This window comes from Aedes albopictus, chromosome 2 (genome assembly GCF_035046485.1).
Source record: "Aedes albopictus strain Foshan chromosome 2, AalbF5, whole genome shotgun sequence".
Taxonomy (NCBI): Eukaryota; Metazoa; Arthropoda; class Insecta; order Diptera; family Culicidae; genus Aedes; species Aedes albopictus.
The window spans coordinates 138413617-138557795 of NC_085137.1; the positions used below are offsets into that span (position 1 = coordinate 138413617).

Sequence of the window (144179 nt, forward strand, 5' to 3'; positions counted from 1 at the left end):
AGTTTGGACCCCAAGTCAACTATCAAGGGCATCAAAATAAGGGGAGCGTTCGAATTTTATGTTATGGAAATTTTGTTCGAATAATTGATTTTTTTTAATATAAGGGTCACCAACCAGAAAAAGGTGGTTTGGCAAAAACTGCCCGAGAGAAAGTTTATGTCCCCGACCTTAGTCTTTAGTTTAGACCCCAAGTCAACTATCAAGGGCATCAAAATAAGGGGAGCGTTCGAATTTTATGTTCTAGAATTTTTATTCGAATATTTAATGTTTTCTAGTATAAGAGTCACCAACCAGAAAAAGGTGGTTTGACAAAAACTGCCCGAGAGAAAGTTTATGTCCCCGACCTTAATCTTTAGTTTAGACCCCAAGTCAACTATCAAGGGCATCAAAATAAGGGGAGCGTTCGAATTTTATGTACTAGAATTTTTATTCGAATATTTAATGTTTTCTAGCATAAGAGTCACCAACCAGAAAAAGGTGGTTTGGCAAAAACTGCCCGAGAGAAAGTTTATGTCCCCGGCCTTAATCTTTAGTTTAGACCCCAAGTCAACTATCAAGGGCATCAAAATAAGGGGAGCGTTCGAATTTTATGTTCTAGAATTTTTATTCGAATATTTAATTTTTTCTAGTATAAGAGTCACCAACCAGAAAAAGGTGGTTTGGCAAAAACTGCCCGAGAGAAAGTTTATGTCCCCGACCTTAATCTTTAGTTTAGACCCCAAGTCAACTATCAAGTGCATCAAAATAAGGGGAGCATTCGAATTTTATGTTATAGAATTTTTGTTCGAATAATTGATTTTTTCTAGTATAAGAGTCACCAACCAGAAAGGTCATTTGGCAAAAACTGCCCGAGAGAAAGTTTATGTCCCCGACCTTAATCTTTAGTTAAGACCCCAAATCAACTATCAAGTGCATCAAAATGAGGGGAGCGTTCGAATTTTATGTCATAGAATTTTTGTTCTAATAATTGATTTTTTCTAGTATAAGAGTCACCAACCAGAAAAGGTGGTTTGGCAAAAACTGCCCGAGAGAAAGTTTATGTCCCCGACCTTAATCTTTAGTTTAGACCCCAAGTCAACTATCAAGGGCATCAAAATAAGGGGAGCGTTCGAATTTTATGTTCTAGAATTTTTATTCGAATATTTAATTTTTTTTTTTTAACCAGAAAAAGGTCATTTGGCAAAAACTGCCCGAAAGAAAGTTTATGTCCCCGACCTTAATCTTTAGTTTAGACCCCAAGTCAACTATCAAGGGCATCAAAATAAGGGGAGCGTTCGAATTTTATGTTCTAGAATTTTTATTCGAATATTTAATGTTTTCTAGTATAAGAGTCACCAACCAGAAAAAGGTCATTTGGCAAAAACTGCCCGAGAGAAAGTTTATGTCCCCGACCTAAATCTTTAGTTTAGACCCCAAGTCAACTATCAAGGGCATCAAAATAAGGGGAGCGTTCGAATTTTATGTTCTAGAATTTTTATTCGAATATTTAATGTTTTCTAGTATAAGAGTCACCAACCAGAAAAAGGTCATTTGGCAAAAACTGCCCGAGAGAAAGTTTATGTCCCCGGCCTTAATCTTTAGTTTAGACCCCAAGTCAACTATCAAGGGCATCAAAATAAGGGGAGCGTTCGAATTTTATGTTCTAGAATTTTTATTCGAATATTTAATTTTTTCTAGTATAAGAGTCACCAACCAGAAAAAGGTGGTTTGGCAAAAACTGCCCGAGAGAAAGTTTATGTCCCCGGCCTTAATCTTTAGTTTGGACCCCAAGTCAACTATCAAGGGCATCAAAATAAGGGGAGCGTTCGAATTTTATGTTCTAGAATTTTTATTCGAATATTTAATTTTTTCTAGTATAAGAGTCACCAACCAGAAAAAGGTGGTTTGGCAAAAACTGCCCGAGAGAAAGTTTATGTCCCCGGCCTTAATCTTTAGTTTAGACCCCAAGTCAACTATCAAGGGCATCAAAATAAGGGGAGCGTTCGAATTTTATGTTATAGAAATTTTGTTCGAATAATTGATTTTTTCTAATATAAGAGTCACCAACCAGAAAAAGGTGGTTTGGCAAAAACTTCCCGAGAGAAAGTTTATGTCCCCGACCTTAATCTTTAGTTTAGACCCCAAGTCAACTATCAAGGGTATTAAAATAAGGGGAGCGTTCGAATTTTATGTTATAAAATTTTTGTTCGAATAATTGATTTTTTCTAATATAAGAGTCACCAACCAGAAAAAGGTGGTTTGGCAAAAACTGCCCGAGAGAAAGTTTATGTCCTCGGCCTTAATTTTTAGTTTAGACCCCAAGTCAACTATCAAGGGTATTAAAATAAGGGGAGCGTTCGAATTTTATGTTATAAAATTTTTGTTCGAATAATTGATTTTTTCTAATATAAGAGTCACCAACCAGAAAAAGGTGGTTTGGCAAAAACTGCCCGAGAGAAAGTTTATGTCCCCGGCCTTAATTTTTTGTTTAGACCCCAAGTCAACTATCAAGGGCATCACAATAAGGGGAGCGTTCGAATTTTATGTTCTAGAATTTTTATTCGAATATTTAATGTTTTCTAGTATAAGAGTCACCAACCAGAAAAAGGTGGTTTGGCAAAAACTGCTCGAGAGAAAGTTCATGTCCCCGCCCTGTATCTTTAGTTTGGACCCCAAGTCAACTATCAAGGGCATCAAAATGAGGGGAGCGTTCGAATTTTATGTTATAAAATTTTTGTTCGAATAATTGATTTTTTCTAATATAAGAGTCACCAACCAGAAAAAGGTGGTTTGGCAAAAACTGCCCGAGAGAAAGTTTATGTCCCCACCCTTAATCTTTAATTTGGACCCCAAGTCAACTATCAAGGGCATCAAAATAAGGGGAGCGTTCGAATTTTATGTTCTAGAATTTTTATTCGAATATTTAATGTTTTCTAGTATAAGAGTCACCAACCAGAAAAAGGTGGTTTGGCAAAAACTGCCCGAGAGAAAGTTTATGTCCCCGGCCTTAATTTTTAGTTTAGACCCCAAGTCAACTATCAAGGGCATCAAAATAAGGGGAGCGTTCGAATTTTATGTTATAGAATTTTTATTCGAATATTTAATGTTTTCTAGTATAAGGGTCACCAACCAGAAAAAGGTGGTTTGGCAAAAACTGCCCGAGAGAAAGTTTATGTCCCCGGCCTTTATCTTTAGTTTAGAACCCAAGTCAGCTATCAAGGGCCTCAAAATGAGGGGAGCGCTCGAATTATATGTTATAGAATTTTTGTTCGAATAATTGATTTTTTCTAATATAAGAGTCACCAACCAGAAAAAGGTGGTTTGGCAAAAACTGCCCGAGAGAAAGTTTATGTCCCCGGCCTTAATCTTTAGTTTAGACCCCAAATCAACTATCAAGTGCATCAAAATGAGGGGATCGTTCAAATTTTATGTTATATAATTTTTGTTCGAATAATTGATTTTTTCTAGTATAAGAGTCACCAACCAGAAAAAGGTGGTTTGGCAAAAACTGCTCGAGAGAAAGTTTATGTCCCCGGCCTTAATCTTTAGTTTAGACCCCAAATCAACTATCAAGTGCATCAAAATGAGGGGATCGTTCAAATTTTATGTTATATAATTTTTGTTCGAATAATTGATTTTTTCTAGTATAAGAGTCACCAACCAGAAAAAGGTGGTTTGGCAAAAACTGCCCGAGAGAAAGTTTATGTTCCCGGCCTTTATCTTTAGTTTAGAACCCAAGTCAGCTATCAAGGGCCTCAAAATGAGGGGAGCGTTCGAATTTTATGTTATAGAATTTTAGTTCGAATAATTGATTTTTTCTAGTATAAGAGTCACCAACCAGAAAAATGTCATTTGGCAAAAACTGCCCTAGAGAAAGTTTATGTTCCCGACCTTAATCTTTAGTTTAGACCCCAAGTCAACTATCAAGGGCATCAAAATGAGGGGAGCGTTCGAATTTTATGTTATAAAATTTTTGTTCGAATAATTGATTTTTTCTAATATAAGAGTCACCAACCAGAAAAAGGTGGTTTGGCAAAAACTGCCCGAGAGAAAGTTTATGTCCCCGCCCTTAATCTTTAATTTGGACCCCAAGTCAACTATCAAGGGCATCAAAATAAGGGGAGCGTTCGAATTTTATGTTCTAGAATTTTTATTCGAATATTTAATGTTTTCTAGTATAAGAGTCACCAACCAGAAAAAGGTGGTTTGGCAAAAACTGCCCGAGAGAAAGTTTATGTCCCCGGCCTTAATCTTTAGTTTGGACCCCAAGTCAACTATCAAGGGCATCAAAATAAGGGGAGCGTTCGAATTTTATGTTATAGAATTTTTGTTCGAATAATTGATTTTTTCTAATATAAGAGTCACCAACCAGAAAAAGGTGGTTTGGCAAAAACTGCCCGAGAGAAAGTTTATGTCCTCGGCCTTAATCTTTAGTTTAGACCCCAAGTCAACTATCAAGGGCATCAAAATAAGGGGAGCGTTCGAATTTTATGTTCTAGAATTTTTATTCGAATATTTAATGTTTTCTAGTATAAGAGTCACCAACCAGAAAAAGGTGGTTTGGCAAAAACTGCCCGAGAGAAAGTTTATGTCCCCGACCTTAATCTTTAATTTGGACCCCAAGTCAACTATCAAGGGCATCAAAATAAGGGGAGCGTTCGAATTTTATGTTCTAGAATTTTTATTCGAATATTTAATGTTTTCTAGTATAAGAGTCACCAACCAGAAAAAGGTGGTTTGGCAAAAACTGCCCGAGAGAAAGTTTATGTCCCCGGCCTTTATCTTTAGTTTAGAACCCAAGTCAGCTATCAAGGGCCTCAAAATGAGGGGAGCGCTCGAATTATATGTTATAGAATTTTTGTTCGAATAATTGATTTTTTCTAATATAAGAGTCACCAACCAGAAAAAGGTGGTTTGGCAAAAACTGCCCGAGAGAAAGTTTATGTCCCCGGCCTTAATTTTTAGTTTAGACCCCAAGTCAACTATCAAGGGCATCAAAATAAGGGGAGCGTTCGAATTTTATGTTATAGAATTTTTGTTCGAATAATTGATTTTTTCTAATATAAGAGTCACCAACCAGAAAAAGGTGGTTTGGCAAAAACTGCCCGAGAGAAAGTTTATGTCCCCGACCTTAATCTTTAGTATAGACCCCAAGTCAACTATCAAGGGCATCAAAATAAGGGGAGCGTTCGAATTTTATGTTATAGAATTTTTGTTCGAATAATTGATTTTTTCTAATATAAGAGTCACCAACCAGAAAAAGGTGGATTGGCAAAAACTGCCCGAGAGAAAGTTTATGTCCCCGCCCTTAATCTTTAATTTGGACCCCAAGTCAACTATCAAGGGCATCAAAATAAGGGGAGCGTTCGAATTTTATGTTCTAGAATTTTTATTCGAATATTTAATGTTTTCTAGTATAAGAGTCACCAACCAGAAAAAGGTGGTTTGGCAAAAACTGCCCGAGAGAAAGTTTATGTCCTCGGCCTTAATCTTTAGTTTAGACCGAATTTTATGTTATAGAATTTTTGTTCGAATAATTGATTTTTTCTAATATAAGAGTCACCAACCAGAAAAAGGTGGTTTGGCAAAAACTGCCCGAGAGAAAGTTTATGTCCTCGGCCTTAATCTTTAGTTTAGACCCCAAGTCAACTATCAAGGGCATCAAAATAAGGGGAGCGTTCGAATTTTATGTTCTAGAATTTTTATTCGAATATTTAATGTTTTCTAGTATAAGAGTCACCAACCAGAAAAAGGTGGTTTGGCAAAAACTGCCCGAGAGAAAGTTTATGTCCCCGACCTTAATCTTTAGTTTAGACCCCAAGTCAACTATCAAGGGCATCAAAATAAGGGGAGCGTTCGAATTTTATGTTATAGAATTTTTGTTCGAAAAATTGATTTTTTCTAATATAAGAGTCACCAACCAGAAAAAGGTGGTTTGGCAAAAACTGCCCGAGAGAAAGTTTATGTCCCCGGCCTTAATTTTTAGTTTAGACCCCAAGTCAACTATCAAGGGCATCAAAATAAGGGGAGCGTTCGAATTTTATGTTATAGAATTTTTATTCGAATATTTAATGTTTTCTAGTATAAGAGTCACCAACCACAAAAAGGTGGTTTGGCAAAAACTGCCCGAGAGAAAGTTTATGTCCCCGGCCTTAATCTTTAGTTTGGACCCCAAGTCAACTATCAAGGGCATCAAAATGAGGGGAGCGTTCGAATTTTATGTTATAGAATTTTTGTTCGAATAATTGATTTTTTCTAGTATAAGAGTCACCAACCAGAAAAATGTCATTTGGCAAAAACTGCCCTAGAGAAAGTTTATGTTCCCGACCTTAATCTTTAGTTTAGACCCCAAGTCAACTATCAAGGGCATCAAAATGAGGGGAGCGTTCGAATTTTATGTTATAAAATTTTTGTTCGAATAATTGATTTTTTCTAATATAAGAGTCACCAACCAGAAAAAGGTGGATTGGCAAAAACTGCCCGAGAGAAAGTTTATGTCCCCGGCCTTAATCTTTAATTTGGACCCCAAGTCAACTATCAAGGGCATCAAAATAAGGGGAGCGTTCGAATTTTATGTTCTAGAATTTTTATTCGAATATTTAATGTTTTCTAGTATAAGAGTCACCAACCAGAAAAAGGTGGTTTGGCAAAAACTGCCCGAGAGAAAGTTTATGTCCCCGGCCTTAATCTTTAGTTTGGACCCCAAGTCAACTATCAAGGGCATCAAAATAAGGGGAGCGTTCGAATTTTATGTTCTAGAATTTTTATTCGAATATTTAATGTTTTCTAGTATAAGAGTCACCAACCAGAAAGAGGTGGTTTGGCAAAAACTGCCCGAGAGAAAGTTTATGTCCCCGACCTTAATCTTTAGTTTAGACCCCAAGTCAACTATCAAGGGCATCAAAATAAGGGGAGCGTTCGAATTTTATGTTATAGAATTTTTGTTCGAATAATTGATTTTTTCTAATATAAGAGTCACCAACCAGAAAAAGGTGGTTTGGCAAAAACTGCCCGAGAGAAAGTTTATGTCCCCGACCTTAATCTTTAGTTTAGACCCCAAGTCAACTATCAAGGGCATCAAAATAAGGGGAGCGTTAGAATTTTATGTTATAGAATTTTTGTTCGAATAATTGATTTTTTCTAATATAAGAGTCACCAACCAGAAAAAGGTGGATTGGCAAAAACTGCCCGAGAGAAAGTTTATGTCCCCGCCCTTAATCTTTAATTTGGACCCCAAGTCAACTATCAAGGGCATCAAAATAAGGGGAGCGTTCGAATTTTATGTTCTAGAATTTTTATTCGAATATTTAATGTTTTCTAGTATAAGAGTCACCAACCAGAAAAAGGTGGTTTGGCAAAAACTGCCCGAGAGAAAGTTTATGTCCCCGGCCTTAATCTTTAGTTTAGAAGCCAAGTCACCTATCAAGGGCCTCAAAATGAGGGGAGCGTTCGAATTTTATGTTATAGAATTTTTATTCGAATATTTAATGTTTTCTAGTATAAGAGTCACCAACCAGAAAAAGGTGGTTTGGCAAAAACTGCCCGAGAGAAAGTTTATGTCCCCGGCCTTAATATTTAGTTTGGACCCCAAGTCAACTATCAAGGGCATCAAAATAAGGGGAGCGTTCGAATTTTATGTTCTAGAATTTTTATTCGTATATTTAATGTTTTCTAGTATAAGGGTCACCAACCAGAAAAAGGTGGTTTGGCAAAAACTGCCCGAGAGAAAGTTTATGTCCCCGGCCTTAATCTTTAGTTTAGAACCCAAGTCAGCTATCAAGGGCCTTAAAATGAGGAGAGCGTTCGAATTATATGTTATAGAATTTTTGTTCGAATAATTGATTTTTTCTAATATAAGAGTCACCAACCAGAAAAAGGTGGTTTGGCAAAAACTGCCCGAGAGAAAGTTTATGTCCCCGGCCTGAATTTTTAGTTTAGACCCCAAGTCAACTATCAAGGGCATCAAAATAAGGGGAGCGTTCGAATTTTATGTTCTAGAATTTTTATTCGTATATTTAATGTTTTCTAGTATAAGGGTCACCAACCAGAAAAAGGTGGTTTGGCAAAAACTGCCCGAGAGAAAGTTTATGTCCCCGGCCTTAATCTTTAGTTTAGACCCCAAGTCAACTATCAAGGGCATCTAAATAAGGGGAGCGTTCGAATTTTATGTTATAGAATTTTTATTCGAATATTTAATGTTTTCTAGTATAAGAGTCACCAACCAGAAAAAGGTGGTTTGGCAAAAACTGCCCGAGAGAAAGTTTATGTCCCCGACCTTAATCTTTAGTTTAGACCCCAAGTCAACTATCAAGGGCATCAAAATAAGGGGAGCGTTCGAATTTTATGTTATAGAATTTTTGTTCGAATAATTGATTTTTTCTAATATAAGAGTCACCAACCAGAAAAAGGTGGTTTGGCAAAAACTGCCCGAGAGAAAGTTTATGTCCCCGGCCTTAATCTTTAGTTTAGACCCCAAGTCAACTATCAAGGGCATCAAAATAAGGGGAGCGTTGGAATTTTTTGTGTTCTAGAATTTTCATTCGTATATTCAATGTTTTCTAGTATAAGAGTCACCAACCAGAAAAAGGTGGTTTGGCAAAAACTGCCCGAGAGAAAGTTTATGTCCCCGGCCTTAACCTTTAGTTTAGACCCCAAGTCAACTATCAAGGGCATCAAAATAAGGGAAGCGTTCGAATTTTATGTTTTAGAATTTTTATTCGTATATTTAATGTTTTCTAGTATAAGAGTCACCAACCAGAAAAAGGTGGTTTGGCAAAAACTGCCCGAGAGAAAGATTATGTCCCCGACCTAAATCTTTAGTTTAGACCCAAAATCAACTATCAAGTGCGTCAAAATGAGGGGAGCGTTCGAATTTTATGTTATAGAATTTTTGTTCGAATAATTGATTTTTTCTAGTATAAGAGTCACCAACCAGAAAAAGGTCATTTGGCAAAAACTGCCCGAGAGAAAGTTTATGTCCCCGACCTTAATCTTTAGTTTGGACCCCAAGTCAACTATCAAGGGCATCAAAATAAGGGGAGCGTTCGAAATTTATGTTCTAGAATTTTTATTCGAATATTTATTTTTTTCTAGTATAAGAGTCACCAACCAGAAACAGGTCATTTGGCAAAAACTGCCCGAGAGAAAGTTTATGCCCCCGGCCTTAATCTTCAGTTTAGACCCCGAGTCAACTATCAAGGGCATCAAAATAAGGGGAGCGTTCGAATTTTATGTTCTAGAATTTTTATTCGAATATTTAATTTTTTCTAGTATAAGAGTCACCAACCAGAAAAAGGTGGTTTGGCAAAAACTGCCCGAGAGAAAGTTTATGTCCCCGGCCTTAATCTTTAGTTTGGACCCCAAGTCAACTATCAAGGGCATCAAAATGAGGGGAGCGTTCGAATTTTATGTTATAGAGTTTTTGTTCGAATAATTGATTTTTTCTAATATAAGAGTCACCAACCAGAAAAAGGTGGTTTGGCAAAAACTGCCCGAGAGAAAGTTTATGTCCTCGACCTTAATCTTTAGTTTAGACCCCAAGTCAACTATCTAGGGCATCAAAATAAGGGGAGCGTTCGAATTTTATGTTATAGAATTTTTGTTCGAATAATTGATTTTTTCTAATATAAGAGTCACCAACCAGAAAAAGGTGGTTTGGCAAAAACTGCCCGAGAGAAAGATTATGTCCCCGACCTAAATCTTTAGTTAAGACCCAAAATCAACTTTCAAGTGCGTCAAAATAAGGGGAGCGTTCGAATTTTATGTTCTAGAATTTTTGTTCGAATAATTGATTTTTTCTAGTATAAGAGTCACCAACCAGAAACAGGTCATTTGGCAAAAACTGCCCGAGAGAAAGTTTATGTCCCCGACCTTAATCTTTAGTTTGGACCCCAAGTCAACTATCAAGGGCACAAAAATGAGGGGAGCGTTCGAATTTTATGTTATAAAATTTTTGTTCGAATAATTGATTTTTTCTAATATAAGAGTCACCAACCAGAAAAAGGTGGTTTGGCAAAAACTGCCCGAGAGAAAGTTTATGCCCCCGGCCTTAATCTTTAGTTTAGACTCCAAGTCACCTATCAAGGGCATCAAAATAAGGGGAGCGTTCGAAATTTATGTTCTAGAATTTTTATTCGAATATTTAATTTTTTCTAGTATAAGAGTCACCAACCAGAAACAGGTCATTTGGCAAAAACTGCCCGAGAGAAAGTTTATGTCCCCGCCCTTAATCTTTAGTTTGGACCCCAAGTCAACTATCAAGGGCACAAAAATGAGGGGAGCGTTCGAATTTTATGTTATAAAATTTTTGTTCGAATAATTGATTTTTTCTAATATAAGAGTCACCAACCAGAAAAAGGTGGTTTGGCAAAAACTGCCCGAGAGAAAGTTTATGCCCCCGGCCTTAATCTTTAGTTTAGACTCCAAGTCACCTATCAAGGGCATCAAAATAAGGGGAGCGTTCGAATTTTATGTTATAGAATTTTTGTTCGAATAATTGATTTTTTCTAGTATAAGAGTCACCAACCAGAAAAAGGTCATTTGGCAAAAACTGCCCGAGAGAAAGTTTATGTCCCCGGCCTTAATCTTTAGTTTAGACCCCAAGTCAACTATCAAGGGCATCAAAATAAGGGGAGCGTTCGAATTTTATGTTCTAGAATTTTTATTCGAATATTTAATTTTTTCTAGTATAAGAGTCACCAACCAGAAAAAGGTGGTTTGGCAAAAACTGCCCGAGAGAAAGTTTATGTCCCCGACCTTAATCTTTAGTTTAGACCCCAAGTCAATTTTCAAGTGCATCAAAATGAGGGGAGCGTTCGAATTTTATGTTATAGAATTTTTGTTCGAATAATTGATTTTTACTAGTATAAGAGTCACCAACCAGAAAAAGGTCATTTGGCAAAAACTGCCCGAGAGAAAGTTTATGTCCCGGCCTTAATCTTTAGTTTAGACCCCAAGTCAACTATCAAAGGCATCAAAATAAGGGGAGCGTTCGAATTTTATGTTATAGAATTTTTGTTCGAATAATTGATTTTTTCTTATATAAGAGTCACCAACCAGAAAAAGGTGGTTTGGCAAAAACTGCCCGAGAGAAAGTTTATGTCCCCGACCTTAATCTTTAGTTTAGACCCCAAGTCAACTATCAAGGGCATCAAAATGAGGGGAGCGTTCGAATTTTATGTTCTAGAATTTTTATTCGAATATTTAATGTTTTCTAGTATAAGAGTCACCAACCAGAAAAAGGTCATTTGGCAAAAACTGCCCGAGAGAAAGTTTATGTCCCCGACCTAAATCTTTAGTTTAGACCCCAAGTCAACTATCAAGGGCATCAAAATGAGGGGAGCGTTCGAATTTTATGTTATAGAATTTTTGTTCGAATAATTGATTTTTTCTAATATAAGAGTCACCAACCAGAAAAAGGTGGTTTGGCAAAAACTGCCCGAGAGAAAGTTTATGCCTCCGGCCTTAATCTTTAGTTTAGACCCCAAGTCAACTATCAAGGGCATCAAAATAAGGGGAGCGTTCGAATTTTATGTTCTAGAATTTTTATTCGTATATTTAATGTTTTCTAGTATAAGGGTCACCAACCAGAAAAAAGGTGGTTTGGCAAAAACTGCCCGAGAGAAAGTTTATGTCCCCGGCCTTAATCTTTAGTTTAGAACCCAAGTCAGCTATCAAGGGCATCAAAATGAGGGGAGCGTTCGAATTTTATGTTATAGAATTTTTGTTCGAATAATTGATTTTTTCTAATATAAGAGTCACCAACCAGAAAAAGGTGGTTTGGCAAAAACTGCCCGAGAGAAAGTTTATGTCCCCGGCCTTAATTTTTAGTTTTGACCCCAAGTCAACTATCAAGGGCATCAAAATAAGGGGAGCGTTCGAATTTTATGTTATAGAATTTTTGTTCGAATAATTGATTTTTTCTAATATAAGAGTCATCAACCAGAAAAAGGTGGTTTGGCAAAAACTGCCCGAGAGAAAGTTTATGTCCCCGGCCTTAATCTTTAGTTTAGACCCCAAGTCAACTATCAAGGGCATCAAAATAAGGGGAGCGTTCGAATTTTATGTTATAGAATTTTTGTTCGAATAATTGATTTTTTCTAATATAAGAATCACCAACCAGAAAAAGGTGGTTTGGCAAAAACTGCCCGAGAGAAAGTTTATGTCCCCGGCCTTAATCTTTAGTTTAGACCCCAAGTCAACTATCAAGGGCATCAAAATAAGATGAGCGTTCGAATTTTATGTTCTAGAATTTTTATTCGAATATTTAATGTTTTCTAGTGTAAGAGTCACCAACCAGAAAAAGGTTATTATTACTATTTATTAACGACACTTTATCATTATTGTGGCATTCGTGTCATGAGGGAATATATAGTGCATATTACATTGTTAGAACATTTTTTTTCAAATTTCACTATACAAATTACTCTCCTTAGTAAATTTCAAGATTGATTTTTCTTTTTCAGCGTTATTCTCTAGAATATCCGTAATTGATCCGTTGATTCCACAGTTGGACCGGGTTTGAGTGTATCCTCTGCAGTCGATGAGAATGTGCGCGATTGACGGTTGGACGCCACACCAGGTGCATATTGGGGGAGAATTGTTTTTCAAGATGTACGAATGGGTCAATCGAGTGTGTCCTATCCTGAGACGCGTTAGTATGCGTTGATCCGAGGCGTTTGCGCAATCCGTGTACTTCCTTGGCGTCTGTTTGATCTGTCTAAGTTGTGTCCGACATTGATACCATTGTGCTTCCCATGTTGCCCAAATATCCTTTTTTATAGCAAGAACGGCGTCCTGCGCTGGAATGAAGGTATCGAGAAGCGGTTGATCTCTGGCATCTTTGGCAAGTTTGTCTGCTAGTTCGTTGCCAGCAATGCCGGCATGACCTGGGATCCAGCAAAAGGTTACTTTCTTGTTTCCGATGTTTTTTTCTATGTATTGCACCCAAGGATGTTTGGAGCGGCCACTTCGTAGGGCGTCGAGACAACTTGCTGAGTCTGTGAAAATAACAACGTTTTCATGTTCGCTGATATTCGACACTGCCATTTTGAGGGCGAAAGCTTCTGCGGAAAATACACTGCAGACGCTTGGTAGATGGAAATAGTGCTTTTCGTGGGGCATCGCTACCCCAGCGCCACAAGAGCCATTGCCTTTGGAGCCGTCGGTGAAAACTTGTAGATGGGAGTGATACTTTTCAGCAATCAGCTCTTGGAAGACCGGCACGACTACATTTTGGCTGGAACCTGCCTTGACGGTGTTTCTTAATTTGTTGTCTATATTTGGAGTCGTAGCGTACCATAGTCTGTCGGAAGACCTTATTATGCTGCTGATTTTCGGAAGTGTGGTTCCAGTAGTTTGTTGAAGCAGATAATTTGCTCGTCTTACTATCGGATAGTCGATTGCTTCAGGGTTTTTTTTCTAAGAGTCGCACAGCTATCTGTGATAACCGCTGGATTAAGGATAAGCGGAAAGGGAGACAACCAGACTCGGCCATTATTGAGGTAATTGGGCTGGTCACGAATGCACCTGATGCTCTGCGAACGACGTCGTTGTATATTGGGCATAATATTTGCTCAATAGTTTCAAGTTTTGAACTGGAAAAACCTAGTCCGAAGAATAGTTTCGAAAAGATTAGCGCTGAACCTACATTTAGCAGGGTAGTTCGACTACTTCTTTTCAATCGATAACCCAAGATCCTCAATATACGCATTCTACTACCACAACTTTTCTTAACGTCCATGCAATGGTGGGTGAAGTTAAGCTTTGAATCTACTGTAATGCCAAGGATTCTCATTCTCCTTACCATGGGAATCGGAATGTTATTTATCTTGATGGCACGTCCTCGTTTTCTGTGCAGTGTGCAGCAAACGTGAAGTAATTTCGATTTATTTGGTGCTATGGAGAAACCAACGCTTACAGCCCAGTCGTTCACTGCGTTGACGGCTTGTCGTAACTTTTTTCTGACTGCAGAATAGTTTTCTCCTTTGACTATAATGATTACATCGTCAGCGTATAGCAGGATATCTGCTCCGGGAGGTATCTTATCGAAAATTGGCTGCATAGCCACTAAAAACAGTGTCACAGACAACACGGATCCTTGTGGTATTCCATTTTCCGCTTTTCTGATGCTTGAAAGATGTCCGTTGGAAGCTACTTGGAAGTATCTATCGGATAAGAAACTGGAGACCATGTTCATTATCCGACCTGTTATCTTCCAGTTCGTGAGGTTACGCAGAATTCCGGGTCTCCAAGTTGTGTCGTATGCCTTGGCAATGTCAAGGGCAACTATTTCCGTGTGGTCATCCTGTCCAAGTTGAAGGAGGGATTCTAATCTGGCGAGATGTGTGTCGACACCTTTACCTGCTCTGAAGGCATGCTGTCGTGGATCTAACTTTCCTGTAGTCTCCAGTTCAGTGACAAGGCGGCGGTTAACCATTCTTTCAAATAGTTTTCCTAGACAACTGAGTAATGTTATGAGTCTATAGCCCTCTGGTTTACTTCGATTTGCTTCAGGCTTCGGTATGGGTATTACTGTTCCTAATTTCCATATAGCTGGGTAAATTCCGTTACTCCAAATTCGATTGAACAGTTCTAGTAGCGCGATTTTCGAAATAAATGGGAGACGCTGCAGCATTACGTAACTTATGTTATCTGCTCCGGTTGAACATCCTCCTCTTCGATCTAGAGCCCACATGAGCTCTTCCACAGAAAAATCTACATTATAGCGCTTGTACAGATTTGGGCGTTGATTTCTAGTGGACGGCTTATTATCCTTACAGTGCTGTTTCCGGTACTTTTCAGGGTAATTTGAGTTGGAGGATTTGCTTTCGTATTCATCCGCTAGGGCTTCTGCTACTTTTTGACCATCATTGGTCATTCCTTCTGAAAGAAAGCGTGATTGTAGAGCTTTTTCTTTTCCCTTGGAGCCTGTTGATTTTGTTCCAGATTTGACTTGATTGGCTCGATGGACAGATGCTTTCAACGAAATCTTCCCAACAACTCATCTTTGCTTCGTTGATTTGCTTCCGGCATGCCGAACGCGCCTTGTGGAATTGTTCAAGTGCCACTGCTCTATTAGGGTTTTCAGCATCGAGCCGGCGAAGAGCGCGGAGACATTTACGTCTAAGTTTAACAGCCGCTTTTACATTTTCGTTCCACCATACTACTGACTTTGGCCCGTTTTTGTCAGAAGTTCGCGGAATGCTGGATTCCGCGGCAGAGATGATTTTGTCAGTGAACTCTTGTACTGATAGTGAGTGTCCTGGATACAGGGTTGTCCTTGTGAGATCTTCGAAGAGATTCCAGTTGGCTTGGTCAAATATCCATCTTTTTCGATGACGTGTTTCATCCGAGTAGCTTGGTGTGTTGATTATTATGGGTAGATGATCACTGTCCGAGCAGTCCGCTTCTGTGCTCCACGTGAATTTGGCGGCAGCAGATGAAGAGCATATGGATATATCCAGAGCTTGCGAGTTCCCAGTAGCTGGATCAATTCTGGTGTGAAAGCCATCGTTGAGAACCACCATATCGTTGTCAACAGCAAGTTCTAGGATTTGGTCTCCCCTTTTCTTAGCTTCGGAAGAAGAAGCACATATCCTGCTACCCCATGCTGTATGGTGTGCATTGAGGTCTCCCAGAAAATTCTATAACATAAAATTCGAACGCTCCCCTCATTTTGATGCCCTTGATAGTTGACTTGGGGTCTAAACTAAAGATTAAGGTCGGGGACATAAACTTTCTCTCGGGCAGTTTTTGCCAAACCACCTTTTTCTGGTTGGTGACTCTTATACTAGAAAACATTAAACATTCGAACAAAAATTCTATAACATAAAATTCGAACGCTCCCCTTATTTTGATGCCCCTGATAGTTGACTTGGGGTCTAAACTAAAGATTAAGGCCGGGGACATAAACTTTCTCTCGGGCAGTTTTTGCCAAACCACCTTTTTCTGGTTGGTGACTCTTATATTAGAAAAAATCAATTATTCGAACAAAATTTCTATAACATAAAATTCGAACGCTCCCCTTATTTTGATGCCCCTGATAGTTGACTTGGTGTCTAAACTAAAGATTAAGGCCGGGGACATAAACTTTCTCTCGGGCAGTTTTTGCCAAACCACCTTTTTCTGGTTGGTGACTCTTATACTAGAAAACATTAAATATTCGAACAAAAATTCTATAACATAAAATTCGAACGCTCCCCTTATTTTGATGCCCTTGATAGTTGACTTGGGGTCTAAACTAAAGATTAAGGCCGGGGACATAAACTTTCTCTCGGGCAGTTTTTGCCAAACCACCTTGTTCTGGTTAGTGACTATTATATTAGAAAAAATCAATTATTCGAACAAAAATTCTATAACATAAAATTCGAACGCTCCCCTTATTTTGATGCCCTTGATACAGTAGACGTTCGATAACTGCAACATGTTTACGTTTCACTTAGCGAACGAAAATTCGATAACTGCAACGCCTGACAGTGTCAACAAGCCGTCAATTGACGTAAAATGAACGAAAAATTCATTCGACTGTTCATTAGGGCTAACATGGCGCACCATTTTGACGTTTGGCGGTGCGATAACTGCAAATTTGTTGCACTTACCGGACTTGCAGTAAAAAAGCATTGCAGTTAAACCGTTTGCACCGACCGAACGTCTACTGTAGTTGACTTGGGGTCTAAACTAAAAATTAAGGCCGAGGACATAAACTTTCTCTCGGGCAGTTTTTGCCAAACCACCTTTTTTCTGGTTGGTGACTCTTATATTAGAAAAAATCAATTATTCGAACAAAAATTCTATAACATAAAATTCGAACGCTCCCCTTATTTTGATGCCCTTGATAGTTGACTTGGGGTCTAAACTAAAAATTAAGGCCGAGGACATAAACTTTCTCTCGGGCAGTTTTTGCCAAACCACCTTTTTCTGGTTGGTGACTCTTACATTAGAAAAAAACAATTATTCGAACAAAAATTCTATAACATAAAATTCGAACGCTCCCCTTATTTTGATGCCCTTGATAGTTGACTTGGGGTCTAAACTAAAAATTAAGGCCGAGGACATAAACTTTCTCTCGGGCAGTTTTTGCCAAACCACCTTTTTCTGGTTGGTGACTCTTATATTAGAAAAAATCAATTATTCGAATAAAAATTCTAGAACATAAAATTCGAACGCTCCCCTTATTTTGATGCCCTTGATAGTTGACTTGGGGTCTAAACTAAAAATTAAGGCCGAGGACATAAACTTTCTCTCGGGCAGTTTTTGCCAAACCACCTTTTTCTGGTTGGTGACTCTTATATTAGAAAAAATCAATTATTCGAACCAAAAATTCTATAACATAAAATTGGAACGCTCCCCTTATTTTGATGCCCTTGATAGTTGACTTGGGGTCTAAACTAAAGATTAAGGTCGAGGACATAAACTTTCTCTCGGGCAGTTTTTGCCAAACCACCTTGTTCTGGTTAGTGACTCTTATACTAGAAAACATTAAATATTCGAATAAAAATTCTATAACATAAAATTCGAACGCTCCCCTCATTTTGATGCCCTTGATAGTTGACTTGGGGTCTAAACTAAAGATTAAGGTCGGGGACATAAACTTTCTCTCGGGCAGTTTTTGCCAAACCACCTTTTTCTGGTTGGTGACTCTTATACTAGAAAACATTAAATATTCGAATAAAAATTCTATAACATAAAATTCGAACGCTCCCCTCATTTTGATGCCCTTGATAGCTGACTTGGGTTCTAAACTAAAGATTAAGGTCGGGGACATAAACTTTCTCTCGGGCAGTTTTTGCCAAACCACCTTTTTCTGGTTGGTGACTCTTATATTAGAAAAAATCAATTATTCGAACAAAAATTATTTAACATAAAATTCGAACGCTCCCCTTATTTTGATGCCTTTGATAGTTGACTTGGGTTCTAAACTAAAGATTAAGGCCGGGGACATAAACTTTCTCTCGGGCAGTTTTTGCCAAACCACCTTTTTCTGGTTGGTGACTCTTATATTAGAAAAAATCAATTATTCGAATAAAAATTCTAGAACATAAAATTCGAACGCTCCCCTTATTTTGATGCCCTTGATAGTTGACTTGGGGTCTAAACTAAAGATTAAGGCCGGGGACATAAACTTTCTCTCGGGCAGTTTTTGCCAAATGACCTTTTTCTGGTTGGTGACTCTTATACTAGAAAAAATCAATTATTCGAACAAAAATTTTATAACATAAAATTCGAACGCTCCCCTTATTTTGATGCCTTTGATAGTTGACTTGGGGTCTAAACTAAAGATTAAGGCCGGGGACATAAACTTTCTCTTGGGCAGTTTTTGCCAAACCACCTTTTCTGGTTGGTGACTCTTATATTAGAAAAAATCAATTATTCGAACAAAAATTCTATAACATAAAATTCGAACGCTCCCCTTATTTTGATGCCTTTGATAGTTGACTTGGGTTCTAAACTAAAGATTAAGGCCGGGGACATAAACTTTCTCTCGGGCAGTTTTTGCCAAACCACCTTTTTCTGGTTGGTGACTCTTATATTAGAAAAAATCAATTATTCGAATAAAAATTCTAGAACATAAAATTCGAACGCTCCCCTTATTTTGATGCCCTTGATAGTTGACTTGGGGTCTAAACTAAAGATTAAGGCCGGGGACATAAACTTTCTCTCGGGCAGTTTTTGCCAAATGACCTTTTTCTGGTTGGTGACTCTTATACTAGAAAAAATCAATTATTCGAACAAAAATTTTATAACATAAAATTCGAACGCTCCCCTTATTTTGATGCCTTTGATAGTTGACTTGGGGTCTAAACTAAAGATTAAGGCCGGGGACATAAACTTTCTCTTGGGCAGTTTTTGCCAAACCACCTTTTTCTGGTTGGTGACTCTTATATTAGAAAAAATCAATTATTCGAACAAAAATTCTATAACATATAATTCGAACGCTCCCCTCATTTTGAGGCCCTTGATAGCTGACTTGGGTTCTAAACTAAAGATTAAGGCCGGGGACATAAACTTTCTCTCGGGCAGTTTTTGCCAAACCACCTTTTTCTGGTTGGTGACTCTTATATTAGAAAAAATCAATTATTCGAACAAAAATTCTATAACATATAATTCGAACGCTCCCCTCATTTTGAGGCCCTTGATAGCTGACTTGGGTTCTTAACTAAAGATTAAGGCCGGGGACATAAACTTTCTCTCGGGCAGTTTTTGCCAAACCACCTTTTTCTGGTTGGTGACTCTTATACTAGAAAAAAATAAATATTCGAATAAAAATTCTAGAACATAAAATTCGAACGCTCCCCTTATTTTGATGCCCTTGATTGTTGACTCGAGGTCTAAACTAGAGATTAAGGCCGGGGACATAAACTTTCTCTCGGGCAGTTTTTGCCAAACCACCTTTTTCTGGTTGGTGACTCTTATATTAGAAAAAATCAATTATTCGAACAAAAATTCTATAACATATAATTCGAACGCTCCCCTCATTTTGAGGCCCTTGATAGCTGACTTGGGTTCTAAACTAAAGATTAAGGCCGGGGACATAAACTTTCTCTCGGGCAGTTTTTGCCAAACCACCTTTTTCTGGTTGGTGACTCTTATACTAGAAAACATTAAATATTCGAATAAAAATTCTAGAACATAAAATTCGAACGCTCCCCTTATTTTGATGCCCTTGATAGTTGACTTGGGGTCTAAACTAAAGATTAAGGTCGGGGACATAAACTTTCTCTCGGGCAGTTTTTGCCAAACCACCTTTTCTGGTTGGTGACTCTTATATTAGAAAAAAATCAATTATTCGAATAAAAATTCTAGAACATAAAATTCGAACGCTCCCCTTATTTTGATGCCCTTGATAGTTGACTTGGGGTCTAAACTAAAGATTAAGGCCGGGGACATAAACTTTCTCTCGGGCAGTTTTTGCCAAATGACCTTTTTCTGGTTGGTGACTCTTATACTAGAAAAAATCAATTATTCGAACAAAAATTCTAGAACATAAAATTCGAACGCTCCCCTCATTTTGATGCCCTTGATAGTTGACTTGGGGTCTAAACTAAAGATTAAGGTCGGGGACATAAACTTTCTCTCGGGCAGTTTTTGCCAAATGACCTTTTTCTGGTTGGTGACTCTTATACTAGAAAACATTAAATATTCGAATAAAAATTCTAGAACATAAAATTCGAACGCTCCCCTTATTTTGATGCCCTTGATAGTTGACTTGGGGTCTAAACTAAAGATTAAGGTCGGGGACATAAACTTTCTCTCGGGCAGTTTTTGCCAAACCACCTTTTCTGGTTGGTGACTCTTATACTAGAAAAAAAAAATATTCGAATAAAAATTCTAGAACATAAAATTCGAACGCTCCCCTTATTTTGATGCCCTTGATAGTTGACTTGGGGTCTAAACTAAAGATTAAGGTCGGGGACATAAACTTTCTCTCGGGCAGTTTTTGCCAAACCACCTTTTTCTGGTTGGTGACTCTTATATTAGAAAAAATCAATTATTCGAACAAAATTTCTATAACATAAAATTCGAACGCTCCCCTTATTTTGATGCCCTTGATAGTTGACTTGGGGTCTAAACTAAAGATTAAGGCCGGGGACATAAACTTTCTCTCGGGCAGTTTTTGCCAAACCACCTTTTTCTGGTTGGTGACTCTTATACTAGAAAACATTAAATATTCGAATAAAAATTCTAGAACATAAAATTCGAACGCTCCCCTTATTTTGATGCCCTTGATAGTTGACTTGGGGTCTAAACTAAAGATTAAGGCCGGGGACATAAACTTTCTCTCACGCAGTTTTTGCCAAATGACCTTTTTCTGGTTGGTGACTCTTATGCTAGAAAAAATCAATTATTCGAACAAAAATTCTATAACATAAAATTCGAACGCTCCCCTCATTTTGATGCCCTTGATAGTTGACTTGGGGTCTAAACTAAAGATTAAGGTCGGGGACATAAACTTTCTCTCGGGCAGTTTTTGCCAAATGACCTTTTTCTGGTTGGTGACCCTTATACTAGAAAACATTAAATATACGAATAAAAATTCTAGAACATAAAATTCGAACGCTCCCCTTATTTTGATGCCCTTGATAGTTGACTTGGGGTCTAAACTAAAAATTAAGGCCGAGGACATGAACTTTCTCTCGGGCAGTTTTTGCCAAACCACCTTTTTCTGGTTGGTGACTCTTATATTAGAAAAAATCAATTATTCGAACAAAAATTCTATAACATATAATTCGAACGCTCCCCTCATTTTGAGGCCCTTGATAGCTGACTTGGGTTCTAAACTAAAGATTAAGGCCGGCGACATAAACTTTATCTCGGGCAGTTTTTGCCAAACCACCTTTTTCTGGTTGGTGACTCTTATATTAGAAAAAATCAATTATTCGAACAAAAATTCTATAACATATAATTCGAACGCTCCCCTCATTTTGAGGCCCTTGATAGCTGACTTGGGTTCTTAACTAAAGATTAAGGCCGGGGACATAAACTTTCTCTCGGGCAGTTTTTGCCAAACCACCTTTTTCTGGTTGGTGACCCTTATACTAGAAAACATTAAATATACGAATAAAAATTCTAGAACATAAAATTCGAACGCTCCCCTTATTTTGATGCCCTTGATAGTTGACTTGGGGTCTAAACTAAAAATTAAGGCCGAGGACATGAACTTTCTCTCGGGCAGTTTTTGCCAAACCACCTTTTTCTGGTTGGTGACTCTTATATTAGAAAAAATCAATTATTCGAACAAAAATTCTATAACATATAATTCGAACGCTCCCCTCATTTTGAGGCCCTTGATAGCTAACTTGGGTTCTAAACTAAAGATTAAGGCCGGCGACATAAACTTTATCTCGGGCAGTTTTTGCCAAACCACCTTTTTCTGGTTGGTGACTCTTATATTAGAAAAAATCAATTATTCGAACAAAAATTCTATAACATATAATTCGAACGCTCCCCTCATTTTGAGGCCCTTGATAGCTGACTTGGGTTCTTAACTAAAGATTAAGGCCGGGGACATAAACTTTCTCTCGGGCAGTTTTTGCCAAACCACCTTTTTCTGGTTGGTGACTCTTATACTAGAAAAAAATAAATATTCGAATAAAAATTCTAGAACATAAAATTCGAACGCTCCCCTTATTTTGATGCCCTTGATTGTTGACTCGAGGTCTAAACTAAAGATTAAGGCCGGGGACATAAACTTTCTCTCGGGCAGTTTTTGCCAAACCACCTTTTTCTGGTTGGTGACTCTTATATTAGAAAAAATCAATTATTCGAACAAAAATTCTATAACATATAATTCGAACGCTCCCCTCATTTTGAGCCCCTTGATAGCTGACTTGGGTTCTAAACTAAAGATTAAGGCCGGGGACATAAACTTTCTCTCGGGCAGTTTTTGCCAAACCACCTTTTTCTGGTTGGTGACTCTTATACTAGAAAACATTAAATATTCGAATAAAAATTCTAGAACATAAAATTCGAACGCTCCCCTTATTTTGATGCCCTTGATAGTTGACTTGGGGTCTAAACTAAAGATTAAGGTCGGGGACATAAACTTTCTCTCGGGCAGTTTTTGCCAAACCACCTTTTCTGGTTGGTGACTCTTATATTAGAAAAAAATCAATTATTCGAATAAAAATTCTAGAACATAAAATTCGAACGCTCCCCTTATTTTGATGCCCTTGATAGTTGACTTGGGGTCTAAACTAAAGATTAAGGCCGGGGACATAAACTTTCTCTCGGGCAGTTTTTGCCAAACCACCTTTTTCTGGTTGGTGACTCTTATACTAGAAAACATTAAATATTCGAATAAAAATTCTAGAACATAAATTTCGAACGCTCCCCTTATTTTGATGCCCTTGATAGTTGACTTGGGGTCTAAACTAAAGATTAAGGCCGGGGACATAAACTTTCTCTCGGGCAGTTTTTGCCAAATGACCTTTTTCTGGTTGGTGACTCTTATACTAGAAAAAATCAATTATTCGAACAAAAATTCTAGAACATAAAATTCGAACGCTCCCCTCATTTTGATGCCCTTGATAGTTGACTTGGGGTCTAAACTAAAGATTAAGGTCGGGGACATAAACTTTCTCTCGGGCAGTTTTTGCCAAATGACCTTTTTCTGGTTGGTGACTCTTATACTAGAAAACATTAAATATTCGAATAAAAATTCTAGAACATAAAATTCGAACGCTCCCCTTATTTTGATGCCCTTGATAGTTGACTTGGGGTCTAAACTAAAGATTAAGGTCGGGGACATAAACTTTCTCTCGGGCAGTTTTTGCCAAACCACCTTTTCTGGTTGGTGACTCTTATACTAGAAAAAAAAAAATATTCGAATAAAAATTCTAGAACATAAAATTCGAACGCTCCCCTTATTTTGATGCCCTTGATAGTTGACTTGGGGTCTAAACTAAAGATTAAGGTCGGGGACATAAACTTTCTCTCGGGCAGTTTTTGCCAAACCACCTTTTTCTGGTTGGTGACTCTTATATTAGAAAAAATCAATTATTCGAACAAAATTTCTATAACATAAAATTCGAACGCTCCCCTTATTTTGATGCCCTTGATAGTTGACTTGGGGTCTAAACTAAAGATTAAGGCCGGGGACATAAACTTTCTCTCGGGCAGTTTTTGCCAAACCACCTTTTTCTGGTTGGTGACTCTTATACTAGAAAACATTAAATATTCGAATAAAAATTCTAGAACATAAAATTCGAACGCTCCCCTTATTTTGATGCCCTTGATAGTTGACTTGGGGTCTAAACTAAAGATTAAGGCCGGGGACATAAACTTTCTCTCGGGCAGTTTTTGCCAAATGACCTTTTTCTGGTTGGTGACTCTTATACTAGAAAAAATCAATTATTCGAACAAAAATTCTATAACATAAAATTCGATCGCTCCCCTCATTTTGATGCCCTTGATAGTTGACTTGGGGTCTAAACTAAAGATTAAGGTCGGGGACATAAACTTTCTCTCGGGCAGTTTTTGCCAAATGACCTTTTTCTGGTTGGTGACCCTTATACTAGAAAACATTAAATATACGAATAAAAATTCTAGAACATAAAATTCGAACGCTCCCCTTATTTTGATGCCCTTGATAGTTGACTTGGGGTCTAAACTAAAGATTAAGGCCGGGGACATAAACTTTCTCTCGGGCAGTTTTTGCCAAATGACCTTTTTCTGGTTGGTGACTCTTATACTAGAAAAAATCAATTATTCGAACAAAAATTCTATAACATAAAATTCGAACGCTCCCCTCATTTTGATGCCCTTGATAGTTGACTTGGGGTCTAAACTAAAGATTAAGGTCGGGGACATAAACTTTCTCTCGGGCAGTTTTTGCCAAATGACCTTTTTCTGGTTGGTGACCCTTACACTAGAAAACATTAAATATTCGAATAAAAATTCTAGAACATAAAATTCGAACGCTCTCCTCATTTTGATGCCCTTTATAGCTGACTTGGGTTTTAAACTCAAGATTAGGGCCGGGGACATAAACTTTCTCTCGGGCAGTTTTTGCCAAACCACCTTTTTCTGGTTGGTGACCCTTATACTAGAAAACATTAAATATACGAATAAAAATTCTAGAACATAAAATTCGAACGCTCCCCTTATTTTGATGCCCTTGATAGTTGACTTGGGGTCTAAACTAAAGATTAAGGCCGGGGACATAAACTTTCTCTCGGGCAGTTTTTGCCAAATGACCTGTTTCTGGTTGGTGACTCTTATACTAGAAAAAATCAATTATTCGAACAAAAATTCTATAACATAAAATTCGAACGCTCGTCTCATTTTGATGCACTTGATAGTTGATTTGGGGTCTAAACTAAAGATTAAGGCCGGGGACATAAACTTTCTCTCGGGCAGTTTTTGCCAAATGACCTTTTTCTGGTTGGTGACTCTTATACTAGAAAACATTAAATATTCGAATAAAAATTCTAGAACATAAAATTCGAACGCTCCCCTTATTTTGATGCCCCTGATAGTTGACTTGGGGTCTAAACTAAAGATTAAGGCCGGGGACATAAACTTTCTCTCGGGCAGTTTTTGCCAAACCACCTTTTTCTGGTTGGTGACTCTTATACTAGAAAATTAATTATTCGAATAAAAATTCTAGAACATAAAATTCAAACGCTTCCCTTATTTTGATGCCCTTGATAGTTGACTTGGGGTCTAAACTAAAGATTAAGGTCGGGGACATAAACTTTCTCTCGGGCAGTTTTTGCCAAACCACCTTTTTCTGGTTGGTGACTCTTATACTAGAAAAAATTAAATATTCGAATAAAAATTCTAGAACATAAAATTCGAACGCTCCCCTTTTTTTGATGCCCTTGATAGTTGACTTGGGGTCTAAACTAAAGATTAAGGTCGGGGACATAAACTTTCTCTCGGGCAGTTTTTGCCAAACCACCTTTTTCTGGTTGGTGACTCTTATACTAGAAAACATTAAATATTGGAATAAAAATTCTAGAACATAAAATTCGAACGCTCCCCTCATTTTGATGCCCTTGATAGTTGACTTGGGGTCTAAACTAAAGATTAAGGTCGGGGACATAAACTTTCTTTCGGGCAGTTTTTGCCAAATGACCTTTTTCTGGTTGGTGACTCTTATACTAGAAAACATTAAATATTCGAACAAAAATTCTATAACATAAAATTCGAACGCTCCCCTTATTTTGATGCCCTTGATAGTTGACTTGGGGTCTAAACTAAAGATTAAGGTCGAAGACATAAACTTTCTCTCGGGCAGTTTTTGCCAAACCACCTTTTCTGGTTGGTGACTCTTATATTAGAAAAAATCAATTATTCGAATAAAATTTCTATAACATAAAATTCGAACGCTCCCCTTATTTTGATGCCCTTGATAGTTGACTTGCGGTCTAAACTAAAGATTAAGGCCGGGGACATAAACTTTCTCTCGGGCAGTTTTTGCCAAACCACCTTTTTCTGGTTGGTGACTCTTATACTAGAAAACATTAAATATTCGAATAAAAATTCTAGAACATAAAATTCGAACTCTCCCCTTATTTTGATGCCCTTGATAGTTGACTTGGGGTCTAAACTAAAGATTAAGGTCGGGGACATAAACTTTCTCTCGGGCAGTTTTTGCCAAACCACCTTTTCTGGTTGGTGACTCTTATATTAGAAAAAATCAATTATTCGAATAAAAATTCAAGAACATAAAATTCGAACGCTCCCCTTATTTTGATGCCCTTGATAGTTGACTTGGGGTCTAAACTAAAGATTAAGGCCGGGGACATAAACTTTCTCTCGGGCAGTTTTTGCCAAACCACCTTTTTCTGGTTGGTGACTCTTATACTAGAAAACATTAAATATTCGAATAAAAATTCTAGAACATAAATTTCGAACGCTCCCCTTCTTTTGATGCCCTTGATAGTTGACTTGGGGTCTAAACTAAAGATTAAGGCCGGGGACATAAACTTTCTCTCGGGCAGTTTTTGCCAAATGACCTTTTTCTGGTTGGTGACTCTTATACTAGAAAAAATCAATTATTCGAACAAAAATTCTATAACATAAAATTCGAACGCTCCCCTCATTTTGATGCCCTTGATAGTTGACTTGGGGTCTAAACTAAAAATTAAGGTCGGGGACATAAACTTTCTCTCGGGCAGTTTTTGCCAAATGACCTTTTTCTGGTTGGTGACTCTTATACTAGAAAACATTAAATATTCGAATAAAAATTCTATAACATAAAATTCGAACGCTCCCCTTATTTTGATGCCCTTGATAGTTGACTTGGGGTTTAAACTAAAGATTAAGGTCGGGGACATAAACTTTCTCTCGGGCAGTTTTTGCCAAACCACCTTTTCTGGTTGGTGACTCTTATATTAGAAAAAATCAATTATTCGAATAAAAATTCTAGAACATAAAATTCGAACGCACACTTATTTTGATGCCCTTGATGATTGATTAAGGCCGGGGACATAAACTTTCTCTCGGGCAGTTTTTGCCAAACCACCTTTTTCTGGTTGGTGACTCTTATATTAGAAAAAATCAATTATTCGAACAAAATTTTTATAACATAAAATTCGAACGCTCCCCTTATTTTGATGCCCTTGATAGTTGACTTGGGGTCTAAACTAAAGATTAAGGCCGGGGACATAAACTTTCTCTCGGGCAGTTTTTGCCAAATGACCTTTTTCTGGTTGGTGACTCTTATACTAGAAAAAATCAATTATTCGAACAAAAATTCTATAACATAAAATTCGAACGCTCCCCTCATTTCGATGCCCTTGATAGTTGACTTGGGGTCTAAACTAAAGATTAAGGTCGGGGACATAAACTTTCTTTCGGGCAGTTTTTGCCAAATGACCTTTTTCTGGTTGGTGACTCTTATACTAGAAAACATTAAATATTCGAACAAAAATTCTATAACATAAAATTCGAACGCTCCCCTTATTTTGATGCCCTTGATAGTTGACTTGGGGTCTAAACTAAAGATTAAGGTCGGGGACATAAACTTTCTCTCGGGCAGTTTTTGCCAAACCACCTTTTTCTGGTTTTGTGACTCTTATACTAGAAAACATTAAATATTCGAATAAAAATTCTAGAACATAAAATTCGAACGCTCTCCTTATTTTGATGCCCTTGATAGTTGACTTGGGGTCTAAACTAAAGATTAAGGCCGGGGACATAAACTTTCTCTCGGGCAGTTTTTGCCAAACCACCTTTTTCTGGTTGGTGACTCTTATATTAGAAAAAATCAATTATTCGAACAAAAATTCTATAACATAAAATTCGAACGCTCCCCTCATTTTGATGCCCTTGATAGTTGACTTGGGGTCTAAACTAAAGATTAAGGCCGGGGACATAAACTTTCTCTCGGGCAGTTTTTGCCAAACCACCTTTTTCTGGTTGGTGACTCTTATACTAGAAAACATTAAATATTCGAATAAAAATTCTAGAACATAAAATTCGAACGCTCTCCTTATTTTGATGCCCTTGATAGTTGACTTGGGGTCTAAACTAAAGATTAAGGCCGGGGACATAAACTTTCTCTCGGGCAGTTTTTGCCAAACCACCTTTTTCTGGTTGGTGACTCTTATATTAGAAAAAATCAATTATTCGAACAAAAATTCTATAACATAAAATTCGAACGCTCCCCTCATTTCGATGCCCTTGATAGTTGACTTGGGGTCTAAACTAAAGATTAAGGTCGGGCACATAATCTTTCTCTCGGGCAGTTTTTGCCAAACCATCTCTTTCTGGTTGGTGACTCTTATACTAGAAAACATTAAATATTCGAATAAAAATTCTAGAACATAAATTTCGAACGCTCCCCTTATTTTGATGCCCTAGATAGTTGACTTGGGGTCTATACTAAAGATTAAGGCCGGGGACATAAACTTTCTCTCGGGCAGTTTTTGCCAAATGACCTTTTTCTGGTTGGTGACTCTAATACTAGAAAAAATCAATTATTCGAACAAAAATTCTATAACATAAAATTCGAACGCTCCCCTCCTTTTGATGCACTTGATAGTTGACTTGGGGTCTAAACTAAAGATTAAGGTCGGGGACATAAACTTTCTCTCGGGCAGTTTTTGCCAAACCACCTTTTTCTGGTTGGTGACTCTTATACTAGAAAAAATTAAATATTCGAATAAAAATTCTGGAACATAAAATTCGAACGCTCCCCTTATTTTGATGCCCTTGATAGTTGACTTGGGGTCTAAACTAAAGATTAAGGCCGGGGACATAAACTTTCTCTCGGGCAGTTTTTGCCAAATGACCTGTTTCTGGTTGGTGACTGTTATACTAACTTAAGTCTATGCTTGTACTAGAGAAAATTAAATCTATATATATAAAAATGAGTTTGATGTTCCTTTGAGGCAACAAAACTCACGAACGGATGAACCGATCAGCATGACTGTTGAACGGTTCGGTTCGTATTCGTGGTGGCTGTGTTTATATGTATAAAAAGTTACGAAAATCAACTAGAAAAGTAAGAAAATTTATATATAACTGATTTTCCATGAGCTGGGAAGGAAATCAACACGGTCGAAATAAAACCAATCTAGAGTGCGGTGATGTTATCACCGACAAACCGACGTGACACTCTGTTTCCAAGATTGGCAAGAAATTCTAACCTCAAACCGTTTCAAAATCGTAACTCGTTCTGTCATTTTCGTCTTTTGACAAAAGTAACCTTGAATAAGATGTCATAAAACAGCGCGAAAATTTCCAGCTGATCAATGTAAACATCACACACACTCTTATTTCTATCTCACCAATAGAAGATACAATCAACCATGCAATGAAGCTATTCAAAGATATCCTTCGATATATGAAGCAAAATAGTCAATAAGTCCGGAATAAAATATTCCAAACATAAAAACTTTCACCGGATGAAATTTCATTTCAACGTTCACAACGAAATGTCTTCTTATTGCGGATAACATTAAATGCAGGTTATTACTTCAAAATGTGTAAAATAATTTGACAAGGTAAAGTTCCTGAACGCACGCACACATTAAGAAGAAGCTGTGTAAATCATCGCACAGATGGAGCTAGTGATTAAAAGGAGAACTTATTTGCCAAGATAAAATGGGAAAGTTGTATGAGCTGGCACGTCGGTTTGTCGGTGATGTTATGAGCTCAACAGTTGTCAAACCTCCACAGCTTGGCAAGACAACGTTTGCCGGGACAGCTAGTATTCAAATAAAAATTATATAACATAAAATTAGAACGCTCCCCTCATTTTGATGCCCTTGATAGTTGACTTGGGGTCTAAACTAAAAATAAAGGCCGGGAACATAAACTTTCTCTCGGGCTGTTTTTGCCAAATGACCCATTTCTGGTTGTTGACTTCATTAATAATATAGTTACAATTAATATGCAACACAATAGGGGTAGTCACTAAACAGATTTAATTGCTGCGTAAGCCATGATTTTCTGTTTATTTGAAGTGTTTCATGATTTCGTGAATGAAATAATCAAAAATTTCCTTGGTGATTGCATCGTTTAATCAGTTTAATCAGTTTACGCTATTAAGCGAATACCTTTAATAATTTTCAAGCCGTGCCACATTTAAACCCACATTAGTGAGATGGCATTTGCAGATATGCAACATTTTTCATGCGATGCAACAATTCTCATGTTTTGTGCTGTGCAACATATGTGTTTTTTGTGTTGTGCAACATTTGTGTTTTTTTGTATTGTGCAACATTTGCAATACCGGACAACATTCAAATGACATGAGTATTTTACTAGAAACTTTTTTTAATATCGTGCAACATTTTCAATATCACGTGACATCCAACTTCCGTTGGTATTCTAATGCTGGTGATATTTTTAATGCAATGCAACATTTTTAATATCACGTGACATTCAACCCACTTCAATATTCTTATGGAGCATATTAGCATTCTTATGGAAGTGACATTTTACAGTTATGCAACATTTTTCATGCGATGCAACAATTCTCATGTCATTATTTCTCAGGAGATGGCATTTTGCAGATTGGCAGATTGGCAACATTTTTTTTTGCGGTGCAACAATTTTCATGTCATGCAACATTTTTACCATCGCGTGACATTAAACTTGCCGTACTATTTCCCAGCAGGTGGCGTTTCGCCTCGCGTTTTGCAGCATGCAACATTTTTTTTGCTGTGCAACAATTTTCTTATCATGCAACACTTTTAATAACGTGCGACATCAAACCCACATTAGTATTCTACTTGAGGTAACATTTTGCATGTCGTGCAACAAGTTTCATCTCATGTTTCATTTTCCATATCGAGCACATTTTTAATATCGCGTGACATTCAACCTATGCCAATATTCTCATGGAGGAGATATTTTACAGGCATGCAACATTTTTTTGATTGTGCAACAATTTTCTTATCATGCAACATTTTTTATAACGCGCAACATTAAACCTGCATTTGTATTCAACTAGAGGTAACATTTTGCAGGCATGCAACATTTTTCATCTGATGCAACATTTTCCATGTCGTGCAACAAGTTTCATCTTATGCTTGATTTTCCATATCGTGCACATTTTTAATATCGCGTGACATTCAACCTATGCTAATATTCTCATGGAGCAGATATTTTACAGGCATGCAACATTTTTTGGATGTGCAACAATTTTCTTATCATGCAACATTTTTTATAACGCGAAACATTAAACCTGCATTTGTATTCAACTAAAGGTAACATTTTGCAGGCATGCAACATTTTTCATCTGATGCAACATTTTCAATGTCGTGCAACAAGTTTTATTTTCCATATCATGCAACATTTTTTAATATCGCGTTACATTCAACCTATGTTGGTATTCTCATGGAGGTGACATTTTACAAGCATGCAACATTTTTTATGCGATGCAACATTTTTGCCGTCGCGCAACATTTTCAGTTGTTGCAACTGGTCGGGCATATGATTTACATGAATAATCGTCTTATCGGTACAAAGTCACTCCATTGTTGAAGTACGGTACAAAAACTGGTTGTTAGATTCACACCAACCAGTAAAAACACGGAAAAATAAAAAAGGTTGTTGGTTGCTGGATGTTAGATTCACGCAAGTTAGTTCGAAATATCGCTGAACGTGATCCTAATTGTTTACGTCATCGTCATTGATGATGCTGCATAATCAGATCAAAAACATCAAAAATGACATGAAAAAGATTAAAAATACGCCTCGGCCTCAGTCGCAGTGGCAAATTTTTTAGTGAATATTATTTGTGAATTTCGCCTGGAAAACCCCGCAAATAACCGATGGATCTGAAACAAATCGACGAGGAAGCCCGACAGGCGGCGATTAAGGAAATAAAGAACATGTTCCAACGCCCAGGGCAACTAGAAAAAGTGGACCAATATCGGCACCGAGTCTACCGGAAGAAGGTATCGATTGAGGCGATGCTTAAAACCTGCATGCAGAATCAGACGGATGATGTCAAGGTTGGTGTGAAGAAACTGGTGTCGGCGCTAGAGGACATTGGGGAAATCGATGGGCAGATGAAGGGGGCTATTTCGCAGCTGACGGACGTTCCGGCAATATACGATGCGTTGGAAGCTGTCCGAGACGAGAACGCCAAGCACTCGCAGTACATGACGGCGATGGAGAATCTCAAGCATATCTTTACCGTTCAGTCGAGCGTGGCGAAAACGATGCAATGGATCGAGGAAGACAAGCTGCTGCACGCCCACCAGTGCTTGTCCGATTTGGAGAATTCCCGGGACGATTTGCTGTTTGAGTTGCACAAGTTGCCGAAACAAAATGCCCACGATAAGATCACCCTCAAACGATACTTTGAAAAGGTGGAAACCGTATCGGCAACCCTGGAAAAGAAGATCCGCCTAATCCTGCAGCGTACGTTGAACACGGTCCGGAAGGAACCAACGGTGATCGTAACTGCTCTTCGAATCATTGAGCGTGAAGAAAAGGCAGACGCCTTTGCCCTGCAGCAGCAGAAACAGACGGGATTCATTCCCCCTGGACGTCCGAAAGAGTGGCGCAAAAAGGCCCTTCAGGTTTTGAACGAGGCCGTGGTTCAGCGTATCGAGGGTTCCAAACTGGAGGAACGATCAGACAACAAGCTGTGGCTGGTGCGAGATTTGGAGCTTACGCGGCAGTTCATCTTGGAGGATTTACGGGTGGTGAAGTCGCTGTGCGTTCCGTGTTTTCCGCCGCACTACAACATTTTGAAGGAGTACGTGAGCATGTACCACAACGCACTGTCGAAATATGTAAGTAATGCTGCTTAAATTGAGTAGGTACCTATCGTTTTAATCAGTCGTATAATTATCGCCTTGTAGTTCCTTTGAACAATTGATTGGTTATTCTAGCCTTAGGGGCGATTTCTTCACCCTGGCTTAAGCGTTAAGCCAGGTTTAACTGTATGGGTAAGCCTGGCTTACCGGTTAAGCTGAGGTGAAGAAATCGGCCCTTAAACAGCTGCAGTTAGCTTTTAATTACCTTAAGCGACTTTAAATGTAGAGTTTACTGCGAAGTTTATTTTTAGTTAGGTAAGATTTATTTTCGCAGAATTTTTACAAAATATTTAGATAGACAATCATCTTTTGAAAGATCTTTGCCTAAGTTGTAGAAAGAGTTTCTTCCAAATTCATAATTTAAGTTTTTATATATTCTCCTTCTCTAACTTTAATTTTATATTTTAAGATGCTCATTCATTCCTAGCCATGATGTTAACTTTTTTGAGAGTTTGAGCGAAGCAGGATTCTTCTGAAATAGTATTCAAAATTATAAAGACAGCAGATATTATCTACGGCAGCGGCATATCTACTTTACCCAAGGAATAATTACTCATTAACTAAATTCGCAATGACTTCTTTTTTATTCAATTTTATACATATTGAACAACAACTTAACAATATTCAATTACAGCTTGTAATCAGGCGTTATTGAACATGAGCATGAGCATGAGCATAGATGACCGCACAATTCGTAGTTGCTACTCCGTGATTGACCAGAGCAATCGAAATTGCACAAGGAACCAATGAACCTAAGTGGGCTTAGGACTAGCTTACTATTCTCAATGTACACAGCTCGAGAGCTCTCAACTTTAATAAGGTCATAAACGGCGCCGGCTACGTTTTTACGGTCATCGAGGATGGGAGTGAATGTTAGTAAGACAAACGTTGTTATAAAGACCGCGAATCGCTGCATCTCCACGTTTGTCTCAGGAAGGATTTTTTTGTTAGTAGGGTAAGGTACATTGTCAGTCCGGGAGTCACCTATGGTTGGTGATATGATTTGACTATGGATCAATATACACAAACCGCCGTTAACAACCGACCACTTTTCGACGCAAAAACTAGCCAAAAAGAAAATTCTATCGCACGTCTTCACTCCACTAGGGAGCAGAAACCTTTAGTCTATTCCACACAGAAATACACTGAACGCGACTCACTTGTCGGCGCCCGGATTTTTTTCTCGACCGCGAGCCCGAACTAACACTTTTCACTGATTTGTGTAAATGCAAAAAATGAAAGAAAATATTTATTATCAACTAAAAGTGTGTTGGGAACTAGCGCCGACGGGAAGCGAAAAATTCGGAACCGACTCGAGCCACGACGCGTCCACCGCACACTCACTGCTGAAAGATCATCCAAAGAAAGGTCGAAAATATTGGAAATAAAAGCACAGGCGAGGCTTTGTTGTCCAAACCCAGGCACTGACTGATATCGCTACCAGCTCAGTGTCTCTCCTTTATTCAATCTAGGTATAACACTTTCTACAATTTACAATTTATTTCCATTTACCTACCAGTCAATACCTAGCTCCTCACTGAGCTGTGTGATGTACAGCCAAGAATGTACCTACAATCCAACAGAAAACTGTCATTAACTCAATTTTCCCAAACTGCAGATGGGACTGGCTTGCGATTCTAAACTATTCTAATAGTTAAGGATTTTATCCACAATTATCAAACCTCTTTTACTCGAGAACTACAAGAAATTTCGTCAAATATATCTTCAAGAAAACCACTTCAATCTTAAAATAGAGTTTTATCAAATAACATGCTTGGTTGAATGGTTAAATTTTGTGATGTTTATTTATGGAATATAAAAACAGCATGCCAAATTTTCCAGATATGCCGAAACCGGTTGCGGTAGGGGAAAAGAAGGACTTTGTAGAACCATATGTTGCTATAGAGTGCGGTTATGTGCTACTGCTACACGAATTTTCCCTAGTATGCAATTCAAACAAACGTCATTCTAAGAGCAAAATACCTGGGATTCCTTTACGAATCCTTTCAAGGACACCTTTAGAAATCCCTTTATGCATTTATTCAGGAACTTCTCCAGGGATTTTTTTCAGAAATTCCACCAGGGACTTCTCCATAAGTTTCTCTTTCGTGAATTCTCCCATGGGCATCTTGCAAGGTTCCGATAGTCATTGTTTCGGGCTTTGTTACAATAAATGCTTCATGAATTCCTCCCTTGATTTCTTCAGAAATTTTCGCAGGTACTTCTGCTAGGATGCATCGACGAATTCCTCCTGTAATTTGTCCATAGCTTCCTTCAGTGATTCCATCATGGATTACTCCAGAGAGTTTTTCAAGAATTCCCCTATGGGTTTTGTGGGATTCCCTTGGGGATTCCCCAAAATCAGTCCTCTGCCCAAATCTCTAAACGGTTCCGGAATCTACGAAACCAGCGGAATCTTACTTCCTTACTGTTACCGTTCACACATCGTCACACTCTTTCAGCCCTCCAGATCCAACTGGCTGCTTCCCTCACAACAACACACTGATCCTCATATACTCAATTTATATAAATATCTACTCAGTTCCAAGGTGTTTTATCAGCAAGGTACCACACAGAGTACCACAGGTTTCACCGGACATTCCTCCGGGAATTTCTCCTGGGATATCTATAGAGGTTCCTCCAGTGATTGTTCCAGTGCTTTTTTCGAGGGTTCCTCCAGGGATTCTCAAAAGAATGTCAACAGAAATTCTTTCAGGTATGTTTGCTTGTGTTCCTTCAGAAATTTCTTCAGGGATTACTCCATATATTCCTTCAAGAATTCCACTAGAGGTTGCTCCAATAATTCAGTCTGGAATAATCCGAAGTATTTCAGTAGGAACATAAAAAATCCAGGAGTTCCTTAAATCATTGTACATTCTTTTGGGAGTCCATACAAAGATTCCAACAATAATTCGTCCAAAAATGGATTCCTTCATTTTTTTTCCTAGAGAAACTCTCCCAGAAATTTGTTAAGAGCGCTTTCCAGGGATTTCCAAAATAATTGCTAATGGGGTTGCCTCCGAAATTCGTCTGGGATTTCTTTAGGAATTCCTGCAGGTTTTCCTTCAGGAATTCCTCCAGGGTTTCACCCGGGAATTTCTTCTGTGTTTCTTTCAGGAACAACTCTAGGGATTATTTTAAATATTCCACCAAGGATTCCCCCAGGAACACTTTTTAGAATTCCTTCAGGAGTTTCTCTTGGAATTCTTTCAGGAATTCCTCCAGAATTTAATCCAGTTCTTCCTCCAGGGACTGTTTAAGGATTTCCTTAGGAGTGCCTCTAGGAACTGTTTCCGGGATTCCTTCAGGAACTGCTACAGGGATTCCTCAAAGAGTTTTTTCACGAACTCTTCTTAGAATTCCTTCAGGATTTTTCCAAAAATTCCATCTGCAATTTCCTCTGGAATTATTCCTGGGATTTCTCCAGGAATTTCTCAAGGGATTCCTCCACGAGCTTCTTCTGAGATTGCTCCAGGAATTATTCCAGGAATTCCTTCAGAAATGCCTCTAGATAAACCTCCAGATATTCCTCCAGGAATTCTTCTAGAGACTCCTCTAGGATATCCTCCAGGGATTCCTCCAAGATTTTTTTACCAAATAGTTTATTTATTAGCTCGATCGTTTAACTAAAAACTTTACGGAGCCGATATCGCATTAGATTTGGTTTCATTCGATTGAACCTGGTCCAAAATGTCCGCATTTTCGACGACAATTTCTTCTTCCAAAACATCAATTATTTCGTCCTGTACCGTTTCTTGCGAAATAAGCTCCACTACTGCCTCGCCAGACACAATCCCAGCATAGGAGAGCTTCTCCTTCTTCTTGTCCGGGTTTCGTTGAGGGCAAGAGTCCCTCCGATGCCCTTCCGCTTGACATGAGAAACACGTCTCCTTCAATCCTTCATAATATATCCTTCCTTTCCGGTTGGAAACGTCGATCCATGACGGGATTCTTGTTTCGACCTCCATGAACACTCCTCGGACTCCAGTATGCATATGATCGAGGCCAAGTCCCGTGGGGAACCTTTCTCGGATCACGCGTTGTACTTTCCCAAACTTTTCCAGCTCCAAAGACAAACTTTCATCCGTAATCTCCGGCGGCAAATCAAATACACGAATGTATCGCATATTGACGCCTGCGATACACATCCGCACTTCTATTGATTGCCCATTTGAATAAGCAAATCTTCTCGGCTCTGTGTTCTTTCGCAATGATTCCTCCATGGCATCCCGCGACACGAACTTCACGAACAATGAACGATCATGTGCTGTTTTATATGCAGTTTCCATCTGCAGCATATCCGTGTCCAGCCTCTTCAGGAAATCCGCAATTTCCACCCAGGATGGCCTTGGGCTACCCGGCGGCAAGCGAAATTGCACCGTATTAAAGAAAATTTCGCTCATTTCAATAATTTTTGTTGCCACACCACCAACGAACGAAGATATGATCGACCGGCAAACAAAGCAAAGCGATAAACAATCAGCTTGTAATCAGGCGTTATTAAGGAAAAAGTGGGGAAGGCTTTACTATCTGTAGAAACATCTGTAGAAACATCTGTAGAGTTACATCAACATCAAATGAAAACTTGCAGGTATTCAGCTATAATAACCTGGTGAAAAAGAAAAATAAATTGACAGTCATGTGCAATTTCCATTTCCATTTCCATTTCCACGAAAACCGGTTCCTCGAATGATCCGTTTTCCCAAAAGGGCATACATTACATGATTCTATAACATTCCCCAGAAAACAATTTCTTGAATCGCGTCATTCCCCAGAAAGAAAATAAAACTATTATTTTATTTCTAAATGGTTTATATTATAGAGGCTTGCATCAAAAACATAACCTCATAGAATTCTCATACGATTTGTAAACATTGCCCTCAATTTTTTTTTTGAGGGCAAGGACGGCTTTTATGGACCGACGCCGAAGGAAAGAAAGAGAAGGAGACAGTGATAACGTCAGCGTGCAAGCGCTCATTCGCAAAAATTCAAATATTTAATCGTAAAAAATAACCAGAAGAAAACATCCTGCCAAAAATTCTCATTTGACAAGACGAACTTTTCACTCTATTAGTAGTTCCATAGTATTGGAATAATGATAAAAGTTCCTTCTCGTACCGCATGAATGAAGGGCATTTAATGTGAATAATTAGGAGCAGCCATTGGAATGGATCTCTCCAACCATTTACGTAGAAAAACGTGATCAATTGAGTCTTTCCGAGTAACTCAAAGTTTTCGACAGAATAATCTTCTTAATATAAACCGGCCAAATATAAACTGGTCCACAAATATCGTGTACACTGAATAAAACATCATGATGTAGATCATGATGCAGTAGAGAATGCGAAACTGAACTCGTGAATATAATGATGAGAACTACCTATTTTCCCTGATTCGGTTCAAAGTGGTGAATTGAATGATACTCGGTAGGTGGATGATGTACTAGTATCAATTTTGGAGTTAAATAGCAGAGCAAATAGTGAACTGTGCCTGAAATTAAGCCAACGACATTTTTTTTACGATACAGTACGTACTTTTAATTAGAAGGCACTGAGTAACATTGATAAATTGAGAGATGAAATTTGTAAAAAAAAATCACGTTCTGGTGGGATTCGAACTCACGACTCCGTATTCGCTTGGCCGGCGCTTCAACTAACTAAGCTACAGAACAAGTAACGATTCTGCGGAATAGAAAGCAAAACTGACTCCGAAGTCACATCATGAACACTCCTCTCTCCTTTGGCTCGGATGCCAATCCACAACACACTCGCGTTTGTGCCCACTAACTACAAGTGAGAGCGAATTGTTTTTATGACGCCGAAACTCACTCTCGCACTCCGCATACCTAGCCAAGCCACCAAGCAGTCTGTGTGCTGATGCGTCGAGAGCTCGGCACGGTCGTACGCGTTACGAATTACGAATAACGAAGGCCAGAGTGGAAAATGTTGTTAAATCTCTTAGTTGTTCTAATCTGCCGAAATAGATGTGCATGTGGCATTTGCTGCATTGAAGCAATGCAAACGGAAAAGTAGTTAGTACGTTTCATTGAATTACAAACGCTATACTTTGTAATTAATGCGTTTTACTTCTACATGAGCAATGCTTATTAAAATGATAACCTAAATTTGCATCAAATATAAAAATCTTTGTTTGCATTGATGTTTTTTTTTCAGCTTGAAGAACTGATCCAAATGGGCCTGGAAGGAAACGAGTTCGTTACAATCTTGTCATGGATTATGAACACCTACCCGGGTAGGGAGCTGATGCAGCATCCAGATCTGCTAATTGAACTCTCCGACGTAGGCCCGCTCGTCAGCAACGAGGTTCTCAAGGAAATGGAATCGGCCTATTTGAAAACGATGGAACGAAACTACCAGGACTGGATGACCAAAACGCTGGAAACAGAAAAGGCCGACTGGATCAATGGGGTTCCGGCGGATTCTGCCGATCAGTACTACCACACTTCGGCGCCGGTCATCATCTTCCAGATGATCGATCAGAACCTTCAGGTCACCAACACAATACATTCCGATTTGACTTTTAATGCGTTGATTTTGAGCATCCAGCAGGTGATCAAGTACGGTCACAACTATCGCGGCGCAATAATCGAGTATAAGGAACGTCACTTCCGAGACCGCAGCCAGGCTCCATTCTTCACGCAGCACATAATCACAATCGTCAACAACTGCGCCCAGATGAAGGAGCTGGCCCAACAAATGAAGCAACTGTACTGGCCCAAATCGAAAACCATGCACTACGAAGAGTTCGAGCGGTTGCTAAACACGTATCAAGCTCTGCGGGATGAAGCGGGACTATTTCTGCTGGAAGAGGCATTCTTGGATTTGGAAATACATTTCAACGAACTCTTCACACTGAAGTGGGTCGGAACAACGGTGTCCGTCGACACGATCTGTGTCACTCTGGAGGATTACTTCCAGGTAAGTCTCGTACAAATCTAGAATGAGAACTCAATGTAAATTCCCTGTTTCTTCTTAGGATTACAATCATCTTCGCTCAGTCAACTTCGAGTACGTCATCAACGAGGCCCAACGGTTGGTAGCCAAGCGATACATCAAGGCGATGCTCTCCAAGCGACTCAGCAAACCACGGCAAGAGTGCGAAATCATGGCCAAAAAGGTCATCAAAGAAGCCAAACAGATCAAGATGTTCTTCGAAAAGGTGGCCCCCAATGTGGCCAAAAACGATTCTCCGATCGATGTGATCTCTAATTTGGCGAACCTGCTGACGTGCGATGCGGAAATGTTGATTCTGGACTTGCACACGCTGTTGTCGAGCTATCCGTCGCTGACCGAGGACCACGTGGTGCGGCTGTTCTACATGCGAAACGATTTCAAGGCCAGCGAAGTGAAGGAGAAGGTACACGATGCGATTGTGTCCAAGAAGGTAACCGTCAGTCACGACAAGCAGGACAGTATTTTCAAGGAGATTGTGTTCTCTGATAAGTTGTGGTAAGGCGTGATATTCAACAATATTGTGTTATTTATTCCATTTGATATAAAGTATATATTATCTGCACGTACAATACCTTAGTCTTTATTATTAAAATATATCGACCACCATATGATAAGTAGACAGGGCCCATATAGCCGAGGCGGTAAACGCACGGGTATTCAGCATTACCATGCTGAGGGTGACGGGTTCGATTCCCGGTCGGTCCAGGATCTTTTCGTAAAGGAAATTTCCTTGACTTCCTTGGGCATAGAGTATCTTCGTGCCTGCCACACGATATACGCATGCAGAATGGTCATTGGCAGAGGAAGCTCTCAGTTAATAACTGTGGAAGTGCTCATACAACACTAAGCTGAGAAGCAGGCTTTGTCCCAATGAGGACGTTACGCCAAGATGAGAGAGAGATGATAAGTAGACAAACTTTGTGCTTGTTTCTTGTATGTGTTCTTCGCCGTACGTGATCCGAAACTCCAGCGGTAAGTTGTCGGTATGGACGCTTGTCCTCCTCCTCTTCTTGGCGTAACGTCCTCACTGGGACAAAGCCTGCTTCTCAGCTTAGTGTTCTATGAGCACTTCCACAGTTATTAACTGAGAGCTTCCTCTGCCAATGACCATTTTGCATGTGTATATCGTGTGGGCAGGCACGAAGATACTCTATGCCCAAGGAAGTCAAGGAAATTTCCTTTTCGAAAAGATCCTGGACCGACCGGGAATCGAACCCGTCACCCTCAGCATGGTCATGCTGAATGCCCGTGCGTTTACCGCCTCGGCTATATGGGCCCTTGTAGAAAAAGTAAATCTCAGTAATTAAGTATAGCACACGATCGGTAGATTTGTAGTAGTCAGCTGGATTTTTGTAGGATCAGATGATTATCTTCGTTTCGGCAAAGAAATGGAAAAAATAGAATTGATTTCTTCAATCAAAGTCTCACACAATCATCAAAAAATGAGTTTTCTATGATTGTCTTTGAACATCACCAACAATCCAGGCCCAAGACCATAAATTATATTAACCGTTATGTGGCCGGCAAACTTTATGCTTTTTTCTACACCGTGTATTTTAAATGGGTGCTGGGTACCCGGGTACCCTGCCGGCCACATAAGGGTTAAATAAATCGATTTTTTAATTCTTTACAATGATCCCTCTCTGATAACGTCCCTGACATCATAACAAAATTTGTTCTCGGACAAACCAGCGAACGCATCCCAAACTGACCGCTTACCGCTCACAGCTGTCATCAGTGATCGTGTACGCGAGACGATGACGAAAAGTGAAAACTCCGCGAGGTGCCACAATGTTCGTCGTCTATTACGAGGAAGTGGTTGCAAATCGGTTCGCGCGTGTCGATTTAGTGAAATTTCGGTTCGTCAATCCGCTTGGTTCCGCTCGTTTTCGGTCGTAAAGTGTTCACGGGAGTGCACTGCCACTGGTGGTCTACGCGAAAACTGCCCCAATGTGGGCCCAGAACGTGAAAAATAGTGTCGAAAAGTTTCCTCCCTCGAACAAAATTTTCTTCCGTCTCCGTCGTCCCCGTCGTCATCGTTGTCGTAATCATCTTCGTCGGTCACCATCAGTAGTTGCCCAGAAGCAGGAGGAGTGGTGGTGTTGCGTGAAGAGCTCCTTTGGTGGTGGTGGCAGTGAGAAGAATTTAAACGTCATCCGTGGGAATAGCCGGTGCTGTCGGGCGTCATTCAATCAGAACAAAACAGCAGAAGATCATCGGGAATTATTGTCGTCGCCGTCGTCATCGAATCTGTCTGCGTTGCCGTGGTCGCTTTCTCCCATTGCTGGTATCAATCCAAACAAGTTGGTGGCATCAATCGTAGAGGGCTTCAACCGCGGAAGCGTTGGAAGCGCTCGTGAGCCCCTTTGGATGGAAGTATGAACCAAGAGCCCTGCTCATACGCCCTCACCCAGATCAGTTACCTGGTTTCAAACTTGAACAAGAAGAACTTTGCCTCGAACAGTCGCCAATTAGCACAGGTGAGATAATCAATTCAGTGAAGAGAAAAGGCTAACTCCATTGCTTGTCGAAAGTCGAATTAATGTGTGCTGTCATGTCTGTGTTGAAACAAAATCATCGCATTGTCATTCATAGGGTTTTTACGTGGATATTCATGTGTATCATCTTTGTTCACCGTCTAACAACAATCATGAAGAAAATTGTGTGCAAAATCGAAATAAAAATCGCTTTACACTCCTCATTGCTGGCGGAAGTGTGTTACAGCATCGCCTAATGAGCTAAAAATGGTGACCCTGACTAACAACTAAAATGCTCTGTGTGAATGTGCTTTCGTCGTGTCGCGGACGTTCGTCTGCGAAGGATTTTCCATGGCAAGCAGCTGGCAGCTGATGATGGTAAGAAGAGGTATCGTAACAAACGAACAATCATGGCCACCCAGCAGCGGACCCAGACCATGTACGCGCGTCTATCGATCCGAAATTGTTATTGTTTTGGAAGAAGGGGGGCGAGGCACCGAGAGAAAAAAAAAATATCTCCTTTTGCGCTTTGGATTCAATTTTATAAAGAATGCAATATTTATGAAACTGACAATTTGTGCGTTTTTTTTGCTATCATTTTTAATAATCATTACACAATGTATTAAAAATATAACATCGATCATCATCATCAACGATCATATCTGAACATGTCAATGGTTGCTACTCCGTTATTGATCTGAGCTGGTACCAATTGCACTGAGATCCAAATGAATAAGGGCTGGGATACTCCACTTATTCTCAAAGTGCAATTCTAGCAGCTCATACATTTTGGATCAATACCGGCGCCGGCCACGTCCCTATAGTCAGTTGGGAAGGGAAAGGAATGTTAGAGTTTGCTGGATGTTGCTACTAAAGACCGAGATCACCTCTGCATCCCCACATCCAGCACGGACTGGGGTGTTTGTTAGACGGAAAGGATGGGAGATCTGGGAGTCACCGTTGGGTCGGTGATGCGATCCATGGATAGGGGGTTATTTATAGTGTTTGTAAGGTGTGGTGAACGAGGTGAATAAGGTCAAGCGGCACAGCACGCTTTGGTTGCATAACTTGTAGGCGTTATATACACTGTGCTGTGAGTGAAAATTGGAAGGGAGGGAAACGACTTTTTTACAATTCGTTTCTGGTTCTAGCGATGGCTATGAACATATGAATATACATGAGTTGTATATATTTCTCAAAATTGGCTTCTCTAGCGGTGTTGTGATAATTCCATATCTTGAATCTGAACGCCAAACTAGGCTGAACTCCAAATATTAATGAATTTTAATGCCCGGGAACCGAAATTTCCTTGAAATTGATTTGAGGTATCAAAAAAGCTCTAAAAATCAAAACAAATCATAATTCTTTTTCTCCTTCTTCTTTGTGGCTCTTAATTTCCACTGGAATATGGCCTGCCTTATCATCAACTGTTATTTGAGCTCTTCCACAGTTATTAATTGATGGGCATGGAGTAGGACACTTGATCTCGTATTACAAATATTTCGGATATTAAGTAATGCTGGTATTAAAAATATTATCACGTGCTCATTAATATGTTGTCGCTTTTTGTAGTTGTCAAAACATCACATCTGAACTAGAGGAACCCACATAATTTGGACCGATTTGGACACTTGAACCGGTCGAAAGTACCGCATACAACATGTTGCTATTTTTGTGATTTAATTTATGCTGTTCTCAGATAGTCCTTTTAATGTGTACCAAGACCTGCAACTCAATTTCAATGAGCGTTACATCCATGATGAATAGCCTTGAAGTACAGAGTTGTTTATTGTTCATTACGTGCTGCGGTAAAATCCCATTCGCCGCACTATGGGACACGAAACACGATTGAATTCTTTTTCATAGAGGTGTTGACGACCGAGGAGTCGTGGGTTTTGATCGACCACCGAGACCACTTTCACATGGGTACTATAGTCTATTGGTGGGGGTCTCGAAGGCCGAATACCTCTCCCTGGCCGGAATCAATCCTTGTTCCCACAAAAAAAAATACTACCAAACATATGTATTGTATTATGTGGTCGACAGGGTACCCGGGTACCCAGCGCCCATTTAAAAAGCGCGGTGTAGAAAAAAGCAAAAAGTTTGTTGGACACAACGGTTAAAAGAAATTGAATTGTAATAAAATTATGCAAATTTATTTTAGGTATAGCATTAAAAATTAAATTTCAATGTTCATGAAGAACATACTGGCCTGTTGGCGTTGATAACTGATAATCCCTCACAGCCCTAGCCAAGATCACAGGGTTTGACGGTATTAAAGTGAAGGACGTTAATTATAATTCTTGTAATGAAAATATCACCTTTAACACTTTAATGCGCCTCCAACGGTTCATTGCGAACCGGCTGCTACAGATGGAGTATGGCTGATTTATCAGAAATGCTCGATAAACAGGAGGGACCTGCTAGGGCTCAGTAGTTTCTATACTCAGAAAACAATTCCAGTCGGTTGAGTCGGGAAGATTTGCTAGAGTCGTTGTGAATCATAATGAAAACATTTGTGCTTTGTGACGAATCGTGGGATCTTTCTGGAGTCAGCAGACTTGGAATTGTTGTCTGGGCTTTCCACTATTCGGTTAATTTTAACAATCAATTCAAATATGCAACAAATAGTAGTATCTCGTGTATTCAAATTGCTCATTCACAGTGCTGACATTGTATTTACTTGTGATTAATATTCATCTAAATGTTCAATATCAATATTTTTATATGTGATAGTTGTTTTGTGAGTTACCCTAATAATTTTTGAATGTCTAATGAATGATTAATAATGTTTTCTTGCCATATCAATCTGAAATAACTAAGAAACCGAAACCAATAGTGCGAACGTGCAGCATTTAATAGTGCTTGCTTATAGATTCGAAGCCAACGGGTGATCAAGACTCAAGACTTAAGACTTAAGACGCATACTTGACGAAATCGACAAAAACTGACTACTTCGTCCTTGACTAACGTAGCACACAGATATATATATATGGGCTTTGGATCAATATTGTCTAGGGAAGAGTGTCTTCTGAGGGCCCTCTTGTTTCAATTGTTGCTAGTGTTGTTAGAACATATTTATATATTACTTTATTGTATTTTTTTCTGATATAACAACATTAGATTAATGGGTGCGACAGGAGTGCCCATCAAAGCCACTTATGTCCCTGGATAATTCGATCTAATAGCCAACGGCTTCCTCAATGGCCGACTAGGTGCGTGCTTTGGGTGGCGGATTTAAGCAAAGGAAGGGGAATCATACTTCGATTGACTTCATCGGATAAAGTGCCATCCGATAAGCGTTCTTGTGTGAATCACCTTCCATCGTAACACAAACACTATACACATAAAAATCACTAATCAATTTTTTCTTCTTTGTTGCATGGTTCGGATCCTTGCGGAACATGAACGGTGCATGAGCACAAGCTTTTTCAGATTAACATATGGATGATCTTCGAAAGACAACCAGAAGCTAACAAACACAATTTATGGGGGAAGTATCATCGACATATGTAAGTAAACAAATGTAAAATACTCTCCATGGAACCTGAATTCTAAGCGTGCAAAGGTAAATAACTAACATACGGCGGGAAACAAGAATTTATCAGAAAACTAAGTGGATGGGAAATTGTACTTCGGTTTTTCGCATTGTAAATGAAAATTTAACTAACGTTACGCGAATAACTAACGTTACGAACGAATAACTAGTTTTCAAGTAGTTTTCTTCTTTTCAAAAGCTCTAATTCTCTTTTTTTGCAAATTTGTGGAACTTTTTTATCTCGTCGAATTTTGCAGCCGAATAGCATTGATATTTTCAAGTCCATACTAACTCCCGGCGCGAGTTGCAACACTTAATTTTGCTTTAGTTCCGAAGCTAACGCGTGATCAATAACTTAAAATGCTTTGTTGACGTCAATGCGTCTCGACTCGACGAAAACTAATTACCTACTTCTTTGACTAAGCTGGACAACATTACTTATATATGACAAGGAAGATAATTTAACGTTTTTAAATGTTGGTATTATATGAAAAGTGAGGGAGTGACATGTTTTCTACAATAAAAACTAGTAGGACTGACAGAACAATTCGAAGATTTAGCCGTATATTGCCAGGATCTAGGAGTGAATCCTGTTAGGTGTAAATGATTAATGCGTTATCAATGAGACCAATTAGTCTGGACATTTTGGACGAAAATTACTACTTATCTTAAATAATATTCTGCAATAAATGACGCAAAAACATTATGTCCAGCAATTACTGACATAATGAACATAACAACTTAATATAACACTTCAATAGAGTAGAGACTACATATTTGATATGGGGCAGAACAGTAACGCTACTTAAGTTTGGGAATCTAAGGCAACTAACTGACAAACTGACAAGGACCTAACATACAACATGAACCTTACTACAGAAACCAATTTCACACTTTCTATCGTATTTGCATTATTGCGTCTCAAGTCTAGTCCAATACCTTTCCCCAACCTATACCATTACCCTTCCGATGGTGTTCATGTGGTCCGCACGGACTATTACGGCCATTACCCCTCCTTGATCTTCGGCATTGGATTGACTTGCGCTCTTATTGCCCCACCAACTGCTGCAAAATGAAAATGAAAATGAAAATGATAATCCCTCACAGAGCTACATTTTGTTAGTAATTCGTGTTGATTCTAACTCTATGGCAGGCCGTTGCGAAGTTATCAGCCAACGCGGCCAACCAATCGATTAGGTAGGATTTTCCAGGCAAAAATGGTCTCGGTCGCAACACGAGGCTGGTGTCTTGGTGAGAGCCCGAATTGGGTCATGTTCTGGGCCCTGTTTTTATACTGTGCGCCGCATGTGTACGCCCCCAGTTAAAGTTTAGTCTAGAATTGAAAAATATTTCGCTATAAAATCAATTATTAAAATGAAATCGTAGCCACCTTGATGTGCATAATCGATATTACTGAACTAATATAATATTAATAGATATAAATGTATATTACTGCACATATTAATGAGTGTCCCATCCCATCATACGAATGAAAAAAAGTGATCGATTGATAGAGAGTGCAATGTTCTGTGTCTATTTACCACGAAAATTCGCAGTCAAATCCACTCTTTTCGGCAAATTGTTGGATTCGAAACAACCTTCAGTGAATCGTAGCTCTGTTGAAAAGAATCATGGTTCACACACTCGGTTTTGCGAATCGATTCTTTGAGTCGATTCGCGAATGATTTCCCATGTCTAAGTGGAATCGAAAGGGCGTAGTCCCGAAAGGTGCCTGCTTCCGGAAAACACTTTGCGCTTGGACAATAAGTGAAAAAAAATCGCAGTGTGGCAGAGAAATAGTAAAAAATAGCGATATTATTGAGCTTAAAGCGTGTTGTTTACCGTGGGGAAGAGCCCCGGCAATGTCCGCTGACGAAAAGCAGGGTTAGGATGATCCTGTTGTTTTGCTTCGTACCTGAGGTGTACGAACTCAGCTTTTTTGGACATTCAATATGAGCACGATTTTTTTTTCTTCGAGTGCTCCCCGTTGTTGAGTTGCTTATCTCAATGGAGATCAACTTCAAAATGCAAGCAAAAACTACTCCACACAAAGTTAAACCAAATTCACGTCAACAAAAGTTTCAATAAATCGTATATAATCATCTGCTTTGACAGATCGCACCTATATAGATAGATCGAAAAGAATAGCTACACGTTGTTGCCACGAAATAGTGATCTTTCTAAATAACCGATATATTCATAACTTTACGCAATAATTGGACTATATGCAGTAATACTATTCTCTAGTAATTGCCTACTGTATTACCATATATGATGTTTAAGCAATCATACAAGTAAATCACATAAACTGCATGAATTCGATTAGCCAGTACCGATGATTTGCAACAGTCATTCAGCATCAATTACGCTTTAGTTCATAGTGAAAAACGATTGGTTACCGGTGCAAATTTACGATCAGGTGCTAACCGTAAGTAGCAGTAACCTCGGACCAGATTAAAGTATTTATGCTGTCCTTCGAAACATATAGGTTCCCATCACCAGTTCACTTAGTGGCTATTATACACAGCATAAAATAAATGCAATCCGCCCGATGTAACTCATTCCGATGTACTAAATACTCAATGTAATCACGATTCCTACGTACGATTACATCGTTTTGATGTAAAATCTTTTGTTCTTATGTGTACATCATCCTATGTAATATTCATGCAACCGACGTATTGATCGGGTTGCAGTAGTTCAGATGTAATATTACACAACCGTTTTTTTCTGTGGTGGTTATTTGTGCGTCATCATTGGAAAACTTAATTGTAAGTACCGAATATTGTGAATCTGATATCTTAATAACATGAATAAAATTTCAGTCAAGTCGCGCTTCACTCGGACTTCGAAAAAGTTTAACACGTTCATGATGAAAAAGTTTGTGTGTCTTTGAACGTTTTATTTGTTTTAGCGTGACTTTGCAAACATAGCTTATATCTAGGCACACTCTGATTATTTCAGAGGTTTGGCCAACAATCAATATGCAACTAGCGATTCGCCCGTGACGCCAGTTTCATCATATTTCAATGACCCTAATCCCCCAGTACATCATTTTTTAACGGAGCCTTAGGAGGCGACGCTTTTGGCGCTACGCTGCTAAATGCTCTAAATGTCAATCGTGTTTTCTCAGTTTTTCCTTATTCATTCCAAATGTCATCTTTAGCGAAACGGTTAGCGAAAACCAAGAGCGATTTTGATCTGTTTAAATTGAACTGCCTCTTTTGACTCCCAGGTCCCAGGGATACGATGCGGTCGGATGGTGCCGGCGCGCATATAAAACTAAGCTTCCGGACCGCGACGCGACGTCTGCACTGAATGAACCGGAAGGTGGGAGATACAGATATGCTTTGGCAGCCACACCGGTTCACAGCGAATACTGTGAGGACACCGTATTAGCGCCACCGTTGGTCATACGTGCGGCAGATTACACGCGTCCGTCGTATCTTAACAGCTAACCCTCACTCCTCCCGACGCCTCCCCTTCCATCCCCATCGTCGTCTTTTCACCCCCCCCCCCCCCCCCCCCCGCCTTATTTCCTAGCTATTTCGTTTCCGTCCATACTAACGTCAACTACAGGAGATCAATGATACCGGGGATGCCGGGCGCATAGCATGATGAGATGACCATCAGATGGACACAAGTCCTAGTAGTAGTAGCGTACGCGATTTGTATTTTTGTAATATATTTTATTAAAAAATAGTGGATCAGCTTTAATTTATTTAATTTAGGGGAAAAAAAATGTGTTTCTCTGTGTGCTGCTTCATCAGGCAAATATTTATCGAAGGCCTTCAGAGGCGCTCACTTTGGCGCTGGAAGATTTCTGTGCCGATACGAGGGCAGGTTTTTCGTTAGGAGGTCCACCACATCGCTAAGAGGTGTCACAATGACAGTTTTGGTTCGCTGTTCGGTAATTAGACATCCCATTTCCAAAGACGAAAGACGTTCCCTGTGTCGCATCGTCCACGGCATCCGTTAAGCCCCGTTGTTGATGAACAGCTATTCGCTCTCCAATCCATGGCCTTCAATCCAGCACGTTTACTTGTACGTCTCCGTCTTCTCCGTCTGAGATTACGTGAAGTTTTCCGACTCCATCAAACTTTTTCTTCGGTATTTCAAAATAAACAAATAAGGAAACTTCGTTATCTTGGTTACGAGATTCAAAATTTTGTTTGTTTGCTTTGATATACCTTGTGGCGAAAACGGAGAGCAAAAGCGTTGCCTCGGGCGAAATTGAAAGCGGGCGAATATGTTGGGGGAACGACTGGGGTCATAAATTTGAACTCATTTATTCCCCACATTTACATCTTAGTATTAAATCTATGGTTTGGCAGCAGCCTGGCTGCTGTCAAATTTCAGTCCGTAATCCTCAGCTTCGTACAAATATGGATGAAACGCTTACAGCATGTTTGCTGTGGAGGAAGAGCCCCGGCGAGGTTCGTTAGGATAATCCTGTTTTGTTTCGTGTTGGATCGATTACTTAAATCATCTAGTTGCCATGAGATAAGAACCAAGGCAATTCAGGCTAGTGAAAAGCGATGTTATAACGTGTGAATGAAACATGCTCGTGAAAGGAATTGACCATACATTTGTGTTGCAGCGATTTGTTTACAAATTCTTTTTGTGAGAACAAAGGATTTGAATTTCGTTTATGATTTTCTTGCATAAGGTTCTGTAATCAATTCAGGGATAAATTCATCATAATATTTCTATGTTGCTGTCTGCTAATATCAAATAAATAGGTAGTTGTTATTACTATTTAAATGAAGAAAGCTATCGGAAATGTACGTATAAAATATCTACCCTACCGTACAAAAATGAAAACAAGCAGTTAAAACAACAGTTAATTCTATGGTTAAAGCAAGGCTTCAAATTGAGGAAAAGGTAAATCCACAGTTTTTTTTTCTCTTAAACAGTTGTAATAAATTTCTTGGAAGCAGAGGAAGAATGTGAGATATAGGTTTTGGCGAGATTAACCACAGCAGGCGATCGGTGCGATTATCTGTGTTATGCACTTTCACAACGTTCACAACGTTGGCATCACTGAGTGTACACGCGGAGAAACTAAACAACTCAAATTTGAGTTCTTTTAAACTCAAATTTGAGTTCTTTCTCATCTTCCTTTTCATGCGCTCTTTTGTTGACAGAAAGTGAAGAGAGAAACTTTTGCAGTTCGAGTGCGTCAACTCAACGTTGAGTTTCTGCTACAGTACTCAAATTTGAGTGAATAGTACCTAATCGATTTTTTCGGTTGGGTGAAAAAACTTACTTTAAAGTATTTTTTTTCACATGGAAGCAAACGGCAACAACTCAGCATAAACATCAATTCCATCAACTCAAAATTGACGCACTTGCGAACCGACGTTAGGCTGGGTAAGTTGTGCGTGCTGCATGTAGGGGTGATTCCTTCCCGGATAAACCCTAAACTCCACAATAATTGATTATTCACGAGTTGAAAAATTCGCAACAAATTCCGCTTCTGTTTTGTTTGCAACTAAAATTTCGAGATCATGTCATTATCTGTTACCAGTTGAGATAATGAGTAATCGCCGCGCCTTATTTTTTGCTTGCTTGTTTTGTGCTTATTTTGTCTGACAATTCTCATCACTGGCTCTTACCCATTTGTTGACGAATAGGTAAGAGCAGGATGCAGCAACATCAACAATGTTCAACCTACTACATTGAACGACATGGACGACATAGTCTCAAGATCCCAAATGCAAATTTTGCGAGTTGTAATTTCAATGGTAAAATTTGAAATTAAGGATTTACATTTTTCATTGAATTGAATTGAAAAATTTACCATTTTAACAGTAATGGTTTGCCCTTATGCTATGATGAAGCGGTGAAAAATGTCTTCTATTTTTTTCTTCTTGGGTAAACAATAATACCCGCATTTACCATAGGGCATGCTTCAGAAAACTTATCATTAATTATTAATCTATTAAGTCTATGATCTAACTACAGCAGAGCCGTTCAAACGATAACTCTCCGGGATGGAGCAACGTGCTTCATTATTTCAATTAAATTAAATACCTATGTAATATGCATTTAAAGGTGCAACAAAAATGGTTTTATCTACTTGTTTTTACCACATCTTACTCCAATAGCTACATTACTTTCCAACTTTCCAGACGAGTGCACAGTGCTGCATATGCATATAGTTAATGCACTAGGGCTTATTTTTGCAACTTCACGAAAACAACATTAAATAAATTTAACAAATTTTCATCTGGGTAAAAGTTGTTAAGAGTTTACCTCGCTGTGATGTCAAAATCAACCCCCTGAAGAAAGCGTTAGTTTTTGAAGCCGCCGCCTTTGGTGGGGCGCCACGAATTTCTTTACAAAATTTCTGTCTACTGGCCAAGCTGCTACGTGTGCAAGCGAACTTTCTTGTACGAAGATAAATTCGTGATCGGGAAATAGTCATTTCTATATATTATACAATACGTTTATTGTTCTTTGTTAAATTTACAAGACGCACAAGTATGAAAATACATTTTTGCAATTCAGTATCATAATTTCTATTTTCGGTATCGTAATGACCAATTTTTCCGTACTGGTTCATTATGCAACTGAAATGAGTTGCGTAATAAAAAATAGTTGCATAATGTTCATTATGCAACTCATTTGAGTTGCATTATGAACATTATGCAACTCAAATGTGTTCCCGCAAAGAAATTTACCGTACATAAAACGGTTCAAACCGTAACATTACCATTATTTCTGTTTTCACCCATTAATCATACGTTTCACGTATGGTGCGTTTGTTATGGTAGAACGATATTGGGAGAAGTTGATATTATTGTTACATTAAAAACTATTGTCCATTTATTATCGCGAATGATCCCACTGTGTAGAGAGTTTATCGAACATTAGCAGTACCACAAGTACTGATGTTCGTCTCTGTTTTGAGTCGGGCAGTCTGGCGTCTGGTGGCCATATTTGTTTTGGTGCTCTGCCGCAGCGATTGCTCTCCTATTTTTTAAGTTAGTTGTTCCTGAAGTTACCAGTTTTAACAAGTTTAAGGATCAGTGGAAAATGTGTACAACTGTTTGGATCGAGGATAGGACCAGGATCAGCATACTTTCCGCCGAAAACTACAATTCCATCGGAGGTTGGAAAACGGTAATACAGGAGGAAAAAACGTACCTGCTCAAAATGCATTTCGTAAGTTTTCCATCGATTGTTTCTATATATTGAAATAAAAATAGTATTTTTTTTCCAGTTCCATCGGATTGCGGAAATGATTCGCAGCAGGTTCTGTAAACTTCCCACCCGCATTCGCTGGTGTCAGAGCTCAACACCTGATGTAGCACCTCGACTTGCAGGAACAAATAGATCCGGCCGGAGTAACAAAACCTGCAACTTCCGAAACTTCCACACAGGAGGAATCTGAATTCATTTGATGCAGCACGTTTTCCTTTCCACATCTGTACTGCTGCATGATTTTGCGAGTTCCGGAAGGCGTTAGATATAATTTGTCGTCATAGTTGTTGTTCCGAGCCAGGTAGTGATTTAGATGTGAAACATTGTCAATTTTAATTTAAAATTGTACCTTTGTATTTTGCATCGAGAAATGATAATAAAATATATAAAATGGATATTATTAGAATATTTTTTTTTGGTTTTGTAGAGAGGAAGAAAAACATTTATGGGAAACCATACCCACAACTGTACCATCATATGGTGAAACCATAACTCACCGGTTATTTCTGTACTCTGTATTGAGTTTTCCAAACCATATATAATATGTTTTAAGTATGGTCACCTTTCAAATTTTGTATGGGGAAATCTCGATTTTGAAACGGTAAACATTCTTAACGACCCGTTCCTGATATGGTCGAATCACGAAAAACATCAATCATTACGGTCGAAACCTTACCCACATATGGTTGATCTATGGTCGGAAGAACCATTTTAGGTATGGTTTTAAATGGAATGTATGGATCTATGCGGGTTGTATAATGAAAAAAATATTGCATAAAATTTTGTATGTAACTCGTTGCAAAACTCGATTTTTCAGCACTCGTGCTGAAAAAAATCAACTTTTTGCAACTCGTCACATAAATAACTATTAGCCCGTTTATAACAACGCTGAAGTCAATTAAATGCGCCTGCTCCAACAGAAAAAATGCTATGTTTTCAGCTTAATGCAACCGCCCATCAATTCACAACGTCCAGAACCAAATTTTTGGCTGCACTCCAGTTGTATGTGAATGACAGCCGTTTCGGGGGTTGGTCAGAACGCTGACCGAGTGGGCTCGGAACTGGCAGTGCACCCGACTATGGTCCACGTAATTTACCTGTATTAAGGTGTCATGATGCATCAGTAAACTTTCAAACGAATCATTGACTTTATGCTTTTCAATTATTGTTTGCCTCGCGTTTTTGAAGTGATAAAAAACTGTCAATTCTGCAGCCACGCAGCAGAAAAAGTATAATCGCAATCACTGCGAGTGAGCATATAGGATGATACTTTTTCATACGAATATTCGTTTTGGTGGCACAGAATTATCACTTTGAAATTTCGAGTCACATATCCAACATGGCTGCTGATGCTGATGATGCCGTAAAAAGCCTTAATGAATCCTTAAAAGGAAGGTTCATAACCACTGGATATTTCGACCACACCACGCAAATTGTTTAATTACTTTTGTTGCCATTTGTCTTTTTTTTTTTGTTTCTCATTGTAAAAATATGCGACCATTGCCAGGGGGCTCAACCGAGCTTTTTGGTGTGGGGGTGTTTATAGACACTATAGATTCCATAGACTCGCGGAGGTGAAGACAACTGTAGCCAAACGAACTGCCAAACGAGCATGACGAAATGATTTCAATAGCGACAATGGATTGCGTAACGTCATATTCGCTTGATACTCTCTAAATACACGGCAAAACACACTAAAGTCGTATTGCTTAACCATGTCTCCGCGAGTCTATAGGGTACTGCAAGCACCTGATCTAACCTCACTTTGTCTGACAGTTCAGCGAGCTTGTGTACAAGGTGTTAGAATTTTTAATTGGCGGCGAAAATTTAATTTACGTCTTCCGTCCCGAAACCATTGTGATACGGAAATATCGATTATATTCAACTCTACTAACAAAACCAATCGTCTAATTACCGTTTTACTGAAATTGTATCGAAAAACAGTTTTTCCGGATCTCCGCTAGAGACTAAGTCCATGTAAACAAGCTCGCTGAACTGTCAGTGCACGGCTTCGTGACGTCATCTTGCAGTATCCTATGGAATCTATAGTGGCTATAGGCCTTTTCAGGTGACAGGTCCGTGTATGCCACTGTTCACAACTACCGATCAAAGGCGCAAACGCTGAATTGTCAGATTCATAGGAGAACTGTCAAGACCCCAAAAAACAGCTGCTTTAAGACGTCAAATAAAAAGGCCCATAGGGCTCTGCACGAAGTTGTCTACTTCTCTTTCACTCTTATTGAAATTTTGTAAACAACAAGGCCAAGAAACGTCAAAATCCCATACAAAATCAAAACAATGCAGTGCCCTATAGGGGCTACTGGTGGGCGCAAAAAAAAACTGTTAAAAAGCTCGACATGAAGCTTATAGTCAGACACATAAAAATAACACTCAGCAATCATGAGTTATACACTCAGCCAAATAACCTTGAGATTTCCATAAGAGCCAACTTATGAAACAGCCTTTAAATAGTTCATAACGATTCGGATGAATTTCATAAGGTCACTCTATGACGTAAAATCGTCTCACAGCTTGGCTTTTATTCATGTTTAGCAACATGGTATTCTCAAGCGTCGGTAGCCGTGTAGATAAAACACGGGCTCGGTGATCCCGACGTTCATGGATCGAATCCAGTCTGCTTCATTTTGAGATTTTTTTGCTCTTTTCATAAGTCTATCTTATAAAATTTGTCATAGCAAGCACGATAAATTTTCATAAGGTATTTGATGTGACGTGTAGAGTTTCATCGAGCGACCCCCCGGTATCGGGCGACGCGCGCTCGGCGCGAACATGAGTGGAGAGAAAGAGAAGAAGATGTCAGTTTTTTTCAGTTTGAATAAATACGTTGAACAGTTCACACGCAGTGTTTCGATTCATTTGCAAATCCTCAGAAAAACCAATTCCTCCGATCTATTTCCCGAACATTTTGGTCCATTCGAGCCAGATGAACGTTTTTGTGATGGTTTTTTGTTGATTTGTGGTGAAATTCCGGTAAAACGAGAGAACTTTCTGATTTCCACCGTGTGGAAAATTCAATCGGCGACGACGCCGAGGACGCGTCAGTGCAATGTGTTGTGCGTACGCGAAACATGTATGATCGTGTTCGAAACACCGATTCTAAGTGAAGGGAATTTCCTGAATAAATTTGAACGATTTGTGAACGAACAGTGAAAAGTGGTGGTCCAATGACCGAAGAAACTCCTTATACGCTACGGAGTAAACACCCGAGAAAGCTTCTTGGTTCTGTGAGTGGTACACCGGCGGCGATTTACGAGTCCGTACAGAAGCAAAAGCAAGAACAAGTGAACAAAGAAATGGCGAAGAAACTAGACAGAATTCTCGATCATCGTGATCTGGCGAAGGAGCGGATGCTCCGGATACGCGAGAGTTTGAAACAGGACGTCCTCAACATTCACTGGCTCAAGCTACAACTGGAGACGCTTCGTCAGTGTAACGATGAACTGCAGAAAACGTACATCGAAATCTGTGACATTGTTCCGCGAGAGCAGCGAGATGAACACAAGCAAAATCACTTCCGCTGCGAGGAGCTGCATAACGAGTTGTTTGTGTACATCCAAACGGAAGTCGCGAAGTGGAACGCGGCAGAAGAAGAAAAACAACGAGGAAGAATGAGTGCGTTAGCTCCTGTTTTCGTACCGCAGCAACCGGTGGCAGTGAACAACTCGATGCCTCACTTACAGGTGCCACTGCCAACATTCGATGGCAGCCTTGAAAATTGGTATTCCTTCAAGTGTATGTTCAAAACCATAATGAACAGGTACCCCCACGAATCCCCGGCCATCAAACTATACCACTTGAAGAATTCGCTGGTCGGAAGCGCTGCCGGTAAGATAGACCAAGACGTAATCAACAACAACGATTACGAATCAGCGTGGAAGATGCTTGAGGAAACCTACGAGGACGAACGACTCATCATCGATACCCATATAGACGCCTTACTCTCGTTGCCCAAGATGACGAGTGAGAACGCTACTGAGTTGCGGAACTTGCTCGATGCTTGCATGAAACACGTTGACGCACTGAAGAACCGGTCGTTACCCGTTGAAGGACTCTCTGAGATGATCCTGGTCAATGTGGTAGCGAAACGATTGGACAAGGAAACCAGGAAGTTGTGGGAGTCGCAGATTCTGGCTGATGAGTTACCTTCGTACACTGATATGATCGACTTCCTTCGAGACCGGAGTCGCATACTACAGAAGATGAAAAGCTACGAGCAGTACCCACCGGCTCCAACTAAGCAAAGAGGAAAATCCATTGACCAGAAGCCCACCCAAGCCAGGAATGTTGCACAAACTTCAACGCAATCCAACGAAGTGTGTGCATGTTGCAACGGCGAGCATGTGATCTACAAGTGCGATGTATTCGAGAATCTCACAGTGAGCGACCGATACACCAAAGTGAGACAAGCTGGCCTCTGCTTCAATTGTCTACGGCGTGGGCATCGTACTGCAGATTGCAACTCAGACAGGACCTGCCGAACATGTAAGCGTAGACATCACAGCCTTCTCCATGAAGAAAAATCGACGACCACACAGCCGCAGGTTAGCCAACTTTCCGTGGCAGTAGAACCAGTCGCAGAAGAAGATCCAGAAAATGATGAACCAACGCAAGGATCGGTGAATTGTGCCCGTACGGGCATGACGAAACAAGTGCTGCTTTCGACGGCTGAAGTACTTGTTTGCGATGCCAGCAACAGACGGGTGCTATGCCTTGCGCTACTGGATTCCGGCTCCGATGCAAACCTCATCAGTGCGGCACTTGCGAAGAAGCTCAACATCATCCTACAACATGTCAATATTCCGATTAGCGGCGTCAATAACGCCGCAACCCAAGTTAAGTATAAACTTCGTACCAAGATCAGCTCACGCGTTAATTCATTTGACGCAGTTCTAGATTTCCTGGTCGTGCCGACGATCACTGCTAACCTGCCCGTCACGAAGGTGGACACGCGCTCCTGGAACATACCCGCTAACATCGCTTTGGCGGATCCGTCGTTCCATGCTCCGGACGAAATCCAGATGATCATCGGTGCTGAATTATTTTTCGAGCTGCTCAAGGGCGGCCGCATGAAACTCGCTGGCGGAACACCGATGTTGGTAGAAACGCAACTTGGATGGATTGTAAGCGGTCCCGTCAAGGTCAACCGAACCGGTCCCGCACGTAGCGTATGCCAGTTCAACCATGCTGAAGAGCAACTTAACCGCACACTTGTGAGGTTCTGGGAGATAGAGGCGTGCAACGAAGCATCACCATACACACCAGCGGAACAAGCCATCGAAAAGCACTACGAACAAACAGTATCCCGCGACGAAACGGGTCGGTATGTTGTCAGACTACCGTTTAACGAAAACAAAGGTCAACTAGGTGACTCGTTGGAATCGGCCCGATCTCGATTCAACCGACTCCTGCGATCGTTCGTGAACGAAGAAAAATGGAAGCGCTACTCCGAATTCATGGCAGAGTACCTAGCACTTGGCCATATGGTTGAAGTTCACGATCAGCCCGATGATTGTTACTTCCTACCACATCACGCGGTCTACAAGGAGTCAAGCTCGACTACAAAAATCCGTGTAGTGTTCGACGCGTCGGCGAAGACCACATCTGGTATATCACTGAACGATGCTTTGGGGGTAGGACCGACAGTGCAAAACGATCTCATCACGATTCTTCTTCGATTCTGCTGCTATCCTGTGGTACTAACCGCCGACATTCCGAAGATGTACCGTCAGGTGCAAGTACATGACGACGACAGAAAGTTTCAGCGTATCCTGTGGCTTAACTCCAACAACGAAATAGCTGCATTCGAACTGACAACCGTTACGTACGGGTGCGCCAGTGCCCCCTATTTGGCAACGCGCACGTTGATGCAGTTGGCGAAAGATGAAGCTGCCGAGTTACCGCTTGGATCCAGAGTCATTGTAGAAAATAGTTATATCGACGACTTCCTCACAGGAGGTAACAGTGAGCAAGAGGTGATTGCAATCTACGAGCAACTCACTGAGCTACTGCGACGAGGTGGCTTTGGAATCCATAAGTTCTGCACCAATAGTAAAATGGTCCGTAACATCATTCCATCCGAACTTCAAGAAACACTTTTCGATTTCGAGGAAGCCGACATCAATAACGTCATCAGGACCCTTGGCGTCATTTGGAACCCTGACGACGACTATTTCACCTTCAACGTTAGTCCACTCCATGGTAAGGTGACGAGCGCAACGCCGACCAAGCGCAATGTACTTTCTGCCATTGGACAGCTTTTCCATCCATGTGGGTATCTTGGTCCTGTGATTACGACAGCAAAGCTGCTGATGCAAGATCTGTGGAGACTCAAAATAGGTTGGGACGAAGCATTGCCAAAGGAACAGTACGATTTGTGGACCACTTTTCGGGAACAGTTGCCGATGTTAAATGAACTGCAAAAGCAGCGATGTGTTATTTCAAGTGGAGCAGATGTTATAGAACTTCATGGATTTTCGGACGCTTCCAAGCGTGCGTATGGGGCAGTCTTGTACACAAGGTGCATCTCCCCGGAAGGAACAGTGAATGTCGAACTCGTGTGCAGCAAATCAAGAGTGGCACCCTTGAAGCCAATGACCATTCCCCGGCTGGAATTGTGTGGTACACTCCTTTTGGCAAGGCTAGTTGAAAAAACTGTAGCGGCGATGAAAATCCCCTTTTCCAATGTGACACTTCACACTGATTCGCAAGTTTGTTTGAGCTGGCTTGCGAAGTCACCGCTTGCTTTGAATCAGTTCGTTGCAAACCGTGTCGCTACTGTGCACGAACTGACGCAGGATTACAACTGGCGTTATGTGCGGTCGCAGGACAACCCGGCCGATATAATTTCACGTGGTGTGCTGCTACCAGCTGAACTGCTTACAGAGGAACAGTGGTTCAATGGTGCTCCAACATTGTGGCAATCGAATTCCCCTAACGAGAAGATACTGTGTTTGGACGACAGCGAACTGCCAGAGTTGAAACCAACGGTGGTCGCCACTGCCGTGCAAAGAAAATCCCATGTAGATTTGACACGGATTAGCAGCTTTCGACGTCTACAACGAGTGTGGGCTTACGTGTTACGGTTCATCGAGAACGTACGCTCGAAGCAACGTAATACATCTGAACTCCAAACGCAGGACATCAAGAAGGCAACGCACACCATCATGATGCTCGTGCAGAGGGAGTCATTTCACGAGCTTTTCGACGCGCTGAAGCAAGGTAAGAAGACGTTGAAGCAGTATCGAGGATTGGCTCCGTTCATCGACGAGGAAGGATTGATTAGGGTTGGCGGGCGTCTTAAATATTCGTCAATTCCCTACGACGGCAAACATCAGATCTTGTTGCCTGAGAAGCACCACGTGACTCAGATACTAGTTCGTCAGCTTCACAACGACCATTTCCATGTCGGTCAGCGGGGTTTACTGTCCATCGTACGCGAAAGGTATTGGCCGATCAAGGTAAAGGTGCTGATCAAACGAATCGTCTCCAAATGCTATGTCTGCTTCCGCCACAATCCACCACCGGTAAACCAGTTCATGGGCGATCTACCAGACTATCGGATTACACCTTCACCTGTGTTTTCGAATACCGGGGTTGATTATGCTGGACCGGTATATCTCAAGGAAGCAGGCAGAAAGAAAACTCTGTATAAGGCTTACATTGCAGTCTTTATTTGTATGGCCACAAAGGCCATTCACATCGAAGTAGTGTCCAGCTTGACAGCGGAAGGTTTCATCGCTGCCTTACAGCGGTTCATCAGCAGACGCGGTATGGTTGCCAATATGTACTCCGATAATGCAACGACGTTTGTTGGGGCTAATCACGAGTTGGCCGAGCTGCGCCAATTGTTCGAGGACCAGGCACACCAACGGCAACTGAACGATTTCTGCACTTCAAAGGGGATCCAGTGGCATTTCATCCCGCCACGCAGTCCTCATTTTGGCGGTATATGGGAGGCTGGAGTAAAATCTGTGAAGCACCATTTGAAACGTGTCGTCGGTGAAACTGACCTTCGAGGAGATGTGCACTTTCTTGACCCAATGTGAAGCCATCCTGAACAGTCGACCGCTGGTTCCTGTTTCAGATGATCCGAATGATATCGAGGTCTTGACTCCATCACATTTCCTCATTGGGAGACCTGCTTTGAGCGTTCCAGAACCGTCGTATGCTGAGGAGAAGGTCGGCCGACTGAATCGATGGCAGCACGTGCAATTGATGAAGCAACACTTCTGGAGGCGCTGGTCGGGTGAGTATTTGCATTATTTGCAATCTCGACCTAAATGGCATAACGGAGCTGCAAACATCGAGATTGGTGCTGTCGTCGTGTTGAAGGATGACAACGCTCCCCCACATCTGTGGCGATTGGGGCGCATTGTCGCTACGCATCCCGGACAGGATGGAATGGTGCGTGTGGTCACGGTGCGTGCAGACAACAAGGAGTTCCGTCGAGCTACATCAAAGGTTTGCTTCCTTCCAAAGGTTGATCCGTTGGACTCAACGGGGGGAATATGATGTGACGTGTAGAGTTTCATCGAGCGACCCCCCGGTATCGGGCGACGCGCGCTCGGCGCGAACATGAGTGGAGAGAAAGAGAAGAAGATGTCAGTTTTTTTTCAGTTTGAATAAATACGTTGAACAGTTCACACGCAGTGTTTCGATTCATTTGCAAATCCTCAGAAAAACCAATTCCTCCGATCTATTTCCCGAACAGTATTCTTATGCCATTCATAAGAATTAGTTATATCAAATTTTTATAAGGTTTTCGATGAATTTTGCTAGTTTTTTTCGCTGAGTGTACGATTATTTTTTTTTTTTTGGCACATGGCTTGAAAACATTCTCATTTTGATTGATTGATTTGTCTTTATTGAAGAGACTTTCAGCCCTTGGCTGGTTCGTCTCTAGTTCTCATTTTCATGTTTTTTTGATTCGTTTCGAATCGCTTTGAAAAATGCCATTACTGCATATCCTATACTGTATTTTTTACAGTGTCATCAATGTATGTTTACGATGTTTACATGGTTTTCTTCTTTTTATGAATATCCATTGATGATTGGTAGCTGGTGCTACCGAGCTTATGTTTTGGAAAAAAGCGAAAAAAATCTCACTGACCCAACTGTCGAAACACACTGGAGCACGTTCATTGGTGTTGGTGAATTGCATGCACCGCGTCAGACAAGCCTCTCTCTCGGCTCATCATCTGCACTAACCCGACGACGGTCGACTCGCGATTCATTCGGCCATGTTTGATCGGAAGTAAAGGAGAAGCAAGCGATCCTCTTCACAGACTGCCACGGTCCGGTCGTGTTTGCTGGCCAAAAAGCGAGAAAAACCCGTCCTTGACCGTGCATCATGGAAGATCCTTCGCCGACGAACGTTTAGTGACTATTGGTGATATTGGAAAAGTGCGAATTTGTGCGGAAAAACGGTTTAGAGAATCCAGTGTACTAATTTTTCTTTTTCGTTTCTTTTTTTCCTCCCTCCGATTTTTTTTCCGGTTGAACGCGATTGATTCCCGTTCGTTTTGCCTGCGGTTTGGTGCTGCCCATCATCGGATTTCTGGGTGCAGTTTGTGAAAGATTTTGGATTAGAAGCTGATCGTCATTTGCTGCGCTGCCTGTTTTCTGCGGTTGATTTTTCCTGCTCGCCTGGAAGATCCGGAGACGCTACAACCCCGGGACATTCCAGGAGCAACAGCACCAGTAGCAGCAACAGTAACAACAACAACAACTACTACAGTAGCGGACCCTTGTCACTGCAGGCCCGATTGCTGTCGACGGAACTGGTCGGACTGCTGACCAAGCCGCAGCTGGTCGGGAACGTTTGCTTTGCCGTGGACAATCCGCTACCGCAACAAAGGGTAAGGAACTTTGCGTGTTTCGACTAAAATTTATCTTTTCGGTTTGTTAGGAAAATTTTCACGTTTATGTATGTGAGTGGTGTACCTACTCTCCACTGTTGTTCTTGTTTTTCTTTATGCTCTCTCCGAGTTGCACCTAACCTCAACGTTTGTGCAAGTGTTGAATAGGGTTACCAAGCCAAATTGCTTTTCAATCCTTTCTCTCCCACGATTTTCATCAACAACTTTTCCTAGTAAAAAATACATTTCCGATAAAAATTTCTGCACATTATCATTTTTTTTCAAAAATTTCTGTATTTCCTAAAGATTATGGCTTTTAGAACTTCTTAGATGGGCAAAATTTGCTCTACGTGATTTGAACAGCCTACGTTGGGTATTGCCAATTAGGCAGTAAATTGATTATCGTTTTTTTCTTCCGTTACCCAGACTTTAACCCCATCGGTCAATCTCGTGACCCAAATCGTCAGAACCCTCAACTGTTCACCGATTCAGCAAGCCGCACTTGCCCTTGCGCTTCTTCATTCGTCGCATCCGGACATCGTCCGAAGTGCCGAGGAAAACGCTCGCATCTGCATTGCTGAACTTATTCAATCTTACATCGACTTAGGTAAGGCAAACTGTTCTATGAACTGTCATGTGTACAGGTTCAAACTTCAAATGCATCGTTTTCTTCCAGACTCAACTCAACCAACCCAAGAAGGAAGTCTCAACGACGTCTCTCCGGAACTACTGCAGCACATTCTATCGCTGATTTCCCACGATAAGCACCGGGAGTTTGGCCTATCGGACTCCACCTACGGAAAGTTTGTACAGCAGCTGTGCCGGGACTTCCCACGAGAACGGGTTCCGTTGATCCTTGCTCCGCTGCTGTACCGGGAAAACACGGAACTTTCGGCCGAGGTAGTCAAAGCTAACTCGCAGTCGCTGCTCCGCTCGTCGATCATGGATACCGCTTGGGGCAGTTTGGTGATGGAGATCGGTTACGGATTCACCGGCTCGGTGGAGGATTGCAAGAATCATCTGCTGAAGGTCGGTGGCCGGGAGATCTCCGCGCAGGATGTTGCCAAGATCATTTCATCGATGTGTCTGACGCATGCGTCGCTCTCGGAGAGTAGTATCAATCTGCCGACTCCCAGCAGTTTTTGGCCGCAGGGAAGCGACCCCGGAGGGAAGGGGAAGGATGGCCAGAATGGCGGATCCAGTTCGGAGAACAGTAGCTGGAAGCCGGAAATATTCGTGCAAGCGTTGAAAGAGGTCGTTCCCAACTTGAATTGGAAGGATGTCTGCCTGGCGTTTGATCACGCGGATTTTCTGATCAAGGATCGACCGGGATTGGCGTTGCTTTTGTCCATCGTCAAGATGGGTATGCAATCCAGCGGTCTGGGGCAGAATTTCCCCGTGGAATGCGTCTATCAGCGGTGGACAAATGTGGAAGGACAATTGTCTTTGATCACGATGATTTTGAAGAGTCCCGATCTGTACTCGTTTGCGGATCATATCTACACGAGTGTATCGGTTGACCTGCTGAAGACCCCACCGGAGACGGACAACAAGGAAGTGGCATCGTGGTTGTCGCTTCATTTGGTGGACGTCCTGCTGTACATAGCCGACAACGGATTCTACGCTCAGGCTTTGGAGATCTTCAAGATTCCGATCCAACTGTGCCCGGATATCCTCTTCATGGCGTTGTTGCAGATAAATCCACCGGTAACAGTGTCCCGTCAGGATCTGTTCACTACGTTGATCCCAATCTTCCTCGGCAATCACCCGAACTCTGGAACTATTCTTCATCATGCGTGGAACAACACCAGCTTCAATCCCTCGCTGAGGCATATCATCCTGCACTCGATGAGCGAATGGTACCTCCGGGGAGAAAACGATCAGTCGCGCCTGTCCCGCATCCTGGATGTGGCCCAGGATCTGAAAGCGCTGTCCAACCTTTTGAACGTGCGCACGTTCACATTCATCATCGATTTGGCTTGTCTGGCATCCCGTCGGGAGTATCTCAAGCTGGAGAAGTGGCTCGCGGACAAGATCCGGGAACATGGCGAACCGTTCGTGAAGGCGATCATCAAGTTCCTGCAACGTCGCTTCCCGCAGATTATGATGGGTAAATTCGCCGACGAGCAGATTCCGAAGTCAGCGCAACTTCCCCCGGAGACTCTGAGTACGATTTTGTCTTGTCTGCAGGCGTGCGTCGGAAATGTAAGTCCTGAAGTAGCTGAAATCATCATGAGCATGACCCAATACAATCTACTGTTGACTAGCAAGACGAGAGCTCAGCAAGCTCCACAGCAGCAACAACCTCCACCTCCAGGAGTTGTACGCCCTCATCGTGTTTTGGAAGCCCCGTTCAGCACTTCGGCTCTGGGAGGACAGATCTTTCCGGGACCGTCGGTTGAAACGCTGTCCGGATTGGCTAGCAATATGGCCGGGTTGAATTTGGGAGGACCGGGGAACAGTGCTTTCAGTTTCGGAAATGCTCTTGGGAATCTTGTGTCGACCCCGGCTTCACCATCCAGGCTGCTGGCCGGTCCATCGAATAGTCCGTTCCCGTTGATGACTATGCCACCGACCGCACCGGTTGGAAATATCGGTCGCTTGCCACAGACGCCCACGGGAGACAAACTGGCCATGCCAACCGCTGGACAGTCGAGTTTCTCTGAACTCGGAGGTCAAGCCGTTTCGAAGGAAGTCGAAGACGAAGCCAACAGCTACTTCCAACGGATCTACAATCATCCCCCGCACAACAACTTGTCCATCGACGAAGTCCTGGATATGCTGCAGCGCTTCAAGGATTCTCCCATTCGTCGGGAATGCGACGTCTACCAGTGTATGCTGCGAAACCTCTTCGAGGAGTACAAGTTTTTCCCCCAGTACCCGGACAAGGAACTGCAGATTACCGCTCAGTTGTTCGGTGGAATGGTCGAACGAAACCTGGTAACTACGTATGTCGCCCTCGGTTTAGCCTTACGATGCGTGCTGGATGCCCTCAAAAAACCGGAAGGTTCGAAAATGTACTACTTCGGTATCACTGCCTTGGATCGCTTCAAGAACAAACTGCATCTCTATCCAAAGTATTGCGAGTACGTCCATGGAATTCCCCATTTCGATCAGTTCCCGCCACATTTGATAGAATACATAGAATACGGTGCTCAAGGGCAGGAGCCCCCGAATAAGACCCTCGGACCTGGTCCGCTACCTTCGTCCATCACGCAGCTCCTTCCGGGACCATCCGGAGTTGGAGGCGGCAATCCGCTGTACCGTACTAATTCTGCCACCGGGACAAGCAACCTTACGTCCGCTGCTCCAGCAGCTGCACCCAAGGTCAACCTCGGATCCCAGCTCGGGACAACAAGTCAACCTCCGCGGGTCAAATCCATTGCCAATGCTACCAATATCGACACCTTGCTGGTGGCCACCCAAGAAGGCGACGAGAAGATCATCAACCCACCGGACGCTATCCAGGACAAAACGGCCTTCATCTTCAATAACCTCAGTCAGTTGAATCTACAGCAGAAGTGCGAGGAAATCAAGGACATTCTGCAGAAGGACTACTATGTGTGGTTGGCCCAGTATCTGGTCCTCAAGCGAGCGTCTATCGAAGTTAATTTTCACGTCCTGTATTCCAACTTTTTGGATGCCCTGAAGATTCCGGAAGTTAATAAATTGGTCACAAAGGAGACCTTCCGTAACATAAAAGTGCTGCTCCGTTCGGACAAAGCCATTGCCAACTTCTCTGACAGAAGTCTGCTGAAGAATCTGGGGCATTGGCTCGGAATGATGACCTTGGGTAGGAATAGACCCATCCTCCACCTGGACATCGATATGAAATCATTGCTGGTGGAAGCGTACAACAAGGGCCAGCAGGAATTACTCTTCGTGGTCCCATTCGTTGCCAAGGTTCTGGAATCCTGTTCGAAGAGTAAGGTCTTCAAACCGCCTAACCCATGGACTATGGCCATCATGAACATTCTGGCCGAACTTCACCAGGAACCGGAATTGAAGCTCAATCTCAAGTTCGAAATCGAGGTCCTTTGCAAGAACTTGAACATAGACGTCGCAGATCTGAAACCTGCCATCTATCTGAAGGATCCGGAACGTGCCCAGAACATCGAGTATCAACTGTCCCAGCCGAAGCCGGCCAAGGAACTTCAACCGATTCAGGTCATTCAGGTAGCCGAGGAAATGGCCTCCGCCGGTCCATCGGGATCCCCAGCCATTCCGGCCATGGATCCTTCCCTGGCTGTCACCGGTCCTCCAGAACCCCGGTTCCACTACTCCGACATCAACATCTCGAACTTTGCCTGCATCAATCAGCACGTCATGTACTCCCCGAACATTGCCCTCCTGCACACTCATCCCCACCTGAAGCAGATCATCAAGACCGCCCTGGAACGTACGATCACCGACTGGATCACCCCCGTTGTGGAACGCAGCGTCAAGATCGCGTCCAAAACGTGCGAACAAATCATCCGGAAGGACTTCGCTCTCGATCCGGACGAGCTCCGGATGCGAACGGCGTCCCACAATCTGGCTCGCAATCTCGCAGCCGGTTTGGCCATGATCACCGCCCGCGATCAGTTGATGCAGAACATTCAGAACAACATCAAAACGGCGTTCATGACGACGCTGAGTCCGGCGCAAAAGGACGTAGCCGAAGCAGCGGCCAACCAGCTGGCGGCCGACAATATGGAACTGGTTTCCGCATTCATCCAAAAGACGGCCATCGAGAAGGTGGTGCCGGAAATGGACAAACTGCTTGCCACGGACTACGAGCTGAGGAAGCTTGCCCGGCAGGAAGGCCGTCGGTATTGCGATGCCAGCGTGTTGACTTACCAGGCGGAACGGATGCCGGAGAGGATCCGGTTGAGCGTTGGTGGCGTGTCGCCCAGTCAGCTAGCGGTGTATGAAGAGTTTGCCCGGAACATTCCGGGATTCCAGCCAATCACTGACCGGGATAATGCGCTGTTTGCACCTAAATTGGTAAATTTGATTGGATTGTGCGTTTGTGCGTGGTTTTACTGATTATTTCTGTGTCTTCATTTTAGCCGGAAGCGCTGCCTGCGGTTGCTCAATTCCCCACTCCGGCGGCCGTCACTCCGGACGAGATCGGAGTGCTGTACGATGAGTTGGCCAGCAAAATGGAAGTATTCCTCAGCAGTGCCGTCAATGTGCCTCAGTTGCATGTAAGTATTCTTTCGTACTGCTCTAGATTTAAATTGATTGAAATTTCGTACTTTAGCCCTTGAATTAGAAGTTAGTAGTGGTCAATGTGATATTCTAAATTTCCCCATTTCCCCTTCAGGTTCACCTGAATAACATGCACACGCTCCTGGAATGTCTTATCATCGCTCGTCGATCGCGCGACAATCTTACTGCATGTAATCTGCTCAACAAAGCCGTCGAAGGCATCATGGAGGGATTGATGAACATCCCGGATCATATTGACCAGATCAAGCTGTACCGAGACATTCACCTGCGAGTGATGCGTTTGCTGCAGGACCCACGTGCTTTCGGGCCTGTCTGGACAAACAAGGCCATCACCCGGTACATGCTGGAGTGTCGCGAGGAGATCCGCTACAACGTCGAGGCGGTCGATCTGCTGATTTCGTCCGGATTTGTCAACATGCCTCAGTACGACATGATGCTGACGCAGCTGATGGACAACGGCAACAATTACGTGGCCGTGGTCTTTGCCATGCAGCTGGTGCAGACCTACTTCATCGACGAGCGCCCCAACACGGTGATTACCGATAACGATCTGCTGAATACGATCGAACTGCTGGCCAGACTATCGGCGCATCCCCGGGCCCCGGAAGGATTGGCCCACCTGATGGAAATGCTCCGCTCGAATCATGATCCCAATACGTTCCTGGTGGATCGGGCACATGCTGGACCAACGGCGCATATCCACTCGGGTATTATTATAGCTAGGGTGAGTGTTCTTTGTGTGTCTTTGACGACGAAATACTGCAACAATTGTACTAATCAAAATTATTCTCACAGGCCACCGACATCGAAGATCCCCCGGGCTTTGCCGAACGGGCAGAGTATCTACTGAAAGATTGGATTACAATTTTCCATACCCCATCGAACTCGAAGGACATGATCAAAGCGTTCGGAAGCTTTGTCAACAAGATGAACGTGTACGGCATTCTGAAGGGAGACGAACCGCTGACGAGATTCTTCCGTCACGCCACCCAATGCTGTATCGATCTGACGTACCGTAATATGAACGATCCCAACTGGAAGACGAAGATCTTCCAGTGGATCGATGCGTATGTGCGGCTGATTGCGCTGCTGGTGAAACATTCTGGCGAGGGTGGCAGCACTAGCACCAAGTTGAATTTGCTGAATAAGGTTTGTAGAGATGCCTCTTCATAGTTATCCAAAATTGATGCAGCACTATAACGGTAATTTTCCTTCTAGGTTCTAGGCATCGTAGTTGGCATTCTGATGCACGATCAGGAAGTGCATGGAACCGCTTTCCAGCAGATGGGCTACCACCGTATTTTCATCATGCTGTTCCTGGAGCTTAGCGCTCACGATCCAGTTCTGGAGAATATCAGCCTCAGCGTCATCACTGCCTTCTGTCACACGTATCACATTCTGCGACCATCGCTGGCCCCCGGTTTTTGCTATTCCTGGCTGGAACTGATATCGCATCGGGTCTTCATCGGCCGCATCTTGGCTTCGATTCCACAGCAGAAAGGATGGTCCATGTATTCGCAGCTGCTGATCCATCTGTTCAAGTACCTGGCTCCGTTCCTGCGTAACGCCGAACTTGCCAAGCCGGTACAACACCTGTACAAGGGAACGCTGCGGGTGCTGCTGGTACTGTTGCATGACTTCCCGGAGTTTTTGTGTGACTATCACTTCGGTTTCTGCGACGTGATTCCCCCGAACTGCATCCAAATGAGGAATCTGATCCTGTCTGCGTATCCACGCAATATGCGTCTGCCGGATCCATTTACACCGAATCTGAAGGTAAGATACGTCTGCTACAACTAACCAGAATTCTGTTTAATTGCATCCGCACATTTCTCCCATCCTCACGCAGGTCGACATGCTGACCGACATTGGCGGTTCGCCCCGCATTTTCACCAACTACGCGGCAGCCATCACGCCAAGCAGCTTCAAGAAAGATCTAGATTCCTATCTGAAGGCGCGATCGCCCGTAACGTTCCTCTCGGAATTGCGTAGCAATCTGCAAATTTCGAACGAACCCGGATCCCGGTACAACATCCCGTTGATGAACGCCCTGGTGCTGTACGTTGGTACCCAGGCAATCGCTCACATCAGGTAAGATCCAATGGTCACATTCGAAAGTGGTTCATTTAACACTCTACCCCATTCAGGTCGAAAAATCTGGGTCCCACGATGGCAACCATCGTCCACAGTGCCCACATGGACATCTTCCAGAATCTGGCGGTAGATCTGGACAACGAGGGTCGATATCTGTTCCTGAATGCGATTGCCAACCAGCTGCGGTACCCGAACAGCCACACGCACTACTTCAGCTGTGCGATACTGTATCTGTTTGTGGAGGCCAACTCGGAAGCGATTCAGGTGAGTGAAGTTGGGACATTTTCTGGACAAGGAAACTGTGTAACTCTTGGTTGAATGTGTACTCTGTAGGGATTGATATGGGTACAAACCCCATTTACGGTACTTACTCAAATGTGGTGAAAATGAGTGCAAGATCTCCGTTACATAGATGGTGGAGCTATCAACGTGCGGGTGCACCATTTGTCATCAAACATGCCTTCTTCGGAAGTTGTTGAACACTTTCGGAAATATGGAACCTTCGTTTCCATTTCTAGGGATAAGTAGAAACATGATTTTCTTGGGCTAACGGGGTCCGAGTTGTTAGAATGCAGCTCAGTCAACCAATTCCCTCGTAAATGATCATCGGCTATGGCGTTTACGTTGATCACATACCCGAGTCAACCGAAGATGAAGAAACCTCACCCTCGAAGCTTTAACAACATCATACCGCAAGCTAGTGCAACAAAGACTTTTGGAACCGGTATAATATACACTCATCTTGCAGAATGTGTTTCATCTCGTAGAAGCCAACTCCTCACTGCTGGATGTTTACAATCACAGAAAAGTACATTCAATAACAACGATGATAGCTCAAATCAAATGCCTAAATATGCGAAAGGTAACATGCACACACAACCTGAACATGTAGAATCCAAAGACAATAGCGAATCAACAGACAGTAGTCCTGTTCAACGACGTAGGTTGAACTTTCTCGAAGTTGCTGCATCCCGCTCTTAACCGTTTGATGACAAATGGGTAAGAGCAAGATGCAGCAACTTCGAGCAAGTTCAACCTGCGTCGTTGAACAGGACTAGTGAGTCAATCGAACAACAATAGGTAAACAAGCGATGACCAGGGCTAGAAAAATGAAGCGTTTTTCTTCGAATGCAGCAAAATTTGCTCCTCTTTGACCAGCGCTTTTCAACCCATCGCGGTAGTGTATATGTCTGCATTGGCTAACATACTTCAGAAGCAAGTGGGTGCATGAGCAATTTACTTATTACTGAGAGTGAGAAACGGTTGTCCAGCAGCGTGGTGGCTCTCTGATTTTTTTTCTCTTCGTCGGCGTATACGGCTATGAATATTCTTCGTTTTTATTCCGTTATTACAGTTCGATTATAATAGTCTAGTCACGTTCACACTCCCATGCTTAGTAATCAAAGTGGGTAGTATCAATGTTGGGAACATGCAAAGTTCCAATATGGTCGTAATGTCGTATACTGCCTACACTGAAATAATTCTAAGAGCCTATTTCATCAGACGCTACACATACATTTTACCCCTAGTCTGACACGTTCACTTCAAATGAATCGTTATACGCATCATATTATAAACAGTTCCGATTGAAAAACCTTCTAATGAAACTATTGTATTTTTTACGAATGATCAGACTTTCATGACGAAATTGAACTCGCCCAAAAATCGTGCTCATCAGTCATTTTCAACAGCTTTTCGCCTTCCGACCCTGATCCAGGCGAAAGCAGCTGATTTTGTTATGACAACATTGATAACAATCTTCTTCTTCTTCTTTCTTCTGGTTGAACCCCTGGTTGACGGTTCGCGTTGAGGGCCAGTCAGAGTTGACTATATGCCCTGTTGACTTCTACGTTGGGTCGTTACTCTCTAGCTACAAATCCAATTTGCAGCATCTCACAAAGTCGCTGATTTCTTTGTATAGGAGCAGGTTTTTGGATTTCAGTACGTCCATTAGTGTCCTATGTGAGCGTTTGAAACTGTAGTTCATCCTTGTGTGGCCGTATCTTGGGCAGTCCATAATAACATGGTCTGCTGTTTCGGCTTCCTGGCACAATTCACACGATTCATCGTCCACGATCTTCATTCTCGCCAGCCAGTAGCGTGAATAATTGTGCCCTGTCATTAATCGGTTGATCAGCCTCACTTCTTTTCCTGTCAAGTCTTTTCCATTGAACCAGGGTTTCTCTGAGAATACGTTTTGTAGTTCGAAGTATCGCTTTCCTTTCTCGATGGAGTAGCTCTCGTACCATTGTTTGGTCTTCTGCATCATCTGCGCTCTCAGGAGGCTGAAAACGTCCTTCGCAAAAAGGTTGTTTTCTGACAAAGTTGAGGTTTCTTGAAGTCCGAGTCGGGCTAACTCATCCGCCAGGTCGTTGCCTTGTGTTTCGACATGGCTTGGTATCCACTGAATGGACACACTCCATCGATGTGCTATTTTTAGTATTTCCGTGATGATACTTTCTGCTTTTCGGGTCTCCAGAGCATTTTCCAGCATGTATCAGGCAGCCATCGAGTCCGTGTATATCACCTGCCGTCTGAGTTGGTGCTCTTCGATCAAATGTAATGCAGTTATCAAAGCTTGGATCTCCGCAGCGGTAATGCTTGTTTCCTGCTCCAGCCTGAAGGATCTTCTAATTTGTACTGACTCGATATACACCCCTATTGCACAAACTGTTGCTTCCTTGGACGCATCGGTAAATACACGTCCTCGGTTTTTGTACTTGCCGTGCATTACCCCTAGTGTCGCTTGTTTTAACTTCATCTTCGGTTGATTCCTTTTGGGTCCAATAACGCCTTCTAATGTTGAACAAATTTCGACTTCGACGAAGCTTGGTACTAGGGCTGTGCATCGTGACGGTTTATCGGTATCGGCGATACATAATTCTTCTCATATCGGTATCGGCGATATATCGGATTCCAAATTATCGGTATCGTATCGATATCCGATAACTTAATTAAAAGGCAACACACACACAAATTACGAATATACGTGTTTTCTTTATAAAACATATGTTACAAGTGAACATATGGCGTCAATGCTGTAACTAAAATAATGAAACTTATTAAAATTTAAATTAAACTATTAAAAGGTCTGAACTTAACATTTAAAATAATCGGGAATATCGGGAATAGTTAGCCTTTATCGTTATCGTTTTATATCGGTTTGAGCAATATCGGATATCGTATCGATAAATTTGATCCGATAATATCGATATTATCGATAATATCGATAAATGCACAGCCCTACTTGGTACTTCCTCTATCGGCATGATTTTGTTGAAAAGGTTCCTATTCTCGCTATATACTCTTTCCATGTACGAGTATTTGTCCTCCTCGCCATTTTCAATTTGAGGTATTTGCATTAGCTGCTTCGAAACTACGTTTCTCCTTTCGAAACATCGCGCTACATTTCTGCCGGTTGCATATTCCATTCGAAGGTCTAACGGTTCTTGTCCAGATATAGCTGCGAGTGCATTAAGCGGCGTGCTCTTAGTACACCCAGTCGCTTTCCTCAGACATTGATTTGTCAGTGTTTTAAGGATGTTTCTATTGGTTTGCTTGGCATTCCATGTCACGACACAGCCGTATTCCATAACGCTCCTTATTAGTGCTTTGAAAATGTTCATCAGCACTTGCGGATGGCTACCGCTCTTGATGCCAGATATTACCTTGATCATATTCAGTCGGTCGTTGATTTTTACTCGGGTTTCCCGTATGTGAACCCCGAAGCTGAGGTAACGGTCAATCGTCACCCCAAGGTAACGGGTACTTTTTACCGTTTCCAGAGGGGCTCCGTTTACTCTGACATTGAGTGTGTTGTTGCTGTTTGTGAAGAGGACTATTTTTGTTTTTTCCGGATTCATTTTGAAGTTCAATTCTTCCGCCTTGGTCACGAAGTTGTTCACAGCATTTTGCACCTTCGTGTTCAGTGTTTCCGTACTTTTGGCTCTTACAATTATTCCAAAATCGTCCGCGTACTGTACGAGGATTACATCTTCCTCCCCGCTGTGTAGCCCGACAGTGTACAGGTTGAACGAAGTTGGTGATAAGACATCTCCCTGAGGCAGCCCGTTGGAGATTATTCGACTAGCCGATCCGTTCCTCAACTTCATCGTAATTTGACGGTTGTACAGGAAAGATGTTATCCAAACCGTGAGCTCGTTCGGGACTGCGAAGGAACACAGGATTTCTTCCAGCTTATCCACCTGTACGGCGTTGAATGCGTTGGATAAATCTACGCAAACCATAGCTGAAATGAATCCCTCTCTTTTGTTCTGCTTAATGGTGTTGATGACATAGGACAGGCAAGTATTTGTCGACATGTTTTTACGGAATCCAAAAGAGGTTTGTGGGAGTATGTTTCGTGATTCGATGAAGTCTTGTAGCTTCTCCAAGACCGCCGAGTTCACGATCTTTGTTGGTGTTGGCACCAGGGAAATCGGTCGTTTTCCAGAAGCAGTACTTTGGTCACGGCCAGGCTTCGGGATAGCAACCACTTTAATAGTCTTCAAAGGGTCGCTGAGTCTGCCATTCCTCCACATGCGATTCAGATCTTCAATTATGTTTCGAGTAGCGGTGTCGCTTAGATTCCTGAGCATCTCGTAGGTTATGCGGTCTTCTCCAGGGGCGGTGTTTTTCTTTCGTTTTAGAATTCTATGCCACGTCTCAAGATCCAGTATGTTGTAGTGGGCTGCTACGCCGTAGCTGCCAACCACTCGCACGTCGTTTTCACCGAAATGAGTGTCTAGGAATTCTTCTGCTTCTTCTTGGACATCCAACGCTACATTGTTCTCCTTGCGATGGACGTGTTTTCCTGTTAATCGGCTTACTTTTCTCCACAACTCTTTGGAGCTCGAGAAAGGTGTCAACTCCTCTGGGAACTCCTTCACTTTTTTCAAAACTTCCTGTCGTTTTTTCCGTTGAAATATTGCTGCTGCCTTCTTATATTCGATTAGATTTTCTTCACTGGATGTGCTGTTGAATTTCCTCCTAGCTTCACTTTTGATCTTCCAGGCTTCATCCACGTCTTCGCTCCACCAAAACTTGGGCTGTCTGTTATCCTTTTTCCTGTGCTTTTTCGTTAGCTTTTTAACACTGTTCATCAAATCTCCGATGTTTTCCATCTCCGTGTCATTCAGCTTCGACAGTTCTTCGTTAATCCGCTTGTGGTTGTAGATGTATCTGATTTCTTGAGTAGCTTGAGCTGTGGTGATTGTGGTTTCTATGGCCAGATGATGACTGCAGCCTACACCCGTGTCCAAAACCTTCCAAAGCACTTCTGGGAAGATGGCGGCCGTGCACATTGTCAGATCGATCGCTGTAGATCGCCGGTCCAATTGGAGAGGTTAAATGTCTTCGTTCCATCGTTCAGCATGAGTAGGTCGTGGTCGTTGATTATCTGCATCAGTATTTCCCCGCGTCGATCGGATCTATCTCCTTCTGGATCCCATACATAATGGTGGGCATTCAAATCCCCACCGATAACCATTTTTTTGAACGGTCTTAACGTATTAACAATTTTAGTAATATCTTCTTCAAACGTATTATTAGTTATTGATGGACTGACATAAATAGATACTATAACAAGATCTAAGCCTGCTATTCGGAGCGCTACTATTTGTACAAAATCTGAAAGTGTTGGCATTTGAATTGGGTAATAATTGTATGATTTTTTAAGAAAAATAGCCGCTCCGCCATAATTATCTGGCATGGAGTGTAGAAGTTGATGGTAATTTGGAAGTCTATACTTATTTGTTTGTTCTAGGTCTAATTGCGTCCAAGTTTCGGACAATAATGCAACATCGTAATTTTCTGCTTCTAATATTCTTTGGATTTCTGCTCTGTTCGTACTCAAGCTTTGTATGTTACTTTGAAACATTTTGAACGTTTCAGCCATTTTTAAATTTTACACAATCGTCTTCTGGAGGTCAAAGCACTCTTTCGAAATCTCTTTAAACTTTTCCCTAACTTCATCTGGCAAACCCTGGTCGATCACCATCGAGAAAAACTTCATAACCTGCTCTTGGAGCACCTTGTTTGCGTTTTCGGTCGCTTTCACTGTGGCATCTCGAATCATTCCCTGTACTCGTTCCATGTCCAGTACTCGGTGGGGGTTGTTCAAACCCGCTCCGTTTCCAGACGACTCCTCTCCTTTCTTCTTTCCTGGTTCCTGTTCTTTCTCTGCACTGTTTACGGGTTCAGCTTCGTGTTTTCGCTTGTTTTTCTTTCGTTTGTCCTTTTCGTTGTCGCTTGGTTTCCACAGCTTTACCGCAGGTGTGATGCGTTCTCGTGGGATGTTGGTTTTCTCCCACTGCTGCTTGAAGGATGCGTTTGCTTTTGCTGCAGTTGACTAGGCGTCGTTCAGTGATGGATATTCCTGGAAGTTGCTCAAAAGGTCGTATCCATTTGAGCATGAGACTGGGCACAGTTCTCTTGCTTCGGCATATGTTAGGTTGGATTTTGCGCGGACTGAGTTGATCCTTGCTTGACGTTGCCTTTCTGGACACTTCGGATCGGTGGAACTATGTCCCTCCGTTCTGCAGTTGGCACACTTGATGGGCTTTTGGCATTCTTCATATTCGGCTTCCGCTTCATGTCGATTGCCGCACCGGCGGCACCGTCGTGACCCGTTACAGTTGATTGTACGATGGCCGTATCTTAAGCACTTCTCGCAAAGGTCCACTCGCTTGGTGAACGGAAGTATTTGCGCGGTGCAGGAGAACAGTCTTACCTTCTCCGGTAGCTGTTTCGCTCGGAAGGTTACGCTGATTGCATTTGATGGAACTTTTCGCCCTTCGATGTATCGATCCAGCCTACGTACCTGTAGTACCGGTTCTTCGCATTCCAGGTCGCTCTTGATTTCTTCTTCCGTGAGGTGGAACGGGATTCCAGTGATTTTTCCGGTAATGGCGACCAGGTGGGTCGGAATGTATGCACGGTAGTACTTACTTTCGGCGTTCAGCTTCTGCAGCAGTAGGTTGGCCTTGATGAAGTTGTTCAGTAGCACGATGATCTTGAAGCGTCCGACATACTTCATGTCGATGATGTGTCCTCGGAGTCCCTGCATTTTGCGTAGCGTTGCTCCCAACGCAAACTTGTTGATTTTCGCATCCGGGTTGTGCTTGTCCACTAGCTCGACATAGACTCGATTCGGTGGGGCATCGGTGAACGTGTAGAGGATATCCTCCCACTTCCTTTCGCCTTTTTGTTGTTCGTTTCGCATTCCATCGTTGTCCTGGTGATCGCTTTCGTGGGCCGTCGGCCATGTGCCTCCGACTGCTCCTTCTTCGGAACCGTCCGGTTCCTCCATTTCGGACACTTCTCCCCTAACCTCACTTGTTCACTTATTCACTCTTCGCAAAAACAAAATGGCTGCCTTTTTTGCAGACGGGCGTCCTTTTCGCCAAATCGAAATTCCCTCAATCACTTGTCACTATTCAATTTTTCTTCTCAATTTCACTCTATATCCTTCCCTTTGGAACTCTTCCTCGTGATTTTGTTTTAAAAACCGCACTCGAAAACCGTTTGATTTTGTAATACGCTCCGGTGAAAAAAATCAACTGCACGCTTTCGTTTTCCGATATGGAATGTGATAACAATCAGGATGAACGTAAACATCGGAAGACCAGCTGATTTTGTTGTGTAAACATGACCACGACCAGTTGGTAGTCCGAGAACAATGAGAACCAATGAGCGCTTGCACAGTGACGTCAGCATTGTCTCCTTCTCTTTCTTTCCTTCGGCGTCGGTCAATAAGGCCGTCCTTGCCCTCAAAAAAAATTGGAGGGCAATGTTTACAAATCGTATGAGAATTCGATGAGGTTAGGTTTTTGCTGCAAGCCTCTATGGTAAACATACTCCATTGCACGGTGACGTCATCAAGAAATCGCTCTCTTTCTCTACTACGGGAAATTAGAAAACAACAGGACCAACACCTGTCAAATTTGACAGGTACTGGTCCTGTTGTTTTCAAACTCTCTGAAAGAGCGAAAGAGATAGAATTTCGCCGTGAGGTGGTCTATTGCCTTGACGGGCGAAACCTGTCATAAAATCGAGCGAATTGCTAAAGGGTGGCAACAAAGAGCAACAGCGAAATCGGAGAAGGACGAAATTTATTGCACTGAAGTCTAATCAGTAAAAAAAAAATCGCAATAAATGACACATGCGCATATCGGAGTTATATGCACATTACGTTGAGCACATAGTGGGTGAGGTGCGATGCAAAGAGATAAGCGTCGAAGCACACTCTGTGGAAACTATATGCAGAACGCATGAACCGCACATAGTAGATGAGTTGCGATGAGTGCGGAGATGCGATTGAGCTGCTTCGACGCATGTGAACGCAAGAGAACGCTTGTCGGGTATGGATTTTATGATTGCGCTCGTTGTGTATGTAAAGCAATGCGGATTTAATGTGTTGGGAATGCTAGTAGGTAATATAAAATGCGTTAATATGTTGTTGTTTTTAAACATAACTCAATGCTTTTTCACATGCTAGCATTTTGATGGACCAGATATAATAAAAATTTATCATACTGTCTATCGCCGTGTAAAATAACATATTTCATTGCATATAAAATAGTATTCCATCAAATCGTTTAAACTTTTTTACAGCATAATTTTGTTATTATATGTGTATAAGAAAACATTTTATTTTCTCTGTTCGGAATTTAAATCAAGTGATCAATGTTTGATATGGTCGTTTGTTCAGTGCATGTTATTCATGTGCAAGTTAGAAAGTTTAAAGTTTTATGGTATTCAACTTAATTGCAAAAAGGATTCTGATTGAAAGGTTCTGTTTTTTTCTTTGTCAGGCAAAACTAGATTTCTTAACGAAAAGAGTGTGACATCGATTTCGATTGATACTCTTTCACCTAATATATGATAAATATGGTGTACTTATTAGAGACATCTTTCAAGTAATGTTTAATGTCGAAAATCAGTATAACAGTCTCATATTGATTTGAATTGAAATCAACACTCAGATAGCCCAGTCCGGAAAGTAAAAATATGTGTATACATAAAAACAACGCTCACGCGGATATACAGGGGATACTCAAAATAACTGGGACAGGTAAAATTTTCACTTTTAAAAAAATGTTCAACTCGCTGTAACTTTTCGAAGAGGGCATCAAATATTCTCAAATTTTTACTGTAAATTCATCAACTAGTTGTGTATCAGTGGACAAAGTTTGGAAAAGTTCGGGTCATTCTACACAAAGTTATAAAGATTTTAGAAAGAGGTACCGTGTGCGCACCTAACTTTGCGCAGGTCCAAATTTTGCGCATTCTTGTAAAATAACGAAACAAATAACTAAATGTCAACATACCGTCAGTGTACCAGTAGCTGCTCATGACCCAATAGCCGCTCACTGTTGCAAAAATCAAGTTTTCACGCATAAATACCCCCTTTTCGTCGCTGATATTCTTGGACAATATAAATTAAATAAGAGCAAAGCCATTTTATGCAATATTTACCAAATAACATAAATTTTAAAAACAAAACAGTAGAATTTTTTGAGCGGCTATTGGACCCAAAAAAGCTGTAGGAAATTTTATGTGTTCCAATAACCGCTCACGCAAAAAATACGTTAAAATTGTAAAAACTGTCGATTTTAGTACACAGTGTATTCAATCACTATTATACACTCCCGCTGAACAGGAAAAAAAATGTAAAAACATAAGAGTTGCAAAAATAATTCACTTTTCCGCAAAAGTCTATTTAAAAGATGGCATACATTTGTCCGTGAGCGGAATTAGGACCACTTTGGTCTCAAACAAATTGTGATAAAATCATACACCTCGTCCTTTTTTTACGTCCATGCTTGGTTTAGCGACAAAAAAATTTACCGCCAAGACAATGAGCAAACTCTACATTTTTATATTTTTTAAAACATCTCCGTGATTAGGAGAAGTGTACAAAAATATAAAAATGTCTATTTTGATTGTGAGTTTGGCAGTATAATTTTATTTCGCTAAGCCAACAGTGGACGTAAAATAAGGTTTAGGTGTACTTTTATGAAAAGTTCTGCATAAGTCTTGTTTTGTATCTGATTGTACTTAGATTAAACTAACTTAAAATGCAAAAAGATTACAAATTGGCTTACCAGTCATTTAACAGATGATGTTTTTCTGCAAAACTGGCCTTAGATGAGCGGAATCTGGTACCCTGATGGTATTTACCAGTTTAATCATTGCACTAGCATTGTGTAAACATAAACATTATTTGACAAATATTTAATTGCCATAAAATCATTGTTTATGTTGAATAATAAACAAAAAATACACAAAAATGTCAAAATTTGCGTCGCCGTAACACGGTTGCCAAGAAGTAACTCTACTAAAAATCAACATTTTCCTCGATAAAACTGTGCAACGATGATTAATTTTGCAGTTAATTGACAAAAAAGGTGATATTCTAGTAATATTAATCACAGTTCATAATAAATTTTTCAATTTAATTAGTAAATAGTGGTGCGCAATGTTTGGAACCATTATTTGCCCTTTGTTCCTAATTTTTGCGCACTTTCAGTAAATGCATGTTGAACGTTAATACATGACATATGAACCATTCAAATATTATGTAACACCAGTACTGATAATTTCAGGCCTGTCTCTCCACCATGTAGCAGATTTTTTATAGAAATTAGTAGAAAATTGTATGAACCGTAGCACTACGGCACTCTCCATCTGTCTACAATGAGACGTGATTTGTGAACAGTCCTTCATTTGAATTTTCCGGCGGTCAATGTTAGGGACGATTCAAATATGACGTCGACCATTTTTTTAGATTTTAAGAATCCCCTCTTCCCCTGGGCAACCCCGTCACGCTTCATAGTATAGGGTGGGGCGGGGCAAGATGGGTCGCGGGGCAAGATGGGTCAGTTCCATTTTCGGGCGCATTACTCATGTTTTGATTATGTTAATAATTTTGTTAGATGACCAGCATGAATATACGAAAGTTTGGGGCATTGATTGAAAAATTATTCACTCTCATTGGAAATGAAAAATAAAATGGTTTTTAGCCATTTTTCTTATGCGATACATCCCATATAATCTCCATATAAACGGCCGCGGGGCAAGATGGGTCACCTTCAATTTTGAACGTATTTTTGGAGCATTCAAAAGTTATTTATTTTTTATTACAAGACTATCTCATAACTGACTTCAATCAAGCGGAATGAACGCCTAAAATTATAACATAAAATTATGATAATTTTTTAGTGAAAACATCGATTTTCAAGTCGCCTGAGGACCACTCGAATCGTAAAGTTTTTTATATTCCAAATAAATTTATAAAATGTTCACTAGTAGCTCTTGTTTACTCAGTATGGATATGGAGCATATATGAATGCGGAACAAATCTTATATTTTGACGTTTTTCGTTGAGAAAATGTGAATTACCTAAAAGGTGACCCATCTTGCCCCGCCCTTTTTTCACGGCGCAAAATTGATCACTTTTTAAAACTGCTTGTTTAACATCATATTTTGTGTTTAATGATCTTTTTATCGACTTTTAGCATAGCTAACTAGTGTATTGAAGAGTAGCGGACGAATACAAACCAATACGATTTGTATTTACAAAGTTATGGTGATGCATCCTTAGGTGACCCATCTTGCCCCGCCCCACCCTACCTAATACATGGCATGTCACACTTTTTCAGACAAGTCCAGCCCCCTCCCCCAAAGATGGACGTCATATTTAAATAACCCCTTATTGCTCCTATCCGTAACGGTCACTTCATTTAGCAGGAAGCTTTTACATTTGATCTTTAGCCACAGGAAACAACCCCTCATGAAGTTTGGATTGTTCACACGGTAGGTGCCTAGTACCCTAGTACGAACCGCAGACGAAATTAAGAACTCCAGAGGCCTCCGTTCCCCCTCCCTCGTAGGACAAAGTTTTTCAACAAAGATCAATTAAGGGCACACTACCTGATCTGAATTACTTTAGTTTCATGGGCAAATATTAAATAATAGTATTTTTGATTACTTTTTTGAACAATTCATAGCATGCGCAAAGTTAGGAACAATCGAAGATTTTGTGCGCAAAGTTAGGAACAAGGCAATGAAATAATTTTTCTATTTTAAGTATTTTTTGGTTATTATTATGATTTTTTTAATATTTCAGACTCAAAGAAGGATCATTAGTCTATCGTATGAGCATGTTGTTCATGATATACTTTGTTTGTTTGTATTTTTTATAACGACTAGAAATTTGATTTTTCTTAACTGCGCAAAGTTTGGTACATACACGGTAGCTCTGGTAGCTGTCTCCGAATAATTTTCAGAAATATCAAATCTTTAAAAATTAGCTATGATATATATTTTTTTGCTCTTCTTTGTAATATTTCTTAGGAATAGTACTTTGAAGCGTTAACATAGACAGCCTTTTTTCTCTCTGAATGTTGTCCAATGACCACGGAGATTTTCGATTATTGAATTATTGTTCAATTACACTAGTTTACAGCATTTTTGAACTCGGTAAGCTGATGATCATTTTTGGTGTAGAATCATGCCCTGAGTTCGAAAACGCGAAGGAAAAAAAATACAGTAGAGCGGAATTTTTTTCGACTTTCCATACAAGGTTGATGATTTGAAATCGATTTTTGTTCTATTTTTAAGCAACGTCGCTCACTTCACACATCTCATTCTCCGTAATCAATGCTTCGATTGAGCTGAATTTTTTACTGTAACTCGCCTACATATGATACATCAAATAAACATTGAAAAAGAATTTTTAGATAGTTATTTTCTTATTAAAAAAAAATACATTTCTGCATATATTTTTGAAAATTTAGCTAAAATTTAAGGAGATCGTCCCTAAAACTCGCCAATATCTTGAATTTCATCAACCTGACGCAAAACCTGCATTCAGATGACCGAATGGTATTGTATTCAACTTTTTATTTATGGAAAAAGATTCAAAATCGTTTAAACAAAACGCAAGCTAGGGTGACGAAGGGTATTATCGGCAGGTTTGTTCTCTTCGTCATGGGGGGTTTTTGTGGGCCGAATTGCTTGAAATTTGGGCATATAATTCAGCTTGATTGGGAAGGATTTGATGCCAACTCTGAGGTCAACAGGTTTCAAAAAACCCCCCATGACGAAGAGAACAAAACGGCCGAAAATACGTAAGTTCCCCTATTTGAAATTTAGTAAATTCCATATTTTTAAAAGTTGTGAAACTCAATATTAAGCTAAAACTCAAAAAGTGCTCTACTTAAAATTTTTTGAAGCACGGTTTCGAAATCAGTGCTAAATTGTACTTCAAAAATTTTGGTCGTTGACAGAAGTTCACGACTTTCGTTTTATTTTGTAAACTTGTGTTATCAATTCATCTTTGGAGCTTCCATTCGGTCAAAACAATAGTGCGATGGGAATAGTTGAAATACAGTATTTTTAAAAACTATTACGACCCAATTAATACTAATTACTACACACGACATCGTCTAGGGGAACGTTCAAAAATTACGTCCAACATTTGGGGGAGGGGGGGGGGGGTCTAGAAAAGTGTGACAGTACGTGTATTGGGTATAGGGAAATTGCGTGACAGAGGGGGGAGGGGGGGTCTAGAAATCCCGAAAAACGATGGACGTAATTTTTGAATCTTCCCTAGTCCATCGTGAGTATTGGTCCTAATAGGGGGAAAGTTGGGAAAGGGTCCAGGCTTTGCTATTAGCTGTCCTGCAGCTCCATCTGGTCACTCTACAAAAAAAAAGAATTCCTGTGAGGTTTACTCCATGTAAAGGGAAGTGGATTCTACAATGAAGAAAGGGAATGTAAAAATCTAGAAAAAAAAAATGTTACGTAATTATTAATTTCTTCCTTACGAAGAGATCATATGGATCAAGCAGGATTTGGATCCACGTACTCTCGGCATGGTCCTATTGATTAAATCAAAATAAAAAACGGCCTCAGAAATAGCGAACCTAAATCCTAATCCTAAATGAAGATTTCAGCGAAAAAAAAATGTTGAAATTTAGCAAATTTGTTCAGTGCATTTGCTAATGATCGGCTACGCTTTGCTAAAATTCAAATTCGTCCTTTCTTGTTTCGACCTTTTCTGTTTCTCCATTATTCTATCCATCCTCCATACCAAATGTTACCTAATGAAATTGCTCAACGTCAAATTTCAATATTCCATTCAACCAAGAGATATGCATTCAACCAAACGTTCGTTATGCCCATATGTGAAACAATCGTTAGAATAACCGCAATATCCCTTCCAGGAGCAAATCACCCGCGTTCTGCTGGAACGACTGATTGTGAACCGTCCGCATCCGTGGGGACTGCTGATTACGTTCATCGAGCTGATCAAAAATCCATCGTACAAGTTCTGGGACCATGACTTTGTGCACTGTGCACCAGAAATTGAGAAGTATGTTTTTTTCATCCCCTCCTCTGTGCCAAAAAAATAAGTAAATGTTCTATTTTCCTTTTGCAGACTATTCGAATCGGTGGCCAACTCGTGCATGGTGGTCAAATCCAAAAGCCAACCGCAGATGCCGAACGTCGAGTCGGAAATTGCCGAGTGCAACTAGATCGAATGTCGGTTGATCGAAACGCTGACATAACACCGTATCACGTAGCGCCTAGTGTTTTAAGTGTAAGCGAAAAGAACCAGTACACTTTTGTTAAGGGTATGAAAACTACATTATAACAATGGACATAGGGAGGGAAAATAACATTTTTTAACAGTGTAACGGGATGGTGTTGACGCCTACCGTTACTGCTGTGTGTGTATTGATTGGAACACAAACCTCTCGTTTTTTTTTGGTTTTGTTTTAGACTATCTCATAGAGACTGGAGCCATGGCATTAGAAAGTGTATTTTTCATGAATTTAAAGGTGGGAACATTTTGGGATTATGCCTATCAGTTTGTTTTAGTTGCAAAGAATACCATCTTTTTGTAAATAGCATCATGGATTTTTAACAATATTTATATCATGTTCATAGCCACACTAGCCTACATATTTGCGGTAAAATATAATGTCTGTCTCCTGAGCTAATAAGTCTAGAACTGTACAACCGATGGTCCAAAAACAAGCGAAAAGACTCGTGAATGTCGTTTGCGTGGTCAGTGTTCAATGTATGTATGTATGTCCTTTTCCTCTAGCGATTTTGGCCGAAGACAATACGGCGTTAATGCGATGGTGAAATTGAAATGCACATGGCGCTAGAATTTACAGAAGTCCAGGCTGTATACAGTACATGCAACTAGATGATGCGGAATTAGATATTAGAATAACTGTAATTGTGTCTTAGAAGTTAAGCGTTGATAGGTGTGCGTTGTTAGCAATTAATCACATTATGGTAAACTATATATTGATCGATTCATATAAATATATTTAAACGTAAATAATGTAGAAGCTCCTATTCGTTCATTTGTCTACCGATGTGTTGAAGAATTCCATTCCATAAGGCTTGCTTTTGATTCCTATTACAACGGATGTTTCTGAACAAGTCAACATCGTAAGAGATGAGAGGATCCGCTCAACGATATCAACGTAATGACTGGTGCAACAGAGAGTGCCAACGAGAAGGATGCCGCGATGAGTCGAATCTAGTGGCCAGTAGTCAGCTCAACAGCAAGCGTTACTAGCAAGAACAGAAGAGCAATAAATTAACCACAGCAAATGGCAGAACGAAAAGAGTGTGATGAGCATCACACTGGATCGGAACGATATGCGGAGGTTCTAGCAAAAATAAATGGTGCGCGACACAGAACATCCTATTATTGTGCTCATTCTGCGAATGGAGTGACGTGAGAAAAGTCGGAGTCGTATATCGAGATGAGGAATCCACTCTCGAATGAAGTGACTCGCCGTGTAAATCAAATGGAGAGTCACCTCATTCGAGTCGAGATTTCTCACCTCGATATACGACTCCGACTTTTCTCACGTCACTCCATTCGCAGAATGAGCACAATAGGCTCCTAAAGGCCTATCTCAATTTCTGCATAATTCGATCAAGCATTGATCAAAACGACATGTTTACTCATTTTTTTAGTATTCCTATTAGGTAAAGCCCATAAAATATATTTTCAAAAATTTTAATAATTTTTGCAACACTCTTTGTTTAGCACTAAATTTTGGGTAAATTTTGTTTACCGTGTATGTCAAACAGGAATATTTATTGTCAAAAGTGAGCCAATGTGGTGTCTTTTGCAACCCGCCGTTTCACTTTCGTTACGTCAAGGTTGACCTCGAATGTCAAACAAGACCTGCTCATCATTATTTTATTTTCAAGTTTATTAACTATTCTGTTATTGTTTAAGTTCGGAAAAATTACCATTGAGATCAGAAAAGCATGCTCTTTCGTGTTATGTAGCAAAACCGGGGAAATATTTTTCATTTTAGGACCCTATTGTATAATACTAATTACGTAGGTTTCAATTTTTATGTCGAAAGCGTTAAGTCTCCAGTTAACCTAGTGTATAAAGCATTGAATCGGCGATTCGGATATGGCGGGTTCGACTCCCGTTCTCTCCTGAGCATAATTTGAGAGCCAACCTACGCAGTATTAGACATACTCGTAAAGGTGAAATAAACTTCAAACTCAAGCGCGACAAGGAGCGCAAGGGCACCGTCTACACATGTGGGGACGCTAACCAGTCCGTTAAAATAGGGAAGCACAAGGGTGGGCTGGTCAGTCAGCCAACAGAAGACTTCAGGTGTCTGGAACCAGGACACAAGTCATGGAACTGCAAATGGCTGACATGACAGGAGCAAGCTGGGTAGGCGATGTGGATGTTAATCCTTGAGCAATCGCGCTGCTGTATTTTGTACAACACGTTGAAATAATCTCGCTTTTTGTATTCCTCATTAGCGTGGTGCTGCACTGCCCCCACTCGCATAACAGTCCCATTTGCAAAAAGTAGGAATTGAGAAAACGACATTCGAAGTTTAAAAACTTGTTTCCATATTGTTAACGTATTAGATTTCAAAAGTCCATTTGTTCTAGTGTAGATCAAACCACAAACGCACATGCAATTTTCAATCAGTGTATGAAAGAGAAGAAATAAATCAGTTCATTGTTCAGAAGCTCACACGTGCGGTCGACTTTTATTTCGCTTGCGCTGAGCCCTGTTCGGTCTATACAGTCCACTCTCTTGGAGCTACATTTTTTGGTCCATTCGAGCCGAATGTGTGGCTGAAATCGGAAAAATCGAACTGATCGCGTTTCCTAGCTTGGAAATAGCGAAATCGCGATGTGAAAACAGTGTTTTTTTCGGACGATTCGAGAAGTGAAAAAGAACGCCATCGCATTGGCGTACTCGTTTGATCGTGTCTCTGAGCGAAGAGTGCGAACGCGAAAACAAAATGGCGCTAACGCATACCCCGAAAGGCGCCAAGAAGAAAGGAAAAAATATGGCGGACGGTATGAACATCGCCGACGGGAATGAAGACGATCCGTCGCGAGTGCTTTCCGTTAGCGAGCAGCTGTACCAACAGAAGTTGCGAGATGCAGCCCGCGAGAAAAAAGAATTTGATGTGCTACTGAAGAAGAAAGAAACAGTGGCGAGAAAGTTAACCCGAGTTGAGGTCGCGTTGGGTAGGCCGGAGGCTGCAGATAAGCACTATTTACAGCTGCAGTTGAAAATGTGTGACGGTTGTTACGGGGAATACAGTGACCTACAGAATCGCATATATGACCTAAACACCAGTGAAGATGTGCGGTGCGCGGAAGAAATGCGATTTATCGAATTCGAAGAACTGTACAGTGCGCTCTACGTACAGATAACGAAGAAAATTGAAGCGTTGTCAGTGAAAGATGTGATGGAACCAGTGGTGCCGCAACCAGTTCATAACCACCCGTATGTTCCGCCTTTGAAGGCGCCGTTGCCGACATTTGACGGCAACTTCGAGAACTGGTTCGCGTTTAAAAACATGTTCCAAAATGTGATGGCACGCTACGACACCGAATCCCCGGCCATCAAGTTGTACCATTTGCGGAACTCCTTGGTTGGTGCAGCGGCCGGTGTGATAGACCAGGACATCATAAACAATAACGACTATGATGCTGCCTGGGAGACGCTTCAGGAGCGTTTCGAAGTTAGACAAGTGATCGTTGACAAGCATATCGACGCGATGTTCAACATTCCGGCCATGACCAAGGAAAGTGCAGCCGGACTCCGGAAGCTCATCGACACAGTTTCGAAGAATGTCGATGCTCTGAAGAATCTGGAGCTGCCAGTTGAAGGATTGGGCGAAATGGTGCTCCTGAACGTGCTGGTGAAAAAATTCGACCTGGAGACCCGCAAGGCGTGGGGTTTGGACCAGAAGGACAACGAATTGGCAGATTTCAAGTCGACGATGGATTTTCTAAAAGAAAGGTGTAAAGTGTATGAGAAGATCAGCCGTAGTAGCAAGGCTACAGCGGAAGTGGTGAAGCAAGTGCGTCCCGCTGGAAAAACGGACTCGAAAGTGCATAGCCTTGTTACTACAAGTGGAAAGTGTACGCACTGTAAGGGAGACCATGAAATATGGAAGTGTGAAGTGTTCAAAAATGCGAATCTGAGTGAAAAGTACAATTCACTACGCAAGAGTGGTTCCTGTTTCAATTGTATGGAAAAGGGACACATGACGGGAAAGTGCAAGTCGGAGCGATCGTGCAAGCAGTGTGGCAAACGTCATCACACGTCACTGCATCCTACCGAATCGCATTCCGAGGATTCATCGTCGCAGCAATCGAACGTCGCATCCAGAACCAATACACCGAAACCATCGGCTGAAGTCGGTGGTCCTACGACAAACCCAACGACGAGCGGATCGGTCCTCTGCTCGAACATCGAAGCTGACCAGGACACGTTGCTGGCCACTGCAATCGCATTCGTTCAGGGTGCTGGAAAACGGAAGATGGAATGCCGGGCAGTATTGGATTCTGCTTCGCATAAGCACTTCATTACGGAAGCGATGGTGGCCAAACTGGGATTGAAACGGAAGAAGGCCAACTATACGATCATCGGAATCGGCGGCAACCAGATCGCCATTCAGCACAAGGTGCATGCGAGGATCAAATCCAAAGTGAGTGAATATGAGTCACCGTGTCTGGAGTTCTTGGTCGTCAAGAAAATCACGGGTGACCTACCGATGCAGCAGTTCGAGACGGCCCAGCTGAACATCCCGGAAGACATTCAGCTTGCAGATGCTGGATTCAACGTACCCGGTCAGGTAGACGTCCTTATCGGATCGGGTTTGTTCTTCAAACTCATCAAGCACGGACAGTTGCAGTTGGCAGACCATTTGCCCGCTGTGCAGGAAACATCACTTGGTTGGATCGTGAGTGGCTTGATTCCAACCAATCAGTTCGGCGTCGGTGGGACGCTCTGTACGATGGTAACCGAGGACGACGTCGGTAAGTTACTTGAACGTTTTTGGTATTTTGATTCGTATGACGAAACAATCGCTCCGGAGCAATCCTCCGCGGATGCTTGCATCAGTCATTTCCTCGAAACACATCGGCGTGACGAAGACGGCAGATTCGTCGTTCGGCTACCCTTCAACGAGGCGAAGGGGCAGCTGGGCGATACCGAAACCATGGCGCGGAAACGGTTCTACGCGGTTGAACGAAGACTGGATAAGGATCCGGATCTGAAACGACAATATGTTGATTTTATGAAGGAGTATGCAGATCTAGGCCACATGGTAGAAATAACACCCCCTCCGAATGAAGATCCTACGATGGTGTTCTATTTGCCACATCATTGTGTGTTGAAGCCGACTAGTTCAACCACAAAGCTGCGTGTGGTATTTGACGGTTCAGCGGAATCGTCGACAGGAGTGTCCGTCAATCAAACCCAAATGGTTGGCCCGACAGTACAGAATGACTTGGTGTCCATTCATCTGAAGTTTCGAACGTTCCAGTATGCGATCAGTGCGGATATTCCAAAAATGTATCGGCAGGTCCGGATCGACGATGACTTCTTGCGCGTATTTTGGAGAAGCAATCACGATGAACCATTGAAGGTCTATGCGCTGAAAACCGTGACGTATGGCCTAGCATCCTCTCCGTTCCTGGCAACCATGGCGCTGAGACAACTGGCTGAAGAAGAGGAACATCGATATCCGCTGGCAGCAAAAACCGTGAAGAAATCCTGCTATATTGACGATATGCTGTCTGGCGCAAATTCTTTCGAGGAAGCTGTGGAGTTGCTGAGACAGGTGACCGGCTTGCTGAACGACGGTGGGTTCGACATACACAAGGTGTGCTCGAATTCAAAGGAGCTGTTGGAATTGGTCCCCGAAGCCAAACGAGAAAGGCTTGGAGTAATTGACGACGCTGCTATCAACGGCTTGCTGAAAACGCTCGGACTCGTGTGGAATCCGGATAGTGACGTATTCACCTTCCGAATAGCAGAAGTACTCCCGTCGGCACAGTTAACTAAGCGAGTGATTTTGAGCGAAATTTCCAGGATTTTCGACCCGCTGGGTTTCCTTGGGCCAGTGTTGACAACAGCCAAATTAATTATGCGGGAACTATGGCTTCTTGAACTCCATTGGGACGATGTTCTGCCGCAGGAATTTGTGGAGCTTTGGACGGATTTTCGCGAGCGACTTCAAACATTGAACGGGTTGGAGATTCCACGCTGCGTGCTGAGTCGGGATTCAAGGTCGGGATTACATTCGCGTCGAATTACATGGATTCTCCGACGCGTCCGATTTGGCATACGGGGCTTGCCTATACACTAGGTCGGTGTTCCGGGACGGAAAAGCTGAAATGAGATTGGTTTGCAGTAAATCAAGAATATTACCTAAGAAGCAAGGAACGAAAAAGGAAGTTACAACGCCACGTGGGGAGCTTCAAGCAGCTCTTCTGCTATCACGTCTTGCTGTGAAGTTGATTGGAGCTATGGAGATTCAATTCGAGTCCGTGGTTTTGTGGAGCGATTCACAGATAGTACTCTGTTGGATCAAGAAATCTCCGGATTTGCTGAAGATCTACGTTGGGAATCGAGTGAAGGAAATCCAGTTGCTGACCAACGAGTTCGACTGGCGATACATCCCATCGAAGATGAACCCTGCCGACCTGATTTCGAGAGGGCTTCAACCGAACCAACTGCGAGGACACGAAACTTGGTGGACCGGTCCGGAATGCTTGAAGAAAGTGAATTGCGAAATTGACGATCCTCCACCGATTCAGGAAGCTGTTATCCCAGAGCTGCGAGGAGTTGCTTTCTTCACCACGAACGCTCGCCAACGAATGAAAATATTTGACAGCGTCAGCCGGTTTCCCATTATGCAGAGATCCATGGCCTACGTGATTCGTTTCACGGACTACATAAGGAGCGGAAGGCAGCAACTTACGAAAGGGTTGCCTACAGCTGATGAAATGAGGCGTGCTTTGTTGCTGATTGTGCGGCTGACCCAGAAAGAATGTTTCGGCGACGAAATCCGTGCCTTGAAGGAGAAGGATTTCAAGTATCCACTAAAATGCTTGAACCCTTTCATCGACGAAAACGACGATACACTACGTGTGGGCGGTCGAATTCGACACGCTCAGATTCCGTATGGCAGTAAGCACCAGCTTCTGTTGCCCTCTAGACATCCTGTGACTGTTGCAATAGTTCGTCATCTGCATAAAACCAACATGCACGTTGGACAGCGAGCCTTGCTTGCTGTGGTGAGACAACAATTCTGGCCTCTTCGAGCGAAAAATGTGATTCGAGATGTGATCCACAAGTGCACCCCCTGCTACCGTGCCAACCCGAAACGAGCTACTCAGCTGATGGGGGATCTTCCGGAGTACAGGGTGCAAGCTGCGTACCCATTTGCCAATGTAGGGATAGATTTCGCCGGGCCGTTTACACTGCGAGCGGCTGTGTCTACAAGGAAGAGTGTAATGACCAAGGGGTACGTATGCGTTTTCGTGTGTATGGCCACGCGGGCTATGCATTTGGAAGCAGTATCGAATCTTTCGACGGATGCATTCTTGGGCGCTCTTCAACGATTCGTGAGCCGGAGAGGTCTACCCAATAAGATCTTTTCGGACAATGCCACCAATTTCGTTGGTGCAAACAATGAGTTAGCGAGACTTGCGGATTTATTCAACACAGAGATGCACCAGAAGAAACTGAATGGATTTTGTGTTCATCGAAACATCGAGTGGTCCTTCATTCCTCCCCGTAGTCCCCACTTCGGGGGAATATGGGAGGCCGGGGTGAAGTCGGCTAAATTCCACCTGCGACCAATTTTGGCGGATCACAAACTATCATATGAAGAGCTGGCGACGGTATTGGCGCAAATTGAAGCTACGTTGAATTCGCGCCCTTTGATTCCATCCTCCGACGATCCGAATGATCTGACTGCGATCACGCCGGCTCATTTTTTGATCGGCAGGGAGTTCCAAGCGGTACTCGAACCATCGTATGACCACGTCAAACCCGGAAGGCTGTCCCGATGGCAGGTACTACAGGATCTCAAGCAGAAGTATTGGCGGACCTGGTCAACAGATTTCCTCCAAGAGCTTCAACGTCGTCAACGAGACTTCAAGACAACTAAGTTCAAGGTGGGCGCATTGGTGCTCATTGCAGACGACAATCTCCCTCCACTCCAGTGGAACCTTGCGCGTGTCGAGGAGTTGCATCCGGGTAAAGACGGCCACGTGCGAGTGGTAACTTTATAAACCAAGGATTCGATCATCAAACGGGCGGTCAAATACCTATGCTTGCTGCCAATGGACGAGGAGGAGCCTTCACCTGAAATTTGAAATGTGACCATTTCAAAGGCCGGGAAGATGTTAACGTATTAGATTTCAAAAGTCCATTTGTTCTAGTGTAGATCAAACCACAAACGCACATGCAATTTTCAATCAGTGTATGAAAGAGAAGAAATAAATCAGTTCATTGTTCAGAAGCTCACACATGCGGTCGACTTTTATTTCGCTTGCGCTGAGCAGGGTTGCAAAAAAATGAAAGCATGGAACGAACGTGAGTTTTTGTTTTTGTCTTTTCACCACACCGCTTCTGACGTTAAAGCCTCTTTCCTTCACGGAAGCGGGTGAGAAGAGAATAAAAATTCTCTCGTCGCTCACATCGCGGCGAAGCCAAGATTCAATAACAACATTTTCTCTGTCATTGGCACTCAAAAGAGAAAATTCACCACGCTTGCTTATGGGCCAGTCGCATTCATGCGACCGTTGTTGACATGAAGCATCCATCAGGGCAGAGCGTGTGTTGATTATGGTGGAGTCATTACGCCCACAAAGTAGGGTATCGCGCCACTTGGGCGGTGGTTCTATATTCGTCTGTTTGCCACTATAACTCAGTCAATTTTGAACCAATTGACTTGAAATGTTGTACTCGGGTAGATACTATCCCTATCTCACCACATTCCAAAAGTTGTGCCAATTGGTTCAAATTTGACTGAGTTATAGTGGAAAACAGACGAATATAGAACCGCCGCCCAAGTGGCGCGATTCCCTAGTTGAGTTTTTCTGTGTTCACTTTCAAGTATCTCACAGCGGAGCTGAAAATGAATGCCTAAAGCATTCAGTTCAGCAAAATGTCATTCAGTTGAATGTGATTTTTTCAACCCTGGCGCTGAGCCCTGTTCGGTCTATACAGTCCACTCTCTTGGAGCTACACATATAAAACTTTGAAAAATCGCCAAAATTTGAAAAATATTTCGATCATCTCGAAACTTTCACAGATTGCTTTGCACATGAATATAAAACTGTAAAAAATATTACAATCACTACAAAGTTCATCAGTTTTGTGTTACGTAACACAAAAATCCATGATGGGACTGTTATGCGGGTACTTTTGATATGGGACGCTCATAACTTGGTATTTTTTTCACACATTGACATAAAAATTCGTAATTTTTATTGTTGTTTTTGGAAGTACATCAACAATGATGAATATTCATAACGTTAACTCAAAAGTGATGAAAAGTCAAATGGGACTGTTATGCGAGTGGGGGCAGTGCAGGTAGTAGCCAATCGCGCGACTGCCGGAAGGCTAAGGCCATAAGGCACAAGGCTGCACGAGTCCTACCAAGTGTTTGATTTGCTCCGGGAAATTCGCGAACAGCATGCATCCAACGGAAGGCCCAAGGGAACGTTCATAAATTACGTCCAACGAGGGGCCTTTTTTTTCTTCTAAACCATAGGGGGAAAATCTGCTCAACAGACACGTTAACAGGAAGGTTAGGGTAGTGTGGGGTTAAGGTCGTCTTCTACAACACTAGTAAAAGCCAGGACTACTCTCTCCTCGACCCACTAAAACACATTCCTATGGTCGCCAAACCCTTCGTCTCTCCGGAACCACCAAGAAGGTATTGCTTCAGAGAGGGGCTAGTGTACATCGCACCCTCAAGGTTAGCTGCGAAGCCTAGCAGCAACGATTATCGATGACTCGCTCTGGAGAGTCCATCACGGTAACATGCTACTGCTTAGCCAGATTCCCGAGTGGTCCTCGCCACTCCCTTTGTCCTCGAAAGGCGGGCAGGGTCAACCCCGCCCGCGCTCAACTGCTTGGCAGACATCAAGAACTGATGCCCACGTGCAACCCGATCTGACCTGTCCGAAAAGGAAGGGTATCACTACCCTTCAGGCCCTATCAGATGCACCCGAAGGTTGCAGACAGCAGGGTTCCACCTACCCCGACGCTTGCCGGAGACCCCTTTCTAACCGCGGGCTCGGATCCAACCCAGTAGACCGACGCCAGGACAGCACCGCTACCGGGACTTCCTCTCCGCGGCCACTTAATCGCTGTAAAGATCGATCTCGACCGCAGGGCACCGGTATGACCTACGAAGCCGACTTCGAACCCCTGGACCACCTCTTGTACTGCATCTGGACTAGCCATTCTCCGAGTCCACGCGCCGCCTCTTCTGTAGCTCCCAGACGATATGGGTGATAGCCGTTGAAACGGCGTTCCAGCTAACCTCATCCCTACACATCCTCTAGACCAAATTGTCCGGACTTGTGTCCTCCCCGTATGTGGCAAGCATGCGGTCACGCATTGTGCGAAAACGCGGGCACACGAACAAAACCTGTTCCGCCGTTTCCTCTAAACCATTGCACACTGGGCATTTGGGAGAATCCGCATGCCCGAAACGGTGTAGATACTGTCGGAAGCAACCATGACCTGTAAGGACCCACGCGCGCTGCCATTTGACCATAGAGGCCATCCTGGCAGTCCTGCGTATGCCTCTTGTGCCGCGTATTTCGAAGCACTCCATGTCCTCACCAGTAATGACGCAGAGAGCGTCTGTGACACGGTACGGTACGCGCTCGCAACCCTCAGGCACATAAGCCTGTAAGTACTTTCCAGCTTCCGTCGGTAGCATTCAGTACTTAGCGCGGTGCCCCACGCCGGACCGCCATACTTAAGTATGGACGTAGCAACACTAGCCAGAAGCTTGCGCTTACTGGCGTACACCGCAGAGCTATTGGACATCATCCGGGACAGTGCCGCAATAGCTGTGGAGGCTCTTTTACAAGCATAATCGACGTGGCTACCGAAGGTAAGCTTATCGTCGATCATCACGCCCAAGTGTTTGACGGCGCGCTTTGACAGGATAGTGCACTCACCTACACTGATCTCCGTCTGCTGCTACAACCTCCGGTTGTTAACAACCGTCACCTCAGTCTTGTGGTGAGCCGCATCCACGCCTCCACAACCTTGATCAAGTGGTCGGTAGCCAACTTCACCTCCTCGATCGTTTCACCGTAGACTTTGAGCGTAATGTCGTCGGCAAATCCGACAATCTCCACTCCCACTGGGTACTCTAATCTCAACACCTCGTCGTACATGACATTCCATAACACCGGACCCAGGATGGAACCTTGCGGAACTCCTGAGGTTATGTGAAAGCACTTCCGACCCACCTTGGCCAAATGGCCCAGACGCAAGAGCGCATCGGCAATAGCAGATCAGCTGCCGCTATTAAACGCCTTCCTTACATCCAGAGACACTACCGCGCAGATGTGAATTTCCCTCCTCTTAGGCTCGACTGCTTTCTCGGCGGTTTTGGTAACCGACAAGATAGCGTCTACGGTGGACCTTCCCTTCCGGAAGCCGTACTGGTTGCTCGAAAGACCATTTTCGCCCTCGGTGAACCTCAACATTCTGTTGAGGATGATCTTTTCGAGCACCTTCCCCAAGCATATTGGTGTGGAGCGGACCTGGTGTGATGGTTAGAACACTTGACTATCACGCCGAGGACCTGGGATCGAATCCCACTCCCGACAAACTCGAAAAATGTGAGTTCTTCCTTCGGAAGGGAAGTAAAGCGTGGGTCCCGAGATGAACTAGCCTAGGGCTAAAAATCTCGTTAATACAGATAAAAAAAAAAGCATGTTGGTCTATATGCCGAGGGGCCTCCGGGTGGTTTCCCCGCCTTCGGCAATAGTACCAGGCTCTGCCTCTTCCAAGCTTCTGGGAAAACTCCCTCGTCTAGGCATTTCTGCATAGCAGACCTGAACATCTCGGGAGCCTCTGCAATAGCTACTTTTAAGGCCAGGTTCGGAACTCCGTCCGGACCTGGGGCCTTACCTACGCCAAGGGACTTAGCTAGCCCCGCAAGTTCCTCATCGGCGACCCTCTCCTCATCGCCAGCCCCAGTCTCCGGCTGTCCTACGAAAGGAGGCCAAGGACTAGGATCATGACGCGGAAAAAGTCCTCCAATGATCCCCTCCAACATCTCTGGAGATTGCTCTGTAGGAGCCATCACACCTCTCGTCTTGGCCATGACGATCCTGTAGGCGTCACCCCACGGGTTCGTATTGCCACTCTGACAGAGTGGGGGTGGGTCTGTGTCTAGGAAAGTGTGACACCCGATTTTTTTTTGCACGGGTCTGGTTTTTGCTATAACTCAGTCATTTTTCAACCAATTCTCATGAAATTTTGTACACTGATAGTACTAGCCGTGCCTACATGTGTACAAAATTTCATGAAAATCGATTAAAAATTGACTGAGTTATAGCGAAAACCAGACCCGTGCAAAAAAAGAATCGGGTGAACGTAAATAAGGTATAGGAAAATAGCGTGACAGAGGAAGGGAGGGGGTCTAATTCTAATTCTCTGGATGCGGAATCGTCGATACAGAGGCTTCCATGATGCAGAGATCAGCTGTGCAGAAATATCTGGACGAAGGAACCTTTCACGAGGTATGGAAGCAGCAGAGCCTGGTTCTATTGCCGAAAGCGTGGAAACATCCCGGTGACCCGCGGGCTTATATTCCAATATGCTTGCTTGCCACAGCAGGAAATGTGCACGAGAGGATCATCCTCAACCGTCTGCTGAGGTACACCAAGGTTGTTGATGGTTACTTGAGTACCCAGATCGAACAGGTCGACCGTAGATGCTATCTTGCCGGATACTAAAACTGTCGATGTAGTTCTCCAGGTCATTGCCTCAGTTAATGGTCTCAGTTAATACATTTGGAAATGTTCAAAGAACATGATGAGACGCATGCTTTGTCCCAGTACGAAAACCAGCCTGATATTCGCCGACGAAGGACTTCTTAAAAGATCTCAGTCTGTTGAGCAGGACACGCGATAGCCCAACTGCGAAAAGAATGGCGTGACACAAGTCGGAGTCGAATATCGAAGTGGCGAATCTGGATTGGAATGAAATGATTCTCCATTTGATTTACACGGGGAGTCACGTCATTCGAATTGAGACTCGTCATTTAGATATTTAACTCCCGACTTGTGTCACGTGACTCCATACGCAGAATGAGTCCAAGTATCTTGTATGCCGAATTTAAAAGGACAATCCCTCTGTAATTGACACACTGTACCCGTCCTTGTAGATTGGGCAGGATATATGAGGCTATCCGATCAGTTGGTGGACGATTCTTCATCCTCCTATTAGTCCTATATCTTTATAAGAATCTAGTGGATTGATTGATGTAGCTGCTCGCTTCCGTTCTAAAGAAATTCGACAGGGATCTCGTCCTTTCCAACAGCCTGTAGCTTCTTAAGGGCTTTCTTAACCTCATCCAGTGTTTGGCGGTTTTACTGCTTAATCATGCGTGATCCACATGTTTAACGTTCCTGCGTGCACCTGTTTTGTTACCACTATTTGTTACCTTTATTTGAAGCGTTTCTTCCACCTAGAAATCCTCTACATAGAGATGAACGGTAGTTACATACGTCGATTCGGTAACGAAGATTGTTTTGTTTACAACAGCTGCCAACACTTGCTACAAAGCTAGATGTTCAAACGTTGTGCGTGACTTCGTTGTGGTTCAAGTTGTTTTGTTTACATTTTCTAATTATGGTAGAATTTTTTTTCAAAAGTTTGTTGAAATAGCGGAGCAATCGAAGAAATCTGAAATTCATTGCAAAAGTGTTACGCTAATCATATCGGCAGAAGTGAAGCAAGAAGCAGCAATGGAAGTTTTTTCGACAAGTTCAGCAACAAAAATGTCGTCATAAGCATGAGCTTTTGAAAGCAGAATTAATAAATTTTTATCTTTTTACTAATCATACATATGCCGCCAATATCTCGATATTAAAAATAAATAATTTTAATTTATTTACTTCCGATTGCAATACCGTTCAAACGACGCCTTCCTACGAACGATAAGCATGATCATTTGGCTCACACTTTGACAGTTCTCTCTGCACGATTGGCTCACAATGGCCGCCTCCGCAGATCTCTATAATGTAGGATTACTACTTCCACCTGCTTTGTCTGGCAACATCTTCTTCCCGGTCGTGGCACATGGCAGGCACTGACACTGTCTTGTGTCGCGCGCCATTGATGTTTGCATAAAACCTCCGCAAATCATTCCTATCCATGCTTCCTTGCGCTTCAGCAATAACACTCTTTGTACTGCTGTGTCTTACTGCGATGGATTCGTTTAACTACTACTTTTGACAGTGACAAGTTGCCACCCTGTATTCCCAACTAACATTTTCAGCACTATAAGCTTCAGTCATTTGCTTTCTGTTGTATAATAATCGAATGGATCATTGAAGCCGACTTTTCCGCTACTCACCGCATCAAAACAAAAGCGCCACCGTATATGGACGGTAACACAGTGACAGCAGTCGAGTTACGTCAAACACACAAGGCTACGGTGGCGCTATCTGTTCATTTCATAGCGGTCGTTTTAGTTATTTTAGTGATCCATTGAAGCAGTCAATGCTGAATAAAAGGAAAGCTTAATCCATAAGCTAATACACGGCTACAAAACAAGTTACCATACAACTAGGTTTTCTGAAATTCAACACTTATCACTGGAGCTGCTTTTACTGTACTCTATTCCAACTCCGGGAGGTTTCCCGGAAAATGTAAAAACAAATCGAATTGGAATTCCCACTAACAAAACAGCTGCTACTATCAGGCCCCTGGCATGAATGAAATTTATCGTAGCCAACATCTAACTGCCTTATACTCATATTCGTGCAAATTGAAACGAGCGTGTAATCAACAAACGCAGCTTTTGTTTGATGTTGTGAGCCACACACGAAATCACATTCACAATGCGTGTTTGTTGGGTTGCTTTATTCAACTAATCGCATGCTCCTCCTACCGTACATTAATATTAAAGCGAGTTTGAAGTGTTTTGTGATCATAACAGGTGGAAAAAATGATTTCAAAAACTGATCAACAAACCAAAATAAACGTTAAACAAAAAATTGTTGATGTTTTCGCATCTGACAGTGGGCGCTATTTATTAGCGCCCAGGACATCCTGTCTACCATGATTCCAATGCATTGATATAGGCCGTGTCAGGGGCCTGGCTACTATACAGTACAATTCGTAATACTGACAAATTCACAAACCAGCAGCTCTTTGAAGGCCTTTTTACGATATCATTACAGCTAGAAGCTGTAATGAAGAAACTGTTGATATACCAACACGGCTTGTCGGATGTAAACATTATTGTCAAAACAAACAAACTACACAAATATTTAACAGCTATCCATCTCAGTGCTGTGAAATTATTTGGGTTGCTTTTATTGCACTTTAGTCCTACTCCGGAAGATTTGTCGAATGATGTGCAGAAATAAGAGTCCCTACCAATAAAACAGCTGCTTTTATACAGTATGCTTTGTAATGTTGCCAACTCAACTAACATTTTAGCGCTATGAGCTTCAGTCATTTGCTTTCTGTTGTGTAACAATCGAATTGAAGCAGTCAACGCTGAATAAAAGGGAAGCTAGTCAAATATAAACCATAAGCTAATACACGGGGGCTGCCTCTACTGCACTCTATTCCAACTCCCGGAGATTTTCCGGAAGATGTGAAAACTTGAACAAATCGATTAAGGGCCGTTCATAAACCACGTGGACTTGTTGGGGGGAGGGGGGTCTGGCCAAAGTTTACGCTCCATACAAATTTTTAAATTTTTGTATGGACGAAAGTCTACGAGGGGGGAGGGGGTTTCTGAGATGCACGAAATTTGGTCTACATGGTTTATGAACAGCTACTTAGGAGTCATCACTAACAGAACAGCTGCTGCTATACAGTACAATTCGTATTACTGACAAATCCACAAACCAGCAGTACTTTGATGGCTGTTATGCAATATCATTACAGCTAGAAGCTGTAATAAAGAAACTGTTGGTATACCAACACGGCTTGTCGGATGTAAACATTATTGTCAAAACAAACTTTAAGCAGGCTATATAGCCACTACACAAATACTTATAACTATCCATCTCTTTGCTGTGAAATTATTTGGGTTGCTTTTATTGCACTTTAATCCAACTCCGGAAGATTTGCCGGAAGATGTGCAAATCGAATAAGAGTCCTAACCAATAAAACAGCTGCTTTTATACAGTATGTTTTGTAATGTTGCCAAATACACAACACATCAGCGCTTCGTAGCTGTTCAGCTAGAAGCTGTGACGAAGAACCTGTTGGCGCAATCACACAGCTTGTTCAATGTAAACATGATTGCGTTTGACGTTTAACCCACCATCAGTCGCTTGCGTGTACTGAGTACACGCATCTCAGAAAAATGCAAAAAAATAATCGAAATTCGCACCAAATAGAACCGGGTGTTGGTCCTATTCCAAGATCTACTCTTCTTCTTGTTAGTAAGGCAGAAAAAAAATGAAAAAATGCACGGAAAGTACTCGAAAAATACGTAATTCTAACCTCACATTTTGAATGTGTACTCAGTACACCGGCGCAACCGCTGGTGTAACTTTTTTGTGAACCAGACCGTTACACGAGCGGTCGCGTCGTGTACTCAGTACACGGCATACGCTTTCAATTATGGTTTATATGCTTTACTGGATACAATGTTGGTGGCTTCAGCAAAAATGTCCAACTGGATAATGCGCGTCTGATAGTGGACATGTGGAACCGGTCAACACGATCTGGTCCTGTCCCGGGTGTCGGAATGGCCCTCGCGGGAACCTGTTTCGTGGACATTTCAGTTATGGCACCAAAACTAGGCATGCGACGGCTCTATCTTCATGATTTTCCATATCCATTATTTTAGTAACCATGAAAATGACCAGTGATCTCCCTGACTAACCCGTGGCCACCGGAATGTGCCCTGGAGGAACCTGTTTCGAGGACATTTTGACCATGACCCCAAAACTAGGCTTGCGACGGCTCTATCGTCATGATTTTTCATAACCATTATCTTAGTAACTATGAAAATGACCATTGACCTCCCTGTCTAACCCGTGGCCACCGGAATGTGCCCTGGAGGAACCTGTTTCGAGGACATTTTGACCATGACACCAAAACTAGGCATGCGACGGCTCTATCTTCATGATTTTTCATATCCATCATCTTAGTAACCATGAAAATGACCAGTGACCTCCCTGGCTAACCCGTGGCCACCGGAATGTGCCCTGGAGGAACCTGTTTCGAGGACATTTTGACCATGACACCAAAACTAGGCTTGCGACGGCTCTATCGTTATGATTTTTCATAACCATTATCTTAGTAACTATGAAAATGACCATTGACCTCCCTGTCTAACCCGTGGCCACCGGAATGTGCCCTGGAGGAACCTGTTTCGAGGACATTTTGACCATGACACCAAAACTAGGCATGCGACGGCTCTATCTTCATGATTTTTCATATCCATCATCTTAGTAACCATGAAAATGACCAGTGACCTTCCTGACTAACCCGTGGCCACCGGAATGTGCCCTGGAGGAACCTGTTTCGAGGACATTTTGACCATGACACCAAAACTAGGCATGCGACGGGTCTATTTTCATGATTTTTCATATCCATCATCTTTGTAACCGAAAAAAAACTGCGAGTGACCTCTTTGGCTAAGCCGTGGCTTCCAGCCATGCAAGGGCTCTATCTCCATGATCTTCATCTTCTTTTTTGTGTAACGTCCATACAGGGGCAAACCCTGATACTCAGCTTAATGTTCTATGAGCACTTCCACAGTTATTTACTGAGAGCTTCCTTTGCATATGATCATTTTGCATGTGTATAGCGTGTGGCAGGCACAAAGATACTCTATAACGAAGAAAGCTAAGAAAAAATCCATTACAAAAAGTTCCAGTACCGACCGCGAATCGAACCTGTCACCATCAGCATGCATATACTGAATAATCACGCCTTCACAACTGTGGATATACTGGTTTTCTATCGTCATGATGTTTCATGAACATCATCTTTGTAACTGTGATTAGTGCCAGTCATCTCTCTGGTTAACCTCTGGCCACTGGAATTTGCCCTGAAGAAACCTGTTCCGAATACATTTTGCTTATGGCTCCTCATGTTTTCACCTTCGTTATCAAAATAGGACCAGTGACCTATCTGTCACACTCGTGGCCACTGGGGGTAACGGTTACTAAGGGGCTCTCCATAAACCACGTGGTCATGAGGGGGGGGGGGTTCGGCCAATTACCATTTTGTATGGACTAATAAAAAATTTGTACGGACAAATGACGACGCGGGGGGGGGGGGGGGGGTTCAAAAGTCCCAAAAAATGACCACGTGGTTTATGGAGACAGCCCCCAAGACAATGAATATAAAAATTATGAAGATAGAGCCGTCCTCTAACATGTTCCTGTAGCCACGGGTTTATGCTAGGTATCGCTCAAGTAATTTGCGTTCAGTTCATTATTTTTTCTTTACCGGAATGGTCAAGAACTTCAACACAGAGAGCTTCATTTGATTTGACGTATCTTCTCAGTTCCGTACTGGAGTCAAGAAGAATCAAAAGCTTCCTCATTTCTCGAGCGATTCCTTACCTGAATTTTCCACGCATCGAGATAGGCCAAAAAATCTTCTTATAATGCAAGGACGCTGCACAGTGGTTCCACCATACGTATAAACCTTTAACCACAATCAACTGTGATATCAATGTGGTAACATAAAGTTTATTGATTTTTTTTTCTAATTTCAGTCGTTTGTATTCATCATTCTACCATCCAACATGTATTTAGTTGATTGTGTTAAATTCTTATATGGTTGAAAACGATGTAAATGTAAAATTTAGATGCTACTTTATCATCTTATTTGGATAAGTGTGACTGGTTTATGATTTTTCAAAAAATGTTTCCCCTTTCGATCTCTTCGGACATTTTTTTTAAATAAATTTTCCCTATAATATTGAACAATGATTTACTGACCAATTCAGTAGTATTTTTTATGCATTACATTTCACTATTCTTAAGCAGCTGTGAGTACCGTGGATCGCCCAAACTAATATTAGTATACATTCATAACTCGATATAACGTAACAACATTTTTATGTTCGTTACGATATATCAAAGTTACGTTATATCGAAGCCAAAAAAGGTCCCCCCCAAATTATGTCATTCACTCAACAATGATTTTTAACCTTGTTTAAATGCTTTTTTTTTCATTGTTGTATTTTATATACCTATCTTCAAAAGTTATACCTTTTTATATCTAACTATTTGAAGCAATATCGCATAAGACAAGATTATTTTTCATTTTTACATACCGAACTGCTCAAGCGTCAAACGTTACCTGTTCATGTGTTTAAAAGTAACAAATCCCCTAGCAGGTAGCGTTGGAGTGTACATCATTTCATTTTCAGCAGTGGAAAATTCAAAATTTCCTATACGATAATGCCTCCTAGAATTCCTCTTGAGATTCCTCCAAAATTCACTCGGGAATTCACCCAGGAATCTCTTAATGAAATACCTTCTGTGATTTATCCTAAAATTCTCGAAGGAGTTCCTCTAGAGTTTTTTTTTCAAGGATTCAAACTCCTCCATTTATTCCTACTGGCTTTAATCTGCTAGGATTCCTCTAAAAAGGGCTTTGAAATAGGACACAATTGGTAAAGTACTAGAATTGTAGTAATGAGCTGAATTTGTGTATGGTGAGAAGGTCAATTCTTCGTTTCTGCAATTAAATGGTGCAAAAAGCGTGCAGTATAATTATTCCTTGCCTAATTTGATGCTGTTTGAGTAAAACTATGGATATCTATGTTATTTATGTTGTAAGAAATGGAGAAAACAACAACACTGTTGCCCAAATTTTTGCTCAAACAGCATCAAATTAGGTAAGGAATAATAGTACCCTCGCTTTTTGCACCATTCCATTGCAGAAACGGAGAATTGAACTTCTCACTATACAAAAATTCAGCTCATTACTATTAATCTAGTACTTCAACCGATCTGTCCTATTACTCCAAAAGTTCTCGATATGATTCCTCCAGGAATTTCCCCTGTGGCTTCTCTAAGATTTCCCATGGGATTCCAGAGATTTTTGCAAGGATTCATCCTGCCATTCCCTTTAAAATTTCTACTGGGGTTCTCCCAGTCATACCTGCTATGCTCTAATACCTTCCTGCTCAATAAGTATTTGCTGAGATTCACCCAGTAATTCCTGCTGGTACTTATTCTGCACATTTTGAACTCTTTTCTAAATTTTTTTCAGGGATTTCACCGGTAATTCTTCCGAAAACTCAGGATATCGGCAAAAACCACCAGGAATTTCTTCAGAGACTCATTCAAAGATTGCTGGTTCCAGGAAATCCTGTTGAATTACTCCAGGGATGCCTCATTGATTGATTTGTCTTTATTAAAGAGACTTTCAGCCCTTGGTAAGAGGCATGCCTCATTTTCTTTCAAAGCATTTCTTTTAATGATTCCTTAAGGAATTTCCGCTTTTCATAGATTTTCGCTGTGATTCCTCTAAAAGTTTGCTTTGATTCCTTTCAGAAATTCCCTCTGGTACTTCACGTGGCATTTCTACATAAATTCTTCATGTGATTATTCCATGAATTCCTTTAGGAAGAATATAATACTTTTGAAATATTTCCACCGAAATAATTCATCCGTGGGATATATCACAAAATTTCGCCAGAAATTTATCAAGAAATTTATCTAGGGATTTATCAGAGAATTTCTTGAGCGATTTTCTGCAGGGTTCTTCTAAGACTAGGCAGACTTGCCCCGGCGTTATAACTCGCAGTATCGCATGAAACCGAATTTGCTTCCACTGCTGTCTACTGTCATGTCTTTTGGCGTTGGAAGGCTATGTTTCAGTAGGAATGATATGTCAAGAATAAGTACAGTAGACGTTCGGTCTGTGCAAACGGTTTAACTGCAATGCTTTTTACCTGTAAATCCGGTAAGTTCAACAAATTTGGAGTTATCGCACCGCCAAACGTTAAAATGATGTGCCATGTTTGCCCTAATAGGCTGGAGGAATTGAATGAATGTGGATGAATTAATCGAAGAGAAAAAGCAGGATCTTCATATAACGAAATGCAGAAGTAACTGATGAGGCTGTGAATAAGTTCCTCTGGCCTATGAGCAGTCGCATGAATTTCACGTTCATTTTACGTCAATTGATGGCTTTATGACATCTGTCAGGCGTTACAGTTACTCAATTTCATTCGTTAAGTGAAACGTAAACATGTTGCAGTTAGCAGTTAAACAAAATTACTGACACCGAAAACTGTCATATAACTGCGAAAGTGTTCGTATATCGCTAAACTGGTTAGTAGACTTGGTTCCAGGAGGAGCGTAATATCATAAAGACTATTCCGTGAATCACGTTTATTATTCAAATAGCAAAACATTGGAACCATAAAAAAGTTACGTTATATCGAGGTAAAAGTTACGTTATGCTGAGTTACGTAATATCGAGGCTACGTTATACCGAGGTATGACTGTATACAAATCAGTTGGTAATCAAATTCACAAAACAAAAAAATTCGGCTCCGTGAAGCAAAAAAAAACTATTTATTATTTCTTTCTATTTGAAAATTACAAAACTAGGTTGGACATATTTTTATACAATACAAAAACGCTTTCGGGAGGCAAAAATGTATCAAATTAACGGATTCACCATGCTATAAGCGAAATTATAAGCATGACCGCCTCATACAGAGTTATTGCACACCTTGGAACCTCGCTAATTGTTGCACACTCCATGCTTTTCTTATGAGGTGTGCAACAATTGGCGAGTTTTTAAGGTGTGTAACAATTGGCGATTTACCCTAGATGATGGATATGGAAAATCATGAAGCTAGAGCCGTCGCATGCCTAGTTTTGGCGTCAAAGCCAAAATGTCCACGAAACAGGTTCCTCCAGGGCACATTCCGGTGGCCACGGGTTAGCCAGGGAGGTCACTGGTCATTTTCATGGTTACTAAGATGATGGATATGAAAAAATCATGAAGATAGAGCCGTCGCATGCCTAGTTTTGGTGTCATGGTCAAAATGTCTTTGAAACAGGTTCCTCCAGGGCACATGCCGGAGGCCACGGGTTAGCAAGGGAGGTCACTGGTCATTTTCATGGTTACTAAGATGATGGATATGAAAAATCATGAAGATAGAGCCGTCGCATGCCTAGTTTTGGTGTCATGGTCAAAATGTCCTCGAAACATTTTCCTCCAGGGCACATTCCGGTGGCCACAAGTTAGCCAGGGAGGTCACTGGTCATTTTCATGGTTACTAAGATGATGGATATGAAAAATCATGAAGATAGAGCCGTCGCATGCCTAGTTTTGGTGTCATGGTCAAAATGTCCTCGAAACATTTTCCTCCAGGGCACATTCCGGTGGCCACAAGTTAGCCAGGGAGGTCACTGGTCATTTTCATAGTTACTAAGATAATGGTTATGAAAAATCATGACGATAGAGCCGTCGCAAGCCTAGTTTTGGTGTCATGGTCAAAATGTCCTCGAAACAGGTTCCTCCAGGGCACATTCCGGTGGCCACGAGTTAGCCAGGGAGGTCACTGGTCATTTTCATGGTTACTAATATAATGGTTGTGAAAAATCATGACGATAGAGCCGTCGCATGCCTAGTTTTGGTGTCATGGTCAAAATGTCCTCGAAACAGGTTCCTCCAGGGCACATTCCGGTGGCCACGGGTTAGTCAGGGAGGTCAATGGTCATTTTCATGGTTACTAAAATAATGAATATGGAAAATCATGAAGATAGAGCCGTCGCATGCCTAGTTTTGGTGCCATAACTGAAATGTCCACGAAACAGGTTCCCGCGAGGGCCATTCCGACACCCGGGACAGGACCAGATCGTGTTGACCGGTTCCACATGTCCACTATCAGACGCGCATTATCCAGTTGGACATTTTTGCTGAAGACACCAACATTGTATCTAGTAAAGCATGTAAACCATAATTGAAAGCGTATGCCGTGTACAGTAGACGTTCGATAACTGCAACATGTTTACGTTTCACTTAGCGAACAAAATTCGATAACTGCAACGTCAGATAGGCGTCAACAACCCATCAATTGACGATAAATGAACGAAAAATTCATTCGATTGTTCATTCGGGCTAACTTGGCGCACCGTTTTGACGGATAGCGGTGCGATAACTGCAAATTTGTTGCACTTACCGGACTTGCAGTTAAAAAGCATTGCAGTTAAACCGTTTGCACCGACCGAACGTCTACTGTACTGAGTACACGACGCGACCGCTCGTGTAACTTTTTTTGATGCGACTGATGGAGGGTTAACAAATTTTTGCAACAAGATGAAATTGGGTAAGGTTTCTTGTGGCACAATTATTATGCCTTGTCTGGAGTAAAACAAACGGGCTATAAGAGTAAAAAATATGGGAAGTTCAATAACTACGTGACGGTTGAGAATTGACCATATGCGTAGAATTTTTTATCGCCATTTATGGTCCTCTATCACCCTTTAAAAAGTTTGCACTCAGGAACCTAACACCCTGTATCGGAGATCGGGAGTTCGGTTCCAAGTAGCGGCACGTACTTTAATTATTCAATTTCAAATGCGATAGTTCCAATTCCACATGTATTGCGTCACCATAACCTAATTATATTTTATCGATTAATTTGGGGATGCCGTATAACTATTATTTAACAACTGTGAAAAGGCTGAGAAAGCGCCTTCTCAAGATGTTATTCAGTTATTGGTTACATAGGAGCCGAGAAAAGAGCTATAACTTGGTGGCATGTGGATTAAGTTCGCCAGATTTATTGGTATTAGGACTTGCATAGAAGCTTCCATACATATGTACAACACAGTAATTAAGCATCAAGTCAATTATTCCTGTTATTCACGTTGATCAAATATAAAGGGTTCATCAATGAAAATCAACTAAGTATAATTACAATAAAATAAGCCTAGCCATAGGCCTAGCCCAATCAGGGACAGCTTTTGATTGCAACGAGCAACAAAATCCACCACTTGAAACAGATAGCTAGGGGGCGGGACAGGAAGGCAAGAGGAAAAAGCTAAGGCTCCAGTAAAAATCGATACCGTCCAAAAATAGCCCGCTAATATGTAAGTGCCCATCATCAGCAGGGTGTTTGGCTGTTGTGTACTGCCATGGAAACATGGAAAAGTATTCTTTTTTCTATGACAAAAGCTCACAGGAGCGGAAAAGAGGTTCTGATTGACACTGTTCCAATTCGAAGTACCTAGGTTCTAGGTACGCGGGACAAAGGAAAAAAAGCTTTTTCGTTTTTTCCTCAATTGATGGAGATGTTTGGGATTCGTTGGAAATAATCGTGAATAATTGAACACATAATCATGAATCGGAATAAAGTGATTTGATTTTGACACACCCAATGAGTGGGTAAGGATAATGATAGATGATTGAAGGAACACATGCGTTAAGTTACTGCTTATTTTCAAAAGTTCTAATCTATGAAATTGAAAATTTGTGAATTTAATCAAAACTTTATTATCCGTGGCTCAATAACAGAATTCTTACCTAGTTAAGAAAAAATCAAACACGTTTCTTTTCCTTGATTTACCATAGCTCTGTGCGGTCGAAAATATTGTATGTCGCCAAGAACTCGATGAGCAGGTGATAATTTCAAAGTTGGTAGTTATGTACGTTTCTGCTTGGTGAAGGTCCGGTCCGTTGTCGAACGAGCGTCGATGACTTATTTACCTTACCGGTCAGGTTAATCCTGAGTGACCTCTGCTATACATAGAAGCCGTCTCCGTTCCACTCGGTCCATGGATGTTTGTCTCCAGTTCCGCACTCTGCGAAGCGTCCGCAAATCGGCCTCCACCTGATCGACCCTTCTAGCTAGCTGTGCACCACGTATTCTTGTGCCGGTCCAATGACTCTCGCTCGAGAACAATTTTAGTCGGGTTGCTATCCGACATCCTGATAACGTGACCCGCCCACCGTAGCCTCCCGATTTTTGCGGTGTGGACGGTGGTAGGTTCTCTCAGCAGCTGATGCAGCTCGTGGTTCATTCGTCTTCTCCAAGTCCCGTCTTCCATCTGCACTCCGTCGCAGATGGTACGCAACAGCTTCCGTTCGAAAACTCCAAGGGCGCGTTGGTCCTATGCACGTAGGGTCCATGCATCGTTCCCATAGGGGACTACCGTTTTGTAGATAGTTAACTTCGTGTTACGGCGAACTTTATTCGATCGTAGAGTACTGCAGAGTCCAAAGTAAGTTCGATTACCTGCCACAATACGCCTCAGAATTTCTCTGCTGGTGTCGTTGTCGGGGGTCACCAGTGAGCCCGAGTACACGAATTTTTCCACCGCCTCTCATCACCGTGGATATAAATTCAGGGTGGCGCGCGCGGTGATTCCTCCCTGGAGCCCTTTGCCATCATGTACTTTGTCTTCGACACATTAATGACTAATCCGATTCGCCAGGCTTCACTCTTTAGTCGAATGTACGTTTCCGCCATCGTCTCAAATTTACGAGCAATAATATCAATATCATCAGCGAAACCAAGCAGCTGAACGGACTTCGTGAAAATCGTCCCACTCGTGTTTATCCCCGCTCTACTTATTACACCTTCTAACGCAATGTTGAACAGAAAACACGAAAGGCCATCACCTTGCCGTAACCCTCTGCGAGATTCGAAGGGACTCGAGAGTTTCCCTGATACTCGAACTACGCACATCACTCGATCCATCGTCGCCTTGATCAATCGTATCAGTTTATCTGGGAATCTGTATTCGTGCATAATCTGCCATAGCTGTTCTCGATCGATTGTAGGTATCATACGCTGATTTGAAATCTCTGAACAAGTGATGTATGGGCACGTATTCGCGGCATTTCTGCAACACCTGGCGGATGGCGAACATCTGGTCCGTTGTAGCGCGTTCACCCATAAATCCAGCCTGATATTGCTCCATGAACTCTCTTGCAATCGGTGATAGACGGCAGTGATAAGATTTGAGAGAGTATCTTGTAGGTAGCGCTCAGTAGTGTGATCGCGCGATAGTTCCCGCAATCCAACTTGTCGCCCTTTTTGTAGATGGGACACACGATACCTTCCATCCATTCCTCCGGTAATACTTCCTGCTCCCAAATCTTGGTAATGATCCAGTGAAGTATTCTCTCCAGCAGGGATGGGAACACTCTTTTGCAACGAGTTACATTCACTTGCTATTTTCTCAGCTCAGAAGCGTGCAATCACGAAACGATGTATGGGTGACTTTTGCTTTGTGATTTCGTCTAAAACTTTGCCGAATAGAGTAGGGGTTGCACACGAATCCCAAGGTCGAGAGCTGTGAAAGTGACTCTCCACGAGGTGAGTGTAATTTACATTCACCTCGTGGAGAGTTGCCTTCGCAGCTCCTTCACGACTTCGGTATGCGTGTGCGACCCCTACTCTATTCGGCAAAGTTTTAGACGAAATCACAAGGTAAAAGTCGTCCATACATCGTTTCATGATTGCACGCTTCTGAGTTGAGAAAACTGCAAGTGAGTGTTCCCATCCTTGCTTTCCAGTGCTTCTCCACCGTGTTTTAGTAACTCGCTTGGTAGTTGATCTGCTCCAGCGGCTTTGTTGTTTTTCAACCGGTCAATCTCCTCTTCAATCTCTTGGAGGTTAGGGGCTGGAAATCAGCTTCTCGTAGAACTTTCGTGTTTCCTTAGCGCGGTACAGCTCTTCCATCGCTTCGCGATCTCGTTCTTCCTGTTGGCGCTTCTTCATCCGGAAGACTGAGTTCTGCCTGTTCCGCGCCTGTCTGTAACGTGCCTCGCTCGCTCTCGTACGGTGTTGCAGCATTCTCGCCCATGCTGCATTCTTCTCGTTTTTCAACTGTTCACATTCGCTGTCGTACCAGTCGTTTCTGTGATTCGGAGTCGCGAAGCCTAGTGCTGTAGCCGAGGTACTACCTATGGCGGATCGGATGTCCCTCCAGCCATCTTCAAGTGTAGCTGCGTCAAGCTTCTCTTCCGTTGATAGGGCCACTGCTAACTGCTGCGCATAGTCTTGAGCCACGTCTACGTTACGCAGCTGCTCGATGTTGAGTCGCGGCGTTCGACTTCGTCGCGTGGTGATAACTGTCGAAAGTTTTGAGCGCATGCATACAGCGACTAAGTAGTGATCCGAATCTATATTCGCACTGCGGTATGTGCGGACATTGGTTATATCCGAGAAGAATATACCGTCGATTAGAACGTGATCGATTTGATTTTCTGTTTGATGGTCGGGTGATCTCCAGGTGGCTTTGTGGATATCTTTGCGGGGGAAGAAGGGGCTTCGGACTACCGGACTACGGGAGGCTGCAAAGTTTACGCATCGCTGGCCGTTATTATTCGATACGGCGTGCAGGCTGTTTCATCTATCTACCTGCGCGTTCATGTTGCCGACAACGATTTTCACGTCACGCTGCGAGCAACCATCGTATGTTTGCTCTAACTGCGCGTAGAACGCTTCTTTCTCGTCATCAGGTCTCCCTTCGCGTGTGCAGTGGACGTTGATGATGCTGTAGTTGAAGAAGCGGCCCTTAACGTTGAACAATTCGTCATTGAAATCATCGTCATCATCAAACATTTGAAAGCAGTTTTTTCGTTCAAAACAAAACTTTTCACTATGAAAATATATTCACTGTACTCCACATGAGGAATAGAATGCAGTGAATATATTTTCATGATCAATGTTTTGATTTTCAGCGAGAAAACTGCTTTTCATTTTCCACACTTTCTGTCCAGTCCAACAAAGTTCCTGCCACAATGTCGAAGTTGCGGGGATGTAGTTCGTCGTAGATTACCCTGTCACATCCTGCGAAACCAAGTAACTTGCAGTTCCATGTTCCAAGTTTCCAATCGTAGTCCTTATTTCGTCGCGTGGGTCTTTGCCGATTGTATCGAGTCGTATTTTCTCCTATGTTATTCGCGATGGGGATTTTTACGGGTGGCTTATTGGGCCTACGCCAACATTCCTGTCTCGCCAGAGGGCCATCGTGCCAGTTCTGTTTATTGTCCCAACCAACACTGGGACGACCACGCTGATGGGGCTACCACCTTGGATCTAGCTGGGCGTGGTGCAGCGTTTACTCAGCCGCTGGATGCCAGAACAGACACTGTTTGAGCCGCACCTCCTTGGTGAACAGACGCTCGGGTAGTACCTCATCAATCTAGCTGAAGTCAGAAGGACAACGTGCCCAGGCTGCACTAAAAGCTAAGCACACTACTCTTAGCTGGCCTTTGTCATCGCTTGACCCTGCAAAACGGTGAGTCGATAAGGAGAGCGTCCAACATCGCTCTGGTCCTCACAAGTTCCTACTTCATGCTTCCAGTAGAGAGACTTCATACGTATCCAAACGAAACAAATTTAATCAGCATAACAATTGGTAGGCAGTAGAGCTGCAACACTTTATTTTCCTCTAAGAAATCAAACGTGAGTTGCATGACGCGCAATTAACTATCGTTGTTGAATATTGTAGAACGCAGTATCTGGCGGCGTCGTCAACATTTATTCGCAAACTTAAGACGCAGTTTATGGACTGCCATGCGTCGTCATCATCATCGGTGTTTCTCGGTCTCTATATCGCATAAACAAAGTTGCATACTCTCTGGCGCAGACATAGACCTTCTTAGCAAGTGGTAAGATTGTTGGAACGCAATAACATCTTCCCCTTCTATGGTAGCACCGAATGTAAATGGCACCAAGTGAAATAATCCCTAATCGAGTGCATTCTCCCAAACAAAGCACTTTCCACTTTGTGTTTCATAATTTGACAAATGTGTGTCACTGAGGCCTTTTCCCCGCGTACACACCCCATCGTCGTCTTTGGCTTGCCTTTGTTCTTCGATTTCCAGGCGTTCTTGGGTAGCAGTGCTTCTAACTACATGTGCATCGAATTTTCCCCCTCGAACTTTTCCCTTGTTGTGGATTTTGCGTCTATTATTCACTCCGATGGCTTATGCTTTGTCGTCGTCGTCGATGGGACAGGTCCCATTCACATTGGCAAGCTATGGAGAGGCCTCTAGTACGACGCTGCCATACATATCAATCCAATCTACACACATGCCTAGTTTTCCCATTGACCTAGATATGGCGAATCGAAAGAAACATGTTCAAGGGAAATGTGAACAACGGCGGTGGCGCTGGCAAGGCAGCAACAGCATAGGAAGCGCATCCGATTTGAAATTGTAGAAGGAGATTTCCGATAATGGAAATAGTGCGATATGTAATTCAATTCTGTTCGTTATTCATTACTTTTTTTTTCATTACTAGTTGGCCCGAAAATTTTCTTTTGTCGTACTTTAACGTTCCAAGTTTAAGTTTCTGTTCAAAATGTATGTAAAAATATTATTTCTCTTTAGGGTTTTACCTCGTAAATCGTTCTTGGAAGAAAACTAACAGCATAAACTTAAGACGATCCAAATCAGACATTCCTTTCACGAGTTATGAGTCGTCCCACGTATGTCACTGCAGTTTGTTACAAAAAAAATATGCAATTGCATGATCCCACATTGGAAGCCATATTAAAAGAAAAAGAAAGTTTTAGATCAACCAACCGGGTTTTTGAAAATTGTATGTTTAAAAAACTTTAATTTTTTGGACCACCCTATCTTAAGTTTGGTCACCCTGGTCTGGCTGTATAATAAAATAGAACCCTTCAAATGCTTTATTCTATTATCTATTGTGGAAACTAAATAGAACGTTATATATGTATAAAAAGCTACGATTGGTAATCTATCATGTCCAGTAGGTCTTCTGAAAAGTTGATAGACAATGTAAGATTGGTCGGGATGTCCTAGGGCATCCAAACTGTTCTTGAGTTCAGATCCTAAAGTCTACTGGTGTAACGGTAACTTCCTTTCATCATTAAAATCTATCATGTCCAGTAAGCCTTCTGAAAGGTTAATAGACAATATCAGATCAGTCGGGATATCCTAGGTCATCCAAACTGTTCTTGAGTTTAGATCCTATATACATTCTACGGGTGCAAAGGTAACTTCTTTCATTACACAAAGCTACGATTTGAAATCTATCATGTCCAGTAAGTCTTCTGAAAGGTTAATAGACAATATCAGACCAGTCGGGATATTCTAGGTAATCCAAACCGTTCTTGAGTTTAGATCCTAAAGTCTACGGGTTCAACGGTAACTTCTTTCATGACACAAAGCTACGGTTTGTAACCTATCATGTCCAGTAAGTCTTCTGAAAGGTTAATAGACAGTATCTGATCAGTCGGGATATCCTAGGCCATTCAAACTGTTCTTGAGTTTAGCTCCTAAAGTCTACGGGTGTTACGGTAACTTCTTTCATTAACAAAGTTACGATTTGTTTTCTATCATGTCCAGTGAGTTTTCTGAAAGGTTAATAGACAATGTCAGATCAGTCGGGATATCCTAGGGCATCCAAACCATTCTTGAGTTTAGATCTTGAAGTCTACGGGTGTAACGGTAACTTTTTTTAAAATAAAAGCAACGATTTGTAATCTATCATGTCCAGTAAGTCTTCTGAAAGTTACAGTTTTTGTTATTATCAACTAAGCTTCATAACAGAAAGCCCATAATATCCCAAAATTATATAACAGCGTTTATTGTTTCTCTAACTACTTTGGTAAGTACAGTGGATTACGTAACACTACTTAGCATAGTGGCAAAAGCTATTATCACAAGTGCAGACCTGAAGCTATGGTCTCCGGAGTAGTGTTGTTTATCTGGAATATCTTAAAATTACTTAAGATATGCCATGGGGATTACATATTATAGTTTTTGGTCCAGTCACCGCGATTGATTATGAAATGTTTCTCAGTATGTCAGATATAGCTGATGTTACGAGAGAAGACCTGAAGTTCTGAACTCAAAGATAGTTTGGCTGACATGGAACAAACAGACATTTGAGATTTCAAGAGCTTCACGGATCTTAGCAAATTATGCTATGCTACTATTTATGGTGTAAATTCAAAAAGTTTTTCTTGTAGATTTGAAGGACTTCATTATAGAACAGTTCGGACGACCCTGAATGTCCCAAAGGTTTGTTATAAAAAAAAGTAGACTTCAGGTTGCTCCAGTAACTGCGGTTGATTATGCAGCGTTACTCAGTACATAAGATATGCATACTGTTACGAGTGTAGACCTGAAGTCCTGAACTCCAAGGTAGTTTGGCTGACCTGGAATATCCCTGTAGTGTCTCTAAATGACATTTGAGATTTCAAGAGCCTTACGGATTCCAGCAGATTATGCAATACTATAATTCATGACGAAAACACAATGTTTTTCTTGTAGATTTGAAGGAGTTCGTTATAAAACAGTTTGGACGAACCTGAATGTCCCAAAGGTTATTAATAAAAAAAAGATTGATCCAGTAACCACGGATAAATAGTAGTTTGGCTGACCTCGAATATCTCTGTAGTGTCTCTAAATAAAAATTGAGATTTTAAGAGCTTCGCGGATCCCAGCAGATTATGTAATACGACTATTTATTGCGAAACCACGAAGTTTTTCTTGTCCATTTGAAGGACTTCATTGTAGAACAGTTGGACGACCCTGAATGTCCTAAAGGTTCATAATAAGCTAGTAGACTTCAGGCTGCTTCAGTAATTGCGGTTGATTATGCAACGTTTCTCAGTAAACGTTTTTTCAGGAAAGAGCCAACACGTTTCAGAAATTCTTCTAGATATCATTTAAAAGTGCCTAAAAACAGAGGTTCTTTGTATAAGTTTTAACGAGGTTTTTTTTTCGGAAATTCACACCAGGGTTTCCCGCAAATTTCACGGAGCATTTGACCAAGAATGCCTGTTTAGATTTCTCCAAGAGATCGGGAATTCATCCAGAAATTTCTTCAAGAAATTCTCAGAATATCCCCCATCCCCCAAGTGATCCATGCAAATTCATTCCATGTGTTCTTCGGAATTCTTCCAAAAGTTCCTCGAGAATACATCCAGTAGTATCTTTAGAACTCCTCCAGGAGTTCCTTGGGAATTTCTCAGGAGTTTCTAAGAATATTTTCAAAAATTCGTCCAGGATATTCGCAGGAAATCCTCCAGGAGTTTATCAGAAGCGCATCTAGATGTTCTCTATTAATACCCGAGGAACTCCTGAAGTAATTTTACCATGGAACCTGGAGGAATTTCCGAGGAACTTTTGGAAACTATCTTCAGAAACTCCAGAAGGAAGCTTCGTGAAATTCTTGAGTAAATTTCCGAGAAAATCCCGGAGGTATTCATAGGAAACATCTGGATGAATTACTAGGGAAAGTTCCCAAAGGACTCCTAGAGGAATTCTCCATGGAAGCAGGATTTCATAAGGAACTCCTAGCGGAATTCCCAAGTAACTATTGGAGGCATACTCGTGAATTTTATAGAAAACCTGTGGGAAGAATACCCGAGAAACTGCTTGAAGAATTCTCTAGCAGCTCCTGTAGGAATTTCAAAGAGATTCCTGGAGGAATTTCCGAGAAACGCCTAACGGAATTTTGGAGAAACTCCTGAAGCAAGCTCTCAGGAACTCCTGGAGCAAGCTCTCAGGAACTCCAGGAGCAATTTCTCAGGAACTCCTGGAGGAATTCCCGAGAAACTCCATGAGGACTTCTCGAGGAGCCATGAAACTCCTGGTGGAATTTTTACGGAACTTCTGAAAAAAAAAAACCTGAGGAACTACTAGTGGGATTTACGAAGAACTCCTGGAGGAATTCCCGAGGAACTCCTGGAGGTATTCCCGAGGAACTCCTGGAGGTATTCGTGAGGATATCCAATGGAAATTCCCGAGAATCTTCTGGAATAATTCCGTAGGAACTCCTGTGAGAATTTCCGAGGGACTCCTGGAGAATTTCATAAGCAACTCCTGGAGGCATTCCCGAGAATCTTATTGAGAAACTCTCGAGGAACTGTTGGAAGAATTTCCGAGAAACTGCCGAACTATTCTAGGAATTCTCGCCGAACTATTCTAGGAATTCTCGAGGAACTCCTGGAGGAATTCCAGAGGAACGCCTGGAGGAATTTTGGAGAAACTCCTAGAGAAATTTCCGAGGAACTCCTGAAGGAATTCCAGAGGACCTCCATGAGGACTTTTTGAGAAGATCTTAGAGGAATTTTTGTCGAACATCTGGAAAAATTCATTCATAAGGAACTCCTGGTGGAACTTTCGGGGAACTTCTGGAGTATTTTGCGGGAAACTCCTGGAGAAATTTCCGAAAAAATTCTGGAAAACATTCCGAGGAAATACTAGGGGAACTTACGAAGAACTCCTGAAGGAATTCCCAAGGAACTCCTGGAGGTATTCTTAAGGATCTTCTGAAAGAAAAATCAAGAAGAACTCCTGAAGGAATTTCCGAGGGACTCCTGGAGGATTTCATAACGAACTCCTGGAGGAATTTTTGGGGAACTCTTGGAAGCATTCCCGAGAATCTTATAGAGAAATTCTCGAGGAACTGTTGGAAGAATTTTCAAGGAACTGCTTGAGGAATTCTCAAGGAAGTCCTGTAGGAATTCCAGAGGGACTCCTGGAGGAATCTCTGAGGTAATCTTGGAGGAATTCCCGAGACACTTCATGAGGATTTCTTGAGGAGGTCTTGGAGAAATTTCCGTCGAACACCTGGAAAAATTCCCAAACCGTGGAAATCCTCGTTGGTTTGATCGCATCTTATCTGAACGCTTTTTAATTTGACACCCGCTTATCTACACATCTTTCAAACTAAAAATGATCCAAACGTCATTCTGCTCATGGAACGGGGTGAAACGGAATGCAGAATCAAAATAAAACAGCAAAAAGGGTTAACATCGGTGTGTTTTTCGATACCCACAGGGTTACTAGTTCAAAATAAAAATAAACCCCGATGATTTGCATGAGGTTGAACGACACCTCAACGGGGGTAGACGGTATAGGAAATTCGGAAGAAGTTTCGAGAAACTCTTAGACGAATGCCAGGAGGAATCCTCGAAGGAGTCCTAGAGGAATTCTCATGAAACTGTTGAAGGACGCAACTAACATTTTCAGCGCTATATGCTTCAGTCATTTGCTTTCTGTTGTGTAACCATCGAATAAAAGCAGTCAACGCTGAATAAAAGGGAAGCTAGTCAAATATAAATCATAAGCTAATACACGGCTGCAAAACAAACACCATACAGCTACCAAACTCGGTTTTCAGAAATCCATTGCTTGTCACTGGGGCTGCCTTTACTCCACTCTATTCCAACTCCGGGAGATTTCCCGGAAGATGTGAAAACTTGAACAAATCGAATAGGAGTCCCCACTAACAAAACAGCTGCTACTATACAGTACAATTCGTTATACTGACAAATCCCCTAACAAGCAGCGCTTTGAAGGCCGTTATGCGATTTCATTACAGCAAGAAGCTGTAAAAAAGAAACTGTTGGTTTACCAACACGGCTTGTCAAATGTAAACATTATTGTCAAAACAAACTTTAAGCTACTACTCCAATTCTTTACAGCTATCCATCTCTGTGCTGTGAACTTATTTGGGTTGCTTTTATTGCACTTTAATTCAATGCCGGAAGATTTGCCGGAAGATGTGCAAATCGAGTAAGAGTCCCAGCCAATACAACAGCTGCTTTTATACAGTACGTTTTGTAATGTTGCCAAATACACACAACAGCAGCGCTTTGTAGCTGTTTAAAGAACACTCTTTCAGCTAAAAGCTGTGACGAAGAATCTGCTGGCGCAACCACACAGCTTGTTCAATGTAAACATTATTGCGTTTCACAAGCTTTTGCAGCAAGATAAAGTTGGGTAAGGTTTCTTGGTGCACAATTATGAAGCCTTGTTTGGAGTAAAACAAAACGGGCTATTTTCTGTGCTATTTATATATAGCAGTGTGGTAGCGAGGACATCATCGGCACCAGTGGATACGGAGATCAAAAGTTCGATTCCAAGTAGCGGCAAGTACTTTAATTATTCAATTTTAAAAGCAAGGATTCCAGTTCCACATGTATTGCGTCACGGTATCCATAACCTAATTATATTTAATCGATTAATTTGGGGATGCCGTATAACTATTATTTAACAACTGTGAAAAGACTGAAAAAGCGCTTTCTCAAGATGTTATTCAGTTAGTGATTACATAGGAGTCGAGAAAAGAGCTATGACTTGGTGGCATAGAAGCTGCTCGCACAGCATGTACAAGTGGATTAAGTTCGCCAGATTCATAGGGCTTGCATAGAAGCTTCCGTCCATATGTACAACACAGTAACTCAGCATCAAGCCGTATTGAGGACGCTTTGTTGACGTCTACATTTACAATAAATGTTAGTTGGGGAATTCACCGTGAACTCCTGGAAGAATTCCCGAAGAACTTCTGTAGGAATTTCCGAGAAACTCCAGGAAGATTTTCTAAGAATTTCAAGAGAAATTCTCAGGAGCAATTCTCAGAATAATTTTAGGAGTATTCCCGGGGAACTCTTGGGAAGATCTGGAGAAAATTTTAGAATCAATTCTCCGTTGTATCCTAGAAGGAATTCTGGAAGAACTCCAGGAGGGAACCCTGACGGAGTTCCAGGCGAAATTCTATAAAAAACTCTTAGAAGAACCTCAAAAAGAACTCTTGTATAAATGCCTTGAAACGATTAGAAGAGTTCCAGAAGGAACTCCTAGACGAATCCAAGAAAGCACTTCATGAGGATTTATGAAGAAAAATCTGGAGGAATCCCAGAAGAAACTACTGAAGGCATTCTACACCAGTGATGGAAAACAGTGAGGAATGCAGCTGAGTAGACACAAACGCAAAGCTATCCTACTCGTGAACAAAAGAAGCCAGAATATATTCGCACTTCCTTTACTCGCGAGCTAACGAAGCTGGTCGCACTCGTGATTGATTCGCGAAGCAACTCTGAACATTTTTCAATTTTGTGAAAAAACGAATTTACACGGCCGACAGATTAACTTTTCAGGAACAATAAAGCACAAAACACTACTCTCTGATGGATAATTACTTGTTTTGCTATTAAAATCGCACTAAAATGCAATTCCCGCATCTCCACTTGTTCTTCGCGAATAAAAATTCATGAGTGTTTTTGTTTTTGTTTTGCTTCATACTCGTGAAGCAAGCGGGTGCGAATAAACTCACACACGGCTTACTCTCGGCACCGTGAGTAAACCGTTTGTTGCTTTTACACTCGCGAGTTGATTCACGATGAGAGTGTTTCCATCTCTGTTCTACACTCCTGGACGAATTACAAAAGAAACCTCTGCTGGAATCCTAACAGAAATGAAAATAATACTTGAATGTTTCAGTATTTCCATTGAACTTGCCTGAAATCCCACAAACATCCGAATTAAACAATAATTTCCACAGTTCTCACCAGATCAAGGATCCATGAAATTTGCTTGGAAATCATTGCCGGATTTCCCATGAATGTAATTATGTTTCATTAGAAATGTTCACTATAATTTTTAGGAATGCCGTCAGAATGCATCTTTCTTAATATAGGGTAGGCATTAAGCTGCGGCAAAAGTTGTTGAAACCTGAAATTCGTAAGCTCATCTGGATTCAAATAATATAAATAGAGAAACCTCTTGTTTGAGCCAAAAATATTGAGATTTAGAGGTGGCAGAATCGCCTCAAAGTTGAATTTTCGGGTAATAAAAGGTGTTTTCACTTCAAGTGCCATAACTTTTTCAAAATTCAACCGAATTTCATTTTTTTAAGAATATCTCACAAATTAAATTTCAAATAAACGCGTAGAACATCAAATTTTTCCAAAGTCATGCAAAATATGAGTTTTTAAAGATCTAATTTATTTTTTTCTTATTTTTACAAAAAAAAAGAGTCCGATAACTTTTTTTTACCGTTCGACCAATTTCAAATTTTTTTAGCTTGTAGCCTTTGTAGCTTTTGTAGCCTATCTTTGTCCGAAACAAACTATTCATCAAAGTAGTCGTTTTTATGATACTTCTCACCAAAAACTGCCAAAACATACCTTAAAACTTGATTTTTTCATGCTAAATTGTAGTTTTCGACGAATATTTGCATTTTTTTTACTCCAAACCAGATACTTAGCATCATATTTAGGGATATGGAAGACATTGGAGGATTTTTTTTTCAATTTTTTTGCCTCGCATTTGGAACATGAAAAAAAAAATTGATTCAGAACACTCCAAAAATTGAAGTTCAAGGCTTCCATATGATTATTAAGAATATTTTTTTTTACTTTTAGCTCAAACATAAGCATGACAACAATAAAAAACTTGCCAAAATTCTATTTTTTCTAATAAAATACGTGTTTTGAACGATTTTTGGTATTTATCCATTCTGAAACGATTTTTTAAAGGTACAGTTTATTCAAATTGAAATTGGTCAAACGGTTAAAAAGTTATCGGGCTCTAAAGTTACTTTTTTTGTAAAAAGAAGAAAAAAAAAATTAAATCCTAAAAAACTCATATTTTGCGTGACTGGAAAAAAAATGATGTTCTTCGCGTTTATTCGAAATTTAATTTGGGGGAGATTCATAAAAAAAAGATTGAAAATCGGTTGAAAGTTAAGAAAGTTATGCCTCTTGAAGTGAAAACACCTTTTTATTACTCGAAAATTCAACTTTGAGGCGATTGCGCTACCACTAAATCTCAACATTTTTGGCTCAAACTCAGAGGTTTCTCTTTTTGTGTCATTTGAATCCAGAAGAGCTTACGAATTCCAGGTTTCAACAACTTTTGAAAAATAAGCCGCAGCCTAGTAGACGTCCACCTCGTTATATGTGCTAATTCCCGTCATATCAGACGGAAAATAGGCAATATTTACAGATATTCCAGCTTTGCCCTTTGTCAATGGCTCATCAACTGAGTGCAAAATGATGTAGACTATCAATAACCAGTCCCATAGCACTGAAAATCGAATAATTGTAATCAAACGCGAAATTTTACGTTTCAAACTCATTCCACTTACAAATTGAAATTTATCTCGTTTTGCGTACGACGAAGGCGATCGCACCGTTCAATTTTCACTTCGCCAAATTCACTTATTGACCTAACATTCATCCGCTCCCTACAATAGATTTGTGGCACTTCAAAGTTGGAATTCATATTTCACAAACACAGAAAAAAATTTCTCCGTTGCACTGCGACGGCGTGTTATGATCTCGTAGGCGATAAAAAGATTAATCGAAACATTTAATCGTTATTCTAAATCTACATCCATTTCAGTTCAAAAGCCTTCTGCTCAATCGTACTTTGAACACATGGTTTGATTTAGATTGCGAAGAAATTGACCGACTTTTCGAATAAACACCTACGGTCCAATCATATTTTTTGACCATCCTGTGTATCATAGTGTCACGTAGAAGGTATGCCGGGCATTGAATTCAGGTTATGCTCAAAATAGACGTGGACTAGACGGAAACAGATTTCGACTATTCAATATTATTGTTTTAATGTAATTACAGTTCTTTCACTTTTTTTACATACTATGAAAACTACTTTATTAATTAATTATTGAAATTTAATTCGCCATAAGGTATTGGGCGAAGCGCGAGAATAAACTCGATCATTATTGGTCGGTGCTTAGATAGACGGGAGTTAGATAAAATCCCTATGATGATATATCATCACACTATATATCTTGATATAGATCGCTGTGAGAACGGGGTAAAACTTTTGACTTTTACTTGAATCAATAATTTTTAATTTATTATTTGCTTACATTGTATACTAAAGCCTCAGTATGGAGTGCACAGAGAACAGAATCCAAGCTAAAAGAAAATTCTATCGAAAGCTGTGTAAGGAATCATTTTTTTTAGCGTTGAGAACACTAGCGTCACCTAAGCAGCATGTTGATTCAATCAGTGATGAATAGGCATATCTAAATAAGTTGTATATTCATCACAGACAGCAGCATGGAAACTTTGCTATAGCAGCTCCATCACGAAGTTACCACTTGTGTTGCCATTTCAAATGACAGTTAACCCGTTAACGCTCATGGTGTCTGTAGAGCACCATCACATTTTGACGAATCCGACCTGAACCAGTTCACTTCAATATGCTATAAAGGCGTTTGGGAAGAGGTTATAAGCTTATTAGAGTATTTGTACACTCTAATTATTGGTTCAATAGTGAAACTATTGATAAACAAATAATAACTTTTTTACGGATTTCGATAAATTTAAGAGATAACAATTTTTGTTCGAGCACTTTTTATTCATAGCATTTTTTAGTATCCAAAAGTTTGAAAGAAGTCGTGGGCGGGAAGGGGTTAAATTCCTTACACAGTTTTGAAACTGAACTTGGATGTCTTTTCTCTGTATGGAGTGTGAAGACATTTGGAAATTTCGCCTGACATCCCTGCTGTCACCCCCATCGCGGTAAGTTGCCCATGGATGACAGACTTATAGCCTTTCAGTATAAATGTCATGACTATCGCATCGTATTGTTATCCTTTTTCACTCGGGCTATGTTCGCCTTATAAATCCTATCGAATGAAATCCGTTCTATACTTAGCTGGATATGTGGCTTCCAATTTTTATCTTGTTTCCAAAAGAACATTGGTACATAGGTAAGGCACAGACAAACAGACGTATCACTTGAAGCACACTATGATTGATATTATCGTCACGAAAACATAATCACCCAATGCTAATCGCATGGTGTTTCGCGAAGCGCTAAGTAGGGGGCGGGAGTGAGCAAACGTTAAACATGTAGCAAACGACTCAAACTTGTACAGAGCATTTGAACTGTTAAAAAAAAAAGGAACGATGGGGAGTGCGTACGAGTAGAATAATACGTCCGTTTGTATGTAGCTGAGGCATGGGGTGAGATGAATTGCGCACACCAAATGTGATTGTTTGTGGAGTTGTTTTTGTTTATCCCTACGGTTCTTGTTCTTCTTATTGCTCAGCAATCAATTTAATTCCATTCGCGATCACGGGAGAAGATTTGTTGGTTTTGGTTTCGTGGTGTTTGCATTGCGGAATGTTAGAACCCCTTTGCGATAAAGAGGTTAACGTAAATAGGTTATTTATGTACGTATTGTGGTAATGATAACGCATTATTGGCGGTGTCGTGTTATCGAATTTGTATTACCTTTTTTTGTTTTGTGTAACAATTCGCAATGAAAACGAATTTTGAGCATTTTTCAATCAATTAAAGCTCGTCGCAATCTAGGCCGAATCGACATATTCACATGTAAATCTAGCATACAAATGCCAAGTTGCATTCTTTTTGCTTAAAAATGTATATCCATTTCGGACCAGATTTGGGTTTTAATATTGTGTTTTTTTTTAATTCATAAATGTTATACAGCATACATACAGCACTTTCTTCTTTGAGCCACTATCACTTTTTTCAGATTGTTAGAACTTTATTTTAAGGAGAAACTTCAAAGAATACCAATATGGCTGCCACAATGGCCGACTTGGACCCCTACTCACGTTTTCAAGAGCACAAATCTTAAAAATTCGTAAACAAATGTGCTCGATTTGGAAAAGCTGCCTCTTTTTGCAAGTGAGCAAAGCCAGGATAATCAAGTGCGGCTTGGTTCGATGCTTCGTTCGTCAGATTTGTGCCTCTAAATTTGTATGCAAAATTGCAATGGGATTTCTTGATGTTTAAACTTAATACCTAAAATTTATACATCACCTTTTGACAGTTGGGCAACAGCTTGACAGCTCTGCCCAGTACAAAATCTGACGAGATTTGATTGAACAAATAGTTACAAACTTCACCAAAATACTTGAAATTTTGAATTTCTGCTCAGTTCGGCGTGTATATTCAGAATATGGAATCATCTCAACGCCGCTAACAAAGCCAATTTTCTATATGGTTTTGGAAGAAGAATACCCGATCTTCAATACGCAGTCCGATTGGGTTCGCTGTTTGAATCGAGTATCCATGTATTGATCTCTAGTATTCAGACAACTATGTTTTACGAATTTTATAGAACCTGCCATTAGGAAGTGCATTTCATCCCGACTTCCCCTACACGTTCCATTTCGTTTGCGCTCGTACTTATTTTGCGCTTATGGTGTTTTATTATTCGTGCTTCTCAAGGCTGCTGCTTCCCACACAACAATCCGCAAAGATATTCGAACATGTTGTACCTATGTCGATAGGGTTAAGGCGTTCGTTCCAACTAAGATCTATGTTTTCACGCCACTCGAGAGTATGCAAACAATGCTCCTGGAGTGTTTCGGGTAAACAAATCGTAAATTAATCTTCGTAGGTTCGGTTCTCCTATACCTGTAGTGTAGGGTCGCATTTGTTTCGCAACAGCTTCCTCTGCTAGCGGAGGGCTATTTGCATCTGGCTGAAAATTTATCACTTCTTTTTTTTTGAGCTTGTGTATCGATAAGGAGCTTTCCATAGGAAATCGCGCCACTTGGGCGGTGGGCTCTATATTCGTCTGTTTTCCACTATAACTCAGTCAAATTTTAACCAATTGACTTGAAATGTTGTAGGGTATACCATGTAAGTTTTTTTGTTTGGGAGTAGGTGGTCTTTCTATGGCTATGACAATTTTGCGAGTTTCCTATGTACAATTTTGAACATTAATGTAACAATTTTGGGACACTGGGACATTATAACAATTATAAACGACGTGCACCACACTGGATGTCCTAGGACCACCGGTCCTATTAGCGTTTCTTATACCCCGGACAGACATGTGATACGAGTGTGATTCCTGTACAACGGTACGCAGTGTCAAGAAAATTTTAGCAAGACTGACTTGAACTGAGAGAATTTTCAGTATGGCACTCATTTCAAGCGCAATTGTACAGTGATTCTTGTATCACATGTGTGTCATAAGTATTACATGGTGCATATGGTGCGTGGATGAATCTGGAGCCTGCAGTGACTCCCAGTGATGTTGCGTCTTCGAATTTCACGACTCACGTTGTTGTCCGAGGTAGATTAATTTTTCCACTATCTCGATGGTATCGTATCCCCGTGTATCATGTCAATACTACCTAGACGGACCCGGTCGTGTTCGGTTCCGCCTACCAGCATGTACTTTGTTTTTGAGGCATTCACCACCAGTCCGACCTATGCGGCTTCGCGTTTCAGGCGGGTGTACAGCTCAGCCACCGTTCCAAATGTTCTAGCGATAATGTCCATGTCATCCGCAAAGCATACAAATTGACGGGATTTTGTGAAAATCGTTCCCCGGCTGTTGAGCCCGGCTCGTCGCATCACACCTTCCAGAGCGATGTTGAAGAGTAGGCATGAGAGTCCGTCACCTTGTCGCAGTCCCCGACGAGATTCGAATGAACTGGATAGTTCACCCGAAACCCTTACGCAGTTTTGCACACCGTCCATCGTTGCTTTAATCAGTCTAGTCAGCTTCCCAGGAAAGCCGTTTTCGTCCATGATTCTCCATAGCTCTGCGCGGTCGATACTGTCGTATGCCGCTTTGAAGTCGATGAACAGGTGATGCGTTGGGACCTGGTATTCACGGCATTTCTGGAGGATTTGCCGTACGGTGAGGATCTGGTTCGTTGTCGACCGGCCGTCGATGAGGCTGGCTTGATAACTTCCCACAAACTCATTCGTTTTAGGTGACAGACGACGGAAGATGATCTGGGATAGCACTTAGTAGTCAGTATTCAAAATGGTGATCGCTCGAAAGTTCTCACACATTAACTTGTCGCCTTTCTTGTGAATGGGGCAGATTATCTCTTCCTTCCACTCCTCCGGTTGTTGTTCGGTTTCCCAGATGCTGACTATCAACCGGTGCAGGCAGGTGGCCAACTTTTCTGGGCCCATTTTGATGAGTTCAGCTGCGATACCATCCTTTCCAGCTGAATTGTTGGTTCTGAGCATCCTTAATTTCCCTCAGCGTAGGAGTTGGCTCATTACCGTCCTCCGGTGCATTGGCGTAGTCGTATCCTCCGTTGTCTTGTTCTCCCGTGCCTACGTCCTCCGCGTCATTCAAGTGCACGTCGAAGTGCTGCTTCCACCTTTCGATCACCTAACGTCCGTCCTTCCAGAGGCCCCCGTCCTTATCTCTGCATATTTCGGCTTGCGATACGAAGCCGTTGCGGGATGCGTTGGGCTTCTCGTAGAACTTCCGTGTTTCGTGGGAACGGCACAGCAGTTCAATGTGTTTGAAAAAGATGCTACGTATGGCCATGTTTTTGGCCGTTTTCGTTCGTCAGCTGGAGAGCGCTGAACTTTCCAATCATAGGTCTCAATTCCTCCTCCTGGCCTACATAAGCGTTTAGGGCTCCTGTGACAATCTTGACGTCGTGGCTTGGGCGATCGTATTCCCGTTCGAGCTGCGTCAGTCTGGATTCGTATTATTCTGTTGCTGATTTTCTGTTACAATGTTTGTTTACGGGTGGCTCGCAGGGCCTGACACCAACCCTCTACTTTCCAGAGGACCACAGTGCACAGTAGGCCTGTCCACCTTTTCAAAAATGTTCTCTGATTCAAAAGTCCACCCCCATATTTTGATTGGCATCCTAAAAGAAGTAACTGGTCAAATTTTCAGCCAAATCCATTGAAATTGGGAGGTGCATTAAATCAATTTTATGTTTTTCGACTATTTTTAAACTTCAAAAAATCATAACCGCACTAAAACTTGTCAAAACTTAATTCTGTCGGCACAAATTGAAAGCTATACTTGTTTGCTACAAGTTTCTGAACAACGTTTGCCAATAAAAATGAAGGAAAAATGTGTAATTATCACTTTTGTAATCAGATAAACCTTAAAAAGTTATTTTATTGATAGATTTCGTTCTGGAACACCCTAATATACGTAATAAGTTGGATTTTTTAAAACGGCATCATATTCTCTAATGTTATTTGATTATTTGCTTCTTGATACCAATGCTGTAGGAGTTGGGCAAAAATTACGAAAATTCGTGAAAGCCAAATGTGTCCTAAAAACTAGCTTATCGGGGGCAATCACGCTTTGGCGCGCAGAAAATGGCATCGCGTCGCGTCAGCACTGATATTGATAGCCAACACCTGTCAACACACTTGTTTGTTGACACCCGTGATAGGGGGTAGCCAAGGCAAACTATGTACAAGGAAGCAAAGGTACTACGTTCAGTACAATTTCGCGCCACAGCGTGATTGCCTCGAAAAAGCTATTTTTTTGGGACGTCTTTGGCTTTCCCGGATTTTTTATAATTTTGGCTCAATTCCTATAGCATTGACGTCTACTTGATACTTGTTGGGCTACAACTCGTAGCAGTGAGCCTACACCGATTGAAGTATCCGCCTCCACTGGCCTCGGTCCTGGGCCAATCGCTTCCAGTCGTCCTGAACGTTTAGTGTCCTCAGGCCCTCCTCAGCTGCAAAAAGCCAACGTGTGCGCGGCCTTCCACGAAGCCGACGATCCCTTCCTGGTTCTCTGCTGAATATAATTTTAGCTTGTCGTACCTCCGACATACGAGCTACGTGTCCAGCCCACCGCAGCCTGCCGTGTTGTATTTGCTTCACTATATCCATCTCTTTATATACCTGGTACAATTCGTAGATCATGCGACGCCGCCAGATGCCGTCCTCCAGTTAACCGCCAGGTATTGTTCGCAGCACTTTACGTTCGGAGACTCCAAAGGCTCTCCGATCAACTTCTTTCAACATCCACGTTTCATGACCGTATAAAGCGACCGGGAGAATCGGAGACTTGTACAACGCGAGTTTTGTCTTCGTTTGCAGCCTGCAGACCGAAAAAGACCCGATTTGCAGTCGCATTCCGTCTTTTCACCTCGCGGGTAACATCATTACCGCACGTCACTAGAGTACCAAGATAAACAAATTCATCCACAACTTCAAACTTTTCCCCACCTAGCTCCACTTCGTCACCACTACCACGGCCGGACCGACGTTGAACACCAGCAATCATGTACTTAGTCTTTGTGGTGTTAATCGTAAGTCCAATCCTCGCAATCTCCCTCTTAAAAGGTACGAACGCCTCTTCCACGGCCCGACGGTCGATTCCGATGATGTCGATATCGTCCGCGAAGCCCAGGAGCATATGCGACTTCGTGACAATGGTTTCGCTCCTGTGCACACCAGCTCTCCTTATCGCTCCTTCCAGTGCTATGTTCAGGGTGGCCACAGACTCGGGAAATTCGGGAAATGCGGGAAAAAGTCGGGAATTGAAATCCATCGGGAAATATGCGGGAATAAGTCGGGAATTTTGTTTATGATCGGGAATTTCCAAAATGATGTGTAGCGCCTCCAGAATGTAAACTCAACCCTAGATTTAGCACTTGACTTACTTTAAATCCAGATTCTTACCCAGTTTCAGAAGTTTCACTTAGGAATCTCTAAAACCAAAAGATGAGATGAGATGAAATTTTGTATGTTGAAGAACTTTGAAAAGGATTTTCTGATTGAGGCCATGGAGAAATTATTGACATAATTTCAGAGATTCTGTCCAGATTTTTTCTGTAGTAGTTCCTTGTAATAGTTAAGCCTGGAACACGTAGCGTCTGTTCCGTCGTTTGCGTTTTTTTACAGTTTTCCCATGGCAAATCTGTCAAATTACTGTCACGCATACGCAAACGTATGCATTGTGTGGGGCACTTTAGTTTTTTTGCCGAAATAAGTTTTAATTAATGTTTTCATGAATTGATGACCCTGGCCAAGTTCGCAGGGGTTGACGGTATTAAAGTGAAGGAGTTTCATTTTGATTATTGTAATGTAGTGTTCTTTAGTGAAACATACAGGCCCGGATTAAGGATTGTGGGGGCCCGGGGCCCGAGGGGATGTGGAGGCCCCTCGGAGAGATGACCAAAAATGTTTTTCCTTATTTTCAAAACAGTACTTGAGTAATATGAAAAATAAAGCTAATGTTAGCAACCAAAAAAGGTTTTTGTGGGGGCCCCTAAAATGTGGGGGCCCGGGGCCCGGGCCCCCCCGCCCCCCCCTTAGATCCGGCCCTGGAAACATATCACCTTTTCAACACTTTAATGCGCCTCCAACGGTTCATCACGAACCGGCTGCTGCAGATGGAGTATGGCTGATCATATGCATCAGACATGCTCGATAAACACGGAGGATCCGCTGGGGCTTAGTAGAGTCTATTCCCAAGCAACAGTTCAAAGTCGGTTGGATTTGAGAAGGTTTTGATGATCGTTACAAATCCTAATAAAAGCATTATAGGATTTGTGACAGGTTTTGGAACCTTTTACAGCCAGCTGACTTCTAAATGTTGTTTGGGCTCTATTTCCCACGTTTCTCGGTTGATTTTGATTAGTAATTTATTGATGTCATAGTTGCTTTTTCGAATTTTTACAATGTTAGTTGGTCATATTTTCTTTAAATAAAGCAATTAAAATCGACCGAAGAATTAATAGTGGGAAGGAGATTTGCAGCACTTAATTGTGCTGATAGATTCGAAGCTAACGTGCGAACACTTGAACGCATTGTTGACGTCAATGCGTTCGACGTGACATTTTGGACAAAAACTGACTGCTTTTTATTAGCTGAACAACGTTACTTTTGTATGACTAGGTTGACATTCTAGGCCACGCTTGAGAAAATGACATGGTTTATCGAGGTAGGACCGATAGGATAATTGAACGAATTTGAATATTTTGCATAGTATTTGTAGGGGGATGAATACATAATAGTTGACAAGCAATCTTTGTTATTAAAAAATTAGTGCAATCAACTGACCAACTTGGCGCATTTTTGTTTACCTCTTAGATGATATCATGACACTAACAGAAAAATATCAGAAGTTCAGTTACATGTTTCTGTGGGTTTTGGACCGATGACAATTTAAGGACACAAGAGATGAACACAGAGAAGTAGGAAACGAAGAGCGAAATCAATTAGGAAAACAATTTGACGCAGGATTGACTATATTTAAACATACGGGGTTCGACTGATTCGATAAAAAAAAACAAACATACGACAACTGACTTAACGAGGAGAAAAACATATTGAACCATACCATAAATCCAAACAAGAAGGCAAATACTAACGGTGTGACCATAACACTACATAGGAAAATCCTGACTGACTGACCAATTGAAAACTTTCCAATCTTCTACCGTAACTTTCTGAGTCAGTTTGCAACAGTGTCTTAATGGATATCATTTTCCGCGTACGGCTGGTAAACTGCTTCTGAAAGATTACGTACTCTTTCCTATCTTCAGGTCTAGTGTAGAGGTTTCAACTCTATTCAGAGTGCAGCTAGAAACCTAGCAAAAAAAAAAAAAATAATGTTTTCATGAATTGATGACGAAATTCTGGGAGGAACTCTTATAGTGATTTCTGCGTAACGATTTGTAGAATTACTGGATTAATTTATAAATAAATACCTAGAATCCTTGCAATTCATGACATTAAAACGGAACCGAAATTGCAAGTTAATAACCAGAAGACATGATTCTCTAGTTTTTTTTTTTATGAAATCTTTTAATGACTTAAAGAATTCCTGAAAATCATCTTGCACGAATTCCTTAGGGCAAACATATAAACATTGTATAAGAGTTTTTAACCATAGTTACTAATGCTAATCGGAGGAATTGCTCTATGTGCTTCTTGGGGTTCTTCAGGGTTTGCTGACAAAACATTGATCTGAAATTTTGAATATCAAAAGAAAGAAAAAAACACCTTATACTGAAATAAATTTAAACCCATTTCTTGTAGGTACATCTGATGATTTTTTTTGCGTTAGCCTGGGTCTGAATGCTACTCAAAACCGGTACTAGATCTCATTTTAAATCGTAAATTCATTTTCATATCCTAGAGAAATTAGAGTAAAATTGGACAAATTTCTTTTTTTTAATGGGATTAGAAATTAAGCCCAAAATATCGAATTTTTCTTGGAATATCTCAAAAGAGCCTTACAAATTTCGTCAGAAATGTCAAAGTTTTGTTTTTAAGGGTTTGATAACTTCTCTACAAATTCAGCTAGACATTGTTTATGAATAGAAAACCTTTTATGGCAATCCCCAGGTATTTTCAAAATTTAAGAAAAATTAAGGAAGTCATCGCTAGTGCTCTCATAGCAAAACTCATATTTTCTTTTTTGAAAATTTTCAATTCCCACTGAACAGGATTTTTAATTTTTGAATAGATTTCCTGATTTGACACTAGCAGAGTATGTGAGAAAATTTCACAGAAATTTATTCGGTATTTTTGCAATGAAATTCTTCCAGGAAATTTGTTAGCAAATTCCTGGAAGAATTTCACCAGAAAACACTCCCATAATTTTGGCTATAGGAATCAAAATAGAATTACGTCAATAATTCCGTCCTTCATACCTTCATAATTCCTGGGAAAGCGTTAAAACCTCCTTTAAAGAATTCACCAAAGAGTGTTTCAGTTGGCCAACTAGATTTTTATTGGAACTTCATCAAGGATTTCTTACAGATTTTTCATAAATCTTTTGGTAATTCCGACACACATATTTTCAGGTATAGGTTTACGTTACAAGACATCCAGAATTAGAAGCAAATTTCAAGCATATGTTACATGTAAATTTTTGTCGATGTTAACGTCTCCAAAATATTGTAAAACTGTCACAGCATCACAATGACATTGTAAATATTTCAGTTAGTTTTACAGATCTACTTGGAAGCTTGGATTCTTGGATGTTTTACATGCTCCACAGGTACAGGGTGAGGAAAAATTATCCGTGTTTTTTCAGTGTAATTTTCTATTGGCAGTTGCTGAATTAAGCGTACATGCACCTTCTGAAGGATACTGTAGCACCATGAGCACGTGAATATTTCGGGGATAACGGCTGAACATTTCAGTTTGACTGGACTCCATCGCACGGAGCTAAGAAGACTTTGAAGATGTGCGCCGCGCTTTTACCGAGATATTCAACAAAAGATCACTGATTTTCAAACTCTCCGGATCTCAATTTAATAAACTATTCTGTGTGGTCTATTCTAGAGCCCACGGCCTGTGCTACATGGCATAGTACGTAAAATCGTTTGAAATATACTTGACCAGAACCTAGGACGCAATTTCTTTGGAAGAGCTACCGAACATAGCCGATAAGTTTCCTAAGTGGTTGAAGGCGTGTGTGAAAGCAAATGAGGGACATTTCGAAATCACTTTGTAAAATTTATGAAGCTTACCTTCCATCACTGTAAAATGCTCTGAAAATATTTTAAATGGAAATGAAGATATTTCAAAAACATTTTACGCGGATAATTTTCCCCACACTGTATATAAAGAAAAGTCGGGAAATTTCAAAATCAATGCGGGAAAAGTCGGGAAAAATGCGGGAATTTCAATTCTGATTTAGTGTGGCCACCCTGTATGTTGAACAGTAAGTTCAAAAGAGCATCGCCCTGCTTCAGTCCATCAAAGGTTACGAACGATGACGAAATTTCATCCGCAACCCGTACACTTGATTTCGATCCGTCAAGCCTCGCACGAATCAGTCTAATCAGCTTCGCCGGAAATCCATGTTCAATCATAATCTGCCATAAGTCGTTTCTCTTCACTGAATCGTACGCCGCCTTGAAATCAATAAACAGATGATGCAAGTCTGCAAGTCTGCAAGTTGTACTCCCGAAATTTATCGAGAATCTGCCGCAGGGTGAACATCTGGTCCGTCGTTGATCGGCCCTCACGAAATACTGCCTGATATTTGCCGACGAAGGACTCCTCAATCGGCCTCAGCCTGTGGAACAGAACTCCGGACAAAATTGTTAATCCTCTGTAATTCGCGCACTCCAGTCGATGACCTTTCTTGAAAAGAGGGCAAATGAGACCATCCAACCAACTAGCGGGCAGTTCTTCCCTTCTCCCATATCTTCAATATAATACGGTGTAAGAGTTGATACAGCTGCTCACTACCGTGCTTGAGAAGCTCGGCCGAGAGTTCGTCCTTCCCAGCAGCATTGTTGTTCTTCAGTCCCCTAATGGCTGTCTTGACCTCGTCTAGCGTTGGATTCGAATTCTGTCCGTCGCTCTTCCACTTTCACCGTTCAACAATACCTCGAAGTGCTCTCTCCACCTGGCAGCCACCATTGTCTTGTCTGTCAGCAAGTTTCCCTTACGGTCGTTGCACATGACGGGAGAAGGCGCTGTTTTTCTCCGCACGCCATTGACAGTTTCGTAAAATCTCCGCATATCATTCTGCTCCATACTCTCTTGCGCCTGAGCAATCACATTTTCCTCGTGCTCTTTTTTCTTTTTGCGGTGGATTCGGCTACTCTTGCTTTGCATTGATGTCAAGGAAGCAAATAACCACAAAATATGAGAGAATATGATGCCGTTTTAAAATATCCAACTTATTACGTATATTAGGGTGTTCCAAAACAAAATCTATCAAAAAATCAACTTTTTAAGGTTTTTCTAATTACAAATGTGATAATTACACATGCTTCCTTCAATTTTATTGGCACACGTTAGTTGTAGCACACAAGTATAGCTTTAAATTTGTGCCGAAAGAATTAAGTTTTGACAAGATTTAGTGTAGTTACGATTTTTTGAAGTTCAAAAATAGTTGAAAAACGCAAATTGATTTGATGCACCTCCCAATTTCAATGGATTTGGCTGAAATTTTGACCAGTTACTGCTTTTAGGATGCCAATCAAAATATGGGGCTGGACTTGAGAATCAGAGAACATTTTTGAAAAGGTAGACTGGCCTAGTGCACAGTTTAGCTTATAGTTCTACCCTGGCACTGGTACGTTGATCAGCCACCCCTAACATAAGGATCAGACGCTGTAGTGAGCCGCTCCTCCTGGAGAACAGACGCTCAGGTTTGCAGAGCAAACCCCCCCCCCCCTCCCTGTCGGCCTAGTTCCCACCGGGATTGGTTACCCAATCTTCCCTAAGATTGCTCGCAGCCCGGCTGGTGCCAAGCGGAGTTTGGGACAGGAGTTGCTGGGCAGAGGCTAGTGATCTCAATGGGATCTATATTGCGCGAATTACCCTGGAATTAACGTGCCACGCCAGTCTTGCAACATTCCTCATTTCTACAGAGTAATCGCAATAGTTACTGATCTGTAAATACATCACTAGGCGAAAATGGGTTCATTCTATGAAATGACAATGCTGAGTTAAACTTACTTTTATCCTTCTTAGTCATAAAAGCCACACAAAATCGGTCGGTAGATAAAATCGGGGGCTGACAAAATGTATAACTGTATAACAAAATGACATTTACCATCCCTGATCCGTTGAGTTTAGTGCTATTGTGCTCAAAACTTCAATCCAGTGAATATTTGCAAACATGCCTTTTCGCTCGATACAAAAAAAAACCAACAGTTCTCATATCAACATTGAAACTTAATACAAGCATGGAAACCACTACAATTGATTAGGAGTCATAAAAAAATGAAAAACAAAGACAATTAAACGCAACTACATCGGTTTTCATTGAGTGATTAATTAATGATATCGAAACAAGTGGAACAACAGTGTGTTGTTGGCACGTGTGGACGAGGTAGGCCAGCACATGTACCCATCGTATCGTTATTTTTCGCTATTCATTTCATTCCACACTGCTCCACAATCGTAGTCATTAAAGTAATATGATGAGTCAACTAACTATAATTGCATTTACAGTCCACCGGGTATGCAATTGCTCGAAAATGACTCAGCAGCAGCCGGTCGGTTGGTTGGATGGATGGTATCATCTACGCGCGCGAAATCCTTTGTTTGAGTTTGTCTAGAGCTTTCATAACGATCTTGATTGAGCTCTCTACACCACCGCATACGGTTTCTGGGAATAATGGACTTTGTTGACGAAGGTATGCAAAAGTCGTGAATTAAATTTGCATATCTAAATCGGGAAAGCTCCAGTCGGCGATGCATTTTTCTGTGCCATGTTTCTGTGCCGGCTGTGAAACACTTACCGATAAGGTGCTTCCCAGAGCTGGGATAATGACTCACAAAGTGCACTTTATGACACCCACAACAATCGGATACACTACAGCCAATATGAGCGCATTTATCGACACTTAATGTCCCACTTTTTTCACGCTTAATTATTACTTAATCGTCCACCGCTACGCCGAATGGTTCGTCATTGACATTTTTTTCGAGTCAGCTAACGGCGATTTTATTGTTGATCAAATAAGCCGCCACCGCACTTGCGGAAAAGTGAAACCAACCGATAGGTAGCTGCCGGTCTGCAGAGAAAATTTGTTATGCTTTTTGTCATGATTTGCTGGAGCTTTTCGATGTTTCGACTCTTCACGGAAAGGACAACTCTTGTTGGTTGGACAACGACCACCCCCCGGACGGGTGTGGTACCTAGTGGTTTGGTTGTCGGTCGCTTTTCCACTTGACTTGAGCTGTGACGAGATGCAGTTGAAGCAGGTGGAAATGCTGTCCGCAAGCTGGTTGAGGCGTACCTAGGAAATTTTAGCAACATCAGCGGAAAGCAATAAAGTGGTTCAGTTTAATCAAACGATATTACATTTCGGTGAGCAATAAATATTTTTACGGACAATTTTAATGGGAAACATTGTATATATTTATTACAGGCCAGTTACTACGTGCCGATATATTTACAGGTAGAACTTTTGAATTGAATATTGAATTGATGAATGACTCATGTGATGATGATTAACCTGGGCTTGTTAGGGGAATATCTGTAAGTAAAAAGAAAATCGTGTTAACCCTCTAATACCCAATCCCGCCTTTAGACGGGGTATAGTTTGAGCATTTTTGTAATTTTTGTTTCGTGGAAAATCAATTTTTTTATATTTTTGGCTGATATTTGGGACTATTCTGTATATCTCAAAATTGTTTTTGGTGTATTTTAAAGCGTATTTAATTTTTTTAAAAATCATTGAAAAATTGATGTTTAAGTCACCTTTTAGAAGTCATTGTTTATTTTGTATTGAATCGCTATAATAAACATATTTTAAATTTTTCCCAAATCATTCTATCCTTGTTTCATAGTTTAAGGGAATAGAATACACTCTAAAATTGTTTTCCTTAAAATTACACGGAAAATAAAATTTTCTGTGAAAAAAAAATTAAATAAAAATACTTCAACAATAATCATAAAATCTCAAAATGTTTTCATCCCAAAAAATCCGTATCCCAAATAGGCTTCCAGGAAAAATATAAAAGTGTGGGGATGTTCAAAAATAAAAATTAGAAAAATCAAAAACTGAAATTCACGAAATCGAGAATTAAAAAGAATCATCTTCCAAAACATGTTTAAATCGATTTTAGATGACGAAAAATGATATTTAGATCAAAATCAAAAATTTGGGTATTAGAGGGTTAAGTACAGAGGTGTAAGGTTCTACCCTCTACGCCCACCCAAACATGCCTACCTGCGTGCCATCTACTGTTGGTTCTAAATTGTAAACATATTTTGTTTAATGGTTTTATAAACATCAACAGTAGCACAAACATCAGTGTTTTTCTCTCGATTTTGATGCTTATGATCAATGTTTTCGGTAATTATCGAAATTTCTTGAGTCATAGTGTTTAATTATCCTCTCATATGAGAAAAATAATCGTTCAGGGAGTTTTTAACAGATTCTCGCACTCCAAAGAAAACAACAACAAAAACAAACGATAGTAGAGGCTAATATTTTAATATTCTAATGCTAATATTCCGTAATGTAAAATAATGGTGAAAATAGAACACTGATTTTTTCGGAATAGAATTTTCGATCTAATATACTGAATATAACATCCTTTATGTTTAAATCACATACCAAATTGCTTTTAGCATGATAAAACGGTATTGAATTCAGTTTTGCAATCGAAAATTGATTTTTTCTTGTTAAATAGTTACGTCTTTTTACTGGTTCTAAAACGTGATAGAAGGTAGGCGAAATTTGATCCCAGTTGACAGTCAACTTACACCCCTGGTTAAGTACTGTTCCTTTGAATTCCACTAAGAATTTGCATCCTTTGACAGATACGTATTTCGAACTGAACTGTAAGGTCGTCTTCAGTGTCTTGTACTTGACTCGACTGATGTGCATTTCGAAAAATGCAATGTGTATAGGGTATATGTACCACTCCTTGGCCTAATTTGCAAGCCGCCTTGACAATTTTGACCATAACTCATGAATTAATAGCACTAGAAATAATATTTCGACCCTATTACACACTCTAGGCAATGCATTTTTCACCAATTGGAAGTAAACTTACGTACACTCCCGTTCAAAAGTTTGGGGTCACCCCCTCAAAAACATGTCATTTTTTTAGGCCCATATCTCCGCCAATTTGCGTCCGATTTCAAAACCCTAGGTTTCATTCAAAAGATAATAAGTCAAAGAAACTTTGAACATGATTTAAAGGAAACTTTTTCAAAAAATTTTGTATGTAAACTTAACCCAAAGTTGCCAAATTTTCTAAAAAATGAATATAAACTTACGGCAGTGTCGCTGGAAGTTGGGTCGACCAAATTTTAAGATGAGAGCGGTAATATGACCCATTTTCTATTAGCTTTCAACTGCTTTTTACAGAACTTAGCTAAAAAATCTAGAAAAAAAGTTATTAAGTAAATTAATCCTTGATGTCATCGACCAAAAGTTTGGGGTCACCCCTCAATATGATGTATCGGCCAAAAGTTATGGGTCACTTTCGTAAAACATGGAAAAGTGATTTGGTGATATCTTCGTCATCTATAGTTCAATTTTAATTATTTTTGGTTCATTTCAAAGATAATTAACTAAATTTGCGTTTGATGCCTTCAACTTAACGTATTTAACGATTTTTGTATAAAAAAATGTTATGTAAAGTTAGCACATTTTACCACGCTTCAAAAAATGAGGCAACTTTACGTTAAGTTTTAGTATGTAAATTTCAACAAATATGTGTGGTTCAATGTCTATGCAGTAAGTATCATTCATTTTGTTTCAAATGAGCCAAGAAGAATTAAAATTGAATGAAAGATGACAAAGATATCAACAAATCACTTTTCCATGTTTTACGATAGTGACCCCAAACTTTTGGTCGATGACATCAAGGATTAATTTACTTAATAACTTTTTTTCTAGATTTTTTAGCTAAGTTCTGTAAAAAGCAGTTGAAAGCTAATAGAAAATAGGTCATATTACCGCTCTCATCTTAAAATTTGATCGACCCAACTTCCAGCGACACTGCCGTAAGTTTATATTCATTTGTTAGAAAATTTGGCAACTTTGAGTTAACTTTACATACAATTTTTTTTGAAAAAGTTTTTTTAAATCATGTTCAAAGTTTCTTTGACTTATTATCTTTTGAATGAAACCTAGGGTTTTGAAATCGGACGCAAATTGGCGGAGATATGGGCCTAAAAAAATGACATGTTTTTGAGGGGGTGACCCCAAATTTTTGAACGGGAGTGTAAATATTCAAGATTTTACTTAATTAAGCTGAAAAGATTTGATGCGATGGTATGCAACGTTGGTCTATGGTACAAAAATTGGCCTATTAGTGGATATAACGTTGGCCTATTGCTATCCATGCACTAGAACCACTAATTATCTCATTTTTTTAATATTTCTGCTGGAGTATTATCTCTGTTTGTTTACTAATCTTACTTTTAAATTATATTTTCGGAGCCAAATTTTCAAAAAACTATAAATAAAACACTTTAACTAAAGTTCTTTCTTAATTTAGTAACGAAAACAACGCAACCCTATTATTGTGTTATATTTTTACAGTCACCGCACACAAAATCTTTCTTCTTGTTCGTTCTTTCTGGTTCTTACGCAAGAAATGCTGTTGACGTCTTTTTATCTTTGTTTTTGACGTCACTTTACTGATGGGCCAAGATTTGGGTACATAGTGAACAAAATGTCCTCAATATTCGGCCCACATTCAATTTGTAAAATAGTTATTATTCATTGAAAACAAATACACCAGTTCAAAATAGCATCTTTGACCGTCGCATCAAATGTTCAGTTATTGAAAAGTCAATTCGAAATGTTTCAGAATCATGCCATTTATGATCATGTGTATAGACTACCCACTAAGCCGAAGAATCATGGCGTCTACAAAAGCTAAACAAAGTGACATTTTCATTCAATTTTAATGCTAAAATTGAAACGAAATGTTATAGTTGTTTGGCGCATAGCTTTTCCGATATCCAGTTATGCGTGTTTGTTTGAGTTTTTGGTTTACGTTGAGATAGGCCGAACGAGGGGACTATGCCAACGAAGCATCCCGATACCCTATAAGTTTTTAAAATCATTTTGAAGGAACTGAAGAAAATTTTGAAGAATCAACTTATCATTTCATTCTCCATCATGATCATCAGACTTACTGCATTCGCAGGCCAAAATTGAATTTAAAAAAAATTTAAACAGTGGGACGCAAGTCATTCAAGAGTAAACGTTGAAAGAATGCCTGAAGGACTCCACAAGGAATTCCTGAAAGAATTTCAAGAGAAATGTGGTGCGGAATGCCGAGAAGAATTCATGAAGGAACCCCTGAAGGAATCTCGAAAGAATTCTTAGAGAAATCATTTAAAAAATCTAGGAAGGATTCACTGAAAGAGTCTCGGGAGACATTACTGGTGCAATCCTGACAGAAATCAATAAAGGAAACGTTAGGGAGGTACAATCTTCGGTAAAGTTGCTCAGGATCACGAGTAGTTCCAGGAATTCACCAGGAATTCTTTTGGTATTCATTTAGAATTTTTTTCATGACTTCCTAAAAAAAAAAAACTGTCAGCGAATTCTTACAAGCATTCCTGCCGAAATCTCTCCAGTTATTTCTTCAAGAACACAAGAATAGGAAATCATTCATGGATTTTTGAGGAAGACGTTCAGGTATTTTTTCATAAATACTTTGCAGAGAATAATTTTAAAAAATCTTCTAGAGGTTTCTTCAGGAATGTACGATATCCTGGAGGAATCCCTGAAGCAATTCCTGGAGGAAAAAAAATAGAGGAACGCCAGGAGGAACTTATGGACAAATTCCTGTGCAATCCTAGGAGAAATTCCAGGCGGAAATGCTGGAGGAGTTCTTAGAGAAAACCAAAAAGAAATTCCTGGAATAATCCCTGGAGGCATTTCTGAAGGAACACCTGGAGGAATCCCTGGATGGATTCCTCTAGGAATCATGTATTCTTGGAGAAATTCCTAGAGGAAATCCCTCTCCCCCGGAGGGAAATTCTGTCAGAAATACCTGAATAAACTTCTGAAGAAATTCCTTGACAAAGTCCTGGAGGAATTCCTAGCGTACTTTCTGGAGGAGAATACTTGGTGGAATTTCTGGAGGGATTTCTGAAAAAAATTGCGGATGAATCTTTGAAGCAATTTCTTAAGGAACATCTGGAAGAACTTCTGTGGGAATTACAGGAGAAACATCTGAAGAATTTCCTGGAAGAATGCATGGAGCAATTTCTGGAGGAGTCTCTGGAAAAAATTCTCGAAGAGTCCCTGGTAGAATGCTAGGCGAAATCCCTGGGGGAATCCCTTGAAGAATTCCTGGATAAATTCCCGGAGGAATCCCTGAAAAAAAACCTGAAGGAATTCCTGGAAGAATCTTTGGAAGAATCCCTGGAGGAATTCTTGGAAGAACTCCTGGAGGAATTCCCAGGGGGATTCATGGATCAATTGCTGGAGGAATCAGTAAAGCAATTCCTGGGGGTATATCTGAAGGAATCTCTGAATGATTTCTGGAGAAGTTGTTTGAGGAATTGTTTAGATTTCTGAACTAATTCCTGGAAGAATTCGTGAATCAATTTCAGGATGAATTCCTGGAGAAATACCTGAATGAAGTTCTAGAGGAATGCGTCGAGAAATTCCTGAAGGAATGCCTAGAGACAGTGGCGTAGCCAGAAATTCATTTTGGGAGGGGTTTTGGACGATCAATGATACTTTTTGGTTATTTGACACTTATATTTCGTAAATAACAAAGAACAATGAATCTATATACATTGATTTTGAGTTTCATTTTCAAAATAGCGGCGCAGCCGAAAAAAAAGTTTCGTTAGAAAGCGTTTGATACTGAAAATTTGTTCTGCACAAAATTTTGCTTTGGGGAAGGGAGGTTGGGGTTTAACACTGAATCCATCCCCGCTGTGGCTACGCCACTGCTTAGAGAAATTCCTGGAGGAGTTCCAGGAGAAATCCCTAGAGAAATCTCTTGAGGAATTCCTGGAAGAATCCCTGGAGGAATCTCTAGAGGAACTTCTGGAGGGATCGCTAGAGGAATTCCTGGAGCAATTTCGAGATAAATTTCTGAAGGAATCCCTACCGGAGCTCCAGCAGGAATCCCTGCAGGAATTCCAGAAGGCTTCCCTGAAGGTATTCTATTCTTAAAGAAATCCCTGCATTCTCAGAACAATTCCTGGAAGAATTCCGGAAGGAATCACAGAAGAAATCCCATGAAGAATTCCGGAAGAAATCCGAAAAAGTACTGAAGAAATCGTAGAAAGAATTCTTTGAGAAATTGTGGAGAGAGTTCATTGAGAATTCCATGTAGCAGTTCCCGAAGAAACCCCAGGAGGAATCCCGGAAGCAATCCCAAGAGGAATTTCTAAAGCATTCCCTAAACAATTCCTGGAGGAAGCCCTGGATTGATTCCGGGAGCGGTCCCTGAAAGAATTCCAGGAGGAATTCCTGAAGGAATCCCAAGAAGACTTCCTTGAGAAATCCTTTGGGGGAATTTTTAAAATAATACCTGGAATTATTTCTGAAAGAATCACAGAAAGAAATTCCAGAGTGAATCCCTGGAGGATCCCTTGGAGGAATTCCTGAACAATCCCCTTAAGGAATCCCGGAAGCAATCCCATGAGGAATTCCTTAGAAAAATTTAGAAGACCTATTGGAAAAAAATCTGCAAGAATCCCTGGAAAAAATCTCAAAGGTATCATATCTGCAGTAATTTCTGGACGAATTATTCAAGAAACTCTCTGATGGGCTCTTAAAGGATTTTTTGCACAAAATATTTTTGAAGGAATTTACGGAGAAATCCCTGAAGAAATCTTTGAAACCTGTAGAAATACGTGAGGGAATCCTCGAAATAAAGTGTTGGATTACCAACTGGAGGAAGCTTTAAGGCTTTTTACGGCATCATCAGCATCGGCAGCCATGTTGAATATGTGGCTCGAAATTTCAAAGTGATAATTCTCTGTCACCAAATCGAATATTCTCATGAAAAAGTATCATCGTATATGCTCACTCGCAGTGATTGCGATGATACTTTTTCTGCTGCGTGGCTGCAGAATTTACAGTTTATTATCACTTCAAAAACGCGAGGCAAACAATCATTGAAAAGCAAAAAGTCAATGATTCGTTTGAAAGTTTAGTGATGCATCATGACACCTTAAAGATATCCCAGGAAAATTCCCGAAGTAATGTCTGGTGAAGCTCCTAATGGAATTCTTGAAGAAATCTATATTGTAATCCTTCAAGGAAATTATGGGAGAGTTCCTGGAGTAATGTGCCGATGCATCCTTGAAGAAAAATATCTAAAAAATTGTGAAGGAATCGTGGGAAGAATTCCTGAATAATTTCTCGGAACAAATACTGAAACCAGGAAATCCACCACCAGGAAGTGGTTATTGTTCTGAACAACTTTGTCGAAGACAGCAGAAATGTGGGAACTAATCTATTCGCCTGGTACTCATCGGAAGCTGCATGGAATTCCAACCACTGCACGTTTCTACGATAGTATAGGATTACGATGATGCAAAACGGATTAAAATATGGTTTATTTTCTCCTGAGATATGAAAATTTCAACGTTTTTTATCTGTCG

At 41.2% G+C, this 144179-nt stretch overlaps 3 protein-coding genes across 4 annotated transcripts; all 3 read left to right on the top strand.

Moving 5' to 3' along the window:
* The first annotated feature begins 31596 nt into the window (after positions 1-31596).
* Positions 31597-40253, top strand: LOC109417536 (exocyst complex component 3). The gene is made up of 3 exons (XM_019691612.3): positions 31597-32684; positions 38882-39646; positions 39705-40253. The coding sequence occupies exons 1-3, from the start codon at positions 31713-31715 to the stop codon at positions 40179-40181; spliced, it is 2214 nt and encodes a 737-aa protein (XP_019547157.2). The 5' UTR covers positions 31597-31712; the 3' UTR covers positions 40182-40253.
* Positions 40254-41389: 1136 nt separating this feature from the next.
* On the top strand, positions 41390-85463 carry LOC109410219 (CCR4-NOT transcription complex subunit 1). Of its 2 annotated transcripts, none has more exons than XM_029873429.2 (12): positions 41390-42162; positions 62494-62784; positions 63211-63391; positions 63461-67770; positions 67836-67973; positions 68093-68722; positions 68794-69147; positions 69217-69774; positions 69848-70089; positions 70146-70356; positions 84324-84472; positions 84539-85463. In XM_029873429.2, the coding sequence occupies exons 1-12, from the start codon at positions 42061-42063 to the stop codon at positions 84633-84635; spliced, it is 7263 nt and encodes a 2420-aa protein (XP_029729289.1). In that variant the 5' UTR covers positions 41390-42060; the 3' UTR covers positions 84636-85463. The 2 variants fall into 2 exon arrangements, with proteins under 2 accessions (XP_029729289.1, XP_029729290.1); XM_029873430.2 differs by lacking the exon at positions 41390-42162 and adding an exon at positions 62133-62329.
* Positions 85464-87416: 1953 nt separating this feature from the next.
* On the top strand, positions 87417-92718 carry LOC109410486 (uncharacterized). Its single transcript, XM_062847791.1, has 2 exons — positions 87417-90706; positions 90786-92718. The coding sequence occupies exons 1-2, from the start codon at positions 87417-87419 to the stop codon at positions 92716-92718; spliced, it is 5223 nt and encodes a 1740-aa protein (XP_062703775.1).
* Positions 92719-144179: the final 51461 nt, after the last annotated feature.

Bases quoted from the DNA above. Each gene is read 5' to 3' on its own strand.
- LOC109417536 (XM_019691612.3), top strand. From the start codon at position 31,713: ATGGATCTGAAACAAATCGACGAGGAAGCCCGACAGGCGGCGATTAAG. The intron at 32,685-38,881 runs GTAAGTAATGCT...TTTTTTTTTCAG, and splicing joins ACAACGCACTGTCGAAATAT to CTTGAAGAACTGATCCAAAT. The intron at 39,647-39,704 runs GTAAGTCTCGTA...GTTTCTTCTTAG, and splicing joins CTCTGGAGGATTACTTCCAG to GATTACAATCATCTTCGCTC.
- LOC109410219 (XM_029873429.2), top strand. From the start codon at position 42,061: ATGAACCAAGAGCCCTGCTCATACGCCCTCACCCAGATCAGTTACCTG. The intron at 62,785-63,210 runs GTAAGGAACTTT...TCCGTTACCCAG, and splicing joins ATCCGCTACCGCAACAAAGG to ACTTTAACCCCATCGGTCAA. The intron at 67,771-67,835 runs GTAAATTTGATT...TCTTCATTTTAG, and splicing joins CGCTGTTTGCACCTAAATTG to CCGGAAGCGCTGCCTGCGGT.
- LOC109410486 (XM_062847791.1), top strand. From the start codon at position 87,417: ATGGCGCTAACGCATACCCCGAAAGGCGCCAAGAAGAAAGGAAAAAAT. The intron at 90,707-90,785 runs GTCGGGATTACA...CCTATACACTAG, and splicing joins GTGCTGAGTCGGGATTCAAG to GTCGGTGTTCCGGGACGGAA.